Genomic DNA, 137,939 nt, shown 5'->3' on the forward strand with positions numbered 1-137,939 from the left:
ATGCCAAAAGATTGGTGCGTGCCTTTCATCGGGCTCACCCTGATCACCCTAGTGGAGTGGTTGAGGGTTCGGTGACCCCTCCTCAAGGGGGAGGTACTGTTGTGAGTTCATTTTCCCCTTCGTCACTGAGGTCTGGTGAACTCCCTATTCTGGTAAAGGAAGGTAATGAGCCTGATTATCAGGCACCTGATCCTGATGATGATTACTGGCTGAGTGGAGTCACGGACTGGATATAAGGCTGCCGACGCCCTTCTGCCCTGCGGGTGATTTCTCTGTGGACTTCTAGGAGACCAGTCTGAGTCCTGCTCCTCTAAAGCTAAGTTTTCTGCTTTGCCTGTTAGCATTTGTGTTTTGTTTTTGTTTGCCTTGCTTTTCTGGATTCTGCCATTCCCTGCTGGGGTGAGCTGAATCTCCTTTTGCCGGTTGCTCTGTCTTCAGAATATTCCTGAGTACTGACATAGCTTTTTGAAGCCTAGCGTCTTCAGGGCCTTTTTCACTGTCAGTTTGTTGGCTCTTATTTTCATAGGGTTTTTCACGGATTGCAGACAGCAGCCTTCCTGTCCTTTCCTATCTAGTTAGCTTGGGCCCCGTCTTTGCTCAGTCTATCTTTCTGTCTGTGTTAGTGTCCTTTCTTCTTGCTTCACCGTCATTATATGTTGGTGTCATAATCTTCGAACATGTTATAAACATGCAAACCGTGACATATGGTAAGGTTTTGTAGTTGATTATTTGTGTTAAGTGATATGTGTATTGTAGGGATTCAACTCGCTTAGGTGCGACGGGAGACAACCAGGAAGCACGTTCCTTTAAAAGTTCATAGGGTTTATTGCTCCATAACCCATAAACCAGCACATAACATAAGGAATAGCCTTTAGCTCAGGCGAAAGCAAGTGTAAGTGTCCATGATTTCAGGCTCAGTCCTGGAGCGTCAGCAAAACACAGGAGGCTTATCCGTCCTCACATACAGCCAAAATACATAGGCCTCCCCGGGTCAGCAGCCTCAGCATGTGGTCTTCAGGAAGGTAGCACACCTTCCTCCACATAGGCCTGCCGGGACCTTCCACACAGCCCAATCAGATCCATGCGCTCTCTCTCATGTGACCGGACCTCAGGTACCTTATATGGTCCATAACCACACCCACAGGTGATCACATGGTTATGACCTCACTAAAGGTCCTATTACACACAGCCACACATATACTTTATTATGACACTCTTAAACACACCCCTGGGTGGGTTTGTAGGTAACCAAGCACATCCATCTCTCTAGTTACCTGGAGACTTCTCCCATTTACATTGAAGCATCACCTCAGCAATATCATTGCTGAACAACACATAAGTCTCCATCCCAAAGCCACCCACTTTGGGATACATAACGGCCATTCCGTATTCTGCCATTCCTCCTTTCTCCTGAGACATCCACACAGCGCCTCCTAGTGGACTCAGTGGTTACTACACCACAGTATGTAAATTAACTGTTTGTTTTGCAGAATTGTAAGAACATTGATGAAAACCTGATACCAATGGCAGACCTCTCGGATTTTCAAAGAGGCCAAATTGTTGGTGCTCGTATGGCAGGCGATAGTGTAGCAGAAAGTGCCCGAATGCTTGGCGTGTCAAGAGGTACTGTCTCCAAAGTAATGACTGCGTTTAAAAGAGAAGGAAAAATGTCCGCAGCAAAGCACAGGTCCGGCCGAAAGTCGAAGTTGACAGACAGAGACTGTCAGACTCTAAAGCGAATTGTGAGAGAGGATCGCAAGACCACGGCTCCGAAAATCACTGCTGAGCACAATGAACACTGACAGAACCCAGTTTCCACAAAAAATGTTCAATCGGGAGCTGCACAAATCTGGATTCCACGGAAGAGCTGCAATTCAAAAACCGCTGCTCTCAATGACATATGTTTCCACACGTTTAAAGTGGTGTACAAACCTCCAGAATAGGTCCCTCGAGCAGTGGAAACGTGATATTCTCAGACGAATCATCGTTTACCCTACTTCCAACCTCCGGCCGAGAGTACGTTTGGAGACAGCCGAAAGAAGCATTCCATCCAGACTGCCTTCTCCCTGTTAGGGACGGTGGAACGCACTAAATAATAAATAATAGAAAGTGCATTTACTGCCCGGGGTCCACCATGCAGAGGTGTTACACTGCTGCTATGTAATGGCAGACGCACAATATGGCGGTATTGCGCACGTGGGTTGAACGTCACCTGGTGTGCGCTGGATGGACTCTGTTAATTCACAGAGATGCCAAGGCATTAAACACAAATGCTGAGCCTGTTGAACTCACAGGTCTCAGTGGAATGCACGCACGGTATATGGTCACAGGACTCGGGCCCAAGACACAGGGTCAGCGTCCTTCTAGACCTTCCGTGCATACGGTGTCGCAACAGCAGATGCCAATGAGTACTGCTGATGGCAGCACGGCGACAGACACTGCCGCAAGACGACAATGCCCGGTAGCAGGCACACAGTTGGACGCTAGTACCGTGGATGATATGCACCATGGCCTGTAGCTTGCCACTGACTGGCGCTGACTCCATTACTAGTTCCCTATCCACACACGTAATATCAGAGGGAGGGGAATCTTAATGAGTCATTTGCAAGTCCATGCATCCATCATCATTAACACAGGTAGCAACTAGAGTCTATACTAGCGCATGGCCGAGCGGCCATGCGAAGCTTTTATAGCTGGGACCTTCCGGAAGCTTCCAGATCCCTGAGATGGACTAATCAGATCTGGAGAAAGACCTGTGCATGTGACTCCCGATCTCCAATGGGAGATCGTCTCGAGAGCATGCTCAGTGGAGCGACGGAAGGACTTAGCCTCTGGAGTGGCTTGCTGCTGATCAGCCTGCATTGCTATTGCTGGCCCAGAGGTGGCAGCAATAGCCAGACTCACAGAGCTGGTCTGAGCAGAGTGATGGGAACAACGGGGCTGCTGAGCAAGCTCCTCTGCGGTCGATGGAGAATGGGAGATCGCTGAATGTGAGGCTCTGGACTCCTGCTGTGCTGCTGCAGGAACCCGACGCCTAACACTCCCAACCGTAAAACATGGTGGAGGTTCTGTGATGATCTGGGGTGCTATTTCGTGGAGATTCGCCAGGCCAATGATATCCCTTCTTGGAAGAATTAAGAGCCGCGATTATTTAAGCATTTTGGGCGACCAAGTGCATCCTATGGTTCAAGCACTGTTCCCGGAGGGGAACGCCATCTTTCAGGATGATAATACACCAATTCATACAGCTAGAATCATTAAAGCATGGTACGAGGAACATTATAATGAAGTTGAGCATCTCATCTGGCCCCCAGACCTCAACATTATTGATCATTTATGGCCGATTTTAGAGTTTCAAGTTAGACGTCGATTTCCGCCGCCATAGTCGCTATAGGAACTGGAGGGTGTTTTAACTGAAGAATGGGCTACAATTCCTTTGGAAACAATTCACACCTTGTATGAATCCATACCTTGGATAATTGAGGCTGTAATCGCCGCAAAAGGTGGACCTACACCATATTAAACTAACTTTTGTTGATGTTTCCAGGTGTTTCCATTATTTTGTCCAACCCCAGTATATATACAGTATATAAAGCTGAGTGTGTGCGTGTGTGTATCGACAATGATGATGAGAATGACTGCCATGGCGACGATGATGTCATAATAGGTTACAATGGTGTTGGTTATGTCATAATGGTTGCCATGGTGACGATGATGTCAGAATGGTTGCCATGGCGAAGATGAAGTCATAATGGATATATGTCACGAAACACTCACTGACCTCAGGGAGAACAGTCAAAGAAAACACTGCACCAGCCGGCAAAAAGCGCTCAATCAGTGAAATCCTAGGTGCCTTTGCCGGCTGCCTCAGTGTTTTCTTTGACTGGTCTCCCTGAGGTCAGTGATTGTTTCGTGATGTTGGTCTAAAAGGCATTGCTCCCACCTAGCCAGAATCCTACTCCACACTGAGGAGGGGCAACACCCTGAAACAGCTGTCTGTGGATGGATACCTGGCCTTGGTATTTCCCTTGTCATATCTGTAAACTCGTAAAGAGCTGGATATTGACTTAAAGGGCCACTTAATATGGTAGTAATGGTGGTTTCCGAAAGGAGCCACCCCTTGGCTGGGTCCTTCCCTGGAGGAAGATCTGGCTAGTCCCGTGTTTGAGACTCTTAAATGAGGCTCCACGGACTTTATTTGCATAATGGGTATATGGACACGGAACTATGGGATGGAGGATATGTATGATGGGAATATGGGCACAGGACTAAGGGATGGAGGATATGTATGATGGGTATATGGGCACAGGACTATGGTATGGAGGATGTGTGATGGGTATATGAGCACGGGACTATGGGATGGAGGATATGTATGTTGGGTATATGGGCACGGGACTATGGGATGCAGGATAATCATAATTTGTTATAACTAACCACAATTAGTTACTATGTCCGGGCAACGCCGGGCTCTTCAGTTAGTTCTGAGATATTTTTAATGACATATTGTATTTCTTGATAGTGATAACAGTTCTTTGATATCACACATTTATTTGTGAAAAAAAACAGAAATTTGGTGAAAAATGAAAAAATTTAGCAATTTTCAAACTTAACTTTTAATCAAAGAGTCATGTCACACATAGTTAGTTAATAAATAACATTTCTCAAATGTCTACTTTACATTTCAATTTAAAAAAATTGTTGTTAGGAAATTATGGGTTAAAAGTTTACCCGCGATTTCTCATTTTTACAACAAAATTTAGAAAACTTTTTTTTTTAGGGACAACAGCACATTTGAAGTGACTTTGAGGGGCCTATATGACAGAAAATATCCAAAAGTGATACCAATCTAAAAAAAGAACCCGCTCAAGGTGCTCAAAACCAGTCAAGAAGTTTATTAATCCTTCAGGTGCTTCACAGGAATTAATGGGATGTGAAAGAAAAAAATAAACATTTAACTTTTTTCACAAAAATTTCCTTTAGACCCAATTTTTTTTACTTTCACAAGGGTAAGAGGAGAAAATGGACCATGCAATTTGTTGTTCAATTTCTCCTGAGCATGCAGATACCTCATATGTGGGAGAAAACCACTGTTTTGGCGCACAGAAGAGGAGCGTTTTTGATTTTTGAATGTAAAATTTGCAGATGCCATGTCGTGTTTGGAGAGCCCCTGATGTGCCTAAACAGTAGAAACCCCCCAAGTGACACCATTTTGGAAACTAGAACCCTCAGGGAACCTATCTATATGTGTATTGAGCTCCTTGAGACACTAGGTGCTTCAAAGAAGTTTATACTGTTGAGCTGTGAAAATACAAAAATTCACATTTTTCACACAAAAATATTTTTTAGCTCCAAATTTTGCATTTTTATGAGGGTAACAGGAGAAATTGGACAACAAATTGTATGGTGCACTTTCTCTTGAGCATGCTGATACCCAATTTGTGGATGAGAACTACTGTTTGGGTGAATGGCAATGCTTGGAAGAGAAGTAGCGCCACTTGACTTTTTGAATGCAAAATTTTAAGAAATAATTAGCAGACACTATGTCATGTTTTGAGAGCCTCTGATGTGTCTAAACAGCAGAAACCCCCATAAGTGACACCATTTTGGAAACTAGACCCCTCTGGGAACTTATCTAGATGTGATTTGAGCACCTTGAACCACAAGATGCTTCACAGAAGTTTATAACGTTGAGCAGTGAAAATTAAAACAAATCAGATTTTTCCCACAAAAATGTCTTTTAGCTCCAAACTTTGGATTTTCAGAAGGGTAACAAATTACAATAAAAATTACACCATACAATTTGCTGTGCAATTTCTCGTGAGCATGCTGATACCCCATACGTGGAGGAAAGCCATTGTTTGGGTGCATGGCAGGGTTTGGAAGGGAAGGAGTGCCCTTTTACTGTTTGACCGTTAAATTTGCTAGAATAATTAGCGGACGCCATGTCACTTTGGTGAGCCCTTGATGTGCCTAAACAGTAGAAAACCCCAAGTGACACCATTTTGGAAAATAGGCCCCTCAAGGAACTTATCTAGATGTGTGGTGAGTAGAGTTGAGGAGACTTGTTTGGAAAACATTGGCCAATCTTAAATTCTGCATGAGTTTTCCTAGCATTTTTACCCAAAGTCGGCAAAATTCGGTCACAGATTGGTAAATCATCGCATTTCCACTAAGGCTTTTGTTATGACTTTGGTTAGGAGAGTGTATTGTATCATTAATGTGGGCAGGACGGGGGGGGGACATGTTTGATGAGGGGAGGGGATGTGTTTAGGTCAGAGAATCTGCAGAGTATATTTTTTGTTTCAGGGAACTTTTCTAGATGTGTATTGAGTACCTTGAACACCCAGGTGCTCACAGAAGTTTATAACATTGAGACATGAAAGTGAAAAAACATTTTTTCCCACAAAAATGATTTTTTAGCCCCAAATGTATTTTCACAAGGGTAACAGGAGAAAATGGCAAATGCACCTTAATTCTCAGGAAAGTACACTGTATAACCTGATTGACCAGCTAACTGTAGTAATTAATACTCTCAACAATGGCATCTTCCATTTGCATGAAGGGTTTCACGTGAAACTAAGGCTGGTTTCACATTTGCGTTTTTTAGCGCTGGAAAAAAACGCATATGTGCGCATGCGTTTTTTCCCCTATATTTAACATGGGTGCGCATACCTGCGCGCTTGTAAGCGCATGTATGCGATTTTCATGCGCTGCGTTTTTTTGGGGTGTGCGTTTGTATTTTCCAGACGCAGCATGTTGCATTTTTTGGCCCTGCAAAAAAGCGCATGCGCACATATGCGCACGTTTTGCGCTAAAAATGGCCATTATAGCCTATGGATGCGCATATGTGCGCACTGGCATGCTCATGTATGCGTTTTTTTGCACATGCGTTTTTTTTTGTTAACCATGGAATTTAGGGGTTTGGGTTAGAGTTAGGGTTAGTTAAGGGGGTTTAGGGTTAGGGTCAGGGTTAGGGTTGGGGTTTGGGTCAGGGTTAAGTATGGTTTGGTTAAGGGTTAGGGTCAGGGTTAGGGTCAGGGTTAAGTATGGTTTTGTTAAGGGTTAGGGTCAGGGTTAAGTATGGTTTGGTTAAGGGTTAGGGTCAGGGTTAGGGTCAGGGTTAAGTATGGTTTTGTTAAGGGTTAGGGTCAGGGTTAGGGTTAAGTATGGTTTGGTTAAGGGTTAGGGTTAGGGTTAAGTATGTTTTGGTTAAGGGTTAGGGTCAGGGTTAGGGTCAGGGTTAGGGTTAGTTAGGGTTTAGGGTTTGGGTTAGGGTTAAGTATGATTTGGTTAAGGGTTAGGGTTAGGGTCAGGGTTAGGGTCAGGGTTAGTTAGGGTTTAGGGTTTGGGTTAGGGTTAAGTATGATTTGGTTAAGGGTTAGGGTCAGGGTTAGGGTTAAGTATGATTTGTTTAAGGGTTAGGGTTAGGGTCAGGGTTAGGGTCAGGGTTAGTAAAGTCATGGTTTGGGTTAGTGTGAGGGGCCACCTAATGTTGGAAAAAAATGCAAACGCGGTAAAAACGCACTAAAAATGCATACAAACGGATAAAAACGCTGCGTTTTTTTCATGCATGCTCATAAAAATGCTTGAAAAAAACGCAGCAGTTGTATGCTTTTGTATGCGTTTTTTCAATGCGTTTTTTTGCGGGAAAAACGCGCTGCAAAAAAAAGCAAGTGTGAAACTAGCCTAAGCATGGTTTTTCAGTGCAGTGGTGCCTCTCTGTAATTTCTGCTATACTTGAAGCTTCCTTTGCAGCAAGCACAACAATGCCACATAACCTTGAGGCTGACCTCTGAGGAATTGTTAACTTGAAGAGAGACATTCTAACAGTGTGATGCACCTCAAGGTAACTTGCAGCATAATCCGTTTAATGACTACGAGGAAACCTTGCAAGATTTTTTTCATTAAAGACAAAAAAATTCCCACAATGCAGAGGTAATAAGCTCAAAAATACAGTTATACAACAAAAGAAAGGAGCATAGATTCCAAAATTAATAAATCTTTTATTGTTTCAAGTATTAAAAATTATTATACAATATGAAAAAATTCTTTTTACAGCCAAAAAAACAGAGGCAATGAAAAACAATTTTTTTGGGGCTGAAAGTCCCCCTCTTGGTTTATACACGAGTCATATACTGGGGGGTTGGTGGGGGAGGGGGATCGGGGGTGTCAGAGATCATACTCACTCCCTCCTGGCTCTTCTCTGCAGCCCCCCTGCTTGCTCCAGGTTCTCAGCGCCCCTGCTCTTCCTGCTTCAGCGGTCAGCACCCAGTTGTGGACATTAGGGTGACCGGATCTCATATGGGGGGGAAAAAATGTCAGAATCTTGTTCGTCTGGACCCCACAAAACGATTCCCCTTTCCAGATATTGAGAGAGCCAAAATTTGAGCTCGATCAAACGACGTTAACCCGTGCCGCTCGTCGCTCAAAGTTTGAAAAAATCCAAATTGAGGTATTTTAAGATTTAGGTATTTTGCATAGTCTGTTAGACTATAAAGAATGTGACAACATTGCAGAAATAGCCCTGACCAAATTTTCGAACCATTTGTGGTATTTGAATGCAGAGTTGGTGGGATTATCGTTTTTTGATCCCACCATTACAGACAATGAAAAGTTGTTAATGGCTAATAAATTGCTCAGTAGCACAGATGAACCATCAGAGCACGCTAACCTACATGAGTTGATAATTTTCCATAGTTATCTAATCTATTCTAGAGCTTTTGTTAAAGTAGTTTTTGAAACGTCAGAATATAATGCTCGGCATTTGCTTACAACTTGCAGGACATATTGCTTTTGTTCTTCATCTTTTGTCAGAAGGTCGTTAAAGTCGGTTACTTCCTACCTCTTTTAATTTTTCTTTCCTAACTTTTGGATTTACAACCCTAGCGTGCTCTGATGGTTCATCTGTGCTACTGAGCAATTTATTAGCCATTAACAACTTTTGTCTGTAATGGTGGGATCAAAAAACGATAATCCCACCAACTCTGCATTCAAATACCACAAATGGTTCGAAAATTTGGTCAGGGCTATTTCTGCAATGTTGTTGTCACATTCTTTATAGTCTAACAGACTATGCAAAATACCTAAATCTTAAAATACCTCAATTTGGATTTTTTCAAACTTTGAGCGACGAGCGGCACGGGTTAACGTCGTTTGATCGAGCTCAAATTTTGGCTCTCTCAATATCTGGAAAGGGGAATCGTTTTGTGGGGTCCAGACGGACAAAATTCCGGCATCGATTTTTTGCGGTCACCCTAGTGGACATTCATACCTGTCACAAACAATACAGGAGAGTTTCCTGAATATATTACAGGTGATTTCACACTTCTTAATACAGTGTTCACCTCACATTCTTTGTCCTCAGGGCTACTCATACCTTCTACATGTTTCAATTGCAGTACAAATTTCTGGACACCCACACCAATTATTGGATCTACCGGTCCCTGTATAACCCAAGGTGTCAAACCCGTGGGTCTGGTGATTTCCTACATGAATGGGTAATTCAGTTCACATTACGTGCATATCCTCAGCCTATCTCAGTACACACATTTATACTCTTTTTTTATCATCCTCAGTGTCCTTTCATTCTCAGTAGCTGCTGCTTCCCAGACATCTGATTCTCTACATTATTAATGAATATACCCAGGTATTAATTGACTGTTTTGGATTTTTTCTCCTTCCTCATTCACATAACATCGCCCAATATGTTTATGTGCCATAGTCACTCACCGTCTTGTTCTTTCTTTCTCTTTTTTTCAGTACTGAATAGTGCCTACTTATGACAGCGGTTCTTTAATAATAATATATGGAAGTTTCCATTACAGTTCCTCTCAGGTACCTGTCTTGGCACTCATTCCAGTCGGCTATTACTTTTCTTGTGGTATTGCACATCCAGTAGCACCAGCCGACCACGAATCTCACTGTATCCTTTATTTACCAGTGTCACACTTGTTGTTTGTTTTCAACCTCCTAGGGCACGTCTTTTACATATGTTCCTTACATACCATCACAGCACGGACTCTCTATCACCGCCCATGGAACCTGTGGAGTCTCACTAAGCTCACTTGAACCTTGTCTCAGGATTCGCCATTTCAGTATTTATCTAGTCATCGACCTTTCGTCTAAACTTTACATGATGTTCATACGGTCATTATCAGCATCCTGTTGCTCAGATATTTGTTAGATACTTATTTGTTCACTAACCATACTGTCTTGTCTTCTTGTAAACTCATTCTAGTTAAAACCAACTGTGAAAAAATTCTGTTTCTGATGAAGGTCAATTGTATGACCGAAAACGTTTAAAGAAGTAAAAGAAGTATATTTAACTGGATGCCTTTTCCAATAAAGGAACTGTCAAATCAATTTTTCTTTTGAGTGCCAAGTTTTTGTACTACATTGTTAGTTGGCTGGATACCCGACTTGTGCACCTCTCTCCACACTGAGTGCCGTGTTTTTTCTATGATGGGTACAGATAGTCCTTGATAACGTATAAGGCAGGTCAAATATAGTATTTAAAGTACAATTTACTGACCATGGTCCTTGATAGAGTGTAATGCAACCCCCTTCAAAGAGTATAATGTAGTCCCCTCAGAGTATAATGCAGCCACACACACAGTATAATGTAGCCCTCTCAGAGCATAAAGCAGCCCCCTCAGAGTATAATGCAGCCCCAGACACACAGTATAATTCAGCCACCCCACACACAGTGTAATTCAGCCACACACACACACAGTGCTTCCTACCACACACAGTATAATGAAGGCCCCCCTACACAGTGTAGTGCAGCCACCCACACACTATAATGCATACACACAATACTTACCACTACTCCTCCTCGTTCCCCGCTGCTCTGACTTCTTCAGAGCATCCCATCAGCTCCACTGCTCGAACACACCAAGTCAGAGGCAGAGGGGGAGTGATGGAAGAGGGAGCATCATGGTGCCGATAAGTTAAATGTGCGATGCAGGGGGGCAGCTCCAGGTCCCTCTTACTCAAGGGCCCCATAGCAACCACTGGCTGGAGGCCCCTGGAGGAGCAGAGGCCCTAGGCAGCTGCATGGTCTGCCTGCCCCAATGCCAACCCTGCTTGTGGCAACCACGTGCCGCATCAGCACCACACATAGCGATGCCCGGGAAGCAGCGGTACTGTTAGCGCTGTTCCAAGGCACTGAAGACTGCTCTCATCATTATCCTCTGCTTGGCCAGCAATCAGCACAAGCAGGGGAGAATGTTGAGAGTTATATTAAACTGATAACCGCAAGAGTAGGTGGCGCTTGATGGGACTACTACTCCCATCAGCCTACACCTGCTTCCGCCAATAACAGTGAGAGCAGGTGGTGGCTGATGGGAGTATTCTTTAGCCACTGCCTGTGTTATAAATAAAGTAAAAAGGTATAGGTTCCCCTGTACTTTGGATGACCAGCCAGGCAAATCTGACCTCTTTGGGTTGCCACCCTCAGGTATCAGCAAGGCTGGTTATCAAGAATAGAGGAGTCCCCTAGCTGTTTTTTAAAATAATTTAAAAATCTGGCATCAGGTCCTCACCATTTTTGACAACCAGCCTTGCTACAGCAGACAACTAGGGGCCTGTATACTCAGATTTGCAAGGGGCCATAGATATTGATGCACCCAGCCTAAAAATAGCAGCCCACAGCTGCCCACAAAAGGCACATCTATTAGATGATGTCTGGCTCTTCCCACTTTCCCTATGGTGATGGCAAGTTGGGTAATATTTGTGGGGTTGACGTCACCTTAGTATTGTCTGGTGATATTGTAGGATCCTAGCAGGTTCGCAGGATGCAGTGATGAGACACGAGACAGTATGGTTTGTGGAATAAACTTTTATAAAACTGTAGCCACGGGGCTATATTGAGCTAACAACAAATGTAAACAACAATCAGTCCATGCAGGGACTCAACAAACCTAGCAACACTTATGGTGCATGCGACTAACCCGGCTTGCCCGGTTGCTATAGGCCACGTATGACCAAACTGGGGGTCCTTATCTCATATAGTACACTTATCTTTCCAGGGGTCTGTCCGGATCACAGGCGTGGCCGCGTAGAGATAGCTGATGCAGCTGCCTTGACGCCTCGATATTCCGGGGTGAAACTGGGCTCGACAGACCCATGAAAAAGCAATGCCGGTGGGGAGCAACAGGCCCTGAAGAAAATGATGACGGTGGGGCACAATGGGCCCTGAAGAAAACGATGATGGTGGGGTGCAGCAGGCCCTGAAGAAAACGATGATGGTGGGGCGCAACTGGCCCTGAAGAAACGATGATGGTGGGGCGCAACAGGCCCTGAAGAAAACGATGACGGTGGGGCGCAACAGGCCCTGAAGAAACGTCCCTTTGCGACTCTTGTCTCACAGCAGTCATGACGCAGTCTCTAAATATAACTGTTCACCAACCTCTGCTCAGGGTCCCTTAGCAAACCAGACGGGGGCCCCTACTGCCGCCTGTAGTGAGGTGGCACCCCCTGGGGCCGGTGCTGACAGGGCCGGAGCTGTGGGAGAAGGCAGGGGGCAGTGTCCTGACCGCTGTAAAGGAATGGTCTCTAGTCGCAGCGGTCAGTGGAGGTCGTGGACTTGTCACAGCAGGGAGAGAAACAGCGGGGGTGGCTGTATGCATTCGTATGAGGGGAGCGGCCGCCGGTGAAAGGCTCTCACGTGTCACTAGTTGGTATGTCCGCAGCTTTCCTTTCACAGGACCCTGTCGGTCTCTCCACAACACACCGTTCGCTCCCTTGGTCCTCTGTCTCACTCGACTTCTTGTCTGTTGTCTGGCTCTCTCTCAACTGCCACTTCAGCGCGCCCCCTGCTCCTGTTATGCTTGCCCTGCCCCCTGTTTCCCTGACAACTTCAGTCAAGTCTTTTCTTTTACTGTCCTTCCAGCATCGTTCCCTCAGGAACCCTGATGGCGGTCCCCTGGGCACCTGCCCCTTCACTGTCTGGGAGTCCTCCTCCCCACACTCCCCCCACCCTGTAAGCTCGCCAGTCCTCGGGTGAGGGCTTTAGTCTATTGAGTTCAGTCTGTAGGGGTTTCAATGTTCGTTGCCATATGAATTGATCTTGCTCATATCGTTCAGGGGGTTTGCCGGCTGTTGACCGCTCGGAGCGTCTAAGTTCAACTGGGGTAGAGTCGTCTGGGGTAGTGGACATCGGTGGGCTGGTTAGTGCAGGCGGGCTAATTGTGTCAGATGATTCATTACTGAGTGCAGGGCCTCCGGGTCCTGGGAGACAATCTTCGTTGTCATCCGGGTCCCAACATATGGAAGACGGTTCAGATGTCGATGGTATAGGCTCCGATTGCTTCGGGTCGGAGGAAGTACATGGGCGTAACATATTACGATGCACAACACGAGTGGGCAGTGTTTCATCCTCTTCAGGTTGTATTTCGTACACCGGTCCGTCAGGATGAATATGGCATAAGACCCGATAAGGACTTTCTTCCCAACGCGGCTCCAGTTTATTTTATTATTCTTTGATCTAGTACAAGCACCCGGTCCCCGCTTTGGAGGTGAGGATGCGGGGTTGCATTCTTCCCTGGGTGCTCCCATTCTCGGAGCTTGGTGTGTACAATCCGGTGAAGAGTTTGCAGCCGATGGCGATGATTTTGGACCCAAGACGACACTCCAGTCCAGGGCTGAGGCTCTTCGGGGTCTAACTCCACCTCTGTGATCCCTTTACCTTCTCGCCCAAACAACAGGGAATAGGGGGTATAGCCAGTCACTCGATGAACCCTATTGTTATAGACCCAAACTAATTCGGAAACATATTCGGGCCAACGGGCCTTCTTGTCACTCTCCAGAGTGTGCAACATCTGAATCAATGTCTGCTTAAATCGTTCACAAGCCCCATTCCCTTGCAGGTGATACGGTGTGGTCCGGGACTTGTCAATTCCATAGAGGTGATGTAATTCTTCCATGACTTTTCCCAAAAAACATGCTCTCTGATCAGAATGTATTCGTTGAGGATAGCCGTATAGTTGTATAAAGTTTCTACAAATTGCGGAGGCAGCTGACTCTGCAGTCTGATCCCGAGTGGGGGTGACCACAGCGAACTTGGTGAAATGATCTACCATAACGAGACAGTGTTCGTATCCCTGAAATGCGTGTCCAATGGTCAGATAATCCACCGTCAGGAGCTCAAGGGGTGCTGAGGTCACTATAGTCTGTGTTGCGGCTCGCTGAGCGGGTGGTTTGGCTAGTTCACAGAAGCGGCAGGTCCGGCAAATTTCATCCACAACAGCCGGCAAGCGCGGGTGGTAAGCTTTCTGTTGCAGCCATTGCAAAGTTTATTTTGTTCCGAAATGGGCCCTGTTGTGAGTTCATTTTTCCCTTCATCATTGAGGTCTGATGAACTCCCTCCTCTGGTGAAGGAAGGTAGTGAGACTGATTACCAAACACCTGGGCAGCTAGATGATAACTGGGTGGCTGGAATTGAGGACTGGATAAGGCTGCAGACGCCTTTTTCTTTTTTTTTTTTTTAACAATTCTCTCCTGCTATTGAGTACCCTAGGATCTGCGGTATGGCTGGTGATTCTGTTATGATGAGTCACCGAAGGAGGAAAAAACAAAATACCAGCTAAGTCCAGAAAAACCAGAGAGGTTGGCAGCTATCGGATTGCAGACCCCTGAACCTATCCACAACAACTAGCAGTAGCCGTGGGGGGTTCCTACGGTGCCCTAGACCCCTCGATCACAGCCGGAGAGCTACATAGCCTAAAGACAGAAAGGGGAAGAACTAAACTGCCCCAGAGCAGACCCCAAAGCGATAGGCAGCCCCCAACATATAATGACGGTGAAGCAAGATGAAAACACTAACACAGATAGAAAGATAGGTTGAGCAAATGATGGGGCCCAAGCTAACTACATAGGACAGGATAGGAAAGCTACTGTCTGCCATCCGCAAAAACCCTATCAAAATGAGCCAACCGACTGATAGGAAAAACAGACCCTGAAGTCGCTAGGCTTCAAAAGACTATATCAGCACTCAGGTATATTCTGAAGACAGAGCAAAAGATCAACAGATCAGAGACAAAAATGGAATTCAGCTCACCCCCGGCCGGGGATGGCAGAACTCCCAAAAAACTAGGCAAAACAAAAACAAAACTGAATAGTACAAAGCAGAGCAGAAAAACTTAGCTTTGAGATGCAGGAATCAGACTGGTCTCCAAGAATCCAGCAGGAAAATCACCAGCCAGGAAGAAGGGCATCGGCAGCGTTATATCCAGTCCTCAATTCCAGCCACCCAGTTATCATCTAGCTGCCCAGGTGTTTGGTAATCAGTCTCACTACCTTCCTTCACCAGAGGAGGGAGTTCATCAGACCTCAATGATGAAGGGAAAAATGAACTCACAACAGTGCCCCTTTTTCGTGAGCCTCCCGAGCCAGTACGTGAAGTTGGGCTCCTGGCGTAACCACCTGCCAAATCGTCATTGAGGTTGTTTGTGATGTTATTTTACTATACAATAATCCCTTTCAGATAACCAACCTCTCCCATTGTCGCAGCATAAGCAACAGGTCTTGGGTCAAATTTTGCCGTTGAGAGTCAGTGGGTAATTGCCCAGCGGCGACCCATGTCCTGAGAAGGCCAACCTCTTCGTCTTCTTGTTGCTGTTGTATCCACTTATCCCGGGATTGTTCCAGTATGCCCCTTGGGGTCTCAGAGGAAGATATCTTTTTATTGTCGGTTGTGAGCACGGTAGCAGTGAGAGCGAACGGTATTTCCTCTCCTTCCAATTCTTCATCTCGATTCTGCCCTGGAGTTGTATGTCGAATCCTGGAGAGGGCGTCTGCATGGATATTCTCGGCCCCTCTTTTGTAGATAATCTTATAATTGTACTTCGCCATCCGAGCCACCCATCGTTGTTCCAGAGCCCCCAATTTGACGCTTTCCAAACGAGCCAGCGGGTTGTCAGTTCGCACTACCACCTCGGAGCCCGCTAAGTACTCTGCGAATCTCTCCGTCATAGCCCACACCACGGCGAGGAACTCGAGCTTAAAAGAGCTGTAATTGTCAGGGTTACGCTCGGAGTCATGGAGTGAACGACATCCATATGCGATCACTCACTCCCAGCCATCCTGAACCTGTGACAACACAGCCCCCAGCCCGTGAAGACTCCCGTCAGTGTGCAAGATGAACGGTTGAGAGAAATCCGCATAAGCCAACAGTGGGGCATCCGAGAGCGCAGCCTTGAGGTCTCGGAAGGCCTCTTCCTGAGGGTGTTGCCACTGGATTTTTCGCCCATTGGCCCCAGCGGGAGCCCCCTTCAGCAGGTCGTGCAGGGCTCGAGCTCGACATGCAAAATTCTTTACGAAGCGATGGTAATATCCGGCTAACCCCAGAAAAGCCTGCACATCTTTCACCGTCTCAGAGGTAGGCCATTGCTGGATAGCAGCCACCTTCTCCCGGGAGGCCTCACACCCTCCGCCAAAACGACATGACCCAGATACTCAATCTGAGAGCGAAATAGGTGGCATTTCTGAGGCTTCACCTTCAACCCGTACTTTTGCAACCGGCTGAGTACCTGTCCCAACCGCTTCAGGTGGTCCTCAAAGGTGGCGGCATAAACGATGATGTCGTCCAGAGAGATCAACGTAGCCTCAAAATTGAGATCTCCCAGACACCGCTCCATCAATCGCTGAAAGGTCCCGGGAGCGTTGGCCAGCCCAAATGGCATCCGATTAAGCTCAAACAGTCCCATGAGTAATATGAACGCCGTCTTGGCTCTATCTTCTTCTGACAGGGGCACCTGCCAGTACCCACTGGCCAAGTCCAAGGTCGAAAAATATGTTGCCTTCCCCAAGGCGGACAGGGATTCTTCTATGCGGGGCAGTGGGTATGAGTCTTTAATAGTGCAAGCATTCAGTTTACGATAATCCACACAGAATCGTAGTGTACCATCTTTCTTCTGGACCAACACGATTGGAGCCGCCCAGGGGCTTTTACTTTCCCGTATCACCCCTTTTCGCAGCATTTGGGCCAGCAAAGTTTTCACCTCTTGATAGAGTTGTGGCGGAATCTGTCAATATCGTTCCCGGATAGGGGCCGCTCCTGCTGTGGGGATTTCATGAGTGATGGTGGTACACCCAAAATCGTCCTCATGACTAGCAAATACTTCATGGTACTGTCCCAGCAATGTTTTTATCTGTGAAAGCTGGGATGCAGTTAATCCAGAAAGCTCAGCCCGCATCTGCTCCAAAATATTTCGGCCCTTCTCTTGTGCCAAGACTTCATGGGCCTGTAAGGTTCGTATTACTTCCCAAGTATCCTCGGGGTCTACTCGTAATTGAACCGCAGGAGCTGGCAGCACTTCTTCTAAAGGCCTTACTAGTTTGGCCAGTACAGTCCGTGCTTTCAGAACGGTGTCTCGGTCTTCAAGGTTAACGCAGCGCACTAGGACGGCTTTTTGCACAGTAGCCAGGGAACGGGCCACCAGTATGCCAGGAGGCAAGCGCTCTGAGTGACGCGGCTCCACCTGCACCTCCACACTCTCCAAGGGTATCGGGGCTCGAATGGGCAGGGCCACCACAGTCTGTCCAGGAGGTAACACAAGCAGGGGAGTCACTGGCATGATGACCTTACCCAGAGCCTCGCCTTCCTGGCGGTCCTGATGTACCCATGCTCCCCGCACCAGCTGTTGGAATACCTGTCCCTGGGCTATGCGAGAACCCCACTGCTTCAGAATCATCTGTGTAGGGTCATTGAGCAGTAGGTTGCCGAACTCTTGTAGAACATTCATGCCTAGGGTGATGGGGTGTTGCTTATCAGCTTCTCCTTGAGTCAGTACCACCCCTCTGCGACCAAGGGATTTACCGCACAGCGTCACTTGCACCCACACCACCCCGGCAACTGGGACCGGCAGTTGGTTGGCAGCTACTAGTCTGATCACGGGCCCCCACTGAGGCCTGGCTGCTTCTGTGAAGTTCTGTTGAAAGTACGTTGCAGGCATAGTGGTTACTTGGGACCCCGTGTCCACCAGGCACCGGACGGCCCGGCCCTCCACTTCTGCCCAAATCACCGGACATTTTGCTACCAAATCTTCGGGACTTCCACCACCCCTAGTTGTGGTTTTCGGCTCCGATCGGCGTCCCCCCAGCCAGGAGCCCTTTAGTTTAATGGCCGCCGGGGTGGGTATCTCCCACGCCGCAGACACTTTCGGGCAAAGTGGCCTGGTTCTCCACACTCAAAACACCGGGCCTGTGTAGGCTGACCACCCCACGGGGAGCGTGATCCCCAGGAGCCAGGGTTAAAGCTAGGTTGTCCCGTCCCAGACTCGGTTCTTCTCTTTACTTCGGCCAACTCACCTTTAATACTTTTCAGCTCTTGCTTCATCTCTTCCACCCACTGAGGTTCCTCAACTACATTCTTGGAGGACATTTATATACTCTGTGATCGTCTCCCCCTCTACTTGCATCCGACTAAACAAACGGGTTCTTAATTCTCCCACATCATTAGGGTCCCCATGGGTCTGTTCTACTATCTGTAACACTTTTTCAAAAGTGTTACGGTGCCCCAGAGGTTTCAACATCACTGACCTCCGCGCCATCTCGGCCTCCAGATCAGGGGTCATTGGGCGCATGCGGAAGAGCCCCCGCATCCGCTCTGTCCAGCTCCATAACATAGTATTCGAGCCGGAAAATCTAGGCTGGTTGTTCAGCATGGCCCCCAATGATATGCTGGTACGGGGACCCTACTCATTTGTAGAGTTTACAGCTCTACCCTGATCTGGGGCACCACTGTCTGTGCTCGGAGACTGCCGACTACGCCAAGTGTAGGGTCCTAACAGGTTCGCAGGATGCAGTGACGAGACACGAGACAGTGTGGTTTGTGGAATAAACTTTTATAAAACTGTAGCCGCAGGGCTATATTGAGCTAACAACAAATGTAAACAACAATCAGTCCACGCAGGGACTCAACAACACTTATGGTGCATGCGACTAACCCGGTTTGCCCGGTTGCTATAGGCCATGTATGACCAAACTGAGAGGTCCTTATCTCATATAGTACACTTATCTTTCCAGGGGTCTGTCCGGAGCTCAGGCGTGGCCGCGTAGAGATCGCTGATGCAGCTGCCTTGATGCCTCGATATTCCGGGGTGAAACTGGGCTCGACAGACCCTTGAAAAAACAATGACGGTGGGGCGCAACAGGCCCTGAAGAAAACGATGACGGTGGGGCGCAACAGGCCCTGAAGAAACGATGATGGTGGGGCGCAACAGGCCCTGAAGGAAACGATGATGGTGGGGCGCAACAGGCCCTGAAGAAACTGCCGATGGGCGCAACAGCTGTCCCCTTGCGACTTTCGTCTCACAGCAGAGTCATGACGCAGTCACTAAATATAACCGTTCACCAACCTCTGCTCAGGGTCCCTTAGCAAACCAGATGGGGGCCCCTACTGCCGCCTGTAGTGAGGTGGCGCCCCCTGGGGCCGGTGATGACAGGGCCGCAGCTGAGGGAGAAGGCAGGGGGGCAGTGTCCTGACCGCTGTAAAGGAATGGTCTCTAATCGCAGCGGTCAGTGGAGGTCGTGGACTTGTCACAGCAGGGAGGGAAACAGCGGGGGTGGCTGTATGCGTTCGTATGAGGGGAGCATCCGCCAGTGCAAGGCTCTCACGCGTCACTAGTCGGTAAGTCCGCAGCTTTCCTTTCACAGGGCCCTGTCGGTCTCTCCACAACACAACGTTCGCTCCCTCGGTCCTCTCTGTCTCACCCCACTTGTCTGTTGTCTGGCTCTCTCTCAACTGCCACTTCAGCGTTCCCCCTGCTCCTGTTAAGCTTGCCCCGCCCCCTGTTCCCCTGACAACTTCAGTCAAGTCTTTTCTTTTACTGTCCTCCCAGCATCGTTCCCTCAGGAACCCTGATGGCGGTCCCCTGGGCACCTGCCCCTTCACTGTCTGGGAGTCCTCCTCCCCACAATATCAAGCCCACAGATTAGTAATGGAGAGGCGTCTTTAAGACAGCTATCCATTACTAATCTTATAGTTGTATGGTAAATAGACAAATAAAAATAAAAATGGAAAAGTGCTTTGCTTTTAAAAATAACACAGTTATACTCACCTAACGCTCATTCCATTGAAGCAGTCTCCTGTAAAAAAAATAAATAAAAAAAAAAAAACAAATTATCCCTCTCTTGTTCTGTCCCCCACCGTATTGCATGTCTGGGGATAAAGAATTTTCAACCTGGATGGTGCCAAGATGCGACCTTCCAAGCTAAGAACCACTGATGAATGAGATGCTGCGAGCACAGCAGCAGTGACATCATCTAGGTTACCTAGAGGCTGCGTTCCCAGCCAGGGAGTTCACAGATTTTTGAGCATTTTTAAATCTTAAGCCCTTTACCATGGGAGCACACAAATAATTAACTATCTTTCCTCCATTCTTCTATGACAGACAGGTCTCTAACAAGACATCTCTTAACATCTAGAGTATGAAGCTTCTCTTCCTTCTGGAAGGGAGTGAGAATCTTTATTCAAGTAAAGTGTTTTTTCTGTATGTTTTTGTTTTTTTATTACTGGGTTAGGAATGGCAGTGTCTGCTTTACCTGTGCTGCTTATCAAAAATAGGGGCTACCACCACATCTTGTTTTTCACTTATTAGCTAAACATACACAGTAAACTACACATGCAAGGCAATATATATCTCACGGACATCTACCTATATTTTTGCACATCTAACATATGTCATATCTATTCTACATTCTTTTCCAAAACTTGTCCCATGTGGTACACATGGATGACATACACAAACACTGATGGCACCAGTACTGGCTTTTCCAGGACTGGAAATATCAGGATGTGTGATAGAGGCCTTTGGCTGCTTTTGGTTTGATAAAGGAAAGGTTAGCATCCCATCAAAGAAAGGTGCGCTTTGTTGTGATTGGTGCGCACCCACAAATTGGCAAACTCCTGCATGAAGCTCTTCAATTTTACAATATTCCATTTAGTAGATCCATAAACCTTGACAGACATAGTGTGCTGCAGCAGAATATAATTTGAACCGGCTTCTGGAGCACTTGTTTGCGACCTGTCATGTATTCTTGTCTTTATACATTAACTATCTTCAATTGGAGAGTGTAGAAAAAAAAGCCCAGTTTGTACATCCATCAATGCTTAAAAACATTGGCTTTAATTCTACAAATACTTGTACTAATTTTTGACAATCTTAAAGGGGTTTGTTCACTATGAGACTTCTTCTGGGAATGTAGTTTGTTTTTTTTAATTCAGGTTTGTAGTTTGTGCTTTTTTGCAGCACATTTCACAATGAAAATGGAGTTTTATTACAGACGAAGCCCTTTGACAAGCATGATGTGGTTTCTGGAGACAGAGAAGCGGACTGTTTTCTAATAAGGGACATTCCCTCAAAAGTGAAGTTAAAAAAAAAGTTGACAAGTCATTTTCATAAAATGTGCACATTCTTGACTTAATAGCAGATGTGTGATATACAATGCATTTTCAGTTACTAAGCACTATCATGTTGGTGCATGTCTTACTTGGATTATAAGTTTCAATGAACCACTCTGCCTATTAAATACACACACACCCAATGTATTCATTAGCTATGTGTCAACTGATGCACATTGTGCTTAATAAATGCAGTTACATCAAGTTATTAATAAGGAAGAACAGGCGTACAGTAGATAGCTATTCCCTAAATAAAGCCATAGATTAAAGGTGTGAAGCAACAAAAAAAAAAAGCGGTCTATAGGAGCTCTAAAGGAGAGGCAGAAACCGGGTGGAATTCCACCTGAGGAAGACAGCTGTGACCGTAGAAACGCGTTGTGGGTATTGGAGGAAGAATAAAAGCTGAGTTTTTTACCCTTTTTCTGTTTTCTGCCTCTCCTTTAGTGCTCCACTTTTTTTTGTTGTTTCACATTGAATTTTCCTCTCTGAGGATCAGCAGCAGGAGCAGCTTGGAGGGCAGTTGCTTGTGGGAGAACCTGCATTTGCTGGGAAGCTCCGGGATCCTTGGTGTTCACTTACGGCTGGGATCGGTCTCAACTTCACATCCGGAAGCCTGTGAGAGATGGACTGACCAGGAGAGTGGAGGTTGCTGACAGCCACGTACAGTGCCCTTCTGGGCACGCTCCCCAACTACCGTTCATGTTCACACCGTGGTTGTGCAAGGGTGGCACAACCCTGTAAGGTGAGCACCCTGTCGATTCAGTTAGGGAATTAATTTAAACACAGGTACACTCATTGCGCCTCCCTTTGCATTTTATTTTTCATAAATTAAAGATAGACAGAAACAGCGCCCAATGAAGAAAAAGGAAATTGTCAGAACCTATCCATAACTTTATATTGTATATACAAAACAGTACTGTTTACTGTCTCCATGCCTGAATTCCAAGACATGCAACCCTGCTGACTGAAGAAAAAGCACACGAAAAAAAAGTTACTCAAGTCTATCGAAAACCCATATAAAATGGGCAACAAAAAAAGTTTTCGAATTCTGTTTTATGAAGCAATGAGAATTTTTTTTCTGGCCTATGGATGAGCCATGCATGCTCTGTTCACAGATTGGAATCATAGCCTAAGTAGTGATACAGATGAGTGCTTAGGCGTGATCACACTGATCTGGATCAGGTGGCAGGACACAAGATCATGCAAATAGGCTCTCTCTTTAGCAAATCCACAATGAGAGGTGGCTGCACTGGAAAGGAAAGTGTTAACTATAGCCGTTAGACTAGGTTAACACCACTGTATTTTCAGCCGGAATGCTGTCCGTGAAAAGACAGCACTAGGACCTGGGTTATTCAATGAGGAAGTGCAGATGATTGACTCTGCATGTGAACAAAATGGTAGCATGCACTAGTTTCTTCCATAAGTCGGGTCAGACTCGTCTATTCAAGTCTATGAGTGTGAAGAAAATAAAAGATACCATGTGGAACATCGGGTACAGCAATCTTTTTTTTATTGATGCATAACAATTTAGCATCAAAAATTGTAAATAATCTTGTAAATTAATAACTGCTGCAAAAAAAAAACCTCACTGGTCATTTGTGTGCAGTAAAAAAAAAAAAAAATCTATAGTGATACAGTTATGCAAATTAAAGAGATTATATGGGATGTTAAAGTCGTAGCCAGGTACAAATCAATAAGTGACCCCACCACCATGCGCTGTGGGCATTCGCCAGTTTCTGAGCCGGGATCGGAGGATATATATGTGTTATACATACTCCCTGCCGAAGTCCGTCCAACGGGAGTGGCCTCACGCCATACACTTGTATGGAGCCAGGCCACGCCCAATGGACGGGATCTGACCGGGAAAACTAATAACATATACATACCGTCCCGGCTCAGAAATTGGCAAATGCCCACAGCACAGAGTGGGGGGATTCATAAGTCTACAGTGAGCTTACAGTGACTGTAGGCTTATTGATTTGGACCTGGCAACCCCTTTAACTCCTTCAGTATAAGGTAGCAGTGTATAATAAGGATTTTTATGCACAGTAATGGCATTGAATTGTGTCTATTTGCCACATTTAGCAATCTTTCTGTATCATTCATTGCTTGTTTAGCCCAAAGAGGCAATACATATCAAGTGGGTATTAAGGGGACAGTAAATCACTAAATGAGTAATGAAGGCAATAAACCTATGATGGTCTGTAAAGTAACTTTTTTTTTTACTAAAGTAACTGTAAAAAAGTTTTAGAAAAACTACTGCAAGTCTGTCACAGCAACAAATATAATTAAAAAAATAAAATCAAAAAACAACTTCAGGCTCTTTAGTGCTAAAACAAAGGCTGGAAATCACCAATACACAGGTATTCCATAAGTTTATGTTCATTTCATGTACTGTCTCAATATTTATAAATTCTCCATTTCATAGGAACTTAATACTGCAGATAATTAAAAAAAAACAAAACATCACAATACACGCTTCATGACATCTCAAGCACAGATGTACAGTATACCTGTAACACACAGGGGTCCAGAAAAGTTGACGGCCAAGATCACTTTTCAAAAAGTTCGCAAATAGTATCAGTGTAAGAGCATGGGAAATTACAATAACTGGTATATGAGGCGCATCACTTTGATGGACAACACGGCCTTAATCTTTATACATTTTTTTAATCCCTTCACCGCAAAGCCTGTTTTCACCTTCCTGACCAGGCAAATTTTTACAATTCTGACCACTGCCATTTTATAACAACTCTGGAACGTTTCAATGGATCCCACTGATTCGATGAATGTTTTCTAGTGACATATTGTACTTCATGAGCATGATAACATTTATTTGACATGACTTGCATTTATTTGTGGGAAAAAAAATGAAATTTGACGAAAAGACCAACAATTTATCATTTTTACAACAAAATTTGCAAAATCATTTTTATGGACCACCTCAGATTTGAACTGACTTTGAGGGGCTTATATGACAGAAAATTCCCAAAGTGACACCATTCTAAAAACTGCACCCCTCAAGGTGCTCAAAACCACATTCAAGAAGTTTATTAACCCTTCAGGTGCTTCACAGGAATTAATGGAATGTGGAAGAAAAAAACATTTACTTTTCTTTCACAAAAATTTTCCTTTAGACCTAATTTTTTGCTACTTTCACAAGGGTAACAGGAGAAATTGTTCCATACAATTTGTTGTGCAATTTCTCTTGAGCATGCTGATACCCCCTATGTGGGGAAATCTACTGTTTGGGTGCATGGCAGGGCTCGGAAGGGAAGGAGCGCCTTTTCACTTTTTGAATGTAAAATTTGCTGGAATAATTAGCGGACGCCCTGTCACTTTTGATGAGCCTCTGATTTGATGAAACAGTGGAAACCTCCCACAAATGACCCTATTTTGGAAACTGAACCCCTTAAAGAACTTATCTAGATGTATATTGAGCACCTTGACCCCACAGTTGCTTCACAGCAGATAATGTAGAGCTGTAAAAAAAAACAAAACACATCTCTCAGATACATTTTTGCAAGGGTTAACAGGAGAAAACTGACCCCAAAATTTGTTGTGCAATTTCTCCTGAGCATGCAGATACCCCATACGTGGTCAAAAACTACTTTTTAAGGCACAGCACAAAGCTCAGAAGGGAAGTAATGCCATATTACAGTGCAGATTCTGCTGCACTTTTTTTTTTTGAGTGTGCCATGTTACATTGGCAGAGCCCCTGAGGTGCCAGGACAGCAGAAACCCCCATAAGTGACCTCATTTTACCAATTAAACCTCAATGAATTCGTCTAGGGGTGCAGTTGTTATAAATTTACACCACATGTGTGTCACAGACTTTTATACCATTGGGCAGTGAAGAAAAAATAATTTACATTTTTACCACCAATATTGTGCGTTAGCCCAAAGTTTTACATTTTCATACAGGGAAATGGGTAAAAATGGCACCAAAATTTGTCCCACAATTTCCAAATGTGGATGTACAGTACTGCTTAGCCATACAGAGTGACTCGGGAGGGACGGAGCTCTATTTGCCTCCTGGAGTGCAGATGTTACTAGAATAGTTTGCGGATTCCATATACAGAGCCCCCAAGTGCTAAGAAAGTAGAATTCCTCCTCAAATGACTCAGTTTTGGAAATTATAACCTTTTGGAAATTTATCTACAGATGTAGTGACGATTTTGACTCCATGGCTGTTTTTCCAGAAACCAGCAGCAGTGGATGTTGCCGAGTGAAAGTTGCAAGCTGGAGCGACCACTACATTATGCCCAGCTCATGCTTCTGGGACACGCACCTGTAAATTAGGCGAGCTCTCATCACTACAGAAATGCCAAACATGTGGGCGCTAAATGTTGTTTAGACACACTGGGACTCAAAAGGGAGGGGAGGCATTTGGATTTGGGAGCGGAGATTTTGCTTAGTTTCTTTTGGGGGCAAGGAGCCATTTCATTTTGAAAGCCTTTGGGCTACCAGTAATGTGGAAGCCCACTAAATTTCCATTAGCAGATGACAGACCGAAGTAGTAGTACTTGAGTATCTGGCGCTCTACGCTGAGCACTTACTTTGGGGTTTCCATCTAAATCTCCGAGTGACGTGACAGAAAGACCCCTGATGGATCCAATCACTAAAGAGGCAGTAGAGTTAGGCTAAGTGCACACGTACCGGAACTCTCGCAGAAATTACCGCGAGAATTCCGGAATTCCAGTCCGCGGGAAAATCGGATTTTAAATTCCCGCGATTTTCCCGCGGAAAAACTAGCATTTTGCAAGCGTATTTAGCTTGCAAAATGCTAGCGTTTTCCAAGCGATCTGTAGCATCGCTTGGAGAACTGATTGACAGGTTGGTCACACTCGTCAAACATAGTGTTTGACGAGTGTGACCAACTTTTTACCACTGAGGCCGCCTATGCAGCATCAGTAGTAAAAGATAAAATGCAAAAAAAAAATAAAAATAGCTTAGTTACTCACCGATAACGGTGTTTTTCGGAACCCATGACAGCACCACGGAGAGAGGGGGTCCGCCCATCAAGGACAGGAACCTACAGACAAAAGAGCGGCACCTCTCCTCCGCCCCCAGTTGGTTACAGAGCATCAGAGGGTCTCCCGGTTAGTTAACAACAAAAGTATATACATAACATTATAATTTGTATACTTATAGAGAAGCCTCGTGTCTAAGAACACTCTACACACATTAAATCGTGCTCACCGCACACGTGAAAAAAGGGGGGGAATTAAGCGGGTGCTGTCATGGGTTCCGAGAAACACCGTTATCGGTGAGTAACTAAGCTATTCTCCCTCACCCATGACAGCACCACGGAGAGAATTTCAGAGATTGGTAGCTTAGGGAGGGACCACCGCCTGAAGGACCCTTCTCCCGAAGGTCAGGTCAGACGCAGAGGCTAGATCTAGGCGATAGTGTTTGAAAAAGGTAGAAGGTGTTGACGAGGTGGCCGCCTTACAGATCTGTTCTATTGATACCTCTGATCTTTCTGCCCATGAGGTCGCCATTGCTCTCATAGAGTGGGCTTTTAGACCCTCCGGGATGGTATTCCCGCTGCATGAGTATGCCAGGGCAATCGCATCCCTTATCCATCTTGCCAGGGTACTTTTGGATGCCCCAAGCCCCTTACGAGGTCCCTGGAAACACACAAAGAGAGATCCTTCCTTCCTACATCCCTTGGTGGCCTCTAGGTAGTGCACTAAGCACCTCTTCACATCTAATGTGTGAAATTTCTCCTCTCCACTATTCGTAGGGTTTGGGCAGAAGGAAGGAAGGACTACCTCCTGTGATCTATGGAATTGTGTTGCTACCTTGGGCAAATATGCAGGGTCAGGTTTCAATATAATTCTATCCTCCATAATTTTAATGAATGGGGGTAATGCCGGTAAGGCTTGAATGTCACTCACTCTGCGAGCCGATGTTAGGGCCACTAGCAGTATCGTTTTTAATGATAGGGTCTTTAGTGGAGCTGACTGGATAGGCTCGAATGGGGGTCCTGTTAGGGCTGACAACACTAAGTTCAGATCCCATGATGGTACTTTCTGAGTAGCTATTGGTCTAGACCTGGCTGCGGCCCTCATAAACCGTGATACCCAAGGGTCGCTCGCCACCTCCTGATTATAGAGGGCGCCTAGGGCCGCTACCTGTACCCTCAAGTGTGTTAGTCGCTAGTCCCTGTTCTAACCCCCTTTGGAGGAATTCCAGGATTTTATCCATTTGTATTCCATCCTGAACCTTTGCCCCCGAACTGGATAGGAATTTCCTCCAGGTTCTACCATAGGCTTTGATTGTAATTGGTTTTCTACTTTTTTGTAACGTGGAAATTAGATTTTCTGAAAATCCTTTCCCCCTCACCAGTGACCTTTCAAATTCCATGCTGTTAAATGGAGGTTCACTGCTTGGGGGTGTAGCACAGGACCCTGCGATAGGTCGGGGAGATCTGGTAGAACCCAGTGGTCGGTTACTGACATTATTCTGAGCCATGAAAACCATGTTCTTTTTGGCCAGAAAGGGGCTATAAGTATTACCCGAGCCCCCTCTTCCCTGACTTTCCTTATCACCGCCGGGAGGAGAATGGTCGGTGGGAAGGCATACAGTAGTCCCCGTGTCCATGGGAGCATAAATGCATCCAGGGTCTGAGGATTCCCCTTGGGATTTAGAGAACAGAATGCTTCCACTTTTTTGTTTTTGTGGTCTGCAAATAAGTCTATGTCTGGGGTTCCCCACATTTCCACAATCTTCTGAAAAACGGACTGATTTAGAGCCCACTCCCCTTGATGTAGTTGGGTACGGCTCAGAAAGTCTGCTGTCTGGTTCTCTACTCCCCGTATGTGTAGCGCCGATAGGGACAGTAAGTTTTCCTTGGCTAACCCGAATATCTCGGAGGATGCCTCCATTAGCGTTCTGGACCTGGTTCCCCCCTGGTGGTTTATATAGGCCCCTGTTACTCGGTTGTCCGAGAATATCCGGACATGATGGCCCTTTAATGCTGGCAAAAAGTGACTCAAGGCATAATTTACTGCTAGCAGTTCTTTTTGATTCGAGGAGGCTTTTAGTTCTTGACTTCTCCATCCCCCTTGAGCCACACTGATGCCCATGTGTGCTCCCCATCCCACAGGACTGGCGTCGGTGGTAATTACATGTGTGATCTTGGCCTCCCAGGGGATCCCTTTGGACAAGTTGTTTTTGTCCTCCCACCAGGCTAGGGAATGAATAGTTTTTGAAACTAGCGTAATATGATGTTCCAAGTAGTCTCCCAAGGCCCGCTGGTTGGTCAGGATATCCCACTGCAGATCCCTCATGTGTATTTGTGCCCACTGGACCGCCGGCAAGCATGCAGAGAGGGACCCTAACAGGGACATTGCTCGTCTTAGTGTCATTGAAGGGTTTTGCCTCGCTTTTTGTACCATATGAATAATTCTGTCCCTTTTGTGATCTGGCAAGTAACACACTTGGATGTTTGAATCCAGTGTCAGGCCTAGGAACTCCTGGACTCTCCTTGGTTCCAGCCTTGACTTTTTCAGGTTCAGAAGCCACCCGAGGTTTTTTAGAGTGCTCATCACTCTGTCCCTCTGTTCTGTGCATTTCTGGCCTGAGTTGCTCGCTATTAAAAAGTCGTCCAAATAAGGCACTATCAGAACATCCTGTTCTCTTATGTGAGCCATCATCTCTGCCACCAATTTCGTAAAGACCCGTGGAGCCACTGAGATCCCAAATGGCAGGGCCTTGTATTGGAATTCTCTTATTTCTCCTGCTATCGAGACTGCTAGCCTGAGGTATTGCCTGGATTCTTTGTGAATGGGGACATGGTAGTAGGCATCGCTGAGGTCTAAGACCACCATAAAGCATTGCGGAAAGAGAATTTTGATGGTCGATTTGATCGATTCCATCTTGAATTTTTCGTTCTTGATATAGCAATTCAGTCTTTTTAAAATTTATGATGGTGCGGAAGGTGCCGTCTGGTTTGGTTACCAGGAAGAGAGGCGAGTAGAACCCCCTGCCTCTCTCCTGTGGGGGAACCTCCTGTAGGACTTTTTTGTCCAACATACTCAGGACCTCCTTTTCGAGGGCGTCCTGTTCGTTTTTTGACGACCTTATCGGGGTAATTATATATTTTTGCGGCGGGAGAGAATAAAAGTTTATCCTTAATCCTGATCTTACAAGATTTATCAGCCAGGGATTGTTGGATATTTTCTCCCAGGCTGGGAGGAAAAAACTTAGTCTCCCTCCCACCCTGGGCCCACAGTCACTTGGCGGGTTTTTTATCCCGGGACGAGTTACCGAAGATGAACCCCCTGTCCCTTCTTCTGTCTTCCCATTTTTGGTCTCTCGGGGGTCTCCTCTGAAAGAACTTTTTGTTCCGAAAGGACCGTTTAAAGCCTGTGGCGCTCACTGGTCCTAGGTTTGGGAAGCCTTTCTTTTTGTCACCTGCCTTTTCGAGGATGTCATCCAAGGTTTCCCCGAAGAGGAATTTTCCTTCACAGGGAATGGCGCATAACTTCATTTTTGTCTGGAGATCCCCAGACCAACATTTTAACCATAAAGCTCTTCTAGCTGCATTCGACAAGGCTGCCGTTTTAGATGACAATCTTATCGAATCAGCCGAAGAGTCGGCCAGCCCCTCTTATCATTGGCATGGATTCCAGGATTTTATCTCTGGGAACCCCTTCCCTTATCTGTCTTTCCAATTGGTCTATCCATACCATAAGAGCTCTGGAGGTACAGGTTGCCGCTACCGCCGGCCTGATGTTTCCCCCTGCTGATTCCCAGGTGCCCTTAAGTAGGGTATCCGCTTTTTTATCTAACGGGTCTTTCAGGGTACCCATATCTTCAAAGGGGAGTGCAAACCTTCTTGAAGCTTTGGCTACCGCCACGTCTAGTTTGGGGGCCTTATCCCACGATGTGGATGCCTCCTCATCAAATGGGTACTTGCTTTTGATGGAAGGAACCGTAGAGTTTTTCCTATCCGGTTTTTCCCATTCTTTATCTATGAGGCCTTGGACGTTCTTATTTAACGGAAATACCCTCCGTTTCTTTTGACCCAGTCCTCCGAACATAATGTCCTGGACTGATCTATCAGTCCGGGGGTCTTCCACCCCCCATAGTGGATCTTACCGCCTTTACTAAGGCATCCACTTCGTCCAGGGGGAAACAATGACGACCTTCCGTCTCCTCTTCGGAGGATGACGAGTCGGTATTTACAGTATGGGAGGTGACTTCCCCTGACGATAAGCTCTCTGATTGGGACTCTATTACCACGTCCCCCTTCCTTCCTTTCCCGTTTATTGGATGAAAGGGCACTCTGAATTTCTGCGCGGATTACCGCCCTTAGGTCTGCGGCATGATCCGGGGTTTCATCGCCGAGGACCTCCTAAATACAGGAGTCACACAATTTTTTCTCCCAGGGCGTTGGTAATGGTTTCCTACAGGTGGGGCATTCCCTGTTCTTGGTTTTTTCTTTCTTCTTTCCCTTATAAGGGAAAGAAGTCTATTACAATGGGGAACATTCACGAAGATCCACTTACCCCCCATGCGCGGTTGCAGGTACCGGTTCTGGAAGTGGATCCAAATCCCTCACTGGGCGATCAACGGCAGGTGACTTGCTCCTTGCAGTTGAATGCTGCGTGGAGTGGCTACTGGACCGGCTCCCCCGTCCGTCTTTATCCTTTTGGCGGTGCTGGTGCTGCTTAGGCTGCTGTAGCTCCTCATGCTGGTCGCTATCCATCGGGCCTGAACGCTTCCAGCCCTGAGGCTGCTTCAGCGTTCCAAGTTTGAATAAGCCGCCCTGGCGTCACCTGTCTTCCCGGCCTGCACCGCTGCCTCCCCCGGGGAGTGCGCACTGCGCATGTGCCGACCGCGGGGACCCGGAAGTTTCTCCTTCTACTTCCGGGGCAGCGCCATCTTGGTACACCTCTGTACCCGGCGCTGTCCCTATACCGGCGTCCCCCGGCCCCTACTCCTCCCGGAGCGGCGGCCCGGTCCTCCCCGCCTGCTCACCCTGGACAGCCCCTCAGCTGCAGCGGTGGCAGCTTCGGCAACCGACCCCGCCGCGACAGGGGCCTCCCCGCTGTCTGACCGCGGACGGGACGGTCCCGGATCTTCACCTTCCGGTAAGCGCTGAGCTCCTGCTGCCGTGGTTCACCCGTCAAGGACAGGAACCCAACTGGGGGCGGAGGAGAGGTGCCGCTCTTTTGTCTGTAGGTTCCTGTCCTTGATGGGCGGACCCCCTCTCTCCGTGGTGCTGTCATGGGTGAGGGAGAAATGGTTTTATTCTTACCCTCCGACGTCCCACGCATCCGTTCCCAGTAATCCTTTGCGAAAATGCCCGCGATGACGTCCGTTCTCGCGGGATCGCGATGACGTCGCGCGAATGACCGCGACGACTTCGCGATCCCGCGAGAACGGACGCCATCGCGGGCATTTTCGCAAAGGATTACTGGGAACGGGAGCGTGGAGAGAAGCAGGAAGGCTGCGCGGGACGTCGGAGGGTGAGAATAACAATATTTTTTAATTTTTAAATTCTTTTTTTTTTTTTTTTTTTACAGGGATATGGTACCCAAAGCCCGGAGGACAGTCTCCTCTCCTCCGGACAGTGGGTACCATCCGCAATTGTTCTGCTTACTTTCCGCATGGTGTGCACAGCCACATGCGGGAAGTAAGCGGAACAATGCATTCCTATGGATGCGGGATCACCGCGATTCCGCAAATTAATGAGCATGCTGCGTTTTTTACCACGAAGCGATTCCACCGCAGTAAGAACCGCAGCATTAGCACAGCATTGCGGAATCCCATAGGAATGCATGGGATGCTTATTTTTCGCGTTTTCGCGGCAAAATCGCGCGATTAAAACCGCCACGGAAACGCGAAAAAAACGCCACGTGTGAACTCAGCCTTACTGTGGACTCCATCTGGCCTCTGTTCAGTGTTGTCCTTTTCAGGAGTGCCGAAACTGTGGCCAACGGCACTTTTATGGATTTCTAAAAAGACGGACACCGCAGGATCACAGGTCCTATGGTGTCCACAGCGCCTCCATCTGCCTCATAGGGAATCTTCCGCTGGGGGTTCTGCCCAAATCACATATTTCAGAGATTTACACATAAACCTCGGTGTAAGCATCCAGCGTATTGTGCAGGATAAAGGTGCGCTGAGTCTTAGTGCAATCTTTGGGAGGCAGAATGAATGGAAAAAAAAAAACAGCATGTGAAGAATTGGTTTTATTTTTTACGCCGTTCCTTGCGCGGTATAAGTGATTAGGTGACTTTATTCTTCGGGTCGGTGCGATTACATAGATACCAGATTTTTATGGGGGTTTTTTGTTTGGCTGCTGTCACACTCTAAAAGACACTTTATTCCGAAAACTAGTTTTTGCATCACAATATTTAGAGAGCTATAATTTTTCAATATTTCACCCATCAGTCATGTGATGGCTTGTTTTTTTGCAGGACGAGTTTATGTTTTTATTGGTACCATTTTCGGTCACTGACTAGCTTTCTATTTTTGGGAGACAGAATGACCAAAAACCAGCAATTCAGGAATTGCATGTTTGTTTTTTTATATGCTGTTTTGCGTGTGGTAAAATTGGTAAGGCAGGTTTATTCTTTGGGTCAATATGATTACTGCAATACCACATTTATATTTTTTTATGTTTTGGCATTTAAACTATGAAAACTATTTTATAGAAAAAAATTTAAATTAAATTTTTGCGCCGCTTTTTTTGAGAGCTATAAGGCTAGTTTCACACTTGCTTTTTTTTGCAGCGCGTTTTTCCCGCAAAAAAACGCATTGAAAAAACGCATACATAAGCATACAACTGCTGCGTTTTTTTCAAGCATTTTTATGAGCATGCATGAAAAAAACGCAGCGTTTTTATGCGTTTGTATGCGTTTTTACCGCGTTTGCGTTTTTTTCCAACATTTTTAGGTGGCCCCTCACACTACCCAAACCATGACTTTACTAACCCTAACCCTGACCCTAACCCTGACCCTAACCCTAACCCTTAACCAAATCATACTTAACCCTAACCCAAACCCTAAACCCTAACTAACCCTAACCCTGACCCTAACCCTTAACAAAACCATACTTAACCCTAACCCTGACCCTAACCCTGACCCTAACCCTTAACAAAACCATACTTAACCCTAATCCTGACCCTGACCCTAATCCTTAACAAAACCATACTTAACCCTAACCCTGACCCTAACCCTGACCCTAACCCTGACCCTAACCCTTAACAAAACCATACTTAACCCTAATCCTGACCCTAACCATGACCCTAATCCTTAACAAAACCATACTTAACCCTAATCCTGACCCTAACCCTGACCCTAACCCTGACCCTAACCCTTAACAAAACCATACTTAACCCTAATCCTGACCCTAACCATGACCCTAATCCTTAACAAAACCATACTTAACCCTAACCCTGACCCAAACCCCAACCCTAACCCTGACCATAACCCTAACCCTAAACCCCCTTAACTAACCCTAACTCTAACCCAAACCCCTAAATTCCATGGTTTAAAAAAAAAAACGCATATGCAAAAAAAGCATACATGAGCATGCCAGTGCGCACATATGCGCATCCATAGGCTATAATGGCCATTTTTAGCGCAAAACGTGCGCATGCGCTTTTTTGCAGGGCCAAAAAATGCAACATGCTGCGTCTGGAAAATCCCAACGCACACCCCAAAAAAACGCAGCGCATGAAAATCGCATACATGCGCTTACCAGCGCGCAGGTATGCGCACCCATGTTAAATATAGGGGAAAAAACGCATGCGCAGGTGTGCGTTTTTTTCCAGCGCTAAAAAACGCAAATGTGAAACCAGCCTAACTATCTTTCTGCTGATGGAGCTTTATGGCAGGTTGTTTTTTATGAGACAAAATTACGTTTTCAGTGGTATGATTTTTATTTACATTAGTCTTCTTGATAGCGTTTTATTGCACTTTTTATTCGGCGGTATGATAAAGCATTGTTTTTTGCCCCATTTTTTACGGTGTTCACCGAAGGCGTTAACTAGCAGGACAGTTTTATAGAGTGGGTCGTTACAGACATGGCGATACCAAATGTGAACTTTGCTTTTTTATTTACCTAAATAAATGTATTTATTGGAAAAATATTTTTCTTTTTTGTTCTATATTTAGGGATTTTTATAGAAATATTTTTAAACTTAATCTTCACATAAGCATATGACAGGCGGGAAAGGAGGCGTCTCATGTCCTGCTCTGAGCAGGCATGGACACACCACCTTACTTGAAGGATCCTGTGGTCATCTTGCGGCCAGGAGTCTCCATGGATACCATCAGGACAGCGTGATACGATCGCGTTGTCCTGATGAAAGCATCCAGGGAGTCCCACCCCTGCGCGATGCTCCTCTATGTCACTGTCTGACAGCGGCATCAGAGGGGTTAAATGCCTGTAATCGGTGCTAGCACTGATCGTGGGCATTGCTGCGGGGTGTCAGCTCTCTCAGAGCCGACACCTGCACCTGATCACCGTTGCGCTCAACGTAAGGCAGTGTTGTACATATACTTCTGTTTGCAGGAATGCAGCTTCTCGAGAGCAGTATATGTACGGCGCATGTTAGGAAGGGGTTAAATATTGCAATCAGATTAGGCTATAAGCTTCATATCACCATCCTATTTGATTTTTTTTGTATCACTTTAACTGGACATATATTGAATCTTGGCATTAACCCTTATGTATTGGGTTACTCGAGTGACATAGTATCTGTGTACACGCTCCACTTTTATATTTACGGCATGTCTTTTTTGTAACATAATGAAAGTTATTTGATTTTACTTAGGTGTTTTTGTTCTTTTCTCTGTAGGTTTGTTTTTTGTTGGACAATCATATTTGGCAATCAATATTATGGCAGCTCACCATGCCAGATTAAATCCTCAAGCTTGGGCCATGCTTACATGGCTTGAGTGTTGATTTAAAGTCGCAAAGTCATTTTTGCAGGAACAGCATTCTTTGGATCTAGTAGACCATTTTTGTTTTGTCCCTTTACCTGGAGAAAGCAGTTAGGGCCCCGTCACACACAGCAACTCACCAGCGATCCCGACAATGATATCAACTTGTCAGGATCGCTGGCGAGTCGCTACATGATGGCTGGTGAGCTGTCAAACAGGCAACTTCACCAGCGACGCAGAGCGCGCAGCATCGCTGTGTACGTTAGTTACCAGTGTGCTGATGCAGGGAGCTGGTAACTAAGGTACACCAGGTTTTTAAGCAGCGCACGGTGCTTAGAAACCCTGCATTTACCTTAGTTACCAGCACGCTGATCTGCTGCCTGTCACACGCAGCGATGTGTGCTGGCCAGCGGGAGACCAACGATCAAAAAAAAAAAAATGTCCTGGCTATTCCAGGACGATCAGCGATAACCGCCAGGGGGGGCCGATCGCTGGTCAGTGTCACACACAGCGATCTCGCTGGTGAGATCGCTGTTGCGTCACAAAACTTGTGACTCAGCAGCGATCTCGCTAGCGAGATCGCTATGTGTGACGGAGGCTTTAGACCGCAACTGTGTGTTTAAAGAACACCCCCCACACACACACCGTTTCTTTCAACCCACCCTAGCAGAAAGCATGCAAACAAAGATAGGGACCAGCACTGGAGGGTTAGCATTGATTCATTCAAAGAAAGTACAAGAGTAGTGGGATAACAATTATTTCAGCAGCTGTTGCCAAATTGGAAAAGCACTTTTAAATTAGGCTTTACTACCTTGAGGCCCTTAAATTTCAACCAATTGTCTCTAGCCTACTGTTGAAGAGACCATCACAAGCAGCACATAGAAAATAAGTGTAAAGTCATAGAAAATGAAAACATTTTACATAAAATAGTTTATTGCTGAAAATAACATTGAGGAAATCGCATGCAAAAGCTTTATGCATCTTCCTTAAAAGCAAATCCAGAGACTTTTTTTTTTTAACTTGTAACACTATATAATACAAATAAATGAGGGTACATAAAAAGGACAAAACACATACATACTGTATATATATATAAATATACATTTAATATACAAACAAAGGTGCTTTTTGCCGGGTCCTCACAGGATTTCCCTCTCCTCTCAAGCATATATACATCAACGTTATACTCTTTTTAATAGATATGTATACATTAATAAAACAAGGCTAAGCATACATGCCAAATATTACAGAAATAAAGACAAAGGCACATAACATAGGTATATTCCCGCTGATGCTCCACTTTCTTCTGCACCAAAAGACGAGCGAGGCAACTCCACATCTGCCGACACCTGCCAGGACATGTACGTCCTTCTGATGAATGTGACAGGAGCCGATCGTGCAAGTGTCCCAGCAGGTTTCAGTAGATGTGGGGTCACCTGTTCTGTCACCGCTTGGTGACAGAGTAAGTGGAACATGATTATCCCTTTAATATATAAAATAAAAGACAACAAACATTTAAAATATTTAAAAAATACACAAAATATTATATTATATAATTTTTTTTAGAGCCTCAATCAAACACTGGAAACAAAAGCCACATCCAGTTTAGTAGGGATATTTTAGCAGCATAGTCTGCTTTGTCCGCAAATAAAGCCTTAATATAGTTATACTGCGGGCACCCTTACGCGTATTCTCCATTGTGAAATAATGTTAAGCCACAAAATAAAAAAAAAAAGCACATTTCATACAATTTACAAGTTAGTTTCCTGTACTATGGTGTAACACAACTTATATGCAGCTTTATGACACAGTTTGTAGGCAAGATGGCAGGTACTAGACGTTCAATAAGGAGCATCTCACAAGTAGCCACCCTGATACATTTGAGAAATTGGTTGTCTGGTACCTGGTCTGACAGTGAAGGTCATGCCTTGTTGGTATTGACTGTGTGACCTGGAGAAAACAGAGAAGAGAGACTTAGAAGCAAAGCAATACATCAAAATTCTAGTGTAACACTCACACTCAAGTGCTGCCAGTGGGGGGGGGGGAAACACATCACACACTAGTTTATTCCATAAATCAGATGAGTCTCTTCCATTCAAGACTACAGATCCAAAAAAGCAGAACAAAAAAAAAAAAAAAAGGAAAAAGGCAGATGCCATATGTAAGCACAATGCATCCGATTTTTACAGATAGACTGCAATTCTGTGATAGGGCATAGAAAATAGTCCTGTAAAGAATTAATAGCTGCAGCAAGTGAAAAAAATGAAAAAAAGGTTGCATACGGACCGCAAATAGTTGACAAGCAAGGGAAAAAAAAATAAATAAATAAAAAAAAAAAAAAAATCTACCCCGATTCTGAAGACTGCTGTAGTAGCTTAGAATTGTTCTTAAAGGGTTATCCAGGACTGTTTTTTTCTTATTAATGGGCCGCAGAACTAACAGGCAGGTGGTTGCTAACTGCCTATTCTGCTCAGCACAGATCTCTGCAGGCAAGAATGGTTACAGACTTCTGCAACAGAGTGACCTGGAAGAGGAGCTGCTATGTTGATGTGAAGCAGCAGAATCGCTAGCAGGAGCAGTTGATGACTGCTCTAAGCCAGTGACGGGTAAAAAGAGCAAGTAGTTGCTAACTAGTTTTTAATTGTTAGTTTTTTGGCTCAATTTTTTTTTCCACTAAATTTAGTCCGATGAAAAGACCACCATTCCTACTGTAAAGCATGGAGGTGGATCGCTGATGTTTTGGAGATGTGTGAGCTACAAAGGCACAAGAAACTGTCAAATTTGAAGGAAAGATGAATGCAGCATGTTATCAGCAAATACTAGAGGCAAATTTGCAATCATCAGCCTTGAAGCTGCGCATGGAACATACTTGGACATGCCAACATAACGATCCAAAACACACAGTGCCAAGTCAACCTGTCATTGGCTGCAGCAGAACAAAGTGAAGGTTCTGGAGTGGCCATTTCAGTCTCCTGACCTCAATATCACTGAGCCAATCTGCAGAGATCTCAAGTGCGCAGTTCATGCTAGACAGCCCAGGAATTTACAGGAACTGGAGGCTTTTTGCGTGCAGCTTTACCATCTGAGAAAATAAAGAACCTCATCCACAACCGCCACAAAAGACTTCAAGCAGTCATTGATGTTAGAAAGGGAAATACACGGTATCAAGAAATGGGGTATGGGAACTTTTGATCAGAGTCATTTGGATGTTTTGGGTTGTCATTAGGATTTAAAAAGAGAAAAACAGTTACAAAGTTATTTGTATGTACACCATAAAAAGATGCGTACAATACTTAACTGACACCCAACAATGGTAGAGAAAAATTAGAAAAATTAATGCCGGAGTCACATTACCAACCATATAACATGGCTGAGCACTTGATGAGTGTTACACTATGGGGCAGCTCAGATCTGCGATTTTCTCATGCCGAATCGGCATGAAAAAATGATTGCGGCATGCTGTGAGTACTTCCGAGACTCGGCTCACTCGCACCCATGCAAGCCTATGGGCACAAGAGTAACATCGGACTGCACTCTGATGTCATTCCAGTGTAATCTGATATACACCAAGTCAGGCCATGGAGGAGATGGATTTACTTATTTCTCACCTGGAGAATATTCTCTGCAAATTTATGAGTGTTTCAGACCCGAGCCTTCAGACAAGCTCACTGCTGAATAAACGAGCTGTAGACACCAGAACAGTCCATAGTTTTTAATGAAATACTATAGCAAAATTAACAAAAATGCTTTTCTTTAAAAATAATTTGTGCCCTAAAGTTGTCCATTTCCTGTATTATTTTATGTTCTTATTACTATGAAGACTACTGATACATAGCTCAAAGTACAGTTTTAATAAATACTTTAAAAACTATGGACATTGATAATTTTACGCAGGTTAGAAACTACCACGAGTTTTAGGTCTGAAAGCACACAGATAGCATTTGAATCTACAATAGCGAATTGAGCCAGTCAAGTCTGATTTTTTGCAGAACGAGGGAGTTGCGCAAAATTGCAGATACTCGACTGATCAAAATTGGATATAGCTTTGTGCAGGAAGAAAAATAAAATATCAGACAACACTCGAATGCCATTTGCATGCAGTCCAATTCACAGACTCTTCGATGGGAACAGAATAGAGAAACTTTCATGATCAAGAAAAACTGATTATGCTCAGACCAAAATCACTGACTGACATAACTCATCTTCTCTCGCATGTTAAAAAACCTTGATGTCTGAATGAGGCCATGAATGTCCATTTTTGTTAAAGAAAGAATTTGGCAACAGAGCATCATTGGACCGTTCAGTTTCTACAACCTCTCTTTATTCATCAGTGAGCTCGTCTGAAAGCTCTAGACTAAGGGAATGTGCACACGTTGCGGATTTGCTCTTTTAAAAATCTGCGCGGCTTCTTCCTCTTGGCAGAAAACGCAGTTGAAAATTCATGCTTTTTTTATGCGGATTTGCAAGTCAAATATATATTAACAAAAAAAAACAAAAAAAAACTGATGTTATTTCCTTGTCCAAGCTCTTTTATATTCTCCATGTGAGACGAAAATATCATTGCATACCATGTTCAAATATAATGTTTACACACATGAGTGAATATAATATACTAGATGGTGGCCCGATTCTATCGCATCGGGTATTCTAGAGTCTCTGTTAAAATAAAAAATAGTGATATACTCACCTTCCGACAGCCCCCGGACACTATCCCTCCTCTCACCACGTTCCCGGCATCTTCCAGTCCCAGTAATGCTTTGTGCGAAACATCGCTGATGACGTCACGCTCTCGCAAGAGTGACTTCATCTCCGGCCCTTCTCGCTAATCATTACTGGGACCAGAAGATGCCGGAAGCGTGGTGAGAGAGGTGGGACAGAGTCCGGGGGCCGTCAGAAGGTGAGTATATAACTATTTTTTATTTTAACAGAGACTCTAAACTACCCAATGCGATAGAATCGGGCCACCATCTAGTGTAATATACTGATGTTACACCCGGAGCTGCTGTCACTGTTCTGCTGTTACCTAATGTATTGTACTCCAGTTACTCCCAGAGCTGCAGTCACTGTTCTGCTTTTACCTAATGTATTGTAGTCCAGTTACACCCAGGGCTGCAGTCACTTCTGCTGTTACCTAATGTATTGTAGTCCAGATACACCCAGAGCTGCAGTCACTGTTCTGCTCTTACCTAATGTATTATACTCCTGTTACAGCCAGAGCTGCAGTCACTGTTCTGCTCTTACCCAATGTACTGCTGTTACACCCAGAGCTGCAGTCACAGATCTGCTGTTACCTAATGTAGTGTACTCCAGTTACACCCAGAGCTGAAGTTACTGTTCTGCTGTTATCTAATGTATTGTACTCCAGAGCTGCAGTCACTGTTCTGCTCTTACCTAATGTACTGCTGTTACACCCAGATCTGCAGTCACTGTTCTGCTGTTACCTAATGTATTGTACTCCCGTTACTCCCAGAGCTGCAGTCACTTTTCTGCTTTTACCTAATGTATTATACTCCTGTTACAGCCAGAGCTGCAGTCACTGTTCAGATCTTGCCTAATGTTTTGTACTCCAGTTACACCCAGAGCTGCAGTCACTTTTCTGCTGTTACCTAATGTATTGTACTCCAGAATATGTACAGGACTGTGCCTGTGTAATGAGCGACGCAGCAGTGATGCCTTTAACGGATGTAATGTGCCTGTACAATAAGCAATGCAGCCGTGTTGCCGTGACGACTAAGCAACTGTCGCTGATTGGTCGCAGCAGTTAGGCCGCGACCAATCCGCAAGGCAGGATTTCCATGACAGACAGACTTAGACAATTATATAGTAGATAGCGTGGTCACATCTCCCGATGTAACTGTTCTACACGCGAGATCGCCATGGGACAGTCGTTTAGGACTACGGCGGGCCAGGAGTAGTTATGGTGGTTTATTTTATTTTTATTACAGGAGATCGAGGGTGGGAGGGAATTAGGTGTTTGGCGAGTATGAATTTTTTTATGGTTTTACACTTGAACACAAGTCACCGGATGATGGGACTACTATCTCATCATCGGCTCATGCGGTCACTGTTGTGTGACACCAGACATAACCAGATGGGAGTAGTAGTCAAATCATACAATGCCTGGCTACACACAGGAAAGATACATATGTGGGGGAGACAGGGCAAAAGCTGAGAACAAGGATGAATTCTCATCGTCACACAAGAAAAAAAAAAAAAAATGGATCTGCCTGTGGCAAAACATTTTTGTATCCCTGGTCGTACCATGATGGACATTAAATTACTTGTATTAAAAGGTAACTTCAAGTCTCAGAGAGAGAAGAATCTCCGAGTACAAATTTATGAAAACTTTCGACACATTCAGTGCAGGTATGAATATGTCGCATGGATTTATGTCTTTTTACATCAATTAAGGAATTTGCTCCTCAGACCTTATGGGGTCATCACAACACAGAACCAGACCGCAATCAGAGGGCAATAAAACCTTCACACTGCTTATCTATGAACTGCTCCAATATTTATGCTTATCCCTCTCCCATAATGACTATTTCGCTTCACATCACTTGTCTTAGCTATTGCGTTATTTCTGTGCTGTCTTGTGTATAAATATGCGATTCCTCAGATATTTATTAGTCTAGCATGATGAAGAGACCTGCGTAGTCTCGAAAGCTTGCAATTTGTTACCATCTTTTCAGTTAGCCATTAAAAGGTATCAACCACTGAGGACTCTCAATTCTAAATATTCTTCTGGCTACACAGACACCCGCAGACAGACCCACAGACAGACCTGCACATATTCTCAGCTCACATTTAGCCTCTGCCCACACACTCTTCCTCCTCCCCATCTGCAGCGTTTTTAGCATGCAAATCCGCAGACCTTTTTACACTTGCAGTTTAGCTGCGGATTTGACTGACTCAGTGCAAGTCACTGGGTGCAGAAACACTGCAGATCCACAAAAAGAATTGATATTCTGCGAAAAATAAAACGCTGAGAATCTGCATGGAATTTTCCGCAGCATGTGCACACCAATTCTGGATTCCCATTGATTTACATTGGTTGTGCAATACACTGCGGATTTAGTGCAAATAAGCGTGGAAAAACTGCTGCAGAGCTGCATTAAAAAATCTGCTATGTGCACACATAGCCAATCCTTACAAATCTGCTTAGAATTTTGTTCCAGAGAGAAAAAAGCAAATCAAAGTTACTTTATTTCCTAATTGTTTCTTCCATTTTTCCATACTTTAAAAAAGTACATACCAGCAAGAAACCGGAAGAACCAAAGAGAAACGTAGGGCAAAGGTGAGGATTTTTTTTTTCCAGGGGGGGGGGGTCAAACTATATTCCCCTTATGCTTCAAGTTAAAACTTTAATCTGCATTGTAAAAATGATTTACATATAGTGCCATATTGCAAAATTTAAGTCTTTAAATTCATGCACCCCGAACCACAAGCAGCATGTATGAGAGCTTGGCTGCTCCATTACAGCCACATGTCTTTTAAAAGCATCACTTCAGCTACTACTACTCTGCATCTAGCATTATAGTTATCAGCTGCCGTCTTCATCTTTCATCGGAGCCGCTCTAGTCTGTATTCAGCAGGTTGTGACGTGCCAGATCACTCCATTGTTTGCTGGGCGAGCTGGAAGTCACAGCTCAATGTGAAGTCTATGGAGGCCAGAAAGAGGCACTGAGACGTACACTAAGATTGTGACCATTACCCCCGACTTCCAGGCAGTTAGAAGATGCGGTCACAAGTAGTGTTGAGCATTCCGATACCGCAAGTATCGGGTATCGGCCGATACTTGCTGTATCGGAATTCCGATACCGACTTCCGATATTTTTTCAATATCGGAATTCGGCATCGGAATCGGAAGTTCAGTTGATTGACGGCCTGACGTCATCATGATGCGCGGTGTGTGCGCATCATGATGCGCCGTCATTTCGGGCCTTCCGGGGGTCTCTGCCGGCCTGCCGGGGGGCTGTGTGGACTGCCCGGGGTCTGTACCGGCCTGCCGGGGGGCTGTGCCGGCCTGCCGGTGGTCTGTGCACCCTGTGGGGGTCTGTACCGGCCTGCCGGGGGGCTGTGCCGGCCTGCCGGGGGGCTGTGCTGATGTCCGGGGGTCTGTGCAAGCATCGTCCGATGGGACTACAAGTCCCATCGGGCGATGCCTGCTACCATGACAGTGATTGACACATTAGCCAATGATGGGACAGTAGTAGTCCCATCATCCGGCTAATGTGTTAAATGTTAAAAAAAAAAAAAAAAAAAAAAAAAAAAAAAAATACTACATACATACTACATGCATGCTACATACATATTACATGCTACATACATACTACATATATACTACATACATACTACATACATACTACATGCATGCTACATACATACTACATATATACTACATACATACTACATACATGCTACATACATACTGCATGCATACTACATACATACTACATATATACTACATACATACTGCATGCTACATACATACTACATGCTACATACATACTACATGCTACATACATACTACATGCTACATACATACTACATGCTACATACATACCACATATATACTACATACATACAATACATTCATACAATACATACATAGACATACAGTACATATAACATAGAGTAACATACTTACCAATACTTGTCACATTGTTCCCCGAAGCCATTGTCTTTCCGGAATAAATATTAACATAACAAACCACAAAAATACTCACCCACGATCCGAAGCAGTCCACGAGTGTGTCCCACGACGATCTTGGGTAGAGAACGGCAGCATCAGATGATGCTGCCGTTCTCTACGGGCTGCAGGAATCCAATGACGGAAGGTAGGTATCCTTCCGCACTGTATTCCTCCGCCACTTAAAAAAAAAAAAAAAAGTCCCTAGTCTCACTTTATGCCATTGCTGTGTGGAAAATTCCCACACAGCAATGGCATAAAGTGAGACTAGGGACTTTTTTTTTTTTTTTAAGTGGCGGAGGAATACAGTGCGGAAGGATACCTACCTTCCGTCATTGGATTCCTGCAGCCCGTAGAGAACGGCAGCATCATCTGATGCTGCCGTTCTCTACCCAAGATCGTCGTGGGACACACTCGTGGACTGCTTCGGATCGTGGGTGAGTATTTTTGTGGTTTGTTATGTTAATATTTATCCCGGAAAAGACAATGGCTTCGGGGAACAATGTGACAAGTATTGGTAAGTATGTTACTCTATGTTATATGTACTGTATGTCTATGTATGTATTGTATGAATGTATTGTATGTATGTAGTATATATGTGGTATGTATGTAGCATGTAGTATGTATGTAGCATGCATGTAGCATGCATGTAGTATGTAGCATGCATGTAGTATGCATGTAGTATGTATGTAGCATGCATGTAGCATGCAGTATGTATGTAGCATGCATGTAGTATATATGTAGTATGTATGTAGCATGCATGTAGTATATATGTGTTATGCATGTAGCATGCATGTAGTATGTATGTAGTATATATGTGGTATGTATGTAGCATGCAGTATGTATGTAGCATGCATGTAGTATATATGTTGCATGTAGTATTTATGTAGTATGAATGTAGCATGTATGTAGTATGTAGTATGAATGTAGCATGTATGTAGTATGCATGTTGTATGTATGTAGCATGTAATTTTTTTTTTTTTTTTTTTTTACATTCAACACATTAGCCGGATGATGGGACTACTACTGTCCCATCATTGGCTAATGTGTCAATCACTGTCATGGTAGCAGGCATCGCCCGATGGGACTTGTAGTCCCATCGGACGATGCCTGCACAGACCCCCGGAGCCTGCACAGACCACCGGCAGGCCGGCACAGCCCCCCGGCAGGCCGGCACAGCCCCCCGGAGCCTGCACAGCCCCCCGGCAGGCCGGCACAGCCCCCCGGCAGGCCGGCACAGCCCCCCGGCAGGCCGGCACAGCCCCCCGGAGCCTGCACAGACCACCGGCAGGCCGGCACAGACCACCGGAGCCTGCACAGACCCCCTGGCAGGCCGGCACAGCCCCCCGAAAGGCCCGTACAGACCCCAGAGAGGCTGTACAAGGGCAGGAAAGGGTTTTTCTTATTCCGATACCGGAAGTCCCATAGACTTGAATGGGACTTCCGGTATCGGAATCGGCGATACCGATACGATACTTTGAAGTATCGGACGGTATCGCTCAACTCTAGTCACAAGATAACGGTGCAAGACCGAGCAGTGTTGGGTGGAGCAGAATACAGAAGCTGGTAAGTATAATGCTAGGGTCAGATTATTCGATTAGTTGCACCACTCTAGCTCTGAAATAAAAAAAACAAAAATGCTGAAATTGTGCTTAATAACGCTGCAGCATTTCAGAGAAACAAAGTTTAAAGAGCCGGTCAGGGACCTTAAGGAGAGACCTGTTTAGATCAATGGGACCCATAATATGCTTCTCCCTTCTCTGATCCATTTTATGGGTCTGTCTCTGACCACATATGGGAGAGACCCCTCAATCAGCTAGATTAGGGTGGAGAGAAGGCAAACAGCTTTTCAAACTGTTTTCTCTGAAACAACGGAATGTCTTAGAGAAAGACAGAATTGGCTGTCGTTGCACAGTCAAGCTTGTGGTTTGAGCAGCATGAATGTAATGTCAAGTTCTATTTACAGAAACACTAACCTGGTAGAGGATTTTCCCCCTGAATAATCAGAAGCTTGAGGTATGTATTTCATATCAGTCATAGTTGGTGCCATTCGGCCAATATTCTCAGAGGATACTCTTCTTCCCTGAGGTAGGAACCTTGATGTAACGTTGGAACGTCGTGGATCTGGCACCATGTTAGAGCTAGTTTGTGCATGAAGATTATTGTAAGACATTGGCATTGCAGAAGACCTTAAGGAGCTAGTAGTTTTGCCATAGTATGAACTCTCTGGTTCAGGCATGTACAGTCGTTTCTTAATTAGAGAGCCCCTTTGCGCAGTGCTGTAACTGTCACTTGAATAGCTGTTTAAGTCGTGGTTGCTTGTGGTTGACCGTGAAACAGATGTTTGAAGAACGGAATCATTTCTGGTATAATTTGGAATTAAATCAGACTTAATACTTGTACTATGATCAAAATGATATTGTCTGCCTGCCTGCTGCATGCTAAGCAAATTACCATTAGATGCTACTGGACTATTCATGAACTCTGCTGGAGGTGGTATTATTCCATATTCAATCTCATTATCCATCTTTGAGTCACGAAGAGGTGAAGGAAAAGCAGAAATTTTAAAAGAGGGGGATTCAATTAAATTTGGCACAGTGCTAGAAATAGTGTTATTGAATGTTGTCGATTTAGGCTTCCAATATTCTTCAGGATCATTTTTGGTAGATGCCAAAGCATCTGTAGTATTGTAACTATATGGTACACTAAAGTCCCTGGAGTTCTCAGAAGTTCTACTAAATGTACTGCTTATATCTGAAGACTGGGGCTCTCCATCTTGCCAGGTTGATTGATTTGAATTTTGGAGTGAGCTAGATGTAAAACTGGTGACCTCTTCCTCATCAAATTGTCCTGCATTGACTTTATTGGGAACTAATGTACTTGCCTTCCTCTCATTATACGGAGAAGTAGATGAACTCCTAAGTCCACTTGTAGCAGAAATTTTTGGCAGATTTTTCTTATCTGAGGACTTTGTTTTCTGTGCTCGCTTTTGTGCAGCCATTAGTAAAGCCATTGGAGAATTTGATTCAAACTGTTCTTCAGTAACAGGGTACTTATTTGCATTTTCAGTTTGAGATTTGATTTGATTTTGCTTCTCAGAGGGTCCTAAAGCTGCAATTTCTATATGTTGAGATACGTAGTCTAGGTTTACGCCAACATCTGCCGCTGGTTTTGAATTTACTACTGGCATTTCACCTAAGGCAATCTTTTCAGTTGAAACCTTTGTTGCACGATGTGGCTTGTAGGTTGGAATAGAGTTCTTCATTGTATCTTCTGCATTTGTGTCTTTTAGAGGGGAAGCAATTGGCACTGAAGGAAGAGATCTCTCAAGAGTTGCCTTTGGAATTTTGTTTTGCACTTCCGAATATGTTGGCTTCTCTGATTTATGAATGGGGCTTGCAGGTAAGTAGTCAGGCTCAGGAATCTGAATATCCATTTTATTACCTTTAGGCAGCCATTCAGAATTGTCCGTATCTACATCGTCTCTTTCAAATTTTGCAGGTAGAAGAGGGACTTTCAACATTAAAGAATTCACCAATGTATTTTCTCCTCCTTTTGACTGTGTGCCATTTCCACTGACGTTTTTATTTGCCTCCAGACCTATGCGAGAATTTTTAAGCCGCTCTCCTTTCTCATCTTTTTTTGGAGAGAATAATGCTTCTAACTCACCCTTTATCTTGCCAACTCTGGCTTTTTGATCATCATCAATACTTGAGATAGGATTTGTCTGAGCAGGTCTTACCTCTATAGACTGTGAAATCTTTTTTAGTGACTGCTGCTTCGTTTGTAAAGCTTCCAGCAAAGGTGCCGAACCTGATGGACCAAGAGAGCTTGGCAAAAGTGGAGGTGCTGGTGGTGCTTTTGGAGGTTGAGAAGGAAGAAGTGATGAGGGCTTTGGAGTAATGGAAATAGTCTTTGGCTTTGGAGAAAGCAATGGTGAAGGCATAGGTACTACTGGTGCTGCAACTAAAGGAGGAGTAGGTGGCGGAGTTGATGATTTAATAGGCAAATTCTTTGGTGGTGTAGTATTTCCAATAGGCAGTGGAAAAGGGGTTATTGTTTGAACAGTCATTGTTGGTGGTGGTGGAGGCGGAGGAGTAGGTGGTGGTGGGGGTGGTGGCGCCATCATTGGTGGTGTTGGAGGTCTCTCCTTTACATTTTCTAAACTTACTCCTGGTTTTGATTTAACTTCATTATCTATTCTAGTTAACTCTTGAGGGAATATGTCCATCTCCTTTCTTGTTAGAGAGTTAAACTTAAACCCATTTGAATTTGCTAGTGTAAGGTCGTCTATAATAGGCTTAATAGAAATGTGTTTAACAGTAGGCTTGGAAGTTTTCACCATTTCCTGACTGAATCCAGGTTTATTAAGGGATAGAGTGTTATGTCTAGTGCCATTCTGAGAAAAGTTTTGCCCTTCCTCAGCATTCGCAGGAAGAACTGACGTCAATGCATAGTCAATGATATTAGGTTTGTCGGGCAGGTTTGTGTGATCCTCCTGAAATATTGATGAATACTCAGTTTTGTTGTCGTGTAAAGGATATTCATTCTTAATTTGCTTATTGAAATCTACATGAGTAATATGAATAATATTTGAGTTATCCTTTAGTGAAGAGGTTGTTCTAGCGCCTACAGAATCTGTCACAATAGTTAATTTTTCTGTTATTTGATCAGATTTTTCTGATAGATCTGTGAGGTCTTCCATTATCAGCATGGATTTTCTCTTGTTTAGTGTATCATTTACAGACAGCTGTCCCTGATTTGATGTGTAAAGTTTAGCTTGATAACTTGGATTAAAGCTAGATGGTACTGGGGACCGAGGAGAAACTTTGGAATAACTGATGTTCTGAGGCTCTTGCAACTGCATTGATGATGTCCTAGTTGGAGCTGGAGGAGGTATTTTAAAGGACTTTGGTAAAGTGGACCGAGGCTCCACGTCAAGATTAGTCTGCCCTTGGTTATGCTGGAAAGCGGCAGGATTTAATGAAAATCTGTTAGGTAAAGTCATAGGCTGATCTTTTGACACTGCATTAAGAACAATCTCAGATTTCCATTTAGCAACATTTGATTGCTGCTGTTCAGTTGTTGGTACTGCAGATTGACTGGTTGGTAAAAAGCTAGGTACTGAAGTTTGTGGGGTGGGGGGTATAAAGTCTGGAGGACTAGGAGATGAAGGCGATGAAATAGTTGATGAGGGAGGACTTTTTTGTGATGGTGGTGATGGAGGTGCCATTGTTGGAGGAGGTGGTGGGGGCATAGATGGTGGTGCCGGGATCTCCTCAAGATAATCATCATAATAGTTAGTTAATCGAAGATCTCCAACAGAACTATACATTCTGTAGTTTCCATTCATCTTCGAGAAATTATCTGGAATAAAAAATACTTACAATTAAATTGTAGAACAAACCAAAAAAATCTGAAAGTGACTGAGCAATGAAAAGATAACTATAGGTTTATAAATTTGTAGATATTTTTAACTTATATTTGCACTATTTAAATGGAAATGTATGATCAATATTTATTAAGCTCAGATTCTAAAAGAAAATTCTAAATTTTTTAAAATCAGTAAAAAAAAAAAAACATAAGACAATTATCAAAATATTAATGGCAGATGGCACAGGCTCCAGGTCACTTCACATATGCAGCGAACTTGTGATGTTATAAAGTGTCCCACATACTAAAGTCCAAGTAGAATTCATAAGGGCATTTCAACCAAAAAAAAAAAAAAAAAAAAAAAAGACAGGAGGTAGATTGTTGTACCTTATCGGCTTTATATGCTGAAGAACAGACAAAAAAAAGCAAACTACAATTTAGCTACTAGTCATCTGACCTTGACCATAAATTCAAGAGATACGAGAAGTAGATTCTCCTAGATAGAGGAGGATGGATTTTTATCAGGATACATACATAGAATATAAAAATACAGTTTCCCAAAGTGGGCCAAGAGTGACAAAACCTCTTATTTGTACATGCTTCTTAAATGTCCATATTTCAAAACTATAGTTTGTCAAACTTTTTATGTTCCTTGATTAAGCACCATTGAGATTTGGGATTTCCAGTAAGGAATAATTGGGTTCTTTGTGACTAATCAAGTGTCTAGTTGAAACTTAGATTTAGGGATTTTATCTGGGAATAAAATCCAAGAGGCAAGTTTCCAGAGTAAATGATATGGGTGTTCCATCTGTGACATGGTCAGAACATTGGTTACCAAGCTTTATTATTTTTTTATTGTTATAGTGCCATTTATTCCATGGCACTTTACATGTAAGGAGGGGTATACATAATAAAAACAAGTACAATAATGTTAAAACAATACAAGTCATAACTGGTACCCGATGAGATAGGACCCTGCCCGCGAAGGCTCACAATCTACAAGGGATGGGTGAGAATACAGTAGGCAAGGGTACAGCTGGTCATGCAGCGGTTTGGTCTATCGGTGGTTACTGCAGGTTATAGGCTTGTCGGAAGAGGTGGGTCTATAGGCTCTTTTTGAAGGTTTCGATGGTAGGTGAGTGTCTGATATGTTGTGGTAAAGAGTTCCAGAATAGGGGTGATGCGCGAGAGAAATCTTGTATGCAATTGTGGGAAGAGGATATAAGAGGGGAGTAGAGAAGGAGATATTGTGAGGATCGGAGGTTGCGTTCAGGAAAGTACCGGGAGACGAGGTCACAGATGTATGGAGGAGACAGGTTGTGGATGGCTTTGTATGTCATGGTTAGGGTTTTGTACTGAAGTCTCTGGGCAATGGGGAGCCAGTGAAGGGATTGACAGAGGGGAGAAGCTGGTGAATAGCAGGGGGACAGGTGGATTAGTCAGGCAGCAGAGTTTAGAATAGATTGGAGGGGTGCGAGAATGTTCGAGGGGAGGCCACAGAGCAGGAGGTTGCAGTAGTCAAGGCGAGAGATGATGAGGGCATGGACTAGGGTTTTTGCAGATTTTTGGTTGAGGAATGAACGGATTCGTGAAATATTTTTGAGTTGAAGTCGGCAGGAAGTGGAAAGGACTTGGATATGTGGTTTGAAGGAGAGATCAGCGTCAAGGATTACCCCGAGGCAGCGTGCTTGTGGGACTGGGGAGGGTGGGCAGCCATTTACTGTAATGGATAGGTTCGTTGGGGGGGGGGGGTGATGGGGGAAAGATGAAGAATTCTGTTTTGTCCATGTTAAGTTTCAGAAATCTAGCGGAGAAGGATGAAACAGTGGACAGACATTGAGGAATTCTGGTTAGTAGGGAGGTGATATCTGGTCCAGAGATGTAGATCTGTGTGTCATCAGCATAGAGATGATACTGAAAGCCATGAGATTCTATGAGCTGTCCCAGGCCAAAGGTGTAAATGGAGAAGAGCAGGGGTCCTAGGACTGAACCTTGTGGGACTCCAACAGATAGGGGGCGAGGTGAGGAGGTGGTGTGTGAGTGGGAGACGCTGAATGTCCGGTCTGTTAGGTATGATGAGATCCAGGATAGGGCCAAGTCTGTGATGCCAAGGGATGAGAGGGTCTGTAATAGGGAATGGTCCACTGTCAAAGGCAGCTGACAGGTCCAGGAGGAGGAGGACAGAGTAGTGTCGCTTGCTCTTGGCGGTTATGAGGTCATTGGTGACCTTAGTAAGGGCAGTTTCAGTGGAGTGGTGTGACCGGAAGCCAGATTGTAAGCGGTCGAAGAGGGAGCAAGAAGAGAGATGGGAGGACAGTTCAAGATGGACGTGTTGTTCCAGTAGTTTTGAGGCATAGGGGAGAAGTGATAAAGGGCGATAGCTAGATACAGAGGATGGGTCAAGAGAGGGCTTTTTGAGGATGGGTGTGATGGAGGCATGTTTAAAGCTTGAGGGGAAAACACCAGTTGTTAGTGATAGGTTAGGATTGGGATGAAGACTGTGGTGAGGTTTGGGATGAAGTGGGAAGGGATCGGGTCAAGTGCACAGGTGGTGAGATGTGATCTTGAGAGTAGAGTGGAGAGTCGATCTTCTGTAATGGTGGAGAAGTTGGTTTTGGAGGTGGAGGGCTGGGAAGTCGGGAGGAGGGGCTCTGGGGGTTGTTGACAAACTGTCTCTGATGTTATCAATCTTCTGCTTGAAAAATGAGGCAAAGTCTTCAGCTGAGATGAGTGGGGAGGGAGGAGGTGCTGGGGGACGGAGGAGAGAATTGAAGGTGTTGAATAACTGTTTAGGGTTGTGAGACAGGGAGGATATGAGAGATGAGAAGTAGGTTTGTTTAGCTGTGGCGAATGTGGTCTTGAAAGTAGTGAGGGACTGTTTGAATGCGATGAAGTGCTCTTTGGAGTGGGATCTTTTCCATCTGCACTCAGCAGCCCTGGAAGCTCGCCTCAGTTCTTTGGTCAGGCTGGTGTGCCAGGGCTGTCTGTTGATTTTGCAAGCTTTGGTATGTGTAAGTGGGGCAGCAGATATCAAAGCTACAGCATCATCCACATTGTGTATATTATTATATATTATAGTATATTATATTGTGTATATTATTATAAACATATTACTTTTGGTTTGGACAAACAGACCTCTTCCATGGTTTGACCTTATGCTCGAAGAGTCACAAATTTTCTTTTTTTCACAGCTAGTTCAACTGGTTTTACAAACAAAATTGGTATCCTGAGGAAACCCATAAATTGCTACTGGCATCTAAATCCTCAAAAAAAGGGATCAGAATTCTGGTCAGTATCTTCTTACTAGATGGGAACTCACGCCAATGAAGCTTAAATACAACAGCTTTTTTTGTATCTTTATTTTTTTTTTTAGGGGATAGCGGTGTCTGTTTCTTTTTCTGGCTAGATTTTCATATTTGGTTTTCTTTTATCTTGCCCAAGCAGCTGTTCTCTCAAAAGGGAAACAAATGTTTTTACAACCCAAACTATTTGAAAGTTATGTCACGGATAATAAAAAATTCATAAGACATCTCCAGAAAGGGGACATATCGCCCTCACATTGAACATATGGAACTAATTATAATAAGGTAAATTGAGAAACTAATTAAAACCGGTAAAGTGAAAGGGAGCCAACACTTTAACCTCAACTGAAGTAGAGACCTCCTGTGATGGCTAGGTAATTATAACAATTTTTTTTGAGACAGCAAGACTGGGATTTGTTTAATCAGAGGTTGGAAAGTACGCTTCTCAGGTATAAGCTTCCTCTCATCAAAGCACAGCTCTGAGACGTTTTTGAGTCAGTGGTCAGTGATGAGTTTCGGAGTTTTGCATCAATCCAGTTTTTATGGGAGATATCTTCGGCATCATAGCAAAGGGATGCATATAATGCATTCACATCACTGTAAGGCCAGAAGAACCCATCCAACTTAATATCGGGTCCAAAGGATGGTGACATCCATGTCATGTTTCCTTTCTATAGACAGGTAAAATCGCAAGAAACATGACAACAAATATCCTGGGACCTCCAAGGGGGAAGGTATCCTGAAAGTTGGGGCTCATATATAAATTATAAAAGGAACTGGCATATCCCACCACCAGCCCCCACATGAGATCCCCAAAGGAAGGTATAAGGGTGTAAGGCTAGTTTCACATTTGCGCTTTTGAGCGCAGTGACGGCCTGCGCACGGCCGCCGCTAAGGCTAGTTTCACATTAGCGTTTTTTTGCGCAGCGCATCGGGCGCATAAAAACGCAAACGCGCATTTTTATAGCGTCATGCGCTTGCTGATGCGTCAAAAAAAATGCAGCGTTGCTTGCATTTTACATGCGTTTTCGTTTATGCACATGAGTTTTTAGGTGTGACATTTTTTCCATTGTCTAGAGAACATTCTAGACTTGTTTACCTCAAAAACGCATGCACAAAAAAACGCAAGCGTGCGCAAGACAATGCGCACGCATGCGTTCCCATAGACTTCAATGTGTTTTTGCGCATTCCATGCGCAAGCATTTTCTTGACGAGACAGGGCGGACCAAAAAATGCAACATGTTGCGTCTGGCGCGAAAGACAAAAACGCATGCGCACGGGTGCGCACAATGCGCTGCGCACAAAAGCGCTAATGTGAAACCAGCCTAAGCTCCGCCTACCGGCGCATGACGCTGCATGCGTCCTCTCTCCATCACTGGGGGCGCAGGCCGTGCGCAGTATTCGTTTGGCGGCGCATGCGTCCTTTTCACGGTGCGCCGACCAGCGCCAAACGCAACCTGCTGCAGTTTGGTTGCGCTCGGCGCACTGTGAAAAGGACGCATGCGCCGCCAAACGCATTCTGCGCACGGGCTGCGCCCCCAGTGATAAAGATAGAACCTCAAAAATTATGGAGGGCACCACTAAGGGATCACCAATTACATGCTTAAGACCAATATCATAAACCAGAAAAGAGGCATGTAAAGAGGAGGGATCACCAATAAGGTATAACAAAATACAAGATAATAAACTTTTTATTAATCATCCAAAACAAACATGTAGTGCAATTATAAAAACAGTTAAAACCGCACAATCGCGTTCATTTAACACAATAACCCCTGCACAAACCCTTCATGATGCTATTATTTGCAAATATGCTAACAAAGCACCATCCACTCACAACATGACACTGCTCCTGATGAAGCCAGTTGCTCTGGCGTAACGCGTCGGGCGTTTCCTCTGCCCCTGCCTCACCACTTCACACTCTTACCTCCACTGGTTACTGGATTAGGGCTTTACCTGCCAGCATTATTTTGCTCTTAACAGGTTGTATAGAGGGGGCCATTGGCAATTGGGACCCTTGGTTTTTTTTTTTTGGCCTGTTTTCACTGCATTAGCAGCCTTTTACCCTATCAACCCCTATGTTCTCATTTGTGTATACACATTGTTTATTTGCTAGGGGTTTTTTGTGCTAATTTGAGCAGGTTTTTTGTCCTAACAATTTGTTAGACTAACTAGGTAGTTTGCATCCATTATTATATAAGGTGGAAGGTGGAGTGTATGTTTTTCATTACCTGTTGATAGGGTTTTATATACTCATACCAGGTGCTTTGTTAGCATATTTGCAAATAATAGCATCATGAAGGGTTTGTGCAGGGGTTATTGTGTTAAATGAACGCGATTGTGCGGTTTTAACTGTTTTTATAATTGCACTACATGTTGTTTGTTTTGGATGATTAATAAAAAGTTTATTATCTTGTATTTTGTTATACCTTATTGGTGATCCCTCCTCTTTACATGCCTCTTTTCTGGTTTATGATCCCAGTGATAAAGATAGAGGACGCAGGACGCATGCAGAGTCGTGCGCCGGTAGGCGGAGCTACCGGCGGAGGCGGGGCTTAGCGGCGGTCATGCGCAGGCCATCACTGCGCTCAAAAGCGCAAATGTGAAACTAGCCTAAGCTTGATCTAATACAAAGCAGAAATTGCTTTTTGACCTTTGTCAGACCTGGAAGGTACAGCTTGCTGTAGTTCTGTCCATTTTCCCAAGGAGTACCTAACTCAGCTAGGCTCTGGGCCATTTCTATGACATCAGGTTTAGTCATTTTCTTTCGCTATTCCTATTTCATGCACTTGTATATTGCCTATTGTTTTGTTCCCATTTTGTGCGATCTTCGCATTTTTATTTTTTACATAAATACTGCCTACTTTTCCAGATTAACCCCTTTCCGACATCAGGCTTATATGTCAGACTCCCTCCCTTTTATGTGGGCTCCAACATCTTTCCCGGGACAAGTCAGCTGTTTTGAACAGCTGACATGTGCCCGCAATAGCCGCGGGTGGAATCGCAATCCACCCGTGGCTATTAACCAGTTAAATGCCACTGTCAAACTGACAGCATTTAACAGGCACTTCTGGCAACCACGCTGGAACTACGCACACCGGTGACCTGCGTCACGTGATCGCGGGTCACCGGTGTGTCGACATGACAACTGGAGGTCTCCTGGAGACCTTTATGTTTGTCAGTGCCGGATTGCTGTGAGTGCCTCCCAGTGGTCTGCGCTCACAGCAGGTGAGCAATTCTCCTACATAGAGGTGATCTGACCATCGCCTCTATGTAGCAGAGCCGATCGGGTTGTGGCCGTTTCTAGTCTCCCATGGAGACTATTGAAGTATGCCAAAAGAAAAAAATAAAAAAGGTAAAAAAAAAAAAAAAAAAAGTTGAAATTCGCCCCATTCAAAATAAAAACACACACACATTCGGTATCGCCGCATTCAGAGTCGCCCGATCAATATAAAAGAAAAAAAAAAAAAGATTAACCTGATTGCTGAACAGCAGTATGAGAAAAAAAGTCAAAACGCCAGAATTACTTTTTTTTGGTCGTACGACACTGCATTAAAATGCAATAACGGGCGATCAAAAGAACGTATCTGCACCAAGATGGTATCATTAAAAGTGTCAGTCTGGCATGCAAAAAATGAGTCTTCACCCAACTCAAGATCATGAAAAATGGAGACGCTACAGGTATTGGAAAATGATGCAATTTTTTTTTTTTTTTTAGCAAAGTTTGATCATTTAGATAAAAAAAGAACCTAGACATGTTTTGTGTCTATGAACTCTTAATGACCTGAAGAATCATAATGGCAAGTCAGTTTTAGCATTTAGTGAACCTAGTAAAAAAAAAAAAAACAAGTGTGGGTTTGCACTTTTTTTGCAATTTCACCGCACTTGGAATTTATTTCCCATTTTCTAGTACACATGTTAAAACCAATGGTGTCATTCAAAAGTACAACTCATCCCACAAAAAATAAGCCTTCACATAGCCATATTGACGGAAAAATCAAAAAGTTATGGCTCTGGAAAGGAGGGGAGCAAAAAACAAATGCAAAACAAAAAAATCTCCAGGGGTTAAATGTAAAATTTAATAGCTCTGTTGATGATGCTCTGTAGACTGCAGCCATACTCCACCTGTAACAGTTTGGCCTGTATAAATGATTGGTAGTGACAGCTAGCAGTGGTTTTTTTTTTTTTTTTTTGTTAAAATGGAGATAGCTGTGACCCTACCAGGGTATGTGTGTGTGAATGTATATATTATATATGCCATGCATTAGAATAGGAGGTGTATATGTAACAAGGTGGCACGGGGTGGTAGTCGTGGGCCAGTTCACTAAGCAACAGTCAGTGAGCACCCCGGCACCTGGTACATGAAAAGATAACCAACTGTATAGCAGTACAAGGACTTTATCTCTATTCCACGTTCACTTCTCCTTCAGAGGGTGGCGAAGAGACAATGACACGTCCAATGCTTTTCATAATGAAAACATTTACTTTCAGAATAGATGTCTTGAGGCACATGTTATAAGCAGCAGGCAATCCTTACACATTCAGCACACACTCAGTCCCAGTTGCTGAACCTCCAGTCTTGTCCTAGGAAGCGGTGCTACTCAGATATCAATTCTATCCCTTCGCCACAGCCTCAGCTGCTGACTCTTCTTGTGCAGCAGTCCACGCACCATCTTGACCCTGTCTTGGTCTCAGGCTGCCGGACTCTGGTACTCACGTGGACCCTTGACTCAACGTGTACTGGCCTCTTGTCTGAGCACGCTTTACACCATTCACTGGTTCACACTGTTCTGTAGTGTTGCTTTGCCTCTACAAGGCATCCCCAGGAGGTTACTCTCAACCACCGACTCTAGTCTCAGACGTCTGGTATCTTCCTAGTCTTGCCCAGTCTCTGCAACACAGCTTCTATTTATTCCTTGCCCTGCGCATGACCACCCAGGAACTGAACTCTATTCACTTCTTGCCCAGGGCATGGCTGCCCATGCTCTGCTCCCTGACTTCCTGCTGCTGTTCCCCTATCCCCTTGCTCCTCCCTCCAAGTTAATCCATGCCTGCTTGTAGTCTACCACTGCTCCCATTCTAGTGCCTACTGCTGCTGTCACCTAATGACCATCTGTCACAACATTCACTCACATGTACAACACATTTGCAGTATATTAGAACAAGTGGGGATGAGTAGTAGAAGAGGTACCATGTCACCCCCCTACATATATACCACACGTTCACTGAGTTCCCCAATAACCAGCCTAGTAGTGGAAGCAGTCACAGCCTCGTCCATCACTTGTCAATTGCGCAATTGACTTGACGATTGAAGGCATCGGAGTGGTGTTTTGACAAACTGGTGACAGCGGTGGGATCTGCCAAAAATACCTTTATCCACTCCTCAGTTACTAAGAAATCAGCATTTAAATTAATATGCAAATGAGGTTGATATCTGAAGCCTCTGTCACACCAACTCTATTCTCCTCCCAGCGCTCCTTGCTCCTGCTTGACCAACAGCCTTTAAGCTGTGTGACTTCAGGCAAAGGAGTAGTCAGTGAATCAAGAAAGATGGATGCAGGGTGGGGAATATGGATGGAGTGACAGGTTTCGTATCCAAATAGTTAACCACATATCAATTCAAAACCTGATTTTTCAGTAACTGCTGAACTGGACTTTGAATGCTGTTAAAGAGAATCTTTCAGCAGGATTTAACACAACATCTTTAAATACGTACGTAGCTTTTTCAGAGATATGCTTCACCGCAGCCATGTGAACCAGAGGAACCTGACATTTGGAGAGGACTCCCTGACTTACAGAAGATTGGTATGTATACTCTATGACTTCTGAAGAGGTCAATCTTTAATAAATGGTGTACTCCTGTGATATCGGCCTCAGGCTTAATCACACAGCTTACATTTCATTGTAATTCTACCATTAAATTGAGATGAATGGATCCAGAAGACTTATATTATATACAGGTGCATCTCAAAATTAGAAAATCATCAAAAAGTTAATTTCAGTTCCTCAATACAAAAAGTGAAACTCATTATATAGTGTAATCACACAGTGATCTATTTTGAGAGTTATTTCTGTTAATGTTGATGATTATGGCTTACAGCCAATGAAAACTCAAAAATCATCCCAGTAAATTAGAATACTTTATAACCCCAGCTTGAAAAATTATTTTAAAATACGAAATGTTGGCCTACTGAAATTTATGTTCAGTAAATGCACTCAATACTTGATCAGTCTTCTTTGGCATCAATAACCGCATCGATGTAGCGTGGCATGGAGGCGATCAGCCTGTGGCACTGCTGAGGTTTTATGGAAGCCCAGGTTGTTTTGATAGCAGCCTTCAGTTTGTCTTCATTGTTGGGTATGGTGCCTCATCTTCCTCTTGACAATACCCCACAGATTCTCTATGGAGATAAGGTCAGGCGTGTTTGCTGGCCAATCAAGCAGAGTGATACTGTTGTTTTTAAACCAGGTATTGGTATTTTGGCAGTGTGGATAGGTGTCAAGTCCTGCTGATGAATGACATTTCCATCTCCAAAAAGCTTGTCAGCAGAGGGAAGCGTGAAGTGCTCTAAAATTTCCTGGTAGATGGTTGCACTAACTTTGGTCTTGATAAAACAGTGGACCTACAACCAGCAGATGACATGGCTCCCTAAACCATCACTGATTGTGGAAACATCACACTAGACCTCAAGCATCTTGGATTGTCTGTCTCTCCACTCTTCCTCCAGACTCTGGGACCTTGAAGATCTCAAATAAAATTAACTTTAATGATATTCTAATTTTGTGAGATGCACCTGTGAGACCAGTGGCACGAGCGAAACAATATTTAACTCTGGGTCTGTCTTAACGGAAAACAGTTAAATTCAATACTCACAGTCCATCAATTGTTAAATTGCACATTTAAATGTCACCTCCTTTTGTACACAGGCAGGTTATCGGTCAGCACCATTACAAGTCTTCTACATTATGCATAGGAGTTCAGGGGGAACACCGCACTTACCTAAGGAGGCATTATCGGTAAAGCCTTGTGGAACTGAGGGAGTGGGTACAGCCAGTCCCTGTGTGTCTGTGTTCTGAAAAAAAATATAAAATTCATAAAAAAAAAAAAAGGTAGAATGCAATACAAGCTATAAACTGTCAGCCTGAGGATAAGAATTCAACATCAGAACAGTAGAACTGACTCACTGCACTACTGAGTATCAGCTCATTGGTGAATAAAATAAAATGAAGTTCACCAGTGATCTGTGCAGTTTACAGTGGCCATGCCCATCTTAAATTAATGCAATTATGCTGCAATTCAAGGCACAGCCACTACTAAAGTAACAGAGTGATGCCTGGATAGCATCAATGGGTATGTGGAGCTCACTATGGCGTTGCAACGTCTCCAATCAGCTGATGTAGAGGATGTGAATAGTTAGGACCCCCACCAGTCTGATAGACTACCAACATCAAAGTTCTGGAAATTCCTTTTAAGTTTGAGGCAAAAGATCCTCACTTTGAGCAGCCATCAGTTTATAGTAGTCAATGATTGCCTTATACAGAACAGCATCAGTTCTGTCAGGATGTGGGGAAATAAAATCAACCAAACATCAATTGACAGTTAAAAGTGGCACTCCAGCTGAATGTATAATTTTTTATCTAGTACAGCAGAGACTAAAATAATGTAGAAGCTCGTGTGCCAGTAAACCGAAAAACAGCAAACACGTAAAGTCCTTTTTAAAAACAATATTATATCCAATATATTAAAATTTCCATTCTAACATGACAACTTGAAGATTCCTTTGAATAGATCATGAAAATCTCCATGGTGAACAAAAAGTCTTGGGTGGAGACAACAATCCACAGGCTCAGAGGCACTGAAGTTTCGAAGACAAAAGCAGAGACAGCATAGACTAGAATAATGGAGAGACTCTTCTGTATACCGGTTTTAGTTTATGTGCCATGGCCACGCTGTCGGCACCATAATCCCTTCTTCCCATATGATATGGTTCCCTTAACGCAAACTGCATTTTAAATGAGTTTTCTCATTAGAATGCTAATGCTCTTGCTCCTATCTAATGGATCTGTGACAGAGCTGTTCTCCGATATCTGCAGCAGTCTCAGTTTAGCTTATGTGATACCAGCTGAAGAGCCTGCCGTTGCCCGGGCATAGTAGCTAAATGTAGTTATAACAAATTATAATCATATTTCATATCATATATTCAACACTACAGATTTGCAGCACAAATTAAGTATTGATAGTATTTTATTTTCAACTCATTCAAGAGCCTTTTGATAAACATTTTTGGTTTTTCCTTTTGGTGCAAAGATGAACAGATTTTTGGCAGTTCCAACTCTTGAACAGGCCATGTAAACTTGACCATGAGAAAAGCATGGAGCTTGCAAATCGATCCCTACTTCTTTCAAGAACTGTTTCTGAGCCTTGTTAATGGACATTGGACATTGCAAATGCCAGTCGAAGTGGAAACTGGAGGCATTTAAAATCAAAAGGAAAATCAGATGGAATGAGTGGAATTCATTGAATGAGTGGAATTCTTGGAATGAAAAATGTCCTCTCCTTTGGCACATCCTGTTTCTGAGCTGCGTATCTAATCCTATTCTGTGTGATACAGTCTGCTGAGCCGTGTATCTAATCCTATCCTGTATGATACTGTGCTCCCCCTGGGCTCCCTCTGCAGTCTGTCTCAGAGGGTGGTCTGTGTCAGCACAGTAATAATTTGTGTTATTTCCAGCTTTACAGGACGATAATACCATAGAAATGAGAATAATAGGCCTCAGTTACCATAACTGTCTACAAGGAAAACTGTTGCTCATAGCAACCAATCACAGCTCAGCTTCTTTTAAACAGCTCTGGTGAAATGAAAGAGGCCACATGAGAAACTGTCATTGCTCTGGAGGGCCAAACCAAAATCGGCTGAACTTAAAGGGACGGTCCAAATCCAAAGGCGAATTTTGTATTAAATGTACATCTATTCAGTGTAGTAATCTAATCTTGTTTTCTAATATACTTCAATGAAAAATTCCCTAATGTATCCTCTACATTCGGTCTTCCTGTTTTTTTGTTTGTCTTTTTGTTTTTTGACATTTTGTTTTGTTTTAGATTCACCAGTGCATGCTGGTATACTTGAATGAGTGGTCATCAGGGGGCAGAAACCTTTGGTTTCAGACCAGCCTATAAATCTGCATAATATTAATTTCATCACTTTATAAGAAGCAGTTGCTTATGTGATGAAGTTGACAAGAGCATTAAAAAAAAAAAAAAAAAAAAAAAAAAAAAAAAAAAAAAAAAGATTCATCCAGAAAAAGACAATTTTCCATCTGTATGGCATCCATTTTTATACATCAGAAGTGAATACAATTTAAAATAAATACAGTGTCCTGTGTTAGTAATGGAAATGTATTCGTAAAAATCGGATGCTATATGGATGATGCACATGGCATCCAAATTTTTTATTTTTGCACACAGACTTCAACAGGAGAGTCTGATCCAAAATACAGAAGAGACCGGTGGATGTTGTGATCTTTCTCACACAGATATTTCCTGGCTGAAATCTGGATAGCCCAATTGCATAACATTGCTCCTAGTGCTCTGTCTGAGGTCGGGTTTATTTTTTTTTTTTCATAGATTGCAAATGGACAAATATTACAGTAGTATGAACGTAGCCTGACAATACTTGTTGCAATAAAGCTTATCGTAACAAGTAATAGCAGTTGATAAAGCAATAAATTGGGAACATTGGAAAAAAGTTATTCGCCCACCTCTGCTCCACATCACATATGGGCAGGAGCTGACAGGCAGGGGGTGGGAATCCTTACTGCAGTCTATGGAGTGAAGTGATAGGCCACAGATCACAGGGGGAGCAATGCGGGGGACTTAACCCTTACTTATCCTGCACAGGACATACAACAGTACAAGCAGGGAGCAAAGAGGGAGAGGTAAGGAGGCATCAGAGTATGGTGAGGCAGAAGAGCAGCTTGGGGAGTACAAAGAATATCCCATCTGAAGGCTGCAGTGGAGGTGCCGCCCAAGTGTTTTATCTCCTATCAGCTGTCAGGAAGATCCAGGGAGATTTAGTGGCTGCTTATTAGCTGTTCTCACTGAACATAAACTGCAGTCACACCTTTCATTCCACAGTGAAAAAGGAGGCAACGCAGGTGCTGTGACCTACTCAGCACAGCAGACACACGATGCTGCCTCCTAGGTGGTATCTGGCCTCCTCTTAGAAACTACTTGCCCATTATCTACAGCAGATGGATGTTGTGGTCCCAGCCTCCCTTGTCCCTGTCCTGACCGCTCTGCCTCCTTCACAGGTTTCACCAGCTAGCTCTCTCTGCAAGCCTGGAGCTGAGCAGACCCCGCATCCACCAATGAGAAGACAGGGGCAGGGCTACAATCACTTCTGAGAAAGGTCAGAATCGTAAATCAGTCCCTCTCCGGTCCGGCCCTCTGAGTGTCAGCGGGCCACACAAACACTCAGGGGGCCGGATGGGGTCAAAGGCCGCAGTTTGCCCAGGCCAGGCTTAGAGCATCATTAAAGTTCCGTGAGGCCACTTTTACCAGGGTAGGTTCTGTTAAATTTGGGACAGTTTCCAGAACACCATATGGGACTATTTGCAGATGCAGACAGACTTAAAATTTTCTGCACCACCAGACAAAGGAATGCAGATAGCATATGAGCATCCTTCAATACAATGATTTAGCCATTACAGATGCCCAAACTGCATTTGAAGTAGGTGGGGTGAGGAAGAGAAGGCTGTGGTAACCAGCAGATGACTATATGCTTCCATGTTGTAAAATTTGACCATTGTATATGTACGCCAGTCTTGATGGCATATTTTACTACAGTACAGTCAACTCATTTATCAGCATTCACCTCTTAATAAATTTGATGAATCTCCCAGCTGTGATGTGCAAAGGCAAAAACTACTAGTCAGGTAGCGTAGTACATATTGGCTGTATTTTAGGCCACCTCTGTGGTGTAAATTGAGGTTTTCAGCCTTGCTAAGCTACAATTCATTATTGTTATGCTCTACCCACTTTTCAATGTTGTAGGGGTTAACTAGTTACCGAGTTAAACATGCCAAAAGTTGCAACATGTTTCCACAACATGAACAGATTGACATGTTGCAAAACAGTCTTACAACAGAATTCTGCAAAGAAGCACCATAGTCTTTTAGATACAACAAAGTTGATCCATACTTTTAATCCAAGGAGAGTGAATGAAAGCTATGAAATTACCAATATTTCAATAAATATTTCCATCACATACCTGGGTCCCAAACGATTAGAAATTTTATGATCTATCCTGTGCATACCACATACAGCTCTGGCAAAAAATATGAGACTACCACATCCAAACCCTGTCATGGCCAGCCCAATCTCCAGACCTGAACCCCATTGAAAACCTCTGGAATGTAAATCAAGAGGAGGATGGATAGTCACAAGCCATCAAACAAAGAAGAACTGCTTAACTTTTCACGCCAGAAGCAGTGTGAAAGACTGGTGGCAAGCATGTCAAGATGCATGAAAGCTGTGATTAAAAATCATGGTTATTCCACAAAATATTGATTTCAGAACTCTGAGTTAAAACATTAGTATTTAAGACATTAGTATTCTTGTTTCTAAATGGTTATGAACTTGTTGTCTTTGCATTATTTGAGGTCTGAAAGCACTTTTCCAGGATCTCCTATTGTGACAGCACCATGGGGTTGTCCTTTCATCCTTACAGGGACAGGAAATGCACGAGAGGTTAAAGGTCCCCTCCCACACCAGTGTTTTTCCTGTCCCTGTAAGGACAGGCACGAGAGCGCCGCGGCATCCAGAAAGAAGTTTACCGGGGCCAGGAGGTTCGGGGTCCTAACTCCAACTCTTCCGGTCGGACGATGCAGGGCGGCACCCCCCTAAGGGGGTTCTCCGCCGGCTGTCCCGTGGAGCATTGCTCTGGGACTCGAGACAGCTTCCCCCCAACGCACGGCTCCCGCGTCACTTCCGGGCGCCCGTGGATGACGACTTCTGGTCGCGTAACGGAGGGCGCATCAGAACGGAGTGGGCCGGCACAGAAGGAAAGACAGGTGACGAGACGGGCCTCAAATTCCCGTCAGCGCCACGGACATGGAGACCAGGACCGGTGATCAGCCAGAGCCAGTGTCTGAGTAAGGGACACGGCGGACTGCTATACCAAAGACAGGAGCTTTAATTAAAAAAAAAAAAAACTCCTGTTCCTTATATTAGGATAAGACTACACTGACACCAGCAACATCTAGGACATCAGGCAAACCCAAATGCCCCATCTGTGCCAGCAAACTACCGGGGGCATGGAAAAAACCCCTATGTGAGGACTGCACCCTGAGGATTGTCAGAGGCGAGCAGGCCGCTTTCCTGATGGACATGCGCACAATGGTCAGAGACAAGGTCCAGGCCTCCGTCTCTGGGCTGCTACCCACTCTTCCGGCCGGTCACAGGCCAAGAGACCAAGATGGGAGTCCGATCAGTCATCGGAGGAGGAAATCCGGGGTACGGACTCCGAGGAAGAGGGCAAGATCACCTCTGAACCCCCGGAGACAGAGAAAAGATACCTCTTCACCTCAAAAGAACACGGACGAGCTTCTCAGCGCCGTGAGAAGTACGATACAAATTGAGGAGACCCCGAAAGCGCAATCCATCCAGGACACGATGTTCGGGGGATTAAGAGCCAGAATTCGTCAGGTCTTCCCAGTTAATGACCATATCCGGACAATGATCCTGGAAGAATGGGAGGACGCCGAGAAAAGACCGATTGTGCCTCGAGACTTTAAGCTGCGACTTCCATTTAACCAGGAGGACATCAACACTTGGGACGAAGTTCCTAAGATCGATTCCCCATTGGCCAAGGTGTCAAAAAAGACTTCAATTCCCTTTGAAGATTCTTCCAGTCTCAAAGAACCCATGGACAAAAAGGCCGACATGCTCTTAAAAAGAGCCGACGGTGATGACAGCAAACATAGCCGCCACATCAGTCGCTAGATCCATGCATCTATGGATCGACCATTTAGAGCAGCAGTTAAAAGAGAAAACCCCTAGGGGTGATATCCTAGAGAGCATTCCCCTGTTAAAGATCGTGGCTGGTTTTCTGGCGGACGCTCTTCTGCCGAATCCGTACGGTTTGCGGCCAGATGCAGCTCGCCGAGCCATATGGATGAAAACCTGGTCTGGTGACTACCAGTCAAAAAAATAAATTATGTTCCATACCCTTCTCAGGCAGGAAGGTATTTGGGCTGGCCTTAGCTAAGATTCTAGAGAATGCCTCGGACGACAAAAGAGGGTTTCCGGAGGAAAAACCAAAAAGGCAGTTTCCCTTTCAAAGATCCCGTCCTAACCAGAGGCAGGAATATAGAGGAAAGGGGAAATCATCTTTATGGGAGTACACGAAGGGGAGAAAAAGTAGGGCTCCCCTGTCTCGCTCTGGACAAAGTTCCAGAAGCAGGAGACAATGACACCATACCTGTAGGGGGGGGTGCCTCAGACACTTCGGAGGCATGGGAACTCAACTCCCAAAACCCATGGGTCCTCAATACAATCTCCCAGGGCTATACCCTCGAGTTCACAAACCCCCCCCCCCCAGCACGATTCGTGGTTACAAAACCCCGTTCCAGAACCCTAATAGATCCTATATGGGCAGACATAAGAGACCTGTTATGAACAGAAGTAGTGGTTCCGGTTCCAGAAATAGAGAGAGGTCAGGGCCACTATTAAACTCTCTTCACAATAAAAAAAAAAAAAAAAAAAAAAAAAAAAAAAACAATCGGGGGAAAGCCGAACCATTATAAATTTAAAACCATTAACTCAATGGGTTCGGTACAAGAGATGCCAAATGGAGTCCCTGAAAACCACCAACCCGCTAATAGACCAGAACGCTGCGATGTGCACTATAGATCTAAAAAGCGCGTATTATCACGTTCCCATCCATCCTCAGTCTCAGAGGTTCCTATGCTTCGCACTACAAAAAGGAAGCAGGTACTACCAGTTTCAGGCTCTTCTGTTCGGCTTGGCATCAGCACCTCGAGTTTTTACGAAACTGGTCGCCGAAGTTGTAGCCCACTTAAGACAGGAGGGTATAATCATTGTGCCATACTTAGACAACTTCTTGGTGATATCCCATCCAGCGTCGGAGTTAAAAGAACAACTCCTCTCAGTAATTTTCACACTCGAGAGCCTAGGTTGGATCCTGAACTAAGAAAAAAATTGGACCTGCAGCCCAGTACCCGGAAGAAATTCCTGGGAGTCATGTTGGACTCCAAAAGAAGAGTCTCATTCTTGCCGGAAGGGAAGAAACCCATCATGGACAAAGTTCGTCAGCTCGGTCGAGACCAGATTTCAATAAGAACCACGATGAAGATCCTGGGCACCCTAACAGCATGCATACCTTGCGTTATGTGGAGCCAGGCTCACACAAGAACCCTGCAAAGGGAGATCCTGACTAGATGGGACAGACGGCAGTCCTCGCTGGACAAGAAGATTCGACCATCCCCAGCTTTGAGATCATCTCTGAAGTGGTGGATCAACCACAGAAATATCAGCCAGGGGATTCCTTGGATCCTGTCTCCATGTGTGACCATCACCACGGATGCCAGCAGAGAAGGATGGGGAGCCCACCTTGAGGGAAGATACCTACAAGAAACATGGCCCAGAAACATCAGCTGACAGTCCTCAAACTACCGAGAGCTGTGAGCTGTTTGGGAGACGCTGAAAAGAAACAATTCGAGCCTACAGAACCGACATCTAAAGATCATGTTGGACAACGTGACCACAGTAGCCTTCCTACGCCACCAGGGGGGCCCAAGGCACAGGAAACTTCAGGATTTAGCAGCCCGCATCCCCACCTGGGCGGAAAACAACTCTGGTTCCCTGTCAGCAGTACACCTAGAATGCGCCAAAAACAGTATAGCCGACTATCTGAGCAGACAGGAAGTCCGGGCCACCAAGTGGGAACTGAAAGAAGAAATCTTCATAGATTTGTGCCATTGGTGGGGGACACCCCAACTGGACCTCTTCGCGACAAGAAAAAACACCAAGCTAAAAGATTCTACTCCCTCAATCCGGCGGACCATCCAGAAGAAGTCGACGCCCTGAACCAGAGTTGGGGAGGGGGACTGCTATACGGGTTTCCCCCTATCGCCATAATACCGAGGGTCCTCAGAAAGATCCAGGAGGAAGGAGCATGGGTGATGCTAATCGTACCCTTTTGGCCCAGGCGGAGTTGGTTTCCCCGCCTCAAGAAGATGGTTCAGAATGGGCCATTCCATCTACCAACGATGACAGACCTTCTTTCCCAGTGCACAGTTCTACACCCAAACCCAGGAAACCTATAACTAGCAGCATGGATCCTGAGAGGGACATCCTAAAGTCCAGAGGCCTCTCTGACCAAGTGATCTCCACATTGCAGGCCAGCCGTAAGCCTGTTACGAGGGCAATATATTGTAAGATCTGGAAGAGGTTCTGCTCAGAAAGTGGTAGTACCCCCATAGACCTGTCTGGCCCAAATATCCCTCAGATCCTGAACTTCCTACAGGCAGGATTTGATAAGGGCCTAACCTCAAGCACACTGAAAGTCCAGATAACAGCTTTAAGTACTTTCTTCAATTTCTCCCTATCCTCCCATCCATGGATAGCACGATTTCCAAAAGCCATCCAGAGATTGAGGCCCACATTAAGAAAAACTGTCCCCCTGTGGGACCTAAATCTGGTACTTAACACTCTGTGTAGGCCCCCTTATGAGCCAATATCCGAAATAGACATCTCAAAGCTCACACAAAAGACGGTATTTTTGGTACCTATCACCTCAGCCAAATGATTAGGTGAGATCCAGGCCCTCTCAGTCTAGAACCCCTACTTTCAGATCTTCGAGGACCACCTAATACTCAAACTAGACCCAGGGTTCCACCCTAAGGTAGTGTCTCCTCAGAATCTAAACCAGGAGATAATCCTACCCTCATTCTGTCCAGCTCCAAAGAATGATAAAGAAAAACTGTTTCACTCAATGGACATTAGATGTGCAGTCACCCGAGATTGGCGACAGTACTATTTATCCAGTAGGGCGGTAAAAATAAGGGTAGAAGCGCAGTCACACATACCCTGGCAAGATGGATAACATCAATTATCACCTCAGCGTACGAGGCCGAAGGGTTACCTATACCTGAAGGGCTTAGGGCCCATTCCACCAGGGCAATAGCGACGTCATGGGCAGAGAGTGTGTGGGGACCTTTAACCTCTCGTGCATTTCCCTTTCCCTGTAAGGATGAAAGGACAACCCCATGGTGCTGTCAGGATGGACTCCTGGAAATAACATTACCGGTAGGTCTAATCTCCGTTTTTTTTAATTTTGACCATTTTTGTCAGAAAAAAAAAAAAAAAAAAAAAATTGAAATTTTTGCTTGGAAATTAGGAGACATGTTGTCAGAAGTTTATAGACTAAAAGAACAATTTACATTTTACTCAAAAATATACCTATAAAGAGAAAAATCAGACAAACTGAACAAAGTGGTCTCCTAATTTTTGCCAGAGCTGTATTTTAAGGATGGGAAACCTATTAGAAGTAAAGTGTGAGCATTTACAAAGCTGTTTGCTCACTTGTCACTTCCAAACCTGGCACTGATCTCTATTCGCAGTGAGGTAGTGTTTGACACTCTTGAGCCTATGGTCAATATAGTCTTTTCATTTCGAGAAATGGAAAAAAAAAAAAAAAATAATGAATTTACCGTAGAAAGATACTTACACTAGTAGAAAATTGAAGCATAGGTCTAACTCTGGGACCAGGGCGTGATTTCAAAGTTGCAGTGCCAGAGTCATCCAGGAATGCAAATGAGTTTTGTATTTCATCTAGAAGATATGGAAAAAATAAATTTAGAAGATTTTTGGAGGCATTCAAAAATATATGTAGAACTACCTCACAGACAGGTTTCTTATTTTTGTTTTTTTCTTAAAACACTTGGTGTCCATTTTAAAAGGCTGGTCCAGTATAAAAATTGTTTTCATATGAGCTTATTAGTAACATACAACTTAATACATTTCATATCTCAAAAGGCGCCGTGATCTAGACTGTGTTTTGGGTTTGCGACAAAAAAAAAAAAAAAAAAGACTGCACAGTACTGTTCCCTTTTTTGAAGCACTGATTGGAGGCCTCCTATTTATATGCAGCTTTCCACAGACTAAGGCAATCGCCGAAACTCGCGCCAGGGCAGGCACCATTCCAGGAGGGGAGGAGTTACACCATGGGTATGTGCACATTTTTAATATAAACGATGCCGTTTTCTAGCATACATGTACACTCGTCCTATTGTTCAAGTCAAAATTACAATTCTTGCATGTGACCACATGAATTGTACATTGCATGACCAGTAATTATGTCTATCCCCTCTCCTGCTGGTATCTGCATCATATTATTGCAAGTCCCTTCCCTGTCTAACTGTTAAAGAAGTAATCCCATCAAAAAATGGTTTCCTTTTAATATATTGCAATCATGGTTTATGGCACTGTGCACTTACAATTGCTCATTTTGCCTTTCTACCCAGCTAATTCTTCTCTTTTCCATTATGTCTGTGGTTTATTTTATATTATCTGGCTGGTCATTTCCAACGCTCATGTCAACTAGCTTCCTTTCCTGTCATAAGTCAAATGGATCTCACTGAAGCAGCCCTATAGCATATAAACATGAAGAAAAGTATATAGTGGAAAATGTATAAATATCTAAAGTGATTTATAATATGGGCTGCTGTGTATATATTATATCTATATCTCACATATATATTTATTACATACACACACTCTTTGCTTTAACTGTCCAGCACAATCCAGAAAAGGACCAGCAGTTTGCAGCTGAAGGATGTACTTAATGTCAGATAATACTTAACCAATAAACTCATTGAGTGCAGTATAAGGGAAAAAAAAAAAAAAAAACATTTGCACTACATCGGAGCATGGTTAAAAGTGCATTTTTTTTTCTTAGAATTTTTTTTTAAAGTGTTTAACAATAATTGATTAGTCCTATAAACAGTTAAACAGGTGATACTTTTATGTATTGCATGCCAGGAGTCCATTGTGTATGGGGAGGCTTCACAACAGCTTTCATCAAGTTCCGCTCTCTCGTCGGAGCTCCTCCATACACAGGAGTTTCTCTGTGTTCTGTATGGCTGTGTTGCTGCTGCTGGACTCCTTTGCCATTTCCTTGCCAATAACAAAACTGGTTGAGGAGCCATATCTCCTCTAACATCTATCGAGAAGCGTTGAAACACCACCATACACAGACTGTCGGCACACCAATATTAACAGATTTTTTCAATGCTAGTCTGTATGGACACCAAGAATTTGTTAACACTGTTGGCTTATGGGGGTTACAAGTCAAAAAGGACCTACAAGGAAAGTCTCCAGAATTTAAATATCAAAGTTAAAATGTAACTTAATATTCTTGAATAAAAGACGAACAAACTCTGTACACATATATCCGCTCTTCCTGAGAGTGCACTCCAAGATGAATTCCCTAAACTCTGTACATGCCTATCAGCAGAGACTGGCACCCTAAACAAAAAATACAAGTGATGGCTCCTCTGCTCTTCGATGGCTATCCTAGCTGCCCTTATGCTGGCGAGTCATACACACAAGCCCATCTTATTCCCCTTTTTGAAGAAAGGGACAGCAACATTTGCTCTTCTCCAGTGTTCTGGGACTACTCCTGTTCTCCAAGAATTTTCAAAGATTATGGACAGTGGGTCAATAATATCCTCTACTATCTCCATCAGTACCATAGTATGTAATTCATCTGCACCTGGAGACTTGAATTAATTTATGTTAGCCAAGTGTTCCCGCACCTTCTCTCTGTTTATAGATAGAAGAATCCACACTATTCCTTCAATAGTACATTGAAGATCAATTGATGTTACCTATACTTTCTAAGAGAAAGCAGATGCAAAATAAGAATTTAAAAGTTTGGCCTTTTCAACCTCTACCACGTCACCATTTTCATCTTGTAAAAATCCTATTGCATTTTTGATTTTTCTTTTACTTAGATCATATCTCAAAAAAAACTTTTTATTGCTTGTAACGTCTCCTGCAAACCTAAATTCATTATCAGCTTTAGTAATCTGATTCGTGCCCTGCAGATTCTGCATACAGCATTATATTCTTTAGCTATGCCTCCCTCTATTTGCTAGACATTTTTCTTCCTTTTTAGCCTGAATTTAAGTTCTGTGTTCATCCATCCTGGTTTCCTTAAATGCTTCCTCTCTTTTAGGGATTGTTAATGATGCTTTGAAAATCTCATTTTATACATTTCACATCCTTCCTGGACATTCCTGTCATTAACCCCGACACGACTGGAGACATTTTTGTTTTCGAGTTTTCGTTCCCCTACAGTACAGACCAAAAGTTTGGACACACCTTCTCATTCAAAGAGTTTTCTTTATTTTCATGACTATGAAAATTGTAGATTCACTCTGAAGGCATCAAAACTATGAACACATGTGGAATTATATAATTAACAAAAACGCATGAAACAACTGAAAATATGTCTTATATTCTAGGTTCTTCAAAGTAGCCACCTTTTGCTTTGATTATGGCTTTGCACACTCTTGGCATTCTCTTGATGAGCTTCAAGAGGTAGTCACCGGAAATGGTCTTCCAACAGTCTTGAAGGAGTTCCCAGAGATGCTTAGCTCTTGTTGGCTCTTTTGCCTTCACTCTGCGGTCCAGCTCACCCCAAACCATCTCGATTGGGTTCAGGTCTGGTGACTGTGGAGGCCAGGTGATCTGGCGTAGCACCCCATCACTCTCCTTCTTGGTCAAATAGCCCTTACACAGCCTGGAGGTGTGTTTGGGGGTCATTGTCCTGTTGAAAAATAAATGGTCCAACTAAATGCAAACCAAATGGAATAGCATGCCGCTGCAAGATGCTGTGGTAGCCATGCTGGTTCAGTATGCCTTCGATTTTGAATAAATCCCCAACAGTGTCACCAGCAAAGCACCCCCACACCATCACACCTTCTCCTCCACGCTTCAAGGTGGGAACCAGGCATGTAGAGTCCATCCGTTCACCTTTTCTGCGTCGCACAAAGACACGGTGGCTGGAACCAAAGATCTCAAATTTGGACTCAGACCAAAGCACAGATTTCCACTGGTCTAATGTCCATTCCTTGTGTTCTTTAGCCCAAACAAGTCTCTTCTGCTTGTTGCCTGTCCTTAGCAGTGGTTTCCTAGCAGCTATTTTACCATGAAGGCCTGCTGCACAAAGTCTCCCCTTATCAGTTGTTGTAGAGATGTGTCTGTTGCTAGAATTCTGTGTGGCACTGACCTGGTCTCTAATCTGAGCTGCTGTTAACCTGCGATTTCTGAGGCTGGTGACTCAGATGAACTTATCCTCCGCAGCAGAGGTGACTCTTGGTCTTCCTTTCCTGGGGTGGACCTCATGAGAGCCAGTTTCTTTGTAGCGCTTGATGGTTTTTGCCACTGCACTTGGGGACAATTTCAAAGTTTTCCCAATTTTTCAGACTGACTGACCTTCATTTCTTAAAGTAATGATGGCCACTCATTTTTCTTTACTTAGAATTTGTATTATGGCAAGAAAAAAAGCAGCTAACAGTCTATTCAGTAGGACTATCAGCTGTGTATCCACCATACTTCTGCACAACACAACTGATGGTCCCAACCTCATTTATAAGGCAAGAAATCCCACTTATTAAACCTGACAGGGCACACCTGTGAAGTGAAAACCATTTCCGGTGACTACCTCTTGAAGGTCGCCAAGAAAATGCCAAGAGAGTGCAAAGCAGTAATCAAAGCATATTTTCAGTTTTTTCACTTTTTTGTTAATTATATAATTCCACATGAGTTAATTCATAGTTTTGATGCCTTCAGAGTGAATCTACAATTTTAATAGTCATGAAAATAAAGAAAACTCTTTGAATGAGAAGGTGTGTCCAAACTTTTGGTCTGTACTGCATCTCCCAGAGCCATAGTTTTTCATTTTTCCGTCAATGTGGCCATGTGAGGGCTTGTTTTTTGCGGCACAAGCGGTACTTTTGAATGACAACATTGGTTTTAACATATAGTGTACTGGAAAACAGGAAAAAAAATTCCAAGTGCGGTGAAATTGCAAAAATTTTTACTTTTGGCATGCTTTAATAGACTCCATGGGAGACTAGAAGCGGCCATAACCCAATCGGCTTTGCTACATACAGACGATCAGATTGCCTGTAGGTAGCAGAATTGCCGACTTGCTATGAGCGTTGTCCACCAGGTGGCGCTAATAGCAATCAAGCAGTGACAACCATAGAGCTCTGCAAGAGACCTCTGGTTGTCATGCCAACCCATCAGTAACCTGTGATCACGTGACGGGGGTCACCGATGGGCATATTATATATGAATAATCGGGCTCAAACTTGCATAAAACTGCCGTATCATGTCTAAAAGAAAGTACACAATGTGTGTCACTGCAGTACTGGGAAGGGGGAAGTTTTTTCCTATAGCTGTACCAAAACAAAAGTTTGCAATATGTACTGTACTAATATACATACACTTACGTTCAATGCATCTGATAAGGATTGTCAAGTCAGCACTTATTGGCAGCTTTGAGACCAAGCGCATCTTCTGGTCTGATGGAAGGAATGCAGTGTATGCACATTCCAGGCTGTCACACCCTGGAGCCCAAGCTGTAAACACCAAAGAGTCAAACTGGACATTCTTGGAGTGGAGAAGCCAACAAAGATTGCATTCATTCACCACTTTTATTTTGTTTAATCAGCTAGCCATTTCATATATAGCAGCAACGAGCAGTGGGCTCTGTCATGATGGATGGAAAGATTGAACCTTCATGGTCAGTGCTGCCGCCAATACCAACCAATTCTTACTATATATTCCCAAAGCCTATTTCTGTAGCCAACAAGTTTTCATCCATAAAGGTCTATTTTTCTTAGAAGTGGCAGTTCTTAGATACTTTCCAAGAACTACTTTTTGTGGGAAGCGATTTTAAAATAGTAGAACAAATCATCACAATTTCTAAAAGAGGTCATGAAATTCAAACGAATATAAATTAACTTAATTTATCCCAGATTGCCATTAGCACCGCCCCATGGTCAGAGCTCATAGCAAGTGAGCATTTCTGCTACACAGGTGATCAAAACAAAAACTGACTGAGGAAGGAAGGGGTTAAACACTTATTCCTGAGGGCGCATATCCATCTCAAAAAAAAAAAAAAAAAGTCCCAATTTTGGTCCAGAAAAGTGGGAGGAGTGTCATGCGAGTAAAATCAGATTTTTAACAAAACTGCATTTTATGCTTAAATTGTATTATGTTTTCTAATATTTACATTCCTTAGTGATCTGGAACATTTAAGTGTGTCAAACATGCAAAAGAATAGAAAATCAGGAAGGGGGCAAACACTTTTTCAAACAACTGTATATAGGATGCAATAGTATCGTTTTCTAAGAGGTTAAAAACCTGTGTATACACAGCTTGCACGTTTCATGCAAACAAGCTTCAGATATCTTGTTATGCATGCGAGAAATTAACCAGCAGAGAATTTATGATAAAAGGTGTGGCCGCTACAGAGGATTCACTAGTTTTCAGGTTTCATATAAAATGCCTGTCGCCAACGCCTCAAAAAGAATGCCTCATAATGGGTGTATGTAGGAACACCTACAGTGCTGAATCTGCCATTAGGCATTTCAATCTAGCATCACAGAACAATGCATTGAATAAAGAATTGCTTTTAGACAGTCAAACCATAGGAGTGTTAAAATCTCCCTGTGTTCAATGCAGAAAGAAGAGGAAAAAGGAAACCAGATACAAATTGTGATTTAAAAAAAAAAAAAAAAAACCCGAAAAACTGCCTAGTTCATAGCACATTGCTTCTGGGACCGAATGTCTGTACATACAAAAAAAAAAAAAAAAAAAAAAAAATCTGCATGAAATCAGATTCAAATTACAATGCAGCAAGGTGCCTATGAGGTGGGAGCTGATTTCTGGTGGCGGTGTGATGATCTATTGGGCTGCAAAGGGCCAGCGTTAGGAGCAGGCAGACTAGGCAGCAGCCTAGGGCCCCTGCTCTCCCAGGGGCCCCCAGTCAGTGGTGTGCCACTAATATCGGCACACCACACATCCGCTATGGGGCCTATGAGTCATGGGGCCTGCCCTGGCACTGCCGCGCTCCCCACATTCAACTATATTAGCATCATAGATGCCTATACATTTGAAAGCAATAATGGAGGAGAAAGAGTCAGATGACGCTTCTTCCCCCATTCATACTATAAGGACTATAAGGGTACATTATACTATGGGGAGTGCATTGTACTACATAGAGGACTAAGAAGTGCATTATACTATATGGAGGACTAAGGGGCAAATTATACTATATTGCGTACCATAAGTTGCATTATACTATGTGGCGCACTATGGGTGTATAGTATATTGTATGGAGCACTATGGCGTGTGTATCATACTGTATAGAGGACTATGGGGTATGTATTATACTAAACAAGCAATGTGCTGCCTCTTCATTGAGCGATTGGATTATTTATGCAGAAAAATAAAATCATTGTTCTCAGCAGCACATCGCCCGGTGAAAACTGCAGATGTGCTGCTGATAAGATACTGTATAAGGACAGAGTGATGTACCAGTCATCATTCTGTGCCAGTCATTCATCCTCGGCGGTGTAAAGAGGCCGGGAAACAAGCATCAAACGACTTCACTATTGTCGATCTTGCTCATTTAACAGCCTGAACTCAGTGCATGTAAATACAACCAAAAGGTTTCTGCGTGATGGTGTAAGGAGGAAGGCCTGGCTGTGGGTATCTGTGCGGAGCTGGGTCTGGAACTGTTGAGGCTGCATCCCTTGTTTCCCGGGGGAAGACAAAAAGGACTGGACCTCTGACCTGGAAGCTGGGGGGCACGGTGACAGAGGTAAGGTGGGTGCACAGCGGGCTCTGGGGGGGAGGGTGCGCAGTCAGGCTGCAACGACACGCGGCCGATCTGATGCCGGGACGCTGCCAGAGCCCGCCGCAGTAATAAGGAAAAAGCCGGGAGCCCTGTTCAGCCAAGCGTCACACACCAGCCTAAGAGTCAGGGCAAAGTTCAGGACGGTTTGCTGCTGCCCTCGTCGTCAGACCATGGTCTGCAGGACTCCGTTGGAGGAACCTCGCGCCAGCTGTTGTCGGTGCTTCAGTCTTGGTGGGAACAGGCAGCACCGACAGAAGTGCAGCGCGCCCGGTAGCTGGCGGAGAGCGAGGTGCCATGTGCTTCGTGACCGTGAGTAGAGCGCACGTGCCGCAAAGAGAGAAATCTGGTACGGGACAGACACTTGCGCCCTGATTCTGCCAGTGTATATTGCCAAGCCACATTGGGCTCATACAGAACTGTGTCCCGCACCCTTGTCAGCCACCGCAGCATATGGACTAGGGGCTCAACGGAAGGTACTGAAGACCGACCACTGTCACCAGAAGACGGACCACCGTTGCCAGCTGAACCTTCCTGTACCAGCACCGCACCAGCCGTTGTTGGTGTCATCACCTACTCCGTAATTGCCACGGTCTGGAAGAAGACTGACAGCTAAGTTGATCTAACCCGAACTGCCACCATCTTTACCCCTGTTTTGCATTGACTGTGCACATCTTTTTGCATCCAAACTGTTTTTGTCCTCCATTTAACTGTTTGCCTCCCTGCGTGGAGTATTCCCCTGTTAAGTTAAATTGTTAACCCTTGCTCTGCCTCCTGTCTGTCACTGCATCCCGCAACCTGCTCACAATGGTGCAATATGTGAGCATTTGGGGCCCCATTTTAAACTTCTGCCCAGGGCCCCTCTGTTTAAAACTTGCCCTGGCCACAAAGCAGTCATGTGCTTGATACTTTGAGATGACCCCATCAGGGACCTATTTTTTTTCCTGCACTACTTGCTTTCTAAAGCCTGTGGTACACTGTCTTTTGATAGCTACGAAAGGCGTTCAGTCAGTGTGTTATGGTGATCTGACAGGGAATTTGCAACTCAGTGTCTTTTTGGAGTTACAGCAGATTTATGACCACTGATGACAGCAAAGATGAATGTGCAGAAAAAGAAAGTGCTTGAAAAAGAAATAGATACATTTTTTTTTTTAATGAAAACCATACTGCAATAATACTTAGACGCAAATACAAGCATTTAAAAAAAAAACAGGATGCACCTCTTCATTAAAAGTTATTCCATAACTACAGGCCATTATTAAGGAACAAACTGTGCTTTACTCATCTTCCACGAGTCCACCGGTGAGTCTCGATGCTAATTCAAGTGTCTGGCTTCGGCTATGGCACTTGAGTGACGTCAATAGTGCAGCAGCCAGTAAGGCAATGGCTCTGACAGGCCCCACTCGCTGAAGTGTCCCCAAAAATGAACCACATAACACATTTGTCTCCTTTTTGATAGGACATTTTAAGAGCAAGTTGGTTTTACAAGGAACCCAGAACCACAGAGTAAGATTTCTCACATTAAAAGTAATTGATAATTAGCCAGCCCATTTTATCAGTACTGGTTGAGAATGGTGTGAAAATGTCAAATCTAAATTTTTCAGGCTTTTGAAAGTATTGTGTGTTTTCTGGTGTAAACAGCCCCTATGCATAGCTCCCAACCGTCCCGATTCTCACGGGACAGTCCTGTTTTTTTTTTTATCCCCCCCCACCCGTGTCCTGCCCAGGATGCTATTTTTCCAGCACTGAACTGAGCCGCCACGTCCCCCATGCAACGACCCCATCCTCGCCGTCCCAGAGACCCACTGCAGCCTGCAATGATATGGCTGGGCTGATCTGTGGCTGTGCGGACAGGACCTGTGATAAGGTCACAGGAGGGGGAGGAGTCAGGGGTCACATGATCAGGGGCCTCCGGTATCTGCACTCTGCAGGACTCTGCTGTGCTGGTTGTCATGGCTGGATGAGGTAAAGTTTCTGTGTGGGGTCAGGAGGGGTTTACAGTGTGGATGTAGCAGAGCCACGTGTGCAAGGTGTATGGAGCCGAGCCACGTGTGTGCAAGGTGTACAAAGCAGGCTTTTCCCACAGACAGTACATGGCGGAGCCCTGAGGAGCACTTTAAAACTCGCACATGACGTTCCACCGGAAGTTATGTGCTGGAAGCTGACCGGAAATGAGGCAATTTCATGAGGAAATTGTGATGGAACCATGGACGCACTTCAGGGAATGCTTCAGATCCATCACCATGTCCTCCTCTGACAGCACGGACAGCGGGATCACCTTGGAATCAGGGATGCCGGCCATGTGAGCGGATCATGATATGTCCTGCACCGGGAGGCTCAGGTGGGCATTACCATGGGAGCCAGGCTGCTATAGTATCTTTACAGAATCTTCCCATCTCTGTTCTCTTCCCCTCACTGTTCTCTCTTCCTCAGTACCTGTCAGTATGCCCACAGTACAAGCCACTGTGCCCTCAGTACCAGTCAGTGTGATCAGTAGTGCTAAATGGGTGCGGTTGGGCGTGGACATGGGTGTGACTAGTGGTAAAATTGGTGTGGTTGGGGCGTGGCCTAAAATTTGCCACGGCACGTGCAGCGCACAGCAACCTTTGTACCTCTTTCCATTCTTCAAAATTTGGGAGGAATGCCTTTGTTATTACTCCCCCGCAAGAGTTCTTGGACAGTCAGGCTGGTATCAAAAGTCCAAGTTTGATTACATATAAGATGCTGTGATTGTGGAGTTCTGGGCCAGTCTTCACTCGGATAGTGTACACCTTACATATATTTTAGGTATCCATGGTTACGACCACTGACAGTGACAATTAGCTAGTTGCTAGTGGTCGTAACCATGGATACGCAAAGTCCTGCAATGCCTGCACATGGGGAAAGACTTAGCAAATTAGAAAAACTATCCTACATTTTCAATTGGAGGTATTTGCTAACATTATTACTCCTACTACATATTGGGATAGGATCTTGCAGATGGGAATACCCCTTTAAGGATGCGTTTACATGCTGTAGTTTTAAACTGCAGCAGCCTTGTGCCACTGCAGTCTCTTCCTTGCACAATAATTTAATGTTAAGGCAAAGACACCATTTCCCTGCAAGAGTAAGTGATTGTGCAGGGGAATAATATAAAGACCGCAGAAACACAGAGCAGCTTCTATTTAAAACCACAGAATGACCGCTGTATGGGAATACAGACTGAGGGTTTGTCTTTAACTCACAATTCCCCAATAGAGCATTTGAAAATTGAAATTCTAGAAATTCTAGAGACACCTGGCACAATGTGTCAGGGGTGGTCACGGACCGCCCCCGACATGTTAACCCCTGACACACCGCGATCAAAACAAGATTGCAGTGTAGCGGGGGTTAAAGGAAGCATCGGCAGGGAGGGGGCTCCCTCCGTGCTTCCCTGCGACCCCCACAGCAGCGCAATGTGCAGCGCCGCTGCGGGAGGGGGGGGGGGGGGGGGGGGGTCGCCTTCCATGCAGGTCCCCGGATCCAATATGGCGACGGGGACCTTCGGGGGCCTGCAGGGAGCTGGCTTCATCACTGCCTGCAGAGCGCAGGCATGAGGAAGCCTGCAGCAGTGCCTGTGACAGATCGCTGATCTGTCACAGGAGAGTGATGTCCCCCATGGGACATTATAATAAAGAAAAAAATAAATAAAGTGTAAAAATAATTAACCCCTTAATGTCCAATGACTGACAGTCCGTCATTAGACATATCCCCTGCTTTGATGAGGGCTCCGACGCTGAGCCCGCATCAAAGCCAGGACATGTCAGCTGTTATGAACAGCTAACATGTGCCCGCAATAGGAAATGACCTCATCGCCGACCCCCGTCATGTTATCGGGGGTTGGCGTGATGTTGCCTGGACAACCAGAGGTCTCTATGAGACCTGTATGGTGGTTACTGGCATATGGCTTTCAGCGCCACCCGGTGGTCAGCGCTGAAAGCACAGGAGTAAATTTGCTACATATGGGCGATCTGCTCATCGCCCATATGGAGCAGAGCTGATCGGGTTGCGCATGCTTATAGCCTCCTATGGAGGTTATTTAAGCATGCCAAAAGTAAAAAAAAAAAAAAAGTTTAAAAATAAAAAACCTAAAAGTTCAAATCACCCCCCCTTTCGCCCCAATCAAAATAGTAAAAAAAAAAAAAATCCCACATACACATTAAGTATCGCCGCGTTCAGAATCGCCCGATCAATAAAAAAAAAAAAAAAAAAAAAAAAGCATTAACCCAATCGCTAAACGGCATAGCGAGAAAAAATTCAAAACGCCAGAATTACGCTTTTTTGATCGCCAAGACATTGTATTAAAATGCAATAACGGGCGATCAAAAGAACATATCTGCACAAGTGTGGTATCATTAAAAACGTCAGCCCGGCACGGAAAAAAAAAGCCCTCACCCGACCCCAGATCATGAAAAATGGAGATGCTACGGGTCTCGGAAAATTGCGCAAATTTTTTTTTTTTTAGCAAATTTTGGAATTTTTTTTTCATCACTTAGATAAAAGAGGACATAGACATGTTTGGTGTCTATGAACTCGTAATGACCTGGAGAATCATAATGGCAGGTCAGATTTAGCATCTGGTGAACCTAGCAAAAAAGCCAAGCTAAAAACAAGTGTGGAATTGCACTTTTTTTGCAATTCCACCACACTTGGAATTTTTTTCCCGTTTTCGAGTACACGACATGGTAAAACCAACGGTGTCATTTAAAAGTACAACTTGTCCCGCAAAAAATAAGCCCTCACATGGCCATATAGACGGAAAAAAAAATAAAAAAAAGTTATGGCTCTGGAAAGAAGGGGAGCGAAAAACGAATGCGAAAAACCTCCGGTCATTAAGGGGGGGGAAGAAAAAAAAAAAAAAAAAAAAAAAAAAAAAAAAAAAAAAAAAATTTAAATTCCCTAGTATTCATTTTTTGAAAATAAAACAAAAAAAATAAAAAGTACACATATTTGGTATCGCCGCATCTGTAATGACCCACCCTATAAAACTTTCATTAGTTAACCCCTTTAGCGAACCCCTTAAAAAATAAAAAACGAAGCAAAAAATAAATCATCATACCGCCGAACAAAAAGTGCAATAACGCGCGATCAAAAAGACGCATATAAATATCCATGGTACCGCTGAAAACGTCATCTTGTCCCGCAAAAAATGAGCTGCCATACAGCATCAGCGAAAACATAAAAAAGTTATAGCTCGCAGAATAAAGCGATGCAAAAATAATTATTTTTTATATAAAATGGTTTTCATTGCATAAAAGTGCCAAAACATAAAAAAAACAAATGAGGTATCGCTGTAACCGTACTGACCCGAAGAATAAAACCGCTTTAACAATTTTACCGCATGCGGAATGGTATAAACGCACCCCCCAAAAGAAATTCATGAAACGCTGGTTTTTGTTCATTCTGCGTCCCAAAAATCGGAATAAAAAGCGATCAAAGAATGTCACGTGCCCGAAAATGGTGCAAATAAAAACGTCAACTCGTCCCACCAAAAATAAGACCTCACATGACTCGGTGGGTCAAAATACGGAAAAATTATAGCTCTCAATATGTGGTGATGCAAAAACTATTTTTACAATAAAAAGCGTCTTTTAGCGTATGACAGCTGCCAAAAACAAAAACCATCCATATATAATAAATGAAATCCCCTTTATCACACCCTTAGTTAGGGAAAATAAAAAATCATTTATTTCCATTTTCCCATTAGAGCTAGGGTTAGGGCTGGAGTTAGAATTGGGGGGTTTCCACTGTTTTGGCACATCAGGGGCTTTTCAAACACGACATGGCTTCCGATCTCAATTCCAGACAAAAAAGTTAAATGGCGCTGCTTCCCTTCCGAGCTCTAACATCTGCCCAAATAGTGGTTTACCCCCATATATGGGGTATCAGCGTACTCAGGAGAAATTGCACAATAACTTTTGGGGTCCTGTTACTCTTGGGAAAATAAAAATTGGGGGTGAGAAGATCATTTTTGTGGAAAAAATGATTTTTTTTTAATTGTACGGCTGTACGTTATAAACTTCTGTGAAGCCCTTGGGGGTTCAAAATGCTTACCACATATCTAGATAAGTCCCTTGGGTGGTCTAGTTTCCTAAATGGGGTCACATGTGGGGGGTTTCCACTGTTTAGGCACATCAGGGGCTCTCCAAACGTGGCATGGCGTCCAATCTGAATTCCAGCCAAATTTGCAGTGAAAAAGTCAAACGGCGCTCCTTCCCTTCCGAGCTCTGCCATGCGCCCAAACAGTGGTTCTCTCCACATATCAGGTATCGGCGTACTCAGGACAAATTGAAAAATAACTTTTCCAGTCCAATTTCTCCTGATACCCTTGGTAAAATAAAAAAATTGAACCTGAAGTAATTTTTTTTGTGAAAAAAAGTTAAATGTTCATTTTTATTTTTTTTTTTTAAACATTCAAAAAATTCCTGTGAAGCACCTGAAGGGTTAATAAACTTCTTGAATGTGGTTTTGAGCACCTTGAGGGGTGCAGTTTTTAGAATGGTGTCACTTTTGGGTATTTTGTATCATATAGACCCCTCAAAGGGGCTTCAAATGTGATGTGGTCTGTAGAAATAAAATGGTGTTGTAAAAATGAGAAATCGCTGGTCAACTTTTAACCCTTATAACTTCCTAACAAAAAAATTTTTGGTTCCCAAATTGTGCTGATGTAAAGTCAACATGTGGGAAATGTAACAAGTTTTTTTGAATGCCATATCTCTGATTTAAGAGCATAAAAATTCAAAGTTGGAAAATTACAAAATTTTCGCCAAACTTCCATTTTTTTCACAAATAAACGCAAGTTATATGAATGAAATTTTACCACTAACATGAAGTACAATATGTCACGAGAAAACAATGTCAGAATCACCAGGATCCATCTAAGCGTTCCAGAGTTATTACCTCATAAAGGGACAGTGGTCAGAATTGTAAAAATTGGCCTGGGAATTAACATGCATACTCCCAAGGGTGGTTAAGGGGTTAATGTAGAAGGGACGTGCATCCAAGCAATATCCCTACTTTAGAACAAATATCAAATATAAATGCATGCATAAAAACGGTAATTAGACCTACCGGTAATTGTGTTTCCAGGAATCCATCCTGACAGCACACCTGGAGGACGTCCTTCTCATCCGCAGTGGGACAGGAAACCACGAGCGTTTAAAGGGCTCCTCCCCTTACCATCCCACAGTGATTTCACAAAATAACACCTCTGGATGGATTCAAACAAAAAATTTTATTTAAACCAACATTCTCCATACACATGTTACATCACAATTGCATGGATGCGTTTGTCGGGGAGGGAACTAATAGTGCTGTCAGGACGGATTCCTGGAAACACAATTACCGGTAGGTCTAATTACCGTTTTCCAGGTCACCACCTGACAGCACACCTGGAGTAGTACCAAAGAATATTGGTCTTAGGGTGGGACTACCACGTGGAGTACCTTTCTCCCAAATGCCAATTGTGCGGAGGCCACGTCTAACTTATAGTGTTTAGAGAACGTACTGAGACTGGCCCAAGATGCGGCTCTGCAGATTTGTTCTGCCGAGGCTCCACCCCTCTCTGCCATGATGTGGCCATGGCCCTAGTTGAGTGGGCTCTAAGACTCCCCGGGGGGCTCTGACCCTGTGCTCTATACGTTGTGCTAATAACGGATTTAATCCACCTTGCTATTGTGGATTTTGATGCCTTTTTACCCTTATTAGGGCCTCTAAACTGGACAAAGAGGTTACTATCCTGCCTCCAGGGCCTGGTTGCGTCCAGGTACCTGAGCACTGTTTCCCTGACATCCAGGTTATGGTAAGCTCTCTCCTTGCTATTTTTAGGAAACTGACAAAATGAGGGGAGCACTACCTCCTGATTCATGTTCGAGTCTGAGATCACCTTGGGGAGAAAAGCCGGGTCGAGTTTTAGGACTAACCGGTCGTCGAATATTTGTAAGTAGGGATCTTGAACCGATAGGGCCTGAAGTTCCCCCAATCTTTTGGCTGACGTAACTGCCACTAAAAATGCTGTCTTCAGAGAGAGGTTACCGATAGTTATTTCTACCCCTAGCTGGTATGGCTGTCTACATAGCGCGTTAAGGACTAGGTTAAGGTCCCAAGGAGGAACGGTCCTTCTTATCAAGGGCTTAAGTCTCTGCACGGCCCTTGAAAACCAGGCTATCCAGGGGTGAGCCGATAGGGTTGTGTCATAGAACACGCTTAAGGCCGAAATCTGCACTCTCAGGGTGCTGGGTAGGGTGACCGGATCTCATATGGGGGGGAAAAAAAAAAAATGTCAGAATCTTGTTCGTCTGGACCCCACAAAACGATTCCCCTTTCCAGATATTGAGAGCGCCAAAATTTGAGCTCGATCAAACGATGTTAACCCGTGCCGCTCGTCGCTCAAAGTTTGAAAAAATCCAAATTGAGGTATTTTAAGATTTAGGTATTTTGCATAGTCTGTTAGACTATAAAGAATGTGACAACAACATTGCAGAAATAGCCCTGACCAAATTTTCGAACCATTTGTGGTATTTGAATGCAGAGTTGGTGGGATTATCGTTTTTTGATCCCACCATTACAGACAATGAAATGTTAATGGCTAATAAATTGCTCAGTAGCACAGATGAACCATCAGAGCACACTAACCTACATGAGTTGATAATTTTACATAGTTATCTAATCTATTCTAGAGCTTTTGTTAAATTAGTTTTTGAAACGTCAGAATATAATGCTCGGCATTTGCTTACAACTTGCAGGACATATTGCTTTTGTTCTTCATCTTTTGTCAGAAGGTCGTTAAAGTCGGTTACTTCCTACCTCTTTTAATTTTTCTTTCCTAACTTTTGGATTTATAACCCTAGCATGCTCTGATGGTTCATCTGTGTTACTGAGCAATTTATTAGCCATTAACTTTTCATCGTCTGTAATGGTGGGATCAAAAAACGATAATCCCACCAACTCTGCATTCAAATACCACAAATGGTTCGAAAATTTGGTCAGGGCTATTTCTGCAATGTTGTTGTCACATTCTTTATAGTCTAACAGACTATGCAAAATACCTAAATCTTAAAATACCTCAATTTGGATTTTTTTCAAACTTTGAGCGACGAGTGGCACGGGTTAACGTCGTTTGATCGAGCTCAAATTTTGGCTCTCTCAATATCTGGAAAGGGGAATCGTTTTGTGGGGTCCAGACGGACAAAATTCCGACATCGATTTTTTGCGGTCACCCTAGTGCTGGGTCTGAGGCCCTTCTTGAACCCTGCCTGTAAGAAGTCAAGGATCTTCGGGATCTGGGGTCGGTCAGTATCGACTGTCGCCTCTCCACAAAAGCTGCAAAATTTTTTCCAAATTTTGTTATATATCGCTGCCGTTACGGGCTTCCTACTTGCTTTTAGAGTGGATATAACTTCATCCGATAGACCCTTTGTTCTTAGGACCTGCCGCTCAGGATCCAGGCTGATAGCTTGAGGGCTTCTGGCCTCTTGTGGAAGACCGGACCCTGGTGAAGAAGGTCTTCTCTTTTCGGCAGAAGAATGGGATCTTCCCGTGATATCTTTCTGAGTAGAGGAAACCAGCTTCTTTTTGGCCAATAGGGAACCACCAGTATGACCCTGGCTCTGTCCTCGCAGATCTTCCTGAGGACCCTTGGAATGAGAGCTAGAGGCGGGAAAGCGTACAGTAGACCCCTGTTCCAGGACTGCGATAGAGCATCTATCCCTATCGGGTTTCCTGCCAGGTTTAGGGAGTAGAAGGCTTTGACCTTTGCATTCCCCTTGTCCGCAAACAGATCTACCTCTGGTTGTCCCCAGCGATCGCACAGGCTGCTGAACACTTCTTCGTTGAGTTCCCAGTCCGTTGCGGTTATTATTCTTCTGCTGAGAAAGTCCGCTACCTGGTTGCTGGTGCCCTCCAGATGTACTGCTGAGACAGAGAGGACCTCTCTTTCCGCCCATCTGAAGATCTGCTCCGCCAAGCCCTGTAGTGCCGGGTGTTTCGGTCTACCCTGATGGCGGGGAAAGGCTACTGTCATGATATTGTCCGAAAATATTTTGACATGCTTGTTTTTCACCCGAGGCCAAGCAGCGAGTAGTACCTTACAGACGGCCAGTAGCTCTCTGAAGTTGGAGGACCTGTTGCTGTCCTCCCGACTCCATCGCCCCTGATAGTACTCTCCTCCGATATGCCCTCCCCAGCCATATAGACTTGCGTCCGTGGTTACTACGATCTCTGGGGACTGAATCCATGAGACACCGGTTTTTAGGTTTCTCGGGATGGTCCACCACAGCAGCGACCTTCTGACCTGGGGAATTAACTATCTTCCTGTCTAGTGAGCCCTGTCTTCTGTCCCAGGATGCTAGGACTGCTTGTTGTAGTCTGCGGGAGTGGAACTGACTCCACCTGACACAGGAGATACACGACGTTATCAGCCCCAGAATCCTCATTGCGTCTCTGATCGACACCCGGTTCTTTGAGAACTGACGGATCTTTTTTGGTATGCTGGTCTGTTTTTCTTCTGGAAGATAGGACATTCTTCTTTCCGAATCTAGCATGACCCCTAAAAATTTTATTCTGGGCTTGGGTACAAGATCTGATTTTGACCAGTTTATTATCTAACCCAACCTTTGCAGTGTGGCGATTGAGGATTGACAGTCGACTGAGCTGGGCTGCCGAGTCTGCTACGATCAGGAAGTCGGTCTAAGTACGGGACCACCGTGATGTTTTGGGCTCTTAGGTAGGCCACGACTTCTACCATTACCTTCGTGAAAACTCTTGGGGCTGATGCTAGGCCAAAGGGGAGACAGCGAAACTGGTAGTGGTGAACCCTGCCCTCCTTCTCGACCGCGAACCTGAGGTATTTTTGGTGGTCTGGATGGATGGGGACATGGTAATATGCGCTTTTTAGATCTAACGTGCACATTACCACCGCTTCTCCCAGGAGTGGAATCGTGGATCTTATTGATTCCATCTTGAAGCGTTTGTATGATACCCACTTGTTTAAGGGTTTGAGATTTATTATGGTCCTGGTCTCCCCTGATGGTTTTTTTATCGCGAAGAGGCTCGAGTAGTGTCCCCTTCCCTCTTCTTGCGTGGGAACTGGTATGATTGCCTCCATCTCTAGGAGGTCCTGGATATCTAACCACATGGGGGAGGCCGGACCAAGTCGAGAGCTGGTTACTAGGAACCTGTTTGAGGGTAGGGAATCGAATTCTATCTTGTATCCCTGAGAAAATACTTGCAGTACCCAGGGGCTGGTGGTAACCTCTCGCCATTCTTTCCTGAACCTGATCAGTCGCCCCCCTACATTGGTGGCGTCATTTCTTCCGGGAGCTAGACCCTGGGCCGGAGAAGATGGTATCTCTGCTCCCATTTCTACCCTCACCCCCTTTGGGGTAGCTCCATCGACCTGACTTCCCCTTCCCTCTGTAGTCCGTTCTCTGGCTGTAACGGGGTCTACGAAAGGGCTGATACCTTTTATGTTTTTCTTCAGGGAACCCCTTTTTTTCATCTGACGCCTTTTCTAAGATATCGTCAAGCACAGGTCCGAAGACTCTACCTCCCGAGAAGGGAATTGAGCACAGCTTATTCTTTGACTGCATGTCACCCGACCAACTTTTAAGCCAGATAGCTCTTCTGGCTGTGTTGGACAATGATTGGGTTCTGGCCGTAAATCTAACGGACTCTGCTGAGGCGTCAGCCAAAAACCCCGTGGCTAATTTTAGCAAGGGAAGGGATTTTAGAATAGTTTCCCTTGGAGTTCTATCTGATAAATGCTCCTCTAAATCGTCTATCCATAGATGCATGGAGCGTGCAACTGATGTCACGGCTATATTTGTCTTTATGACTGCCGCTGAACTTTCCCAGGCTCTTTTCAAGAGCCGGTCTGCCTTCCGATCTAGGGGCTCCTTTAAACTTGAGGAGTCCTCGAACGGAATGGCTGTCTTTTTTGATACCCTTGCCACTGGGATATCGATTTTAGGGACCTCTTCCCAGACCTTGACCTCTTCTGGGTCAAACGGCAGGCGAAGCCTAAAGTCTCGGGGAATAGACAATTTTTTCTCGGCTTCCTCCCATTCATCCAATATCATGGCCCGTAAATGGGCATTTACTGGGAAGACCATTGAGGTCTGGGAGCGCAGCCCCCCGAACATCTCATCTTGTATTGAGAGGGTAGTCGGGGGTTCCTCTATCTGCATAGTCTGGCAGACTGCCCCTAATAGTTCGTCCGTATCGCCGGATGCAAAGAGGTACTTTTTTCCCCTCTCCGGGTGCTCTCTGATCTCCAAATCCTCCTCTGCGCCTGATTCGGACAGGATGTCCTCAGAAGACGTGCCTGACTCCCTCTGCCTCTTTCTGGATGCCTGAGGGTTCGTCTGCGGGACTTGGGACATGGCTCCGGATACCGAGGCCTGTACTTCCTCTCTAATCATTGCCCTCATGTTCGACATGTGTAGCCTGTTCTTCCCCCATTATACGCTTTGTACATGCGTCGCAGAGGGTTTTTTGCCATGTGTCCTTTAGCTTCTTAGAGCAGACTGGACATTTCTTCTCCTTCTTCCTTTCTGAGGTGGAGGTTCCCCCCTGGAACACAAAGTACGTGTTCTATGGGGTCTGTCTTACTGGGGCCCTGCCATAACCTCATATGAGGCTACTCACGTGACCCTGGCTCTCCGTGCCTGTCTCCGTCTTCGCCTGGTCCTCCATCTTTAAATAGATAAGGTTCCCTGTGGCCGCCTGCGGAGACCCCAGAACGTGTTAGTGGTCCGGAGGTGGTATCCGGTTCTTACACTGCAGGGCCCAGCATACCGCTCTCCCTGCCGCGCTGCCGATCCACTCCACCGCCAAAGTCTGCCCCCTCAGAGATGGTGCCGGCCCTTCCTGAATGCTGGGCTGTCGTTTTGAACGCCGCGGCCGGAAGGGACGTCCGGGCTCGGTGACGCGACCGGAAGTGACGTCCGGAAGTGCGTCCGGCCCGGAAGTCCCGCCTGTCCTGGATGACGCGCGCGCCCTGTCCCTGGTATGGGCGGAAGTAGCACGCTCTGGTCCCAGGCTGTACAGCACCTCGGGGCAGCGGGACGGGGGGAGAGGTGCGGCGATCCTCTGCCGGGGTCCGCTTGCAGGCGTGTGGTGTCCGTAGAGGCGGCCCCGGTACCTCCATCGGTGGTGGCAGTGGCGTCCGGGGTCAAGAGCCTCCGTTGGGAGGAAGCGACCCCTACTCCAGGAGCAGTGCTACATTGGAGGAGCTGAGGGACCCTGTGCCGGGTTTCAGCCTGCAGAGCTTCCAGGTAGGAAGGGAGAGGCTGTGCCCCCCCGATCCTGACCTTCTGCGTGGAACGGCTGGATCTTCCTCTCGTCGTTCCTATCCGCAGTGGGACAGGAAAGACACTGTGGGATGGTAAGGGGAGGAGCCCTTTAAACTCTCGTGGTTTCCTGTCCCACTGCGGATGAGAAGGACGTCCTCCAGGTGTGCTGTCAGGTGGTGACTTGGAAAAGGTTTTAATAGAGTTCTTAAAGGGAACCTGTTGCTCAATTCATGTTACCAAAACTAGCAGCATGAATCAGATCCTGGCTGCAGGATTGCAAACAGGTAGGCCATACTCTGTAAGGGCTCATGCACATGACCATATGTTCAGTCCAAGTGCGATATATCAAATGCTATTCTATGGGAATGTTCAAGTGTCTGATTTTTTTTTCCCCTTGGAGAGAGCAGATCTGAGAGGAAAGAAGAAAAAAAAATAAAAACATTGCAGTATGCTTAACCCCTTAATGTCCAATGACGGACACAGTCCGTCATTGGACTTCTCCCCTGCTTTGATGAGGGCTCCATCGCTGAGCCCGTATCAAAGCCGGGACATGTCAGCTGCTTTGAACTAGCCGCTGCTTTGATGAACCTCGCTACCCAATAGTTGTTGGCAATATCACATGCAAACAGGGCCCCTAAGGCTGAAACCTGTACTTTTAATGTACTTGTGGAGAGACCCAATTCGAGACCCCCAGAATTTGTTTTGTGGGAATTCCGTCCCTGACAAACTGAAAGCTGGACAGGAATCGCCTCCAGATTCTAGAGTAGATATTTGTGGTAGTTTGTTTTCTGCTTTTCCAGGAGGGTATCAATTAAATTTTTGGAGAACCCTCTATCCTTTAATAGTGTCCTCTCAAACACCACGCCGTCAAATGGAGTCCCACTACCTGTAGGTGGCTGACTGGCCCCTGGTAGTGGAGATCCGGAAGGTTCGGCAGTACCCAGGGATCGCATACAGACATGGTGCTTAACCATGCGAACCAGGTCCTCCTGGGCCAGAAGGGGATAATTAATATGACCCTTGCCCGATCTTCCCTGACCTTCCTTACTACCAGAGGTAGGAGGTTTAATGGCGGAAAGGCATATGCTTGAGAGAAGTCACATCTTAACAGGAGGGCGTCCACTGCCAGTGGATTTTCCCTGGGATTCAGAGAGCAGAACGATTTTTCTTTCCCGTTTTCTCTGGTGGCAAAGAGGTCTACCTTCGGTTAACCCCACTTTCGGACAATCTGGTTGTAAATATCAGTGTTTAAAGCCCATTCTCCTTGCTATAGGGCCCTGTGGCTTAGAAAGTCTACCTTCATGTTGTCTTTTCCCCTGATGTGGAGCGCAGTTAAAGATCGAAAATTTTTCTCGGCTGTCTGAAGGAGACGTTCCGTTATCCGCATCAGGGCGTCGGAGTGAGTTCCACCTTGGTGGTTGACATAGGCTACTGCTACCTGGTTACCGAGAGAGTATCCTCACATGATGGCCCTGTAGGTACGTAATGAACCTGCTGCTGTAGATGTTGTAATTTATCTAATGGTAACAGACACTGCTGAGTTTCTGAATTTAACAGTAAGCCTAGAAACTTCTGGACCCTTAAGGGCTGAAATCGGGATTTCTCGTAATTTATTATCCATCCGAGGTTCTCTAATCTGGACTTAGCTTTCTCTATCTGGGATAGACAATGGCCGCTGAATTTCCCACAATCAAAAAATCATCTAAGTATGGGACAATTAAGATATCAACTTCCCGCAAATGAGCCATAACTTCGGCCGCTATCTTCATAAATACCCGGGGCGCTGCTGAGACACCAAAGGGAAGGGCTCTATACTGATAATGACTGACTATACCGTCTATTGAAACCGCCACTCTAAGGAACTGCTGGAAATCTGCATGGCTAGGTACATGATAGTACGCGTCTTTCAAGTCCACGACTGCCATAAACACCCTTCAAACAGCATTTTTATTGTTGAATTGATGGATTCCATTTTAAAGGTGTGATTAACCAAAAATTCATTAAGGAAACGTAAATTAATAATCCTTCTAAATGTTTTATCCAGTTTTTGGATTAGGAATAAGGGAGAGTAGAAACCTCTACCTCTCTCAGATTCCAGGACGTTTTTCAGGCACAGGCTCAACACCTCCGCTTCTAAAGCAGCTTGTTTGAGGGGTGAAGATCTTAAGGGAGTTGGTTTAAAGGTATACGGTGGAACATGACTGAAATTCAACCTGAGCCCGGTGGATATTACATTCCGCACCCAGTCACTATTGGTGATCTGTAACCATGCTGGGAGGATGACAGTCTACCCTCCACGGGAATTGCTAGTCATTGATTCGGTCTCTTTCGTTCTCTCCACGAGCGCCTGAACATGAAGCCCGTACCTCCTCTTCTTCTATCCTCCCATCTGGGACGGTCTCTATTAGGTGAAGGATTGCACCTTCTCCCCTGACCGAATCTCCTATTAAATGGATGTCGGTAGGATGCAGACCAAAGATTTGGAAATTTTTTCTTATCGTCCCCGGCTTTCTCAAGCAGTTCATCCAGGACTGCTCCGAACAAATATTACCCCTCACACGGGATAGTACAGAGTTTCGCTCTGGATTGAATGCCTCCCTGCCAGCACTTTAGCCACAGGGCTCTACAAGCCACATTAGAGAGTCCTGCTGCCCTGGCGGCCATTCTTACTGCATCAGCCGAGGCATCCGCTAGGAAGGCTGCACCCTCCTGGATTATTGGTAGGGCCCCAAGAATTGTCTGTCTAGACGTTCCCTGTTTTAACTGCGACTAACTGGTCCAACCAGACCATCATGGACCTGGCCGTGCATGTTGATGCTACTGCTGGTCTTAAGGAACCGGCTGCCATCTCCCAGGTACTTTTAAGGAAGGTATCTGCCTTCCTATCTAAAGGATCTTTAAGGGACCCCATGTCCTCAAAGAGTAGTGAGGATTTTTTTGACGCCTTCGCAATTGCCGCATCTAATTTGGGGGCCTTGTCCCAAGTGTTCACCGTCGGATCATAGAAGGGGTATCTACGCTTGAGGGCTGGTGGTAGCGACCCTCTTTTATCTGCTTTTTTCCACTCTCTGCGGATCAGATCCTGAATTTTTTCGTTCAACGGGAAGACTCTTCTCTTCATCTGCTCTAGCCCCCCTGCATGACATCCTGCATGGATAACTGAGGCTTAGGCTCCTCCACTTCCATTGTCCCTCTGACTGCTTTTACTAGCTTGTCTACTCGGTCAAGCGGCAGACAAAACTGACCAGAGTCCTCTTCTGAGGAGGACGAGGGAGATGAAACATGGGAGCCCTTACTTCTCCTCCATTCTGCTGAGGAATCAGACTCCACAGGGTCCCCACCCCTTAAGCTTTCTGGTTGGGACAGGGATTTTAGGGTTTCCTTCATCTCTGCCCTGACTATATGTCCCTTAAACTCGCAGCTACCACGGGCGACTCCTCCGCCACTGTCTGCTGGATAGAGGGGGGACACAACCTTTTGGGACATGAGTCTGGTAATGGGCGTGCACAGAGTGCACATTCCCTGTGTTTGGTTTTACTCGTAGCTTTCTTCCCCTAGAATAAAACATAGAAGGAGGCCCCGTCACTGAGTGAACATTCACGAAGATCACTTACCAGTGCCATAATTAAGTACCGGAGAATGAGGGGGATTTTTCTCAGTCGACGCTCCTGTCCGCCTAGAGGAGCCTTTATGACTGGATTGGTCACTTCGTCCTGCACGCTTCCTTACTGTCACGGGACTCTCTTCTTTTGTTTGACCTGCCGAAGGTGATCCAGGGGCGGCAGTGATGATTGTCGCTGCTGCTTCTGCTGCTCCTGATCGCTCTCCATTACTGCGTACAATAATGTGGCCAAGGCATGGCACCCATCTAGGGTCCAGCCTATATACCCCTCCTCCGGACAGCAGATTTCCTCCTGCGTGCCCTCCCCCTAGTAGTGCCCCCCTCCCCAGCTGGCGCCGCTCCTGGCAGGTGAACCGGCGCTTACCGGCGTCTCTACGATGGGCGCCGCCATCTTGGGTCCTCATGCCTGCGCAGTGGTGCCGCCGACCCAGAAGCGCCCCCAGGCTCCGCCCCCTGACATCACGACTCTGATGTGACCGGAAGTCACGTGGGACGCCGGGGCGCTCCAGTATGCAGCGCTCCCCGACCTCAGCACCCTGCACGCGCCGGCCCCCCCGCCACCGTGCCGCCGGAGCTGGGAGCCCCCAGGGGGCATACATACCGGCAGCGGCTTCTTTTACGGAGACACCCTCCGGACGCCGCTCCCTGCTGCACACGCCACTGCCGTGCCACCCATCCTGGGCTACCGTGGCGTCCTCCAGGAGCTCCGCACCAGGCCGAGGTAGGAGACCCCCTTGCTACCTGCACCGGCCGGCCTGGGATCTGTCTGTAGGATCCCGTCCCCTTAGGAACAGGAAACCAACTGATGCGTGGGAGAGGTGCCTCCCTTTTGTATCTGTAGGTTTCCTGTTCCTGAAGGGCGGATCCCCTCTCTCGTGGTGCTGTCATGGGAGTCCGAATAAAAAGAACCTAGACATGTTTGGTGTCTATGAACTCGTAATGACCTGGCGAATCATAATGGTGGGTCAGTTTTAGCATTTAGTTAACCTAGCAAAAAAGCCAAGCAAAAAACAAGTGTGGGATTGCACTTTTTTTTGCAATTTCACCGCACTTGAATTTTTTTCCCCCATTTTGTAGTACACGACATGGTAAAATCAATTGTGTTGTTCAAAAGTACAACTCGTTCCACAAAAAATAAGCCCTCACATGGCCATATTGACGGAAAAATAAAAAAAAGTTATGGCTCTGGGAAGAAAGGGAGCGAAAAACAAACGCAAAAACGAAAATAACCCCGGTCCTAAAGGGGTTAAGTTTGATCAGATGTTTGGAATTCGCTTCGATATGCATGTCAAAGAGTCCGTGGAAAGTGTCGGACTGCACTCAGATGACATTGAGTGCAGTCTGTTTTCCACAGACAGACAATGGAGACAGTTTTTCTCCTTCTCATCTGATAGAATTGGATCAAATCACACTGATCACATTCTCTTGGGTGAGAGAATATATGCTTGTGTGACCCTAGCCTAATGCTGCAGTGTTTCAAAGAAAACAACTTTAAGGCCGGCCTCTCCCCTCACTGCTATAGTTGATCGACAGGTCTCCCCTTATGTACACACGTAGCAGAAACCTGTCGATCACTTGGAGTGAATCTGAGACACAGACTATTCACAATTCTCCAAAGCGTCTGTGGTTAAATCTTCAATCTATGTTTTGCCTTAAACGCTGGTGCGATTAAGTAAAAAAAAAAAAAAAAAAAAACACCCCAACAATCTCAATGTTGCAACACGAGCCATTTTGTATCCTGACGCTCAGATGATACTTTAGATTAGAATGTGCAGACACCTGCACATGTACAATCCAGCTGAGTCACTAAGATGTCAAGCCACAACATAAACACAAAGGGAATTAAGAGCTAATGAGAGCAAGGAGAAACCAAATCCATGGCAGCAGTAGAACATGCCTGCCTTTTAGCTACTACATGGATAGTTACAAAGCTTATCAGGTTCAATAAGGAAAAAAAAAAAAAAAAAATCAACCTAAGGCAAGTATCACACAAGCATAATATAGGTAAAAAAAAAAAATATATATCTCACCCCAACTGAAGTCAGAATACTAGATTTTGATCATTAACTATTATTACTAACAATTTTTGTATGTGGATTTCAGTTACATATGATCTTCAGAGTATGTGCGCATGTTTAGTATTTGCTTGCAGAAAGCCTGCAGCGTTTTTAGTGCACTTTATCCCTGTGCAGTTGGTGGGTCAAAAATAGGGTCTTATTGACTTTGGTGGCATAAAGGATTTCTTAGCTTTTTTGGACCAATGCCACGTGGAAAGAACGCTGCAAAATGCATAAAAAAAAACGCACCGTGTGCACACAGCCTCAGCCTCTTCGCTATGACAGGCTATTGGAGATGTTGGGCCTTATATGTTACAAAAGATAGAACAGGCCACACAGTGCAGTTTTGATCAGCTTTTCCACTAAAGGGAACCTGTCAGCAGGATTGTGTACAGTAACCTCCAGACAGTGTCAGGTCAGCACCGTTATACTGATTACATCGATACTGTGGTTGATGAAATCCATCTTGTGGCTGTTTAATCCTTATTTTCAGTTTTGAGTTAATATGCTTGTGCTTCAGGGCGGACTGGGGGGGGGGGGGGGTCTTGATGCTGTGCTTATTTATATGTATGGCTTCTGACCTGCTCCCTAGTTTGCATAATGAGATGTATGAAATGCTGTGAATTATATATATTGGAATTTGAGGTTATCCTGTAATTTGTTTAAAAAAAAAAAAAAATGGCACCAGCCGCTATCGGATCATCAATAGCTATGGCCCAGCCACTGCCATTTTCATATGGATTATTTATTTATTTTTTTTTTAAATTAATTTCAGGATGACCTCAAACCAATGAGTAATCTGTCCCTGTGCTGACCTCAGTCATCACTCTAGTGATGGGCAGCCTGGTTCTTTTTGGTGATCTTACTCCACTCTCCAAAAAGCCAGCTCTTTTGGATCCTAAATGGATCCTATTAAATGTGTGTTCACAACTGATGAACACATTTAAGCTGGTGTTCATGCACCTGAAACACCGCCCACCAACAGATAGAATTCCGCCTACTTGCTGTTAGCCAATTAATTTGATGATTGGGGTGAGTTACATCCGCCAAACAGCAGAATTTTACGCCCAGGGAAAGCCATTCAAAAAAAATGTAGAGGCTCTCCCTGGGGTGCCGGCTCCCATCGTAAATAGCAGGGAGACGACTCTTTGTTCCCGGATTGTTCACGAATGACCCATCACTGCACCAGGCAGGGTAAGAACACTATTAGCCTGCAGATTAACCCCATATCTCCAGGATATTTTTTCTGGTGATGGAGAGACACACACAGCACCTTATACTCACCTGTGAAGAAGTCTTTTCCTTCCTGGAGTTTCAGGGAGGAAACTGTGTGTTCGCATCTAGTCACATGAGGCTGTCATGTGACCCAAAAGTCCTGGCAGGAACTTCTGACTTTCTTGAGCTTTAACCCCCTTTCTGCCATGAGACGTACTATCCCGTCCATGTGCCCTGGGACTTAATCCCCAGGGACGGGATAGTACGTCATAGCAATCAGCAGCGCCCACGTGGTGAGCGCCGCTGATAGCTGCCGGGTGTCAGCTGATTATCACAGCTGACACCCGGCACAATGTATCAGGGGCGGTCACGGACCGCCCCCGACACGTTAACCCCTTGCACACCACGATCAAACACGATCGCGGTGTACCGGGAGTTAAAGGGAAGCATCGGCAGGAAGGGGGCTCCCTCCGTGCTTCCCTGAGCCCCCCACGGCAGCGCAATGTGCAGCGCTGTTGCGGGGGGCTCCTTCCCTGCAGGCCCCCAAATCCAAGATGGCGACGGGGACCTTCTGGGGCCTGCAGGGAGCCAGCGTCCACAGTGCCTGCAAAGCGCAGGCATGAGGAAGTCTGCTGATCTGTCACAGTGATCTGTGATGTGACAGATCAGCGTCCTGTCACAGGACAGTGATGTCCCACCTGGGACAATGTAATAAAGTTTAAAAAAAAAAAAAAAAAAAAAAAGCTAAATAAATTAGAAAAAAAAAATATTTCCCCAATAAATTCATTATTTGGAAATAAAATCAAATAATAAAAGTACACATATTTGGTATCGCCACGTCCGTAACGACTTGCCCTATAAAACTGTCCCATTAGTTTACCCCTTTAGCGAACCCCTTAAAAAATAAAAATAAAAAACAAAGCAAAAAATAATGATTTATTATCATACCGCCGAACAAAAAGTGCAATAACGCACGATCAAAAAGCATATAAATATCCATGGTACCGCTGAAAACGTCAGCTTGTCCCGCAAAAAACGAGCCGCCATACAGCATCATCAGCGAAAAAATAAAAAAAAGTTATAGCTCACAGAATAAAGTGATGCAAAAATAATTTATATAAAATAGTTTTCATTGCATAAAACCGACAAAACATAAAAGACCTAAATGAAGTATCACTGTAACCGTACTGACCCGAAGAATAAAAGGGCTTTATCAATTTTATCGCACGCGGAACGGTGTAAACGCACCCCCCCCAAAAGAAATTCATGAAACTCTGGTTTTTGTTCATTCTGCGTCCCAAAAATCAGAATAAAAAGCGATCAAAAAATGTCACGTGCCCGAAAATGATACCAATAAAAACGTCAACTCGTCCCGCAAAAAAATATGACCTCACATGACTCGGTGGGTCAAAATACGGAAAAAATTATAGCTCTCAATATGTGGTGATGCAAAAACTATTTTTACAATAAAAAGCATCTTTTAGCGTGTGACAGCTGCCAAACATAAAAACCGCCATAAATAGTAAATCAAACCCCCCGTTATCACCCCCTTATTAAGGCTAGTTTCACACTTGCTTTTTTTTGCAGCGCGTTTTTCCCGCAAAAAAACGCATTGAAAAAACGCATACAAAAGCATACAACTGCTGCGTTTTTTTTCAAGCATTTTTATGAGCATGCATGAAAAAAACGCAGCGTTTTTATGCGTTTTTAGTGCGTTTTTACCGCGTTTGCGTTTTTTTTCCCAACATTAGTTGGCCCCTCACACTAACCCAAACAATGACTTTACTAACCCTAACCCTGACCCTAACCCTAACCCTGACCCTAACCCTGACCCTAACCCTTAACCAAACCATACTTAACCCTAACCCAAACCCTAAACCCTAACTAACCCTAACCCTGACCCTAACCCTTAACCAAACCATACTTAACCCTAACCCTGACCCTAACCCTAACCCTGACCCTAACCCTTAACCAAACCATACTTAACCCTAACCCTGACCCTTAACCAAACCATACTTAACCCTAACCCTGACCCTAACCCTTAACCAAACCATACTTAACCCTAACCCTGACCCTAACCCCAACCCTAACCCTGACCCTAACTCTTAACCAAACCAAACTTAACCCTAACCCTGACCCTAACCCTTAACCAAACCATACTTAACCCTAACCCTGACCCTAACCCCAACCCTGACCCTGACCCTTAACCAAACCATACTTAACCCTAACCCTGACCCTAACCCCAACCCTAACCCTGACCCTGACCCTTAACCAAACTTAACCCTAACCCTGACCCTAACCCTAACCCTAAACCCCTAAATTCCATGGTTAAAAAAAAAAAAACGCATGTGCAAAAAAACGCATACATGAGCATGCCAGTGCGCATGTATGCGCATCCATAGGCTATAATGGCCATTTTTAGCGCAAAACGTGCGCATATGTGCGCATGCGCTTTTTTGCAGGGCCAAAAAATGCAACATGCTGCGTCTGGAAAATCCAAACGCACACCCCAAAAAAACGCAGCGCATGAAAATCGCATACATGCGCTTACCAGCGCGCAGGTATGCGCACCCATGTTAAATATAGGGGAAAAACGCATGCGCAGGTATGCGTTTTTTTCCAGCGCTAAAAAACGCAAATGTGAAACCAGCCTTAGGGAAAAATAATAAAATTAAAAGAAAATGTATTTATTTCCATTTTCCCCATTAGGGTTAGGCCCAGGGCTAGGGCTGAGATTAGGGTTAGGGGTGTGTTGGTGCTAGGTTGGAGTTAGAATTGGGGGTTTCCACTGTTTGGGCACATCAGGGGCTCTCCAAATGCAACATGGCGTCTGATCTCAATTCCAGCCAATTCTGAGTTGAAAAAGTCAAATGGTGGTCCTTCCCTTCCAAGCTCTGCCATGCACCCAAACAGTGTTTTACCCCCACATATGGGGTATCAGCCTACTCAGGACAAATTGCAAAACAACTTTTGGGGTCCAATTTCTCCTGGTACCCTTGGGAAAATAAAAATAGGTGTCTAAAAGATCATGTTTATGGAAAAAATACGATTTTTTTATTTTCATGCCCGGGCGTTATAAACTTCTGTGAAGCACTGGAGGGGTCAAAGTGCTCACCACACATCTAGATAAGTTCCTTGGGGGGGGTCTAGTTTCCAAAATGGTGTCATTTGTGGGGGGGTTTACACTGTTTTGGTACATCAGGGGCTTTCCAAACGCGACATGATGTCCGATCTCAATTCCAGCCAATAACGTCAAATGGCGCTGCTTCCCTTCAGAGCTCTGCCATGCGCCCAAATAGTGGTCTACCCCCACATATCGGGTATCAGCATACTCAGGACAAATTGCACAATAACTTTTAGGGTCCTGTTACCCTTGGAAAAATAAGAATTGGGGGTGAAAAGATCATTTTTGTGGAAAAAATATGATTTTTTAATTGTACCGCTGTACGGTATAAACTTCTGTGAAGCCCTTGTGGGTTCAAAGTTCTCACCACATATCTAGATAAGTTCCTTGGGGGGTCTAATTTCCAAAATGGGGTCACTTGTGGGGGGTTTCCACTGTTTAGGTACATCAGGGGCTCTCCAAACGTGACATGGCGTCTGATCTGAATTCCAGCCAATTTTGCATTGAAAAAGTCAAACGGCGCTCCTTCCCTTCTGAGCTCAGCCATGCGCCGAAACAGTGGTTCCCCCCCACATATCAGGTATCAGCGTACTCAGGACAAATTGCACAATAAATTTTGCAGTCCAATTTCTCCTGTTACCCTTGGTAAAATAAAAAAAATTGAACCTGAAGTGTTTTTTTTGTGAAAAAAAGTTAAATGTTCATTTTTTTTTTTTTAAATATTCAAAAAATTCCTGTGACGCACCTAAAGGGTTAATAAACTTTTTGAATGTGGTTTTGAGCACCTTAAGGGGTGCAGTTTTTAGAATGGTGTCACTTTTGGGTATTTTCTATCATACAGACCCCTTAAAGTATCTTCAAATGTGATGTGGCCCGTAAAAATAAAATGGTGTTGCAAAAGTGAAATATCACTGGTCAATTTTTAACCCTTATAACTTCCTAACAAAAAAAATTTTTGGTTCCAAAATTGTGCTTATGTAAAGTAAACTTGTGGGAAATGTTACTTATGAAGTTTTTTGTGTGCTGTATCTCTGTGATTTAAAGGGCATATAAATTCAAAGTTGGAAAATTGCGAAATTTTCAAAATTTTCGCCAAATTTCCGTTTTTTTCACAAATAAACACAAGTTATTTGAATGAAATTTTACCACTAACATGAAGTACAATATGTCACGAGAAAACAATGTCAGAATCACCGGGAACCATGGAAGTGTTTCAGAGTTATTACCTCATAAAGGGACAGTGGTCAGAATTGTAAAAATTGGCCTGGTCATGAACGTGCAAACCACCCTTGGGGCTTAAGGGGTTAACAGTGGAGAAAGCTTTCAGCTTTTTAATTTCTCCACTATTCAATGCAGGCAGTCTTGTCTCTGGTAGCAGCTGATTGGACTGGTTATTCCGATCACCCGAGTTATTCCAGAATCAGGAGACAGCTGCTCATAAGGATAGGTGTGATACCTAGGACACCATGCAGAATGCTGACAGGGGGTATATACATACTGTCACTATTCTGCATCCTAGGTACACACACAGTATATAGAAAGCCCGGACAACCTCTTTAACAACTGGCTACTTTTGACCCGATGACAGGTCTTATTTTATTCCCGGTCACATGCGTATGCCATTTTTTTGTCCTTTTTAAATCTGCTATACTGTTAGAGATTTCAGCCTATTTAGTGTACAAAAATGTTATGGCCTGTACATTGTTACGCTCAGATTAGGTGGCAAAGTGCTGAAGATAAAGTCCCTGTAAGGCTGTGTTCCAAGTTGGGTTTGCTGCTTTAATAAGGGGGAAAAAAAACATCCATGCACCCTGGTTGAAACATGTGAAATGCATCCCAAGGATATGAGCACTTCCGAATCTATGTCCACCCACGGCTAGCCAATGGCTGCAGAACTGGGACACAAAACAGTGTGGCAATTGACCATCATGGTGGGTAGAGTTTCAGCTGCACCCTCTGGCCCTATCCTATGGTATATTATATGGAGTTTAGCTTAGGTTTTTCATTCAGTCCCAGGTATACAAAATCCAGTCCTTATAAGGCTATGTGCACACGCTGCGGATTCACCTGCGGGTTTTTCCGTGCAGAGCCGCAGGTAACGTGACCTGCGGTTTGACACCTGGACATTGGAACAGGTGCCAAACCGCTGCGGAATCCGCAGAAAGAATGGACATGCTGCGGATTGTAAGCCGCGCTGAAAAAACGAAGCGTGGGCACAGCGGTTTTGAAAACCCATAGGATATGGTACTGTACCATGTCTGCAGAACTGCTGCGGATCCGCAGGGCCAAAAACGCTGCGGAACCGCAGCAGAATCCGCAGCGTGTGCACATAGCCTTGAGGGAAACTGTCAGCTGAAATGTGCAGCCAGAACCAGCATGTATCAAACACTGATTGTATAATCTCAACCAACTATATGATTCAAAACACTGACATTTCAGGGGAAAAAAAAAAAAAAAAAAGCGTTGGGCCTCTTCTTACATGCGTGTATAGGGAGAAAGCAGTGACACAAGGGGGTTGGACAGGGTGAGCCGCCGGGTATCCGCCTGTCCGGCTAGTCTTCTGCGTGGCCGCAGTGTTGTAAAGTCAGACACACATGGATATAACAATGCAACTAGGGTCTGATACACCATTTGGGCAGCATTTATCAGCTGTCTGGTGCTCTTTAAACATACAGTCTGCCTCTAGAAATATTTGTAAAAAAGAAATGGATCCTTCTTAACTAGACCTAGGCAAAGTGCAGTCCGCAGGCCACATCCAACCCTCTGGTTGTTCCAGGTCAGACATACAGCCAAATGGATGAAAACACTGTGCCTCTCGCTCCTTGCTTGCTGTAGCGTCAGGATGCAAACAGTGGTGAATATAATGATGGAGGGGTGAGCCACCAGCTCCTTCCTCCATCATTTAGAGTGTGGGACATGTCTGTATATAGGAGGGCTATGTGGACACTCCTACAATATATAGTGGGGTGTCAGCAGACTTTATTAATTAATTTTATTATTTATTATTAATATTAGGTTGGATGCTAGTTGTACTTAAAAGTTAATAAGCAGAATACATTTCTGCCTATTTGTTCGGCACCCAGAGGAAAATTAAGTTACCCACCCCTGTTCTAAAGTGATCACTGAATTGAGCGTGCATTGTAAAAGGATGACATCATTGCGACAAGTCAGTTTGTAAAATTCCTTCCCACCTAAATATTCCACGATCATTAGTGGCATTATTGAAAAATGTAAGCACTTAGCAACTACGACAACAAAGACAATTTAAAGCTGTAGAATGGAATTGCCAACTTGCCGATTGCTGGGGTTGATGTTCAGGGGGCTTGAGTCACAGTTCAGACAAGCAGTTTTGTGGTGCCACTAGACTGAACTGTGCGCTTCCGATGTTACTGTATGAGGCAGCACAGCAGGGCATGAGAGAGGTGGCCAGGCTAACATCACACTCCTGCGATCCTGGCTAGCTCAGGACTGTGCTTCCAAAAGCAAAAGAAAAATAACTTGTACACAAAGTGCAAATCACATTATATTGCTGTCTTTTACTAGCTAGGCTGGGTTTTAACAGAGCTCTATGATGGCAGGCATGGGTGGGATGGGTCTTTTGCAGACACAGATGCCAAAGCAGTCCATCGGCATCGCACATTCACATCACAGGGTGGCTGATGGGTGCATAGAATAATGCACACACCATACCGGTGCACTGCAAATGCTGCTTTCAGAGAATGACAGCTGCTTTTCATAGGTTATCCACTCTAACACCAGCTGTTAGAGGCAGATCCTGTCTGCAATATGCAGCCATTATCTGCCAATAAGAACAAACTCAGTTTGTAAGCCCTCTCCCTACACCAGCTCCCAACCTGTGGCGGAAGGGATTAAAGATCCATCACTTGGTCAAAGAACTGGAGTTAAGGACCTTGTAAACATCCTTGAGTTGCACCTATTCTACTGCTTCTTTCCTCTCTTGCATTGCATCACTTCCCTCCATAATCAAAAATGTTAATATCTCTGAAATCAAGTATGTGAAATCTCTGCTTACAGACCTACTGCGCATGTCTTCACATTCTTCTCTAGGGTGGAAGTGCATGCCCCCAACTACCAGACACTGCTAAGCTGTGATTAATATAATCTGGGAGAGAGGGGTGAAAGCGCACACCCCCAGAGAGAGTGGTGAAGCAATGTGCAGTTGGTCTGTATGCAGAGATTTCACATACAGTACTGCACTCCAAAGATAACTGTGAATATCTCTACAATAGAGTGATGCAGCGCAAAACAGATATGAGACACAGAATCAGGGGATGTCAGGAATTTTAGCTGCCAGCTATCAAATATGTATGAGCAGCTTAACCCTTGACTATAGACTAAGCTACTTCTTGCCAGGCTTTCCTCTGCTATGGAGTAATGTGTAACGTGCACCTGAGGAGATCTGTTCAGGTAAGTTACAAGGTAGGAGAGACCTTCCCTACAATATTCCCATGCCCTGTTCTAAGCATACAAGTTATGAGAATCAGCACCTGTGTGTAATGTTCACATGATATTGATTTTCTGTCTAGACTACCCGTCCATTTTTGAGCCCTGCTCTATTAGGAAGCAGTAAAATACACAATGGAAGCAAGTTATAGAGGGCCTATAAAGGAGTCCCAGTTACCAGCACGGTGGCTCAGTGGTTAGCTTGGGGTCCTGGGTTCGAATCCCACCAAGGACAACATTTGCAAGGAGTTTGTATGTTCTCCCCGTGCTTGCGTGGGTTTCCTCCCACATTCCAAAGACATACTGATAAGGAATTTAGATTGTGAGCCCCATTGGGGACAGTGATGATAATGGGTGCAAACTGTAAAGCGCTGCGGAATATGTTAGCGCTATATAAAAATAAAGATTATTATTTATTATTATCAGAAGCGAGATGTATCACATTGCACGATCCGGCTACTGATCATTCACTGAAGCTCTGCTTCTTCAGATTAGCTACAGTATATAAAGCATGAGCCCTGCCGGAATCTGTGCACGAAGAGCAGGTTTCTGTTACGGCAGGCACAAAATGGTCATTAATTACAAACTACACACGTGAGAAGGTAAAATATGAGCTTCATCAGATTGCACGTGACTATAACATCGATGGTAAAGAAGTGGTTATATAAACAAGTCCCAAGATCATAGTTGGGAGGTAAATGATTAACCCATTGTTTTACATGTTTGTGAACACTATACATATCCTACCTCACCTAACCACATATTCACACGGCCCCGGATTAACAAAATCTACAAACTTTTGACTGACTAAGCATGTTCTCAACGTCACAAGACTAAGCATATGCGTCACAGAAGACGGCACGTAGGTTACTTAAAACTATATAAATACAAAGGGCTGTATCAAATCAAAGTTGGGCGGCATTCCTACCGCTATATGGTTCAATTCATTTCATTGAGGCTTTATACCAAGTTTGTAGGTATTCTTTGATATTCCCTTAGGCTGATTGTTGACCACATAATACAGGAGCAAACAGAACTGTGTGAAGCCCATTCCTCCAGCAATGATGCAATATTCGATAGTCATCATTAGTCAGACATTAGTGTGCAAATGCAAGAGGTCAGTCATTTAGGACATTCCACATATTCTGGCTGATGTCATAGGATAAAGGTTTGTTTAAATACCATACTCACCTCATTTGTCCACATTATATTCAAATGAATACGGTTTACTCACCGCAAGCAATTTTATCTCAAAGCGCTATAACTAGGCGACATGATCTGCTGTGCACTGGCATGTGGCAGGAGTCATTAGTCAACTGCCTTCCATAACAATGTTTTGACATATCAGCCAAAATATTTCTAGTGGCATGTAGCATTGTACTGTAGCAAACACGTCAAAATAAGTTATGGAAGTCAAATAAAAGGGGGATTTATAAACATCTGTTGATGGCATGTGTGTTCCATGTCTGGAACACAGCTGAATAGACTGCGAAGCTTGTTGGCTCCTTAATCTAGCTAATGTGGGAACTGGATCCTTCAACGATCACTCATTGATCGACCATTGCAAAGGCCTATTCCAGTTTATATGTTAACATGTCCACTAGCTTGGTGATTTTTTAGAATGTCGTGGGTGTTTCAATTGAAACACATTGGGCATGCTGGTCCACTTCTCTCAAATGTATGGCACCAAGAAGCTAGAATACTCTAGGTTAGGCTCACACGACCATATTTTCTCTGCTCCAAGAGAATTGGGCCAATTATGCTAATCACACACTGTTCAATGTGATCCAATAAAAAAAAGTTTGTGGAAAAAAATAAAAATCGCACTGCACTCAGATGTCATCCGATGTTTAGGGAGATTGCACTAGGACCGAAGATATGCTTGTCTGCACAAGCCCTAATGATGGGCTTAATGGGTGCTCACTGTTAGGATCAATCCCCTTGGATCACCACCAATCAGCTGACAGAAGGGGCTAGCATTCATTGCTGTCTATTCAATGTTTTGGCTAATATTGGGGGTCCCATAAATTAGGCCCACACCTCGTTAAGGAAAGGTGATCAAAGATAGAATAATATTCTACCAACCTGCAATGTAAAGGGCCTGAAGATTTGCAGCAAGTATTCTATTTGCATCATTTGTGCTGACTCTGCAGCAGGATCCATGAAAATCTATTTATCCATTTCATTAATCTATTAACAGGGACCATGCATAGTAATGAGGTACACTGACACGGTCGGATGGCTTCTGCGCTCTTTGATCAAAAACTCAAAGTACCTTGTGCATTTAATGTTTACAGCAATAGTGGAGTTTGTGTGTTCATTAGTCGCAGTTTGCCGACGCACCATAAATGTATGAACATACATGATGCCATCGCTTCCCGAAAAAAAAAAAATAATATATATTAAAAAAGAAAAATACTTTGTTTCTTAAACTCTTGAGCAACCCCTTTAAAAAAAAGTTGGCATAAACAGTAAGAAGAGTCTCACAAGTGACAGGATGACGTGACTTCTCCTAGATCCTGCTCCTCCGATCTCATGCAAAAAAAGTCAACATCTGTGAAAACAAATGGATTTATTGGACTACAGATGGCTGTACGCCATTGGGGCAATGTCATATGGGGATGAAGAGGAAGAAATATATTCATACGACACGTGTGTGTTCTGAACAGCAATGCTACGAGCCAAGGCTTTCCTTCACCTGGGGCAAAGGTTGGCCGTCCTCACCCTTTATCTAAACGCAGAACATACTGGCGGCCCCAGGTATCCCCCGCCATGTAATAAGACGACATTCTCCATTATACGGGTACAATACAGATTCATGTTAATAATTACAGAACATCGATGTCTATGTTCAGTACGCTGCAGACATCGATCCACAGGTGACCGTGAAGGTACGCCACCTTTTCTCGACAACTGGAAATCATCGAAAAGGCTTCAAATATGCTTTATTTTCAATAAAAACTAGAAGACTGCCGTAAAACACCAATAACCCTCGGCAAATCAAGCTTTCCTGACAAGAAAGGGTTACAAGTACACTGGGCAGACTGGGTGGTCGGTGGCTCTCCAGCTGCTGTGAAACATGCTGGGAGTTCTAGTTCTACAGCGAGCTGTTGTAATCCCCAGCTAATGAACAGATTTGTGAGGATGATCTGCATTCAGCCAGGACTAATAAGGCGAGAGAAAACAATGGCGGCGGCTGCTACTCACCATTGTGGTCCACAGACGCCCTCTGGGGCAGCATCCATGGCGGGTTATCGGCGTACAGAGAGTTGGCATTTGCGTTCTTCTTCCCAAAGAGCTTGTTGAGAGTTCCCTGCATGGAGCTATTCTTCTTCATTGTGTAGAAGTCGTCCTCACAAGGCGAAGACTAGGAATCTTAGTCTCTAGCAGGGCATGTCTCCCCTGACAGCGCAGCAGTCCCTGTATGTGGCAGGCAGGAGGAAATGAAGCCGAAACCACCTTTCCAGCAGGTAAATAGCTCATTCTTGTTGGTTGAGTCGATGATTTGCCTGCACCTGACCCCACCCTCCTCACAAACTGCACTAGTCACATTCCTGCTCTCACCTGGCGCCACCTTCTCATGGGAGCTCAGCCCAGATGTAACCGCTCTGCTGCCAGCAGGCGAAGCCTTCCTTCTCACTGGCTGATGGCAGCACCCTGAGGTAAAAACTCACCAAATACTCAGTGTGTGCACCATAAAGGGCCATATCCTTGTGGCACAAGGAATTCTGCTGCATGGCATTAATTTAAGGAGCGGGAGTTACCAGACCCCCATCCCAACCCAACAGCGCCCACTCATGAGACTGCCAAAAGTCACAAAGCCACAGCCTGACCTCGCTTCTGGGACTTCTCAACGCTTTTTACACCAGATTTATAATGTAAGGCCGGAGTCACACTAACTGACGCAAAATACGGTCAGTATATTACATGTGTAATACGGATGAATGGCCCCTAAACAGTGCTCCGTATGTCATCCGTAATCAAGGTGTGGTCGCGTATTCTGCGCATGTCAGCATCCGTATGTAATCCGTATGGCGAGATTTTCTCGCAGGCTTGCAAAATGGACATATAATGGAGCCCTATGACAGGTTTAATAACACAAACCAAAGAATAGATATAGACACATAGAATGCATATATATATAGATATATATATGTATTCTATGTGTATATATCTATTCTTTCTTTATTAAACCTGTCAGTGTGAGTTTACTGTATAGCGCACTGAATTGCCGGCTTTGCTAAAAGACACCGGGTGCGTATTTCTCACAAGTCACACGTGTGGTCCGTGTGTAATCCGTATTTTTTGCGCACCCATAGACTTGCATTGGCGTATTACGGGCGTAGTACGCTGACAATCGCAGCATGCTGCAATTGGCACGGAGCGTAGGATACTGAGGAGAACTATACGCCTGGTGCGAGGTACCCCATAGAGAATCATTGGTCCGTGTCTAATGCGTGCTTTTAGCGCCTCTCACTCGGCCGTATTCCTCGCCAGTGTGACCCCGGCCTAATACCTTGGCTATATCTAGGCCTGAGGCTATATGCACACTTATTTTTTTGGAGCTGCGGATTTGTAGAAATCCGCAGGTAAATTTCAGGTCAAAAGACTGCGGTTTACCTGCGGATTAGGCCGGTTTCACATTTGCGCTTTATAGCGCAGCGACGGCCTGAGCACGGCCGCCGCTAAGCCCCGCTCCCTCCCGGCTCCCTGCCCGCCCCTTCCGGTCATCGCCGCCTACTAGCGCACATGGACGCTTGCGATCTGCGCACCCTGTCTTTAGCATAGGGTGCGCAGATCATGCGCTGGCCGTGCGCTGGCAGGATTTTGCCATGCGCTGCGCACTTTTGAAGGTGCGCCCATGTGCGCCGAACGCAGCATGTTGCATTTCGGCGCGCACAGCGCACCTTCAAAAGTGCGCAGCGCACAACAAAATCCTGCTAGTGCATGGCCAGCGCACGATCTGCGCACCCTATGCTAAAGATAGGGTGCGCAGATCGCAAGCGTCCATGTGCGCTAGTAGGCGGCGATGACGGGATGGGGCGGGCAGGGAGCCGGGAGGGGGCGGGGCTTAGCGGCGGCCGTGCTCAGGCCGTCGCTGCGCTATAAAGCGCAAATGTGAAACCGGCCTTAGGCTGTGGGTTTGCCCTGCGGTTTATCACCTCTACAATGAAGGAGATGGTAAACCGCAGCAGAATCTGCAGAAAAGAATGACATGTCATTTCTTTCTGCGGATTTGAAACCGCGCGGAAAATTCCGCAGCATTTGCACTGCGGTTTCCATTTTACATAGAGTAAATGGTACTGTGCAACGCAGCAGATTCTGGCCAGAAACGCTGCGGATCCACAGCAAAATCTGCAGCGCGTGCACACACCCTTAGGGTATGTGCACAAGTTGCGGGTTCTGCTGCAGATTTTACTAAATCCGCAGGTAAAACGAGTGCAGATTTACTGCGGATTTTTTGCAGTTTTTGTGCGGATTTCCCCTGTGTTTTTACACCTGCGGATTCCTATAATGGAAGAGGTGTAAAAACGCAGCAGAATCTGCACAAAGAATTGACATGCTGCGGATTCAAACCCGCAGAAAAATCAGCATGTGCACAGCAGTTTCTATTTTACATTGAAAATAATGCAGAACCGCAGCAGAATCTGCAACATGTGCACATACCCTAAGGCTCATTCATTCCTGAAGGCTAAGTCTCTAAAAAATGGACCACACGCAGCTGACATCTGAGTACTGTCCGATTTTTGTTATTTATTTATTTTTTTACATGACCCAGAGACTTGCATTCCATCAAATTCAGATATGTTCCTACATTTTGGTGCCAATGCACAAAAATAAGCCCCATAGACTATACGGACAGACCCTGTACGTGAAAAACTGAAGTCTGAATGAGCCGTAAGGCCACGTGCACATGTTCGGTATTTGGTGAGTTTTTTACCTCAGTATTTGTAAACCACAACCAGGAGCAGAACAGAGGAAAAGTATAATAGAAACACGTCACCACTAGAGTTGAGCGACTTTTGGTTTTTTAGGGTCGAGTTTCGTTTCGTGAAACCCGACTTTTCCAAAAGTCGGGTCGAGCAAGATCGTCCGATTATAGGGAAAAGTCGGGGTCGTCCCGAAACACGAAACCCAATGTAAGTCAATGGGGAATAAAAGTCGGCAGTGAGAGGAGGACAGGAAACACACCTACAGTGCCCATTTGAATGCCAAAAGCATCAATTCTTCTTACTTAAGCTTGTCAACCTTAATTAACTTCATAATACAAGTTACGCACTGAAAAATGCGGGTTATTTGGCTAAAGTTGTGGGGGGGGAGGGCTGGCTCCAGGTTTTCATGTGCCCTGAGCGAAAGAGCGCCCCTTTAACACATACCACAACTCATCATGCTCCGATACGGCAGAGAAATAGCGGTATAGTACAATGAAAAATACCTCACTTTTTACATCTCATGACGAGGCCCATCTATTTCTCCATACAGAATCATTGGTCCCATATAATGTTTGAAACAGTATATGATGAGCTCCACATAATGCTACAGTATATGTTGGTCCCCATGGATGAAGCTCCACTGTCTTATGGGCCCAAATAATGCTCCAAACATAATGGGCCCCATTTCTAATGCTCTAGTGTATAATGGGCCCTGTAAATGATGCTCCAGTGTCTGATGTCCACCTTTGGAATGTTCCAGTGTATGGTGGGCCCCATCTATCATTCTCCAGAGTATAGTGCTCCCCAAAAATTGCTGTCCCAACATTGAAAACAATCAAATAAGTCTCCTCGCTAGGGAATCCCTGTACTAGTCTAGACTCCTCGTCGTCCCCATCTTCCATCTCACTGCACAGTATTTCAACTTTGCAAGTGCTGTGATCCTGGGCAAGCAGGGGGGGCCCACTCGTTGGCGACGGCACTGGCACAGGGCCCCTGATAGTACGGTGGTGTGTCTGATGGCGGGTGGGCCGAACCTGCACTTTCATCTGCAGCTTCCTCTTTGTCACCGTATAAGATGGAACTGTATATGGGAAGGGTAACCTGAGTTTCATCAGGGTCAGATTCAGGCCGGGTAGCGTGCGAGGGGAATGTAGTGGTCTGGGTCAATGTACCAGCAGATTCATCGAGCAGTGGCTGGGCATCAGTGCACTTGTGTCGCCCCCAGGAGTACGGTCGCCACAGTGGCATTACCTTCTTCCTAGGGAGTGTGATGTCATGCTTGGGAGCAACGAAGGATCTCTCTAGCAGGTTAACTAATTGGGCGGCGTTATTCCCACGAGTCATGACCCTCCAAACAGCGTTCATGAAGGCAAAGTGTTTGTTTTACGTGGGCAGTATGATTGCAAAGCTGAACCTTAAAGGAATGTCCAGAAGGGCACCACCAGGAGTGGAGCCTACGGTTAAATTCGACTCCACCTGGGAAACCTCAACCATGCCAGCTACAGAACAGATGCACACATTGCAAGCTTAATTCCGTTAACGAACGAGACTCCGTCATGCCCCGCGGTCCGAGTCCGGCTTACTAGAGGGACACGTGAGGCTCTGGCACATGAGATTGGCCAATAACTGGTGTGTCATGCCCTTACATGTCCGTGGCTGCATGTGCGCTACACTGAAAAGGCCAGCGTTTGTCGCTTACAGGTGCAGATAACCCGCTGAACAACGTTAGTGATGGGGATCACTGATTACAATTATTACCCGCGAACAATGATTTCCCAGTAAGTGCAGGTCAACCGCAGTTCCGGAATTAGGCCTAACCGTCATTCCTGAAAAAATGAAAAACTTACGTGTGCAAACCACAGGTGCTGTAGCTTGCTTAACAGCTCGCCAGCCGTTCTCACGCCCAGTATGGATTGCACGTGATTGCACAAAGGTTAGAAAGGGTACCGTTTCCCCGGATAACATGTATGGATAGCGTACACATTCAAAATATATGTCTATACATCAGGAGGCAGGCTCAGACGGTGTCAGGCACAGTATGGATTTGACGGCCCAGATTACACAGCGGAGGAGCAGGGAGAGGTAAAGATTGCAAATGCTGGGGCCCTGCCCAAGCAAGGGGGGCCCACTCGTGGGCGTCGGTACTGGCACTGGGCCCCTCATAGTACAGCGGTGTGTCTGACGGCGGGTGTGCACCACCACCGTCAGAGACACTTGATTGCACTATGAGGGACCCTGTGCCAGTGCCCGCGCCCAAGAGTCGGCCTACCCACCTGTCCAGGGCAACGGCACTCGCACGGTGTCGTGCGCTAGGTGGTGACCCTGGCCATGGGGGGGGAGGCAGCACAGTTAGGGAGTTTTAGAAAGTGGCATATGTTGATGTTGGACATTCAGCTGATGCAAAAGGCGAAATAGGTGAAGTCCCAGGAAGAGGTGGACCAAAGCAAGCCATTTTTCTGTCACCCTATGTGTCATCAGGGGAAGGTGGGACAAAATTCTTGGAAACCCATGCATGGTTCATTTTAATGAAGGTTAGATCATCCACATTTTGGGTTGACAGACGGGTCCTTTTTTCTGTCAGGATTGATCCAGCTGCACTGAAGACTCTTTCCGATAGCACACTTGCAGCTGGGCAAGCGAGCTCCTGTAAGGCATATTGGGCCAATTCAGGCCAGGTGTCCAGTTTAGCGGCCCAATAGTCAAAGGGGAATGACCTGTGTGGGAGAACATCGATATGGGAGGAAAAGTAGTTTGTAACCATAGTTGACAACTGCTGTCTCCTGTCACTTTCCATCGATGCAGTATTACCAGTTGTGTGAGCGGTATTTGAAAAATCAGTCCACAACATTGTCATGAAACCCCTGTCTCCAACGCCACTTCTGCTGTGTGCACCACGAACACCTCTGCCAAGCTGCCCCCGGCCCGTACGGCTCGTGTGAGAACCATCACCGCTGCTGTGTGCTGGGAATGCCTCAAGCAACCGATTTACCAGAGTTGCTTGTTTATTAGCCAATATTAGGTCAAGGTTCTCCTGTGGCATGATGTTTTGTAATTTGCCTTTATAGCGTGGATCCAGGATGCTGGCCAACCAGTAGTCGTCATCGTTCATCATTTTGGCAATGCGGGGGTCCCTTTTTAGGATGTGCAAGGCATAATCTGACATGTGGGCCAATGTTCCCGGTGTCAATGATGCACTGCGAGTGCTGGGTGGAGGAGCACTTTCTGGCAAATCCACATCCCTCCAGTCACGCACAAACCCTGTACCAGACCTTGCCACGCCAACATTTTCACTTGCCCCACGAGATGCATCCTCCTCCCCTAAGTAATCATCCCCATCATCATCCTCCTCCTCCTCTTCTTCCTCCATCTCGTCCAGGAGAGGTCCCTGAGAAGACCATGGCTGAATGTCATCAAGGATTCCCTCCTCCTCTTCCTCCTCATCAACATTGGCTGCAGACGCCTGCTCCTTAAGGTGCGTCAAAGTTTGCATGAGCAGACGCATAAGTGGGATGCTCATGCTTAGGATGGCGTCGTCTGCGCTTACCAGCCGTGTGCATTCCTCAAAACACTGAAGGACTTTACAGAGGTCTTTCAGCTTCGACCACTGCACACCTGTCAACTCCATGTCTGCTCTCAAAGTGCCTGGCCGTGTATCCTGCCACAAATGCATTATGGCCTGCCTCTGCTCGCACAGCCGCTCCACCATGTGCAGGGTGGAGTTCGACCTTGTTGCAATGTCGATAATGAGGCGGTGGTTGGGAAGGTGGAGCAATCGCTGCAGCTTCTGCATACGAACGGAGTGTACAGGCGACCGGCGGATGTGCGCGCACAGTCTTCGCACCTTCTGGAGCAGGGCTGTTAACTCCGGATAATTTTTGAGGAAGCAATGCACCACCAGGTTCAAGGTGTGAGCCAAGCAAGGTATGTGGCTGAGTTTTGAAAGGGCTATGGCTGCCACAAAATTACGGCCGTTATCACTAACTACCTTGCCTGCCTCAAGATGTACACTGCCCAGCCATGACTCAGTTTGTCGCTTCAAGTACTCGGCCAGCACCTCGGCGGTGTGTCTGTCGCCCAAACACATCATCTGCAACACAGCCTGCTGACGCTTTCCACTAGCTGCTCGATAGGGGGACACCTCGTGTGCAACAGTGGCAGCTGCAGATGGAGTGCTCATACGACTGCGCTCTGTGGACGAGCTTTCGCTTCTGGAGGAGGAGGAGGAGGGTCGAACGCCTACAGCCAACTGTTTCCTATACCGTGGGCTAGGCAGCACTGTCCCACCACCGCTGTCCCCTGTGGACCCTGCATCCACCACATTAACCCAGTGCGCAGTGATGGACACGTAACGGCCCTGGCCATGCCGACTGGACCATGCATCAGTTGTGAGGTGCACCTTTCCGCTCACTGACTGCTTGAGTGCATGGACAATGCGGTCTTTCACATGATGGTGGAGGGCTGGGATGGCTTTGCGAGAGAAGAAGTGGCGACTGGGTAGGTCATAGCGTGGTACTGCATAGGCCATGAGTTCGCGGAAAGCTGTGCTTTCCACCAACCGAAAGGGCATCATCTCAAACGAGATTAGTTTGGCAATGTGGGCGTTCAAACCCAGTGTACGCGGATGAGAGACTGAGTACTTTCTTGACCTACTCATAGTGTCTGGGAGGGTGAGCTGGACTTGAGAGCTGCATATGGTGGAAGTAGCGGTGGACAGGGCGGACTGAGAGAGGGATGGTGATGGAGTTGGTGTTCTTTCTGATGGCCTAGAATCAGTCTTTCGTTGATATAACAGTGGGATTCCCTGACTGCTGTGGCCTTGCAACGACACCTCAACATTTGCTGCTGTGCTAACCGGTGGGCTTACAGTGGGGGAAACAATGTAGCGTTGCTGACTACCTTCGTTGTGATCAGTTGCACATGTGGCACTTGAGGTTTGGTGTTGTGTCCACGCTTGCAAGTGCATGCTGGTTAAATGTCTAAGCATGCAACTGGTATTCAAATTTTTCAGATTTTTCCCTCGGCTAAAGGTCTTTGCGCACTTCTTACAGATAACCTTGGCCTGATCATGAGGATTTTGTTCAAAAAAGTGCCACACTGCACTCTTCCTACTTTGGCAGACATTTTGCGGCCTAGCACGCTGTGATCTTTTGACCCTCTGGACAAGCTGTCCAGCAACTCTTTTGATGTTTGGAACCTGTCTTTGGAGTGCTCCGGGCCTGCCAGATAACAGCTGTTGCGATGTCGATGTCTGCTGTGGATGCTCCTCATCTGAGCTATTGGAAGCAGCACCCTCTTCCCCCAATGGATGCCAATCTGGGTCAACAACTGGGTCATCCATCACCTCCTCTTCTATGTCATGTGCACCTTCCTCTGTGTCACCGTGTATGGTGGTATAGTGTGCGGGAAGGGGCACCTGAGTCTCATCAGGGTCAGAATCTGGCTCTGTACACTGCGAGGACAATGTAGTGCTCTGAGTGAATGTACCAGCAGAATCATCCATCAGCGGCTGTGCATCAGTGCACTCCATGTCAGATTCATCTTGGCCTGGGTAATTCACCATTTCACTTGATAATCCAGGCATGGTATGTGAAAACAGCTCCATGGAGTAATCAGTAGTATGGCCTGCGTCATCCTTCAATCTTGGTTGGGGTGAAGGACACAAGGAAAGGTGTGGTTCATGAACATGAGCCTCCAATGACGACTCAGTGCTTTTACTTTTTACAACTGAAGAAGAGGAGGCGATAGAGCTGGAGGCTGAGTCAGCAATGTAAGACAAAACTTTTTCCTGATGCTCTGGCTTTAACAGCGGTTTGCCAACTCCTAGAAAACTAAGCGTTCGAGGCCTTATGTAGCCAGACGATGACGCAGGCTCAACACCTCCTGCATTCGGTCCTATTTTGCTCTTGCCACTACCGTCAGATCCACCACCAACACCATCATTACCAGCTGCCAACCCCCGCCCAATTCCACGGCCTCTTCCACCAGCCTTCCTCATTTTTGGGAGAAATGTAGACAAAATCCAACAAACTATATAGTAATGTAAAACAAGGTACAAGGTGTCTATAGGACAGGGGAGATTTTGAATTTCTGCAGACACTTGTGGACACTGGACACTTTTGGATTGTGTGAGGCCCACTGATATCTGAGCACTATGTCACAGGCTCGATGGCACAGCTGTGACCAAAGTGACTAGAGGATAAGGGAGATTTTGAATCTCTGCACACACTTTTGGACACTGGACACTTTTGGATTGTGTGAGGCCCAATGAATATCTGAGCGCTATGTCACAGGCTCGATGGCACAGCTGCTGTGACCAAAGTGACTAGAGGATAAGGGAGATTTTGAATCTCTGCACACACTTTTAGACACTGGACACTTTTGGATTGTGTGAGGCCCAATGAATATCTGAGCGCTATGTGACAGGCTCGATGGCACAGCTGTGACCAAAGTGACTAGAGGATAAGGGAGATTTTGAATCTCTGCACACACTTTTGGACACTGGACACTTTTGGATTGTGTGAGGCCCACTGATATCTGAGCGCTATGTGACAGGCTCGATAGCACAGCTGTGACCAAAGTGACTAGAGGATAAGGGAGATTTTGAATCTCTGCACACACTTGTGGACACTGGACACTTGTGGATTGTGTGAGGCCCACTGATATCTGAGCGCTATGTGACAGGCTCGATGGCACAGCTGTGACAAAAGTGACTAGAGGATAAGGGAGATTGGATTGCTTTTAAAAAAGCAGTTTGCGGAGCAGTTGGTAAACAGCAATGCCAGCCTGTCAGGAAGCCTTAAAAGGCAGCCCAACAACCAACACCACTGATACACCACAATATAGCCTCCCCTTGCACTGCACACACAGTGACTGGTGTGTTGTGCAGGCCAAATTGCTAGCAGCAGAAGCAGTTTTTTTTTCTTCTCAGCAGGACAAAAAAAAAAATTGGGATTGCTTTTAAAAAAGCAGTTTGCGGAGCAGTGGGTAAACAGCAATGCAGGAATGTCAGGAAGCCTTAGAAGGCAGCCCAACAACCAACACCACTGATACACCACTATATAGCCTCCCCTTGCACTGCACACACAGTGACTGGTGTGTTGTGCAGGCCAAATCGCTAGCAGCAGAAGCAGTTTTTTTGTCTTCTTCCCTGCCTAACGCTCTCCCTACAGAATCAGCAGCAACCTCTCCCTATACTGAGATCGGCAGAAGTAAGATGGCGGTCGGCGTGCACGCCCTTTTATACCCCCTGTGACGCCCACCAAAGCAAGCCAATCACTTGCATGCCCTTCTGAAAGATGGTGGTGACCCCTGCCTATGTCATCACGTTGCCCACAGTGTCCGTGGATCCTGATTGGCTGAAAAAGAGCGCAAAAAAACTTTTGAAACGCGACTTTGGCGCGTAAGTCGCCGACCTCGTGGCCGACCTCATCCTAGGGTCGGGTTTCGTTTTATGAAACCCGACTTTGCCAAAAGTCGGCGACTTTTGAAATTTTTCGACCCGTTTCGCTCAACTCTAGTCACCACTTCTGTATTTATCACCCTCTCTGGGTTTTGGCTTACAGATACTGAGGTAAAAAACTCACCAAATACTCAACATGTGAATGTGGCCTTTGGGTACCGTTACACATAGCGATGCACCAGCGATCCCGACAACGATATGGATCGCTGGTGCATCGCTAAGTGGTCGCTAGTGAGCTGCCACACAGGCAGATCTCACCAGCGACATAGCAGCGGTCGGGGGTCGCTACTTACCTGTCAGTCGCGGCGATCCTGACGTCCCCCCGCCCGCGACCACGCGCCGCTCGTCGGCGCCACAGGAAGCCCAGCAGGAAGCTGACGACAAGAAACGGTCCAGGACCATCTCGCGTGATCAGCGAAAACCAGCGGGGGAGCCGGTCGGAGGTAAGTATCAGACATAGCAACGTCACAAAAACCAGTGACGTTTCAGCGATATTGTTAGCGATCTCGCTGTGTGTAACGGGGGCTTTAGACTGTGCTCACTTGTTGCAGCCGAGGGCTTATTTTTTGTGGTACAGGTTGTACTTTTGAACGATACTATTGATTTTACTATATCACGTACTCGAAAATGGGGAAAAAAATTCCAATTGGTGACATTGCAAAAAATGTGCAATTCCACAGTTTTTACCATGTTCACTAATTGCTAAAACTGACCTGCCATTATGATTCTACAAGCCAGTGTCAGTTTGCAGATAAACATGTCTAGGTTGACAACCACAGGGGTCTCGTGCAGACCCCAAGTTGTCATGCCAACTCATCGGCGCGTGTGGTCACGTGACAGGGGAACCGATGGGTAGAGCTAATGACGCACATCCTGTTTGCACAAGTAAATTTCCGCTGTCAGACATTGACAGCTGCTTTATACATGTTAACAGCCGTGAATAGATCGCGATTGCACCCACAACTGCTGGGGACACATAACAGCTGATCCAATCACCTGTCATGTGTCTGAATAGGTGCAGGCTCACTGCTTCAGCCACCCCAAAGAGGGGGATGCAACCTATGTGTCATAGGTCGAAAAGGGGTTAAAACCCCAAAATGTAACACATACATATATGGATCTGGAGATTTCCAAACTGAACAAAATCTTTTTTTTTTTTTAGAATTACTAGGGTATGTTCACACATGTAGGGCTCGATTCATCAGGATTGGCAATGTTCTCACCAGAGCTGGAGTCAGAGTATTCCTCTTCATGAATCAGGAGTGTTGGGCGAGTGGCGTACATCTTTGTGTGCGCCTCACCGCAAATTCTACTTTAGTCCCTGCTGGAGTAAGATTTGTGGTTTGGCGAATGCTGCTGCTTGTCATGAATTTGACTAGCGGCTATCACCATGCCCCCATCCTTGAGAACCATCAAAACATTTTAGTGCAGCCTCGAGTTTAATAAAAATTATACAAATGTTAAAAGCTTTTAAACCAGAATACTGGGGTAAAAGCTTTTTATGAATCGGGCTTATATTTTACTAGCTGAAGAGCCCGGCGCTGCCCGGGCATCGTAAATAACTACGGTTACGGTTAGTTAGTGTGCAAAGTTGAGTGTATATCCCCGCCCACGCCGCAGAGCCACATTCACTATTATATCCCACATCATCCCGTCAGCCAGAGCTACCGGACTACTACCCCTAATATCCCACATCATCCCGTCAGCCATAGTCACCGGACTACTACCCCTAATATCCCACATCATCCCGTCAGCCATAGCCACCGGACTACTACCCCTAATATCCCACATCATCCCGTTACAGCCGCCAGACTACTACCCCTAATATCCCACAACGTCCCGTCAGCCAGAGCCACTGGACAACTACCCCTAATATCCCACATCATCCCGTCACAGCCGCTGGACAACTACCCCTAATATCCCACATCATCCCGTCGGCCATAGCTACCGGACAACTACCCCTAATACCCCACATCATCCCGTCACAGCCGCTGGACTACTACCTCTAATAGCCCACATCATCCCATCAGCCAGAGCCACCGGACTACTACCCCTAATATCCCACATCATTATATATATAAAGCTGAGTGTAGAGCCCCGCCCACTCCGCATTGCCACATTCACTATAATATCCCACATCATCCCGTCAGCCAGAGCTATCGGACTACTATCCCTAATATCCCACATCATCCCGTCAAAGCCAGTAAAAGTAGAATAGTGAAATTGCACAGAAACATGGTTCACTAAGATCCCAGGTCAACTCGTAATTTGTCCGGCTGAGTTGCTCATGGATGTACAGCATCTGTATGCAGTATAGTATATTTAATGGGTTGTTATGGGAAAAGCATTATGTGTTATATGGGTATATTCAGGTGGATTATGGGGAAAGTAGCACTTTAAAAAAAGCTCACAGCATCAGAGCACAGTAACACATCAATAATGCATAAAAGTGTCTGTGAGAAAATATTAAATCCACATGACTTTTGATATGTGCACTTTCCTACATTCATGTGTGTCACTTAATGATACACACGGGATGGGGGGGATTCATTTCTGTCATGTACTGACTGCTCCTTGCTGGGGGACAGACGATGGCTAGAGCTTATGTTCCTGGGGATGCTAGATTTCTCCCACTATGTCAGTGTCTGCTGAGGTGTTTTCAAGTGGGAAAACTTGCGCATAGCAACCAATCACAGCTCAGCTACTTTTAACCAGCTCTGGTGAAATGAGAGATTCTTACTGATTGGCTGCAAGGAAAACTGTTGGTCATAGCAACCACTCACAGCTTAGCTTCTTTTGAACAGCTCTGGTGAAATGAAAGATGCTTCGTGATTGGTTGGTGATACGCACACACACACATTGATTTTTATATACAGAGACTAGCTGAAGAGCCCGGCATTGCCCGGGCATAGTACCTAACTGTGGGTCCCGCTGTCTTCCTTAACATCCCCGCTCTCCACCCGGAGTCCCATTCTATCCCTCCGCAGCCACGCTCTACATCCATGTCCCGGTGTCCCTCCACAGCCCCACTCTCTTCTTCCAAAGCCCCGGTCTCTTCGTCCACAGCCCTGCTCTCCCGCTCTCTCCTTCCACAGCCCCGTTCTCTTCTTTCACAGCCCTGCTCTCCCTGTCCACAGCCCCGTTCTCTTCCTTCACAGCCCTGCTCTCCCGCTCTCTCCATCCACAGTCCCGTTCTCTTCCTTCACAGCCCTGCGCTCCCCATCCACAGCCCCGCTCTCTCCATCCACAGCCCCATTCTCTTCCTTCACAGCCCTGCTCTCCCGTTCTCTCCCTCTACACTCTCCCGCTCTCTCCGTCCACAGCCCTGCTGTCTTCCTTCCTCCACAGCCCCGCTCTCCATGCACCACACGCGGTGACGCCGGGACCAGGAGAGAGGTGCGCAGATTGTTCGTTCGGCTGGAGTGGGTTGAGCTGGGCGGAGCTAGAGCGGAGCTGCAGCGCATGTGATTGGGTGGCCTGTGAGGGTGTGGCCTAGCGTGGGCAGGCAGAGTGGGCGGAGCTGCAGCGTATGTGATTGGGCGGCCTGCGGGGCGTGGCCTAGCGCTGTAGTAGGCCGCAGTAGAAGCCGGGGACTAAATTTAGGCTAGTAAGCTGCAGGGGAGAGGGGGGATAGTGCAGTTGGTGACGGGGAGCGCCGACTGAGCCAGGACAGGGCTGGAAGGGTGGCGGCACTATTCGGCCCCTGTCCTGAAGACTGTCTTCCTCACAGCCCCACTCACCATGCACTGTCCTGCTGTATCTGTCCTCAGCCCTGCTCTCCAAGCGCGTCTCACTCTGCTGCTTCATGATTGGTTGGTGTCCCACTCTGCTGCTTCGTGATTGGTTGGTGATACACACACACACACATTCAGACTTATATATAGAGATTTCTGTGTGCTCCAAGAACAGTGCACTGATCAATTGTAGCCTATGTACCAATGCGCCAGTTTCAACACATCAGACCTAAAATCCACATGGAAAAGATTGCAGCATGCATTTGTGTGGTTTGACTAGTAGTGTATGTAAGATTTAGGCCGGGGTCACACTAGAGTGAAATACGGACGAGTGAGAGGCGTAAAAACCACGCATTGCACACAGACAAAAGATTCTCTGTGGGGTAACTCCCATCAGCCGTATATTTTTCGGCCGTATTCTACGGTCCGTGCCAATCGCAGCATGCTGCAATTGTCAGCGTACTATGCCCATAGTACACCAATGCAAGTCTATGGGTGCGCAAAAAATACGCATTACACACGGACCACACATGTGACTTGCGAGAAATACGCAGGTCTTTGGCAGGTGGCAGGAAATGGGCCAATCCATCAACAGGAAGCTTAGACATGCTAATTAGCTCAAAAAGCGCTCCAGACATCCAGGAAGTACGCCTCTGTGGAGTAGATCATCATGGCACCTTACTATCTCAATGTGGAGATGCTTATTGTCTTGGTGCAGGAGCGCCCAGAAATCTGGGACCAACGCGATGCCCATTATGCCAACCGGGCAAGAAAGGAGGTGTCATGGAGGTGAATATGTCGCCAGATGTTCCACGATTTTTTCGGCCACGTAAGGAGCAGCAGCAAATGAGTAAGTACAACCAGAAAAGTGTTTAAAATTTCTTCACATCAAAAAAGGCATTTGGAATAAGCCCCCCATTCCTTCCTGTGATTTGCCTTTTTGCCTCATGAGGCGTGTAGATATTTATTTGAACCATTGTTTTACACTGACATAATTTTTCCCTGGCCACAAGCTCCTCATCCTCCTAGGCAACCAAGTTAAGAGTAGTTACTTGTCCTCTGAACTATTGTGACCCTGTGTATCTGGCCTGGATGCCACAATTATATATGCCACACTGGGTAGAAAGCACACCCTAGAAGGCCACATGACTAGGCTACTTTTTGCAAATTTTAGCTAGCAAATATGTGAAATTTAGAATATTTCCTGTCACATTGCAGTGGAAGATGTGATGAGATGCTGGCGCAGCATCCGCGACCAATACAGGCGGGAACATCAGCAGCGGGCCAGGAGTGGTGATGTGAGCCACACAAAGAGAAAATATTTATATTATGATCGCCTCTCCTTCCTCGCTCCTATTCTGGATCTGAGACCGTAAGTAGATACCTCACACCACATTCCCAGATACTTTACAGGGACAAAACTAATGTTTGGAATTTTGGCTATGTTCTATTTCATAACAGAACTAAGTCAAACCTTACGGAAAGGGAAACTGGCTCAGATAGAGAGCCCATCATTGATCCTGTGGCTGGAGGAGAAGAGGTGGCTGGCCCATATTCTCCCCCTCCAAGAAGCATGGGTGAAGTTTCCCCTCCTGAAAACTCAGTGCCTGCACCACAAACCCCACCACCAGGAGCACATCCACAAGCAGGACCGTCTGCTGCAGCACCATCCGCCATACAGGAGGAGCAGGGCAACATCACCAGCAGCCCAACTGCCCAGATACAGGGCTCCCCACAGCCTGCTGAACCATCCCAGCGAGGAACAAGAAGGCGCCAGATCCCTGCCCAAGATACCCGTACCAATGTTGACACAGGGGTACTGAACTACCTTGCTCGAGTCAGTAATGATGATGGGGAGGAGGCGTACTCACGCAGCCTGGCCAGTTATCTTCTGGCCCTTTCCTGTGAGGTGAGGCTACGTATTTGAGGATGTTTTCAGATCCGGCTTGATGCAAGCACACACCCCAATACCCCATATGAATTATTTGAATATCTGAAGAGGTGGCAGCTTTCCCCAAGGAATCTGATATGCCTTAGACACCCCACACACATGCTTGCTCAAGCAGGCTCTGAGGATCCTCAAACACGTGGGCCTACACCTCACCCCCTTCATCCCCCTACCCAACCTTGCCCACAGCAGCCACATATGTCTGCCTCTAACCAACCTCACCATTATGGCCACTTGTTCCCACCCAGTGTTGGAGGCTGGTCCCAACCTGGTTGGGGACGACATAGCTATTTTGGTGGGTATGATGGGACGCCCTCACACCCAGGGCTGTGGGGTACTCGGTACCGGGCCCGATGAGCTCTAATGGGAGATGTCACGGCGGCTGGGACCCAGCCCGTGGCCCTGGGCGCCCATTGTAAAAGGCAAATGTTCAGTGTGCTGATGGTAGTGAAAGTTTATAAGTGATTCATGACGCCACCTGTGGTATTCGGCAATAGAGATGTAAGCCGACGCTGCAGACAGATAGTCTGGGACAGATGGTGTGGTGCAGCAGCGATGTTATAGCCCTCCACAGGCAGGGCTGTAGTCCCAGGGCAGTGTAGGTGAAGTGACACTTAGATGGTGTAGTGTCAGGCGCGAGGGATGGGCAGGTTGGCATGGGAATAAGCGGAGGACACCAGGGCATGTAGTTCCAAAGCTTTACTCACAGTCTGTTGTACAAACAGGTGCCTGCTTCTGTGCCGTGTTCTCCAGGTTAGGGACCCAGTCAACCTCCATGCCAAATCGAATACTCCTTTCCAACACTCCGCCAACATATGTGCCTTTTCTGAATGTCTCCTCTTATAGCGCCTTTGAGTGAAGTACTCCTAGTACTGAGTTACACTGGAGTTCCTCCTGTCAGATGTTCCTATGAACTTTACTTGTACGGCAGACAGCTGTAGCCTGCTTCGGGGACTCCTTGCTACTAAGTCCCAGCTCACTAATATGTTGCTGTTGTGCCCCCAAGTCTTGTGTGGGAATAAAGTGGTCACTACTTCTATACCTCCGGTGTCTGCTGCAGGACCATTAGTATCCGTACAATCTCGGGGACTGGACCCCGGCCTTGCACTTAGAACTTGAAAAGGGTTCTCCTCTAACCCTGGTCCTTGTTCCCTTATTCTCCTCATGTTCCGTCCTAATCCTTCTTCCCAATGGAGAATCAAGCTTCCTTTCTCTGTCTCTTTCCTGTGCCAGCAGACCCAGATCACTGTGGCCTGCTGCAGCACTTCCTTCTTCCATCTTTCTCCCGGGGATCTTCTCTTTCTCACACTCTGTCCTTCTACATCCTCACTCACTGACTGAAAGAAAGACTGACTGACTGACTCAACCCTTCCCTCTCTTTTGTGTGAACTAAACTCCACCCACCTCCCAGCACGTTTTGTGTTCCAAGCAGGGAGCCACCAAGAGGTGCTTTGCTAAACTCCAAGCAGGGAGCCGCCGAAGGTGCTTTGCTACACTACTTTGTGGTGTGGGGTGCAGGTGTTGGAGTGTGGTCAGGTGTTTCCACCTTACCTGGATGGTGGGGCACCACACCTCAGGAGGAGGTGCAGTACCTCTGTGGCGACTGAGCCTCAGGGGCGCCACATACCCCCCATTAAACACAGCACGTCCACGGGCTGCAATGAAACAAAGTTGACAATACAGGAACATACAAATTTTTATATTGCTAATAAACAGTTCTTATCTAATCTTCTCAATATGAGAGGCACTCATTCTTGAACGTTACAAACAATTTAACTGTCTATATTTAAAGTTATGCTACCTACTTTAAAGTGCTATAGAAGCAAATTCACTATCAGCTTGAGTAACACATTTTCTAGCAACACATTTCTTTTCTGTTATCTTTCACATTTTCTACTCTCTTCTTTCCCTTTTGTCTTAGGAGTGACAACCATTATTGTCTGATTCGTCATCTGCATATTTTTCACATCTTTATTCAAGCATTGTAAAACATTCACTGTACTCCTTGTGTTTCCTCCCGCTACTAATGTACCTATACCCGACATTGCCATTTCCATGTGTGGTTCTACTATTACTCCCCAGCAACTTGCCCGCTGTCTTGGGGTCATACTTGACTCTGAGCTTTCCTTTGTCCCCCACATCCGATCACTGGCTCGCTCTTGTTATCTGCACCTCAAAAACATTTCTAGGATTCGACCTTTTCTTACTTTTGACTCTGCAAAAACTCTTACTGTTTCTCTTATTCATTCTCGTCTCGACTATTGTAACTCCCTTCTAATCTGTCTCCCTCTTACCAAACTCTCCCCCCTCCAATCTGTCTTGAATGCAGCTGCCAGGATCATATTCCTCGCCAATCGTTACACCGATGCCTCTACCTTGTGCCAGTCATTACACTGGCTACCCATCCACTCCAGAATCCAGTACAAACTTATTACCCTCACCCACAAAGCCCTCCATGGCTCAGCACCACCCTACATCTCCTCCCTTGTTTCTGTATACCATCCTACCCGCGCCCTCCGTTCTGCTGATGACCTGAGGTTAGCATCCTCAATAATCAGAACCTCCCACTCCCGTCTTCAAGACTATACTGTACACGTGCTGCGCCAATTCTTTGGAATGCACTTCCCAGGTCAATACGATTAGTCCCCAATCCCCACAATATTAAGCGTGCCCTGAAAACGCATTTATTCAGACTGGCCTATCGCCTCAACATATTAACCTAATCTATCCCTGTGTGGCACAGCCAAAAGTTTTTTACCATAACCAGGTTCCCCGCATCATGTTCCCACATGCTTTATGCATCCATTAGCCCTCTGCATCCGTACTGTTACACACTTAACATTATGGCTGGTCCATACAATCAGGGCAACTGTTACCACCCACCTTTCATGTCTCCCCTTTTTTCCTCATAGATTGTAAGCTTGCGAGCAGGGCCCTCATTCCTCTTGGTATCTGTTATGATCTACAGTATGTGATTATTGTTATGCTGTAATGTATATTGTCTGTACAAGTCCCCTCTGAAATGTATAGTACTGTGGAATATGTCAGCACTATAGAAATAAAATTTATTATTATTATTTCTCTCTCAATTAAACCCTATGAAATCTGTCATTAATACTTTCACTTTCTAGTTTCTTATTCAAAAATGCTAAGCATTATCAATAAGTGCAAAGAGTAGACATTGGACCGGCCATCATGTCTGGAAATGTCCTTATAACGAGGTAGTCCTTGTTCCAAGGGCAGGTTCCTATGTAAAACCAAGAGAAAGCACCTAAAGAGGTGCAAACTATGTACATTAGCAGTTCGGGATCACTCAGCGTCCATGATATCCACAGTTCAACTATAAAGGCTGCCAACCAAACTGGGCAACAGCTGGGAAGAAAACAACAACATGATAACCAAAAAGAAGGCACAATGGTGCAAATACCCTCCTGGGTAACAAAAGTTAGTTTAAATCAACATTAGGGCTAGTTATCCCCTCCTGGAGTTCCGGAAGCTGGTTGCTTGGACTGCTTCCAGGGGAGATGCGGGGGTTCTGAATTCGTGGTAAAGGAAACCCGTGATGCAGAGTGACACCCATCAGCTGCTCAGGCGCTTCTGCTGAGATCAGAAGATGTCGAATGGGACGCGCTTGTTCCAGCCTTACTCTTTTCAGCAGGGACTTCTTCCATTTCCCCATTGCAGTCAGCTTAGTGCTTTTAAATTGGGAACACAGCTCTTCCATTTGTCCCATGCGGAGAACTGGCCCGTTGCACGCGGTGTACGGGAACTCGGGGCAACCCGGTTGCAGGGGCGGTGATCATACCTGATGTTTCCCGGTGGTGCAGTCTTGGCTCCGGTGTAGGCACGGTGCGGCTCCCGGTAGCAGCAGTGGCGGTTGGAACTGCCCGGTTAAGTACTGGAGACGGCGGTGGAGCAGATGGTGGCTCCGGGTCCGCAGGGGTCTCCGGTGGGACCTGCGCGGCCGCGTCAGGTCAAGACGGGAGCGCAGATTCTTCCTCTTCAGCTCCCGGTCCTTCAGACAACTCCTCCTGGCAGTCCTCTCCTAGCGATGGTGACAGCGGGGCGGTGGTGACAGACGCTACCGGTGGTATGGCAGCGGCCGCAAGTTCTACAGGGTTTGCCTGGGGAAGATCCGGTGCAGCAATGACAGGTACCGGTAACTGGGGTACCGCGGGTGTAGGCCCCTATTGGGTGTGCAGCAGATTCAAGGTCCATAAGGCTTCCTGCCTCAGCCATAAATGGTGCGTCAGCTGGGCAATCTCGTCCTCCAGCTGCTGACGGTTCATCCTGGAAACTGGGTCAGAGCCTTCAGCCATGGCACCGGGGAGATTCAGCTCAACCTCCTCGCGCTCCGCAGGTCTCCTCCCTTCTCCTTCCAATATGGCGCTCTGGCGTCCTTCTTCCTGCCTGGGCTCTTTTCCTGCCACTGGCTTCCGCTCCTCCTTCTGGGGGCGGCATCTTCTTCCAACTCCTCCATACCAAGCCAGTATACGAACCCCTCGGGGGGGTGGGCCATGTCGTTGTCACATAGAAGTTCAGACAGGGGAGGCCCAGGACAGTTCACGATCTTAGGACCACCCATAGTGTCACGCCCTTCGTTACCGCGCTGGCGGCCATTTTTAGCATTCATTTTACAGTCTATTAAATTAGGTCTTCTGCACATTTCCAAAAGTTTTAAGTCCAACAGATCTCAGGCACACAGAACCCGATGGCATCGGGTCTCGTCATCCTGTTCGTGACACCAAAAAATGGGACGCCATCACACCAAGGGCTGTGGGTTACTCAGTACCGGGCCCGATGAGCTCTAATGGGATATGTCACGGCGGCTTGGACCCGGCCTGTGGCCCTGGGTGCCCATTGTAAAAGGCGAATGTTCAGTATGCTGATGGTAGTGAAAGTTTATAAGTGATTCGTGACGCCACCTGTGGTATTCGGCAATAGAGATGTAAGCCGACGCTGCAGACAGATCCTCTCGGACCGATGGTGTGGTGCAGCACTGATGTTATAGTCCTCCACAGGCAGGGCTGTAGTCCCAGGGCAGTGTAGGTGAAGTGACACTTAGATGGTGTAGTGTCAGGCGCGAGGGATGTAGCAGTGCTGGGCAGGTTGGCGTGGGAATAAGCGGAGGACACCAGGGCATGTAGTTCCAAAGCTTTACTCACAGTCTGTTGTACAAACAGGTGCCTGCTTCCGTGCCATGTCCTCCAGGTTAGGGACCCAGTCAACCGCCAGGCCAGATGGAATACTCCTTTCCAACACTCTGCCAACATATGTGCCTTTTCTGAACGTCTCCTCTTATAGCGCCTTTGAGTGAAGTACTCCTAGTACTGAGTTACACTGGAGTTCCTCCTGTCAGATGTTCCTATGAACTCTACTTGTACGGCAGACAGCTGTAGCCTGCTTCGGGGACTCCTTGCTACTAAGTCCCGGCACAGTAATATGTTGCTGTTGTGCCCCCAAGTCTTGTGTGGGAATAAAGTGGTCACTACTTCTATTCCCCCGGTGTCTGCTGCAGGACCATTAGTATCTGTACAACCTCAGGGACCGGACCCCGGCCTTGCGCTTAGAACTTGAAAAGGGTTCTCCTCTAATCCTGGTCCTTGTTCTCTTATTCTCCTCACGTTCCGTGCTAATCCTTCTTCCCAATGGAGAATCAAGCTTCCTTTCTCTGTCTCTTTCCTGTGCCAGCAGACCCTGATCACTGTGGCTTGCTGCAGCACTTTTTTCTTCCATCCCTCTCCCGGGGATCTTCTCTTTCTCACACTCTGTCCTTCTACATCCTCACTCACTGACTGAATGAAAGACTCACTGACTGACTCAACTCTTCCCGCTCTTTTATGCAAACTAAACTCCACCCACCTCCCAGCATGTTTCGTGTTCCAAGCAGGGAGCCACCAAGGGGTGCTTTGCTATACTCCAAGCAGGGAGCCGCCGATGGTGCTTTGCTACACTACTGTTAGGACTCTGTGTCCTGCCATACTAATGCAGAGATCCAGATCCTCACATTCATCTCTAGAGGCTAAGTCCTTTCTGCCAGCTTGTGAGCATGCTCCTGGAATGAGCCGTTATGCCATGCGCTAGTATTTTCTGATACTTGCTGCTGTATGTTTGTTGATGGATGCTTGGTCTGGTGTATGACTTATTATGAAACCCCTTCCCTCGGTTATTATGAGTGTGTGAGTGATTGGGTCAGCCAGTAGCAGCGCTAGCGCCAGCTTCTGCCATCTCAGCAGCAAAGTGTCCTGCATCGCGCTTGCGTTATTGCGGTTGCAGACTTCTGTGGCGTTCGCAGTTGCGACGCCATGCACACGCTCATTCACGGTAAGTCTGTTTGGTTGTAGTGCCACTTTAACTACTCCTGTGCTCGGCTACCGTATGTGTGCCGCTGTGTCCCTGTGCGTTTAACAGGCTCAGCGTTACCTTTTCTTTATTATTTTTCTGTGCAGCTCTGTGTCCCATAACAGAGACTGCCTCTTTTGCACTTGGGTGGTTTAGAACCCTGTGCACACTACCGCTGTAGTGCACTGCCTCCCTTAGCAGTGGTTTTGCCATCTGCCGCACGGTGGACCCCGAGTGGCGAAGGCACTTTAATTATTTTTTTTTTTAGTGCCTTCCGCCACTCATAACAACTACTTTGTGGTGTGGGGTGCAGGTGTTGGAGTGTGGTCAGGTGTTTCCACCTTACCTGGATGGTGGGGCACCACACCTCAGGAGGAGGTGCAGTGCCTCTGTGGCGACTGAGCCTCAGGGGCGCCACAATGAGCCATGGGCCTACCAGCCCCAACAAGAGGCCCCTCTCCAATTTCAGTCAGCCCAGTACCCACCACAATCACAGGAGGCAGTACACTACCCACATCATGGGCAACAGTATGCCCCCCACACAGGGCGATGGCCAAGTTGGCCAAAGTAGCCAGCAGCAAACACAGGCTGGTCTTCCGCCTTCTCCTCCCCTGACTTACCAACATTTGTAATGTAGGAATATTGGTCTTGCATAATTGTTTTTTTTGTTTTCTGAAAATGTTTTGCTTGTAATTTTGCAAATCTGCAAAAAGGCCACTTTGGGCCATTGCCACATTTACCATATGGCAATAATAAGTGTTTAAAAAAAAATAAAAGACAAAAGTAAAAATTTGTCTACTACATTTTACGTCTCTGTCTCAATTATGAAAAAATGTATCAGCATACTAACATACGCTTACCAAGGCAAGTAAACAGTCAGAGATTCATAAGGGGTTGAAAGATATATATTTACACAGACAGAAATCAAAAATTTATAACATAGACACAGCATGCTCTTGCCAAGAAGTTTCCCCCTCAGGTAACATAAAATAATTTGTGAAAATATCACACACTTTGAGCCCAGAAAGCGGTCTACGTTGAGGGTTGATATGTGGTCTCTCCCTACCCACATTGTCCGACCCACGCACAACACCAGCAGAGGAGGTATCCTGGTGAAGTTATGAAGAACGACACATGCTTTCATAACTTCATTCACATTTTGTTCACTCAGCTGAATGGCAGACTGGAGGACCCGCCATTTGGCACAAAGAATGCCAAAGGAACACTCCATCAGTCGCCGAGCACGTGATAGGTGCAAGTTAAAATTTCTGCGCCGGTGGTCCAGGTTGCGCCGGGGATATGGCCTCATGACATTGCGCGTTAACTGAAACGTCTCATCTGCCACAAGGACATAAGGGACTGATTCTTGAGTGGAGCCTGGTAGCTGGCGTGGTGGAAGTAGATCTTACTGGTTGGTGCGTAGCCACCAACCCATAATGGAATTATTGAAGACTGTAGAGTCTCCCATCCTTCCATAGACAATTATAAATTTGTATTGAGGGTCAGCCAGAGCCAACAATACAACAGAAAAGTATTGCTTATAATTGAAGAATTGGGAGCCAGAGTTCGGCGGCTTACGCACCCGGATATGTTTCCCATCCAGGGCCCCAATACAATTAGAAAACTGGCATTCCTCCTCAAAGTCCCTTGAGATCCTCAACCAATCTTCCATCCTGGGCTCGGGCATGACGAGTAGATGGAGTCTTGACCATATTTCACTACATGTCGACCTGACTATGCCAGAAATGGTAGATCTTCCAATGAGAAACTCGTGGAGGGCGGCATAAGACAGGCCAGTGGACAGGAAGCTGAAGAACAACAGAAATGGAAGATTTTAGAAGGCAAAAATGATAAAAAGACCAGCTACAGACAGACCAAACTTTTTATTGTTTCATATCTACTAACACACATATTTTTTCTAGCATAATGACTACGTGATATTCAGTATATATTACACATAACATTCTGGTATGTAAATTTTAATATATCTGGAGTAAGTTGAGGGCCAAAAAATTATTCTAAAAACAAAAATACACATACTTTGGTCAGCATATCATGAACATAGAGAATGTGATTGTGTAGTACATACCATAATGTGAGTAGAAGTCGCTCCTCTGCCGATATAGCTTTGCGCATCCTTGTGTCCTGAAAGGTTATCCCAGGGCGCACTGTCTCCAAGAGGAGATCAAATGTTGCAAGGCTCATGCTACAGTATTGGAAAAATTTTTCCGGATGATCCCGCAGAGAAGAATAGAGGCGGTGAAAATGACCTCTTGTCAGTCGTTGCTTCAAAAGTGGATGGATCCACATGCGTCTCCTCCTCCGCGGATCCACTATCACTGGGTATGGGTGACCAAAGTGGCATGACAAAAGCCAGTAGAAGAGAACCTGCTCAGTTGTGTTGAAACTCAGACTGTCTGCCATGTTGCACATACAACACCAACACACCTAGTCAAGGTAAGGTCATAAATAGACAGAATGGAGGCAGCCACCTGTTCCAGAGCCGATAAATAGGGTGTAGGCTAATGATTTAAATAGTTTGCAGGCCTCAAAACTGTTAAATGTCCATTTTGCAAGCCTGCAAGAAAATCTCGCCATATGGATTACATACGGATGGTTACATGCACAAAATACGCAACCACACCTTGCTTACGGATGACATACGGAGCACTATTTAGGGGACATTTCTCCATATTACGCATGTAAAATACGGACCGTATTTTGCGTCAGTTAGTGTGACCCCGGCCTAAGGGTACTCTCATGTCTGCATATAAATCGTAGCTGAGATTCTCAGCCAAAAAAAAGATGAAGAATGTCATGTTTTTTTTATTAACTAGTGTCACCTAGCATTTATATGCCATGCGGGTGCTATGCGAGTGTGCGTTTTTCCCTCACCTAGCATCCATATGACATGCGTATGCAATGCGTTTTTAACATCCGCTTTTACATTTAGTAATTCTCTGTCCTTTCAAGCTAGTTTATTAACTAATAATAGATGTCATTGAGGTATATAATCAGGGCAGTGCATGTGTAGCTTACTGTACATGTATTTAGCTAATAATTAAATAAAGAAAATAAAAAAATTGTGTGGAGTCCTCCATATTTTTCTTAACCAGCTGAAGGAAAGCCGACAACTGGAGGGCTGATGTTTATAGTTTGGGAAGGGGGTAATAAACATGGAGCTTCCCAGACTATTAATATCGGCTCACAGCTGTCTACTTAGCCTTTACTGGTTATTAAGGGGTGACGCCCCACCCAAAAAAATGACGTGGGGTCCCCCTAATTTTAATAACCAGCAAAGGCTACTCAGGCAGCTGCGGGCTCAAAAGCAGCCATGGAGATTAACCTCTCCCAGACTAAGAACATGAGACCTCAGCCACCCCAGAAATGGCGCATCCATTAGATGTGCCACTTCTGGCGCTTAGCCTCCATTCTTCCCACTTGTGTTGTGGCAAATGTGGTAATAGTATTGGGGTTGATTTTAGTTTTGTAATGTTAGCTGACATCAAGCCCAGGGTTTAGTAATGGAGAGGCATCTATATAAGACACCCCAATTACTAACCCCACAGTCAAACGTAATAAAGACAAACACAGGGTAAAGTCCTTTAGTTGAAATCAACACAGAAAGTCTTTAATTTGAAATAAAAACTCTCCGACCCTCTTTTAACCATTTATTAATTTCCAAAGAAAAATAATTTTAAAAAAATCCTCACCTGTCCTCCAATAATCCAATTGTCCTGATGTATCAATATAACCTTAGGCTAAAAAAAGTCTGAATGGGTCTAGTTTGTCCAGATATTACTACAGTTTTGCTATGGATATGCTGCCAACATTATTGCCATCAAATCTATAGTGAAAATGTTGCGCCCCCAGGAGTACGGTCGCCACAGTGGCATTACCTCCCTCCTAGGGAGTGTGATGTCATGCTTGGAAGCAATTAAAGGGTGTCTCTCAGGGAATTCCAGCACACAGCACAGTTCCTACTCCAGGCCAGCAGAGGGAGCTTTGAACCTAACTGCTGAGGAGCTCCTCTCTGTGGTCAGGAGGAAGGAAGTAAGTTAGTTTTGTGCAGAGAGAGGAAAGAGTGTGGACATGGGAAGACGAGTTGGGGAGGACTGAGCTGGAGTTAAGCTCACCCCTAGCTGAAGTGCATTGACCGTACCCCGGCGTCCGAGGTTGTGTGGATACTAAAGGTCCCACAGCAGAAACCGGAGGAACAAGAGGCTGTAAATGCTCTTCCCACCTAAGACTCGAAGTCACAGCAGCAACGTGTGTGAGCAAGAGAGAGAGGGCTACAGCTGCCTGCCATGCGAGTGGAGTTCTAAGCGAGAGCGAGCAACATGAACTTGAGTGTAATTCAGAACTACAAGTACTTCAGATTAGCGCTAGAAAGGAGACTACACAACCCATCTGCATAGAGAGATTCTTAAGTTGCTTCCAGGCTGACCAACTCCTGTACCATCTGTAATCTGGTTCCTGGACTGTACCTACAAAGCACCATAAAAGGTAAAAGGAAACTGCACTCTGTCGTGTTCTTTGAATCCTTCCTGCAACCCACTTCAGCACTGCTACATCTCTGTGCTTAACACTACACCATCTACCTCAACACCTATTATTACTACCCTGGGACTACAGCTCTGCCTGTGGAGAGCTATTCCATCTTTGCTGCCTTATACCATCTGTCCCAGAGGAGCTGCACCGCAGCGTCGGCTTAACACCTTCATTGCCGAGTACCACAGGTGGCGTCATGAATTATCTACCTATAAACTTTATTCAGCTTCATTCCATCTATTTTACATGGACACCCAGGGCCACGGACCGAGTCACCGCCACCGTGACCTATCTCTTTAAGACACCAATCTGGTACCGAGTAATCCCACTGCCCTGGGGGTGATCAAATATCTTAATCAAAAATAGACAGGCTCCATTTTCTCTGCAACATAATATGCCGCAAGGGTCAGATCTGAAAAAGCCACTGCGCATTCACACATGAATTATGTAAAATGAAATGTGCTGAGGTCTCTCCACAAACTTTTGGGATGGTCCCCACACTCCGGACAAAAGGTTTTTTTTTTTAGAATTATTTGGCTATGTTCACACCTTGCGTTTTTCTGTGTTTTTTATGCAAATTTTAGGCTGCGTTTTACAGTACCAGCAAAAGCTATGTTATTTCAGACATTATTTTTTTCCTGACTGATTTGGTAAACTGCTGCGCTTTTAAAAACTGCAGCATGTCACTTCTTTCTGTGTTTTTTTACCCATAGAAAGCAATGGGTGAGTGCAAAAGCACAGCAAAAAAACGCAGGCATCAGGTTTTGTTGTGTTTTTGGTGCCGAATCCTTAAGGAAGTTGCATCACCATTTTTAGGGGCAATAAGCTTTTTAAACATGCACAAGAGACAATAAAAATGTGACAAAAACACTGCAAAACCTGCTTTTTCAAAGCTGCTTCTTTACTGCCAAGAAAGCAGTGTGAACATCGCCTTAGGCTAAAGGTAAATCCACCTGGTAATAAATTGAGTGGATATCACAGATGTTCCTTCTGCTCAAATTCTGCAGATATACTGCTAAATTCACCATATTTAAATTCGGCATTATATCTGGCGCTTTGCCCAGATCTTCCTGATACCCCTGGTGCGTGACAATCGGGGTAATGGTATTGGGGTTGATGTCAGCTGTGAATTTTCAAAAATTTCAGCTGGCATCAAGCCCTGGAGTTAGTAATGGAGAGGTGTAAAAAAACACAAGGAAAAAAAGAAAACTTTATTTAAATAAATACAAACACTATCCCTGGTTCACCAATTTATAGGAAAAAAATCCCATGCAGGTCCAATGTACCAAAGTAATCCACCAAATTCAATGTAGTCCAGGAATGGATACCTAAAAAACTCAAAAAGACAGAAATAAACACAAGAGGGACTCACTTGTTCACCAATTTCTTAGCAAAAATGTTGCCATGCAGGTCCGATGTAGTCCATGTTCCTTGGATCCTACGTCAGCGCCTGTGACTAGAGGTAAGGCTGGAGTCACACTTAACGTGTAAAATACGGAGCGTATTGTATGGTCATAATATGCAGAAATGGTCCCTGAATAGTAATCCGTATGTCATCCATTGGCAAGGTGTGGCTGTGTATTTTGCGTATGTAAGCATCCATATGTAATCCGTATGGCATCCGTATGCCGAGATTTTCTCGCAGGCTTGCAAAACGGACATATAATGGAGCCCAATGACAGGTTAAAACCCAAGCGAAAGAATAGATATATACACATAGAATACATACACAGAGAGATATATATATATAAATAGATAGATTTACATTTCATAGAGTTCTACATAGCAGAATAGCCGCTAATTCAATTGCCAGCTTCTGTAAAATCATTCCAAAACCTGACATGAAATGACACATGGTTTACATACAGTAAACCATTTCATTTCATGTATTTTTTTATATGTCCCTGAAGAATAATTAAAATAGGGTTTGTGTGTAAAATTTGGGACATCTAGGTGTTAAATTAAGGGGTTAATTCATTGTAAAAAAAATGTGTAGGCTCCCGCGGTAAAATCGCAACCAGAGAGATAAAGCAGGTGAGTGAGGGCAGATTTTAATAGCCTTGAGAGGAACCATTGTTTTTGCTCCCCCCGGCTAAAAAAATCTGCCCCCAAACACCCCAGAAAAGGCACATCTATAAGATGCGTCTTTTCTGGCACTTATCCTCTCTAATCCATTGCCCTGTAGCGGTGGCTAATGTGTTAATATTAATGAGTTAATGTCACCTTGCAATTGGAAGGTGACATTAAGCCGATTAATAATGGAGAGGAGTCAATAAGACACCAATCCATTATTAACCCTAGACTATTAAACTGTTAAACACACACAGACATTAATGAAAAATTATTTTAATGAAATAAAGACACCTAGTTCTTGACCATATTTATTCCTCTGCTAATCCAAATAAAAGCCATCGACCTATAGCAAAAATAAAAAAAGCAACCATATCCTTACCTCTCCGCTGCTCAGTCACGTCCCCCGCTGCAATCCATCAGAAAGGGTTAAGTGGTTTACACAGGGACTGGTGCTAATACGACCAGCCCCATATAAACCACTGCCAGAAAGAATTATTTCATCTCTGCGCAGCCTCCCTGGCAGCCCGGAGATGAACTAAGGAGCTTGGGAAAGTTTCTGCATTTTTTCCCACGCTCATTTGTTCACCTCAGGTCAGTCAGGGGACTCCGTGCTGCCTCATTGATGTCACTGGCTGACCTGAGGTGAACTAATGAGCATGGGAAAAAAATGCAGAAACTTTCCCACACTCATTAGTTCATCTCCGGGAGCCAGGGAGGTTGCGCAGAGATAAAATACTGTATATACTCATGTATAAGCTGACCCGTGTATAAGCCGACCCCCTAATTTTGTCACAATAAACTGTCAAAATGTATTGACTCCCGTATAAGCCTAGGGTGCACAGGAAGTGGCCCCAGATAATGCTGCACAGTGAGTGGCCCCAGATAATGCTGCACAGTGAGTGGCCCCAGATAATGCTGCACAGTGTGTGGCCCCAGATAATGCTGCACAGTGTGTGGCCCCAGATAATGCTGCACAGTGTGTGGCCCCAGATAATGCTGCATAGTGTGTGGCCCCAGATAATGCTGCACTGTGAGTGGCCCCAGATAATGAGGACAGTGAGTGGCCCCATCATGTTGCTGCCTCCATTAAAAAAAAAAACTGTATACTCACCTCCGTCGCTGCCAATGCTCATCAGCGTTGCCGGCTCTGCAGTGACTGTTCAGGCAGAGGGCGCATACTCACTATGTTATCGCTCCCTCTGACCTGAATGTCACTGCAGAAGATGCAAGACAGCAGAGCGACGCGCAGCGGTGGAATGCGGGGACAGGTGAATATGGCTCCCCCCATTCATACTCACCCCCTCCTGGCTCGTCTCTGCAGCCCCCCTGCTTCTTCCATGTTCTCGGCGCCGCTGCTCTTCCTGTTTCAGCGGTCACGTGGTACCTCTCATTAAAGTCATGTATATGCACATATTCATGACTTTAATGAGCAGTACCACATGACCGCTGAAGCAGGAAGAGCAGGGACGC

The 137,939-nt window shown here is 45.4% G+C and overlaps 1 protein-coding gene across 1 annotated transcript; it reads right to left on the bottom strand.

Moving 5' to 3' along the window:
• Window positions 1-36,224: 36,224 nt before the first annotated feature.
• Window positions 36,225-107,973, bottom strand: LOC141099074 (uncharacterized). Its single transcript, XM_073587125.1, has 5 exons — window positions 107,637-107,973; window positions 69,432-69,535; window positions 59,681-59,753; window positions 45,982-49,372; window positions 36,225-37,263 (listed from the first exon to the last, which is right to left on the bottom strand). Exons 1-5 carry the CDS (start codon window positions 107,764-107,766, stop codon window positions 37,170-37,172), a joined length of 3,792 nt encoding a protein of 1,263 aa, XP_073443226.1. The 5' UTR covers window positions 107,767-107,973; the 3' UTR covers window positions 36,225-37,169.
• Between the last annotated feature and the right edge of the window lie 29,966 nt (window positions 107,974-137,939).

This window comes from Dendrobates tinctorius, unplaced genomic scaffold (genome assembly GCF_039654945.1).
Source record: "Dendrobates tinctorius isolate UK_male_01 unplaced genomic scaffold, ASM3965494v1 ptg000098l, whole genome shotgun sequence".
Classification (NCBI taxonomy): domain Eukaryota; kingdom Metazoa; phylum Chordata; class Amphibia; order Anura; family Dendrobatidae; genus Dendrobates; species Dendrobates tinctorius.

Coding starts and splice junctions, on each gene's coding strand:
- LOC141099074 (XM_073587125.1), bottom strand. CDS start 107,766: ATGAAGAAGAATAGCTCCATGCAGGGAACTCTCAACAAGCTCTTTGGG. Junction 69,536..107,636: donor GGCGTCTGTGGACCACAATG/GTGAGTAGCAGC, acceptor CATATCTTCTAG/ATGAAATACAAAACTCATTT. Junction 49,373..59,680: donor TACCGATAATGCCTCCTTAG/GTAAGTGCGGTG, acceptor TTTTTATTCCAG/ATAATTTCTCGAAGATGAAT.